At 37.9% G+C, this 144,179-nt stretch overlaps 2 protein-coding genes across 5 annotated transcripts; both read right to left on the bottom strand.

Annotated features, from left to right (window-relative positions):
- Positions 1-7,783: 7,783 nt before the first annotated feature.
- On the bottom strand, positions 7,784-9,491 carry LOC131152822 (germin-like protein subfamily 1 member 13). The gene is made up of 2 exons (XM_058104704.1): positions 8,844-9,491; positions 7,784-8,635 (listed from the first exon to the last, which is right to left on the bottom strand). The coding sequence occupies exons 1-2, from the start codon at positions 8,974-8,976 to the stop codon at positions 8,079-8,081; spliced, it is 690 nt and encodes a 229-aa protein (XP_057960687.1). The 5' UTR covers positions 8,977-9,491; the 3' UTR covers positions 7,784-8,078.
- Positions 9,492-46,768: 37,277 nt separating this feature from the next.
- On the bottom strand, positions 46,769-142,580 carry LOC131154191 (protein ALWAYS EARLY 2-like). 4 transcript variants are annotated; one of them, XM_058106781.1, is made up of 20 exons: positions 142,372-142,580; positions 140,538-140,662; positions 138,690-138,788; positions 138,166-138,228; positions 105,541-105,618; positions 94,788-94,962; positions 78,756-79,009; positions 78,303-78,648; positions 71,279-71,356; positions 70,474-70,751; positions 70,286-70,333; positions 68,142-68,471; positions 67,867-68,045; positions 67,471-67,753; positions 54,339-54,563; positions 53,612-53,773; positions 50,134-50,277; positions 49,812-50,030; positions 48,884-49,174; positions 46,769-47,231 (listed from the first exon to the last, which is right to left on the bottom strand). In XM_058106781.1, exons 2-20 carry the CDS (start codon positions 140,640-140,642, stop codon positions 47,067-47,069), a joined length of 3,522 nt encoding a protein of 1,173 aa, XP_057962764.1. In that variant the 5' UTR covers positions 140,643-140,662; positions 142,372-142,580; the 3' UTR covers positions 46,769-47,066. The 4 variants fall into 4 exon arrangements, with proteins under 4 accessions (XP_057962764.1, XP_057962765.1, XP_057962766.1 ...); XM_058106782.1 differs by having other exon boundaries at positions 78,759-79,009; XM_058106783.1 differs by having other exon boundaries at positions 50,167-50,277; positions 142,372-142,579.
- Positions 142,581-144,179: the final 1,599 nt, after the last annotated feature.

Genomic DNA, 144,179 nt, shown 5'->3' with positions numbered 1-144,179 from the left:
TTCTGCGTAAAGAAGTACTTTAGTCTTTTGTGGTTGGAGAATATCTCGCATCTTTCACCGTAAGAGTAATGCCTCCAAATCTTTAGCACGTGTACCACTACAGCCAATTCAAGATCATGGGTAGGGTAGTTCTTTTCATACTCTTCCAACTGCCTGGAAGTATACGCTACAACCTTGCCTCACTGCATCAATACACAACCAAGTCCTTTCAAGGATACATCACTGTAGATAACATAACCATCACCCCCTAATGGGATGATCAACACTGGTGCAATGACGAGCCTCTACTTCAGTTCTTGTGAACTCTGCTCACAGCTATCATCCTATTCAAACCTGACATTCTTTCTGGTCAATCGCATTAGAGGCCCTAATAATGCTGAGAACCCCTCAACAAATTAATGGTAATAACTTGCCATCCCAAGAAACTCATGATTTCATGAACGTTCTTCGACCTGGCCCAATTCACAATTGCATCAATATTACTTGGATCCACTGAAGTTCCATCACCTAAGATAACGTGCCCCAGAAACGCCACCTTCTCTAACTAGAATTCACATTTACTGAACTTAGCATACAAACTCTTTTCCCTAAGCTTCTGGAGTATCAGTCGTAAGTGTGCCTCATGCTCCTCAAAACTCCTTAAGTAGACCAGTATATCATCAATAAAAACCATGACAAACTGGTCTTAATACTGATGAAAGATTCTATTCATCAAATCCATGAATACTACATGAACATTCGTCAGACCAAAAGGCATAACAAGAAATTCATAATGCCAATACCTGGTCCTAAAAGCTGTCTTCGAGATGTCTTCTGCTTTTACCTTCGCTTGATGATAACCTGATCTGAGGTCAATCTTAGAATAAACCCGTGTACCCGAGAGCTGATCAAATAAGTCATCTATTCTGGGTAGAGGATATCTATTCTTAATGGTTACCTTGTTTATCTCCCTATAGTCTATACACATTCTCATAGACCCATCTTTCTTCTTTACAAATAACACTGGAGCTCTCTAGGTCGAAACACTAGATCTAAGAAATCCTTTATTCAATAGGTCATGCAACTAGTCCTTTAACTCCCCTAACTCTATTGGAGCCATACGGTAAGGAGCTTTAGAGATCGGTGTTGTCCCAGGAAGTAGATCGATAGAAAAATCTACCTCGTGATCAGGAGGCAATCCTGGCAATTCTGCTAGGAAAACATCGGGAAACTCCTTAACCATTGGCGTATTGTCAAGCTTCATTTCATTTTTTGACACCTCCTTTACAAAGGCTATAAACCCCTAACATCCCTCCAAGAGTACCTGATTTTTATTAGAAGTCACCCCTGTTCACATAGGTATAAGTTATAGGGGACTTTTCATGTGATGTTTAGGGACCTAAAGTCAATCTATGGCCTTGACCAATAAGTCCAAAAAATCCGACATCGATCGACTAATTCCAATGGTCCTGTGGTTCCCTATGGTCAAACTCTAGTCATTGAGTATTACAATCCTACCATGCATGTGATGCAATTATTACAAACCATATTAACTTAGAAACCAAATGAATTGAATGCAAATACAATAATAAAAAGGGTCTTCATTCTTTTGCTTCTTTAGATGCCATAAGTAAGCTTCTATCTTGAAGTTCGTATGGCTTCCTTGTGTTCCTACCATTAGTGCGCACTAAGGATGAACCTATTCAAGAAGCTCAGTGCAGAGGTAAGAAACATTGGTTTTGTCATAATCAAAATGGGATCAGACTCATAGAGTCAACAATAATCTTTACTCTCAAGCCAAATAAGTCCACTACAATCTCTTGAACGTAGTTTATCCTTATTAAACAAGCCCACCTAATTCGAGCTTCTTATGCAAGCCTAACAAAGCGTATAACCGAGCCACTCATGAATCAAAATGACTCAAGTCCATATGTTCATATTTGTCTCATTTATGAAATAAACCTCAAAATTAGGCTTGTGAAACACTCATTTATAATGCATGAGATTAAATGAGTTCTTACAAAGTCGAGCTCTCAAGCTATTTGTAGAAACCCCATTTTGTCTAGAGCCATACTAAAATTTTAGTCTTTTGAAATTAACTTCGATTTTCAAACATTCCATTTTGAGTCTTTTAGGGGGCGTTTGACCCATTTATTTTCAAAATTCACTTTTAGGTAGTTAATAATCAATTTTAATTTCATTTTTGTACCATCTATGGTCTTTCCTAAAGGATCGTAGACAATCGATTTTCATTCATTTTTATGTCATCTAATGTCTTGCTCTAAGTATCTTAGTTAATAAGGAGCTTCTCCATTTTATGTCATCTAAGGTCTTTCCTACAGGCCTTGGGTTGGCCTTTTCTCAATCTTAGTTGATAAGAAACTAAATCACATTGTCAAATCTAGACCACATATTTTGCATGGCTAAGATTAGGCCACATGGCTAAAGTTGATCCCTTTGTTGTTTAATAGTCAAGCTCATGATACATGGCACTGAAGGGAATGATGTGATCCCAAGAAGGGGGAGGGGTGAATTGGCATTTTAAAAACTTTCACGGATAATTTAAATGATTCACCCATACATATCCCAGTCAACGTAAAATTGCATGTATGTAAAGCAGTCATAGCAATTAATAAATAAACATACACTTGCAGGAATTTAAAGGAGATGAGAGAGAGAGAGAGAGAGATTAACACCAAGATTTTTTAACGAGGTTCGCCAATACCCGCTTATGTCCTCATCTTGGGAAAACCCCCAAGGATTTCACGAACCCTGTTCACTTAATCGGGTGGAGCAGAAACCATTTACAAATCTCCTTATAGGGTGGAGTCTCCCTGACTCCCATAACAGGGCGGAGCCAAGCTGTTACACACCTTACAGAATGGTGCCCTCCTAGTTCCCTTAACCGGGCGTAGCCAAACCATTACACACCTTACAGGATTGTGTCCTCCTCTTCAGGTGATACCCCACAACTAAAATACGGTTCACTACCCGAACCGCAAGGATACAAATGATATAAAAATTTTTCGTATAATAAGCAATGCTTTTAATAAGCTAATTTGTACGCTTTGAAAACTATATGCACTCTTCAAATGATTCATAAAATGAAGCTCTTTAGAGTTAAAGTTTTTCCTCTCAAAATATATTTCAAATAAAACCGAGTATGGAAAAAAAATTTTCTTTCAAGATTGACCTTCTGTAAAATCAAAAAAATGCAAGAGGCTTTTCAAGCAAAAATATATGAATCAATATACTGCTCAAGCACTTTTGATTTACTCAAAGATTATCCCCACAAACAATTTATAATGATGAAGTGTATAGGAGAGTTTATCTTTGAGGTTAACACCAAATAAAACAAAGGCTTTCAAGCTAAAATATATGAGCTCGAATATAAGCTCAAGCCTTTTTCAAGAACCCTTAAAAATTTCCTCCAAGAAAGTATTTTCAAAAAGGAAAGTTGGAGAAATAATAATGTGCTCTTTGAAATCTCAAGAACAAGAGGCTTATAAAGCAAGATATATAACTTGAATAAATGCTCAAAGCCAACTTGTATAACTCCAAGATTTTCCCAAAAAGATTTTTCAAATGAAAGAATGATGGAAAATGATTTCGATCATTGAAATGAAGTATAAAATATGTGAAAGAATCAAAGAATTAACAATATAACTTTCAATGTGTTTTTCTAACATTTCAAAAGAGGTTTGGCCAAGTATTTATAAACATTTTCAGAATATGGTCGTTATCTGACCTTTGGCAACAAAATAATAATATAATTTGAATTTTCTAACCGTTTTGGAGCTTAAATTGGCTCAACCTGAGAGGTCTAATTGACTGGCCCCGAGGTCCAGTCGACTGACCTTAAGGTGATTTCCTAATTTGCAAGAAACGGCCTATCGGGCTCAAGATCTGGTCTGCTGGATGAACAGTGCCAGTAGACTGCGCCAATTATGCCTTTAAGAGACAGGTCGATTGGGCACTTATAAAGTTGCCCATTTTTTTTAGTCTGTTCGACTAGTCAACAAGGATTTAAACATGGTCGATCTACCGGCCCTATCCAAATTACTATCTTAATTGGCCTTATGCCCTCGTCGGGTGACTGGCCCAAATATAACTGTAGGAGGCCGGTTGACTGGCCTTAAATGAAGCACTTCATTTTGGCTTTAAAGAGCTCTCCGGTCAACTAGGCTTGACAAGTCGGTCAACTGGCCTTAGCAAAAATGAGTGTTTAGCCTTTTTTTATGATTTCAAAGATGTTTTAATCCTTTTATAAAAGATAATCTTTAAGTATAAAAAAGGCTTTCTTATCTTTAGGGGTCCTAAGGTCAATCTACGGTCTTAATAGTTTCAATTTGCATGCATGCACAAATAGACCCTAATTACTATTACAACTTAAAAACAATCAAAAGTCTTCCATCTTTTGCTCTCTTGATGTCCATGGAATACGCCAAGAAGATGTGATCGTGTACGTGCTACATGGCTTCCATTTTGCATCTATCACTTGTGCTATCACAAAGATATACATTTACACACACTTAGCACACTAGTAAGATACTGTGCTTTTGTAATGACCCAAAAAATAATAGTATTTTAATAATAAAGAGGGAGGAAAATGGAAACAGGAACATAAGGGAGCGTTCGTCAATGACACCGCACTTTGGGAAAATACCCCAATAAATTTATCAGGGCCTCGTCGACGAATACAGGGGATTCATTGACAAGGATACAACAGGACCTCGTCGACGAGGGCGAATTTCGTCGACAAGAAAATACCAAGAGAAAAATTTGGGCTACTCTGAATTTCGTCGACAAAGGGTAGAGTTCGTCGACGAAATTACTTAAGGACTCATCAACGAGATGACGTGGCTCGTCGACGAATCCCACAATATAAATTGCTCTAAACTGATTTTTATCACAGAAATTTGTCGTAATCCCTCTCTCTTTCAACCCTACAGCTCCTCCCTCTTCTCTCTTTGATTTCGGCTCCCTCAGTCACCGGATCGACGATCTGAGGCTACCACGACACTCCTAGAGGAGTTTTCTGCAAGTCTGCCGAAGCGAATCGTTGGTGGAACGAAGTTGGAATTCATCCCAAATCCAAGGTAAGGTCTTTTATTCAGTTTTTGGCCTTTTGGCAGTTATAGGAAATGATGTAGGCCAAGAAATATTGATATTTTGTTCTGAAAAATGTGGTTTTCAGGGTGTTGAGTGGAGAACCCTAGAGGTGTTAGACCCATTATAGTAGGGGGGTTTTAGCAGGAAATAGGTACGGGAAATATGTTATGCTAGGTTATTTGAGTATGTTTTCAGTATAAAATTATAAATGTTCCACCAGAGTATTGTTTACAGTAGAGATTTATACAGTTTATCAAATATAATTAATATGTTATAAAATTACTGCGTGACTTGAGAATATAGATATAGTACAGAAACATGCTTTATATTATTTTTCAGAGATGTGTTTTACAGAATATACAGATAGTAAATATATTTTATAGCAATTACAGAAATACCATGATTATACAGTTTTACAGTACTATGACATATAGATTTACAGTTAATTACAGAAACACAATTGATATAGATACAGTTTGTTACAGTGTTATGGTTTATATAGTTATTACAGAATCATGATAAAACAGATAATTGTATATAGAGATGTATTATATAGTATCAGACCCTATTGGACCATACAGTTACAGAACACGGTATCGTAGCTACATATAGTTTATAGAATGCAACCAACTATTCAAATAATACGTGGTATAAAGGTCGATCGCATAGAGCCCACGAGTGGACAGACTCTCCATCAAATATGGGTTGAGGAGGACTGATCAGACTATGGAGTATAGTGATTTATTCCTGATTGGCCAGCCAGGGTAAATCCTGCCTACGGGCCGCACAACCTTGTCATGAGGGGTTAAATCATGACGCACAGTTATCCACAGGGAAGTTTACAGTTATTACTATGTTTATACAGTTTTACAGAAGCAGAATATATATATATATATATATATATATATGTATGTATGTATGTATATTAGCAGTATTTTGAATAGAAACCTAAAGTACAGAAATGTTAAGCAACAGGTAAAAGATGAAGATTATATTACTGGTATTGTACTTTACAGATTTAGTGATACATGATTATGTAGTGATAGATTTTCACAGTATTGTAACTCATTTGCCACACTAAAAATAGCATATTTCGTCTTACTAAGCGTTGGCTCATCCTAATTAATTTAACATTTTTCAGGTGATCCAAATAGGCGAGCAAATCAGACTCGCAGGTAGATGGGCTTCAGTACTGCCCTGTCAGTAGAGAGTGAGTATTTGTTCTGGAGTATTTCTGTATAGCCCTAGCCAGCCACGGGTATTTTGGGGAACAGTCATATATGTATATTTTGGAAAACAATTTAGTACTTTGGTATTGTATATAATTACATATGGTTATATTTATTTGATTTCTACTTCTCGCTACTTAGGTTGATGATTGAGTTTAATCCAATATGGTATGAGAGCATTTTAAATATTATAGTATATATAAACCCCATTTAAATAGCATGTTGTTACAGTTTTGTCATAATCAAAACGGGATTAGACTCAAAAAGCCAACAAGTACCATCGTAGTGTACCACGTGTTAACATTGGATGGTTTTCCTCCCTTACGTTGGTGTTAATTTGACATCATGTTTATGTCATCCCTAGACATGGCAGTGTTAGAGTGTGTCACGTTTTTTGTTCTTAAATAATAACTAAATAAATGAATAAAATGAATTATAAATGAATAAAAAGGCATGAATAATACTAAAAAAATGCCAAAAGAGTGAAGAAATCAGGAAAATTTCTAGAATCATAAACTTAGAATATATATATATATATATATATATATATATATGTATTCTATGTCCATAAAATTCCAATTTTTTTAAAATTTTATAAATAGTAATTTTTTTATAAAATTCAAAAAATAATCTTAAAAATCTAGAAAAATGTAAAGAAATTCTTTAAAACATTTTAGCCCCCTAAAACTCAATTTTCTATGCATATTGTGCTCTTTTGCACATATATTTCTTAGTTTTACATTCTGCTATTTATTTTTATTGTCATGTGTGCAATGCTACCTACTTTTTTTCTTATTTTCTTTATTCCTTAGCCATATATGCGATAAATTGGTGATGAACTTCGAGATTATGTTTTATGCATGCCATAAGGATCTAGAGGTTAGATTGGTTTTTGTCGGACTTTCAAATATTAAAAGGAAGGGCTATATCTATTCACACTTTTGGGATATCAGGTAAAGGACTACTTCCATTTATACAGGTGGGTAGCATGAAGAAAGGTGATAATTAAGAATTTTGGGATGTTCCTTCTCGATCTCCAACTGAATCTGATTAAGGACTATGACTACCTATTCCTTAGACCTAGGCGTGAATATAAGATTAATTAACTAGTAATAATCAATTAGGTAGGACAAAATAAGATATTAGTGGCAATTCCATTAATTTATATTTTTTCTCAACCCTATACATATTTAATCTAAATGGTGTACTAAGTTGCTATTGATCACATGCAGTAACATCATGAGATTGAGTGTAGGTAATTTAATCTGATTCTCTATGAATTTTTTCCAATTAAAGCAACAAGGAGATCCGAGTGCGTTATATACATAGGTAAGACTGAAACTCAAACTTTCTAAGTATAGCACCTGTTGTATGCAAGTTTTTCTCCTCTGCTACTATCATATTTTCGTGTGCCTATTTTCGCTTTCAAAGAAAAGAGCCAAAACATACATCCAGCTAAGAAGTGGGGGCTAAATATATATATATATATGTAGTGGTCAGATTGCCTAGTGGTTGCCTTCTCGTCTAATTAATTTTACAGTTGGAAGCAGATGAATAATCATCTGCTTCTCCATTCGGTGAATAGACGGGACATTGAGGAAACATACATCCAGCTAAAGAAGTGGGGTCTACAAATATAAGAAAGTAAAATATCATGACTTGTTATAATTTATCGATGATAGAACAGTCGCGTGAAAATTGATTTGTGATAGTTTTTCCCCATCAATAGCAAATTGCTTCAAACTCGTTTAATCAAATTTAACCGGCGGCGTTCTCGAACCAGGAGATTCCTTGAAGGTGTTCCACCATCTCCTTGTCCATTTGGAAGGCCGTGGAGAGGACGTCGGCCATGATCGGCGGCTGCGACGAGAAGATTCGGTTGGCCACGGTAGTGACGCCGGCCTTCTGGCTGCCAAAGCCGACAAAAGCCACGGCGGGAGTCCTGCCGATGTTGATCTGGAAGTGGATGAGGCCAACGGGGAAGACGAAGGCGTCGCCCTTGTGGAGGATTTTGGAGAAGAGGCGGGAGTCGGAGTTGGTGGTGACGAAGCCGGCGTAGAGGGTGCCCTCAACCACCACCAGCATCTCGGACGCGCGCGGGTGGAGGTGGGGAGGGTTCACCCCTCCCGGACCGTAGTCCACCCTGGCCATGGATAAACCCAGGGTGTTGAGCCCCGGGAGGTAGTCCACATTGAACGTGGTGATCATCGAGCCCAGCGGGTTGGAAGTGTTTCCGCGTTTATGGAACCCGGAAACGGAGAAGTCTTCGGGCACAACTAGTTTTGGGTCTTTGCAGATCTTACCGTTCACCATCACTGCAATGCAAATTAAGCGAAGGTCAGATTATACCACCATGCTGAGTTAGAGTAATGCATATGCGTGGCACATCCATGGCATTGTATACGAGAATTCCAGTTACAAACTTAAGAACTTATAAATTCAAATTCAAATTTCAAATCATGTATATGTATGTGTGTGTATATATATATATATATATATATATATATATATATATATATATACCAGCATCCTTGGTGGTAGAGGCAGCAACACAGAAATCTTGAAGAGGGGCTGGATCACCGGCAGAGGCAACTGAGAAAGCCAAAGCCACAAGTAGTAATGGAATTAGGAAGCCATGATGATAAACACACCCCATTCTCTTTTTCTTTCACTGTTGAAGCTTATGTCTCTGCTTCTCTCTCTCTCTATCCCTCTCCCTCTCCCTCTCCCTCTCCCCCTGTGGCTGGCTAGAATGTGAGAAGGGAAAGCTATTTATAGATAGAAATGAAAATAGCAGTCCAGATGAGTTGAGTAATAGGTTGAGCAGTCCAGGTGAATTGAGTGACAGGTTAGCTGGCTGGTTGAATGATTTTCAGCACATGTGGTGGATGATGATGCAGATATATGGACGTCTCTCCTTAGTCTGAGTTTTTTACGAAAATATTTAAAAAATTACAAAAATAGAGAAAATAGAAAAAATTTACAAAATTATACCCAAGGCTTTAAAATAAAATAAAAAGATTCAGCTGCTAGTGGTCGTCAATAATTAAAAAAAAAAATATCAGCTATCAATCAGCATGAGAAATGAAAAAAAAAAAAAAAGGGGGGGTGGGGTCGTTGGGGAGAGAGGAGAGAGGGGAAAGGGCATTAATGGGTGTCAGGGTAAGAGAGGAGAGAGAGAGGAGTAGGAGGGCTCGCCTTTAGGGCAGAGAGAGTGGGGAGAAAACGAAAAAAAAAGGCATGAGACAGGTGAGGGGACAGGCTGCGTCAGCGGGAGGGGAAAAAAATAAAAATCAGATGGGACGTGGTGTTAAAAAAACAAAAAGATGTCGAAATTTTTTTTTTTTTTAAGTGTCCAAACCGACTAAGTCCATTTGGTGTTAATTTTTTTTTTGGTTATGCATGTATACATAAAACAGTGTGCATAAATAGTGTCCACATGGACTTCCGAAAAATTATTTGATATTATAAAATTATTTTTGTCCGCTTCTGCGTACGTGTATATTAAAAAATTAAAATTAACTTTCTAAAAATAAGTTTGATCACTCAATTCCCTATATATAAGTTAATCAATCCCCCACTATCACTCACTATTACTCATTCCTTCTTTGATCCTCCAACATCCTTCATCACCTTGTAGATAAATTCTATTTTTGAAAAGTCATAATGACATCAAATTCGTCAGCTAACAAAGTGACGGTCTTATTATACATTGATGATAAGATTATTCATGGATCGACAGCTATTAAGTAAAACATTGGGTCAGCGAAAGTCATTCGAATTTGAAGGAGGATGAAGTTAGAAAGTTTGAAACGCAAAATATATGAAGGATTAGATATTTATCTAAATGAGTATATGTTAGAATTGACATCAAGATATCTGCAATGAGGGGGTGGTGGAAATTTGGTGTACATTGACATCCCAATAAAAATTTATGCAGACGTCCTAATTGCGTTGAACCTGTAGAGTTTTTGTTCGGACATATATGTTGTAATGACCCGAAGAATAATAATATTTTAATAATAAGAGGGAGAGAAAATAGAAACAGAAACAGAAAGAGGCCGTAGACTTCGTCGACGAACGCGGACATTGCATTTTGGAGATAATATTAAATAATCATAAATTTAGTTAATTGTCAAGCTTCGTCAACGAGAAAATACCGAGAGAGGTTCTGGGGCGATCTAAATTTCGTCGACGAATTTATTGAAGGATTTGTCGACGAAGTGACGGGCCTCGTCGACGAATCTGGCAGTATATAAGGCGGGAAACCGAGATATTTCTCATTTCTCTCGCCGCTCTCTCTCTCCTACGACTCTCTCTCCCTTCTCTCTTCATTTCCAGCCCCACCGGTCGCCGGATTGACGACTTGAAGCTACCACGACGCTTCTGGCGAAATTCTCTACACATCTACCGGAGCGGATCGTTAGGAAATCGGAGTTAGAAATCATCCCAAATTCAGGGTAAGGCCTTTTAGTCTCCTTTTGGTCTTGTGGTAGTTATAGGAAATGATACAGATAGAAAAATACTGATGTTTAGTTCAGGTAAATATTGGTTTCAAGGTGTTTTGTAGGAGGCCCTGCGGGTATCGGGCTAGAGTATAGTAGGGGCTTTTCAGAGATAAGGTAAGAGATATATACTATGCTAGGAAATTTCTAAATATTATGCAGTGTATTTATTTATGAAAATTATGTACTCAAGTATGGTGTGGCTTGAGAATATGTATGTAGTATGGGAGTATGTTTTATGAATTGTAGTTTCATAATTTTATGTATTTCAGTGCTATGATTATGTAAATTACAGTACCATGATTTTACGGATTTTAACACCATGATTATACGAATTACGGATACAGTATTATGATTACGTAGTTGTAGTATTATGATTTACAGAGTTTAAAGTATGTCATGTTTCCTATTATCATAACATTCAAAGAATACAGACAAAGCATTTACAGAATATATAGATAGTTATACAGAGATAGCATCGAGATGCTACAGTTATAGTATGTACAGAATATAATGATAGCGTTATGGTAATTTTGAAAACATGATGAAAACAGTGAAAGAGTATATATATGAATATGTATATAGTATCAGACCCTGTTGGACCATACAGTTTACAGAGCACGGTATCGTAGCTACATGCAGCATACAGTTTATAGAGTGCAACTGCCTATTCAGATAATAGGCTATAGGTCGATCGTATAGTGCCCTTGACGTGGACAGACTCCCCATCAAATATGGGTAGAGGTGGGCAGATCGACCGAGGGAGTATAGTGATTTACCTAGTCGGTCGGGCAGTGTAGATCCCGCCTACGGGCCGCACAACCCTGTCATGAGGGGTTAAATCATGACATACAAATATCCACAGGGGAAAGTTTACAATTATTATTATGTATATTCTGATTTACAGAGACAAGGGAATTACTTATGTATGTTAGAAGTATTTTGAATAGTAACTTAAATACAGATAGCTGCGCAACCCTATTATGATTTGTATTCTATTTATAGATCCAGATATACATGATTATATGGAAACGGATTTTTATGATATGATGACTCATTTTCCACACACTAGTAATAGCATATATCGTCTTACTGAGCGTTGCCTCATCCGAGTGTTGAAACCTTTTTCAGGTGATCCAGGTAGGCGAGCAGATCAGGCTCGCAAGTAGAGGGGCGTCTGTAGTACCCTGACAGCAAAGTGAGTACAGTGGAGGGTTTTTGTATTTGCCCTAGCTAGCTGAGGGCAATTTTGGGGATTTAGTAACACATGTATATATTCTTTTGGGAAACATGATAGCACTCTGGTATTGTACAGTATGGTATATCATTATGTATGGAAATGTTTATTTGTATTATGCTTCTCGCTGCTTAGGATAATGTTATGGTATCAGAGTATGATAATTATTACAGTAGAAAAAAAAATCATGTTAATTAAGCAGGTCATTACATATGCAGTTGATATTTTTTGTTAAACGCATTCCTCGAAGCAATAGTATGGGCGAAGCCCCAACTTTGTAGGGGGAAGCATTCATCCATTCTCAACCATATACCGAATATGATACCGGTGAGACGAGCAGACTATTTGATCATCTTTCACAAGCCACTTTGGCATTAGATTTGAATGACGTCCTCGGTACATCATTTTAGCCGGAATTCTTGTCAATAGAGCTTTAAAGTGAGGAGTCTACTTTACAAGGATTCAATGTGGGAAGCAATAATTATCACAAACCACAATCATCAATAGAGTATAGGCATGACCGAAGTTCAATTAAAGTTGTGTCCATACCAGACTTCCAAATGGTTCCATCTATTGTCATGAATGAGAGAGGGCATACACGGTCTAGCTAATGCAACCTAATATGGGGTTAACCATGAAGAAGTTATGATGCCTCCTCAGTACACACATGTCGGTCATAGACGCGACGTGCCGCCATTAGCGTACATGGTCGATGTCGAAGCCGGTCATATCAAAACTGAATTTGAAAGTTCACTCGAGAGCACCCGATGGGATGGTGTCTCAGAATTTGGGAAAGGTATGATTTTCAACACGAAGGATGACCTCATTCACTCCATGCACGTCCACCATGCGCAAACACACCACAACTTTAAGGTAATACTGTCACGCCCCGAACCCGGAAATGGGACCCAGGGGTGAATTTAAGTAACCTAACCTGTCTCTGTATTAATTAAAACATACATGATACCACATACAAAAAGGGTCCGACCCCGTAGGGTGAATGGATGCCCTACATACATACATACAATCGTCCATACTTATCAAAATACGTAGCAGAATACGGTCTTTTTATACATAACTGTACCATACCAGAGTCTATACCATACGAGAATATACATCCCTATGAACACCATACATACTACGGGCGTCTACAAAATCCATCACAACAACCCGGTTACAAAAACTTGTACCTATCAACCACTAGTAGTAGCTAAACAACACCCCTCGCTTCCGGATGTTAGGATGCTAGTTTCGACTACCTGAAAAACATTTGTATATATTCGGGGTGAGACACCTCTCAGTAAGGGAGAAAATAGGTTATATCAGTGTGTGGCAAACCAATGTCATGTTACATACTTCATAACACTATGCATACGATACAGTTGAAACAATTCGTACAGTTTCAAAACAGTTTCATACATTTCCATACAGTTCTAGTATTTTCACAAAAACCATTCCAGTTCATACGATACCCAAATACATACATACATACATACATACGGTCGGTGTCATCACACTAGTTTTGCAACTACACTAGGTCACCTCGTCTCACAGCGATTACATTGCTACATACGCAACTACGTTGCGACGATCAAGGCCCAATGGTAAATCCATTGCTACATACGCAACTACACAAGGTCACCTAGTCTCACAGCGATTACATTTCTACACATGCAACTACAAAGATCTACGACTCAGGCCCAATAGTAAATCCATTGCTACATACGCAACTACACAAGGTCACCTAGTCTCACCCCGATTACATTGCCACGTGCCAAACTACACTACGACGAGCTAGGCCCACTGTAAATCCATTGCCACATACGGTGTAGATCACACCTACCGGTGACCAGCCGGAACATACTGGTAACCTTGCCTCCAAACCACTTAAACTCCCCATGGATCAGAACCACAAATTAACCAAAACCTCTAGAACCCGTTTGTCTGATCCCACCCCTTATTGCCAACTCATTGGTAGATTGCTTTACCTTACCCTCACCAGACCCGACATAAGCTATCCCATTCAAGTCCTAAGTCAATACATGGATCACCCTTCAACTACTCACCTTGCCGTAGCTCACAAAGTGCTTCGCTATCTCAAGAATGCTCCTGGCCAAGGCTTCCTCTTGTTTGCTGCTTATTCTATCCAACTCATTGGATATTCTGATTCGGACTGGGCTTCTTGCCTAGACACTCGCAAGTCTATAACTGGATTTTGTGTTTTCTTAGGACAATCTCTTATTTCTTGGAGGTCATTTCTTGGAGGTCCAAGAAGTAGACTATCGTATCCAAGTCCTCTGCTGAGGCTGAATACCGGGCCGTGGCTTCTGTATCTACTGAACTCACTTGGCTACGACAATTGTTAACTGATCTTGCCATCCCTCGCCCTCAAGAAACTGAGTTATTTTGTGACAATAAAGTCGCTTTGCAAATTGCATCTAACCCAGTGTTTCAAGAAAGGAAAAAGCACATTGAAGTGGATTGTCATCTTATAAGGGACAAGATACAGGAAGGCTCACTCTGGACTGCTCATGTTACTACACAGTTGCAGTTTGCCGATATGTTTACCAATTCATTGCCCTCTCATTTACTCTACTCACATATCTCCAAGATGGGAGTAGCTAACATCTACTCTCCATCTTGCGCGCCGGGGGGGGGGGGTATTAGAGCAGCCCAACATTAGCTTATCTCATGCAAATGCAGCAACTCGTGGTATCCTCAAAGTTGCTGATATGCAGCCACATCCTATATCAGTTGGACACCCCTCATATGATAATTGTTCAGGAAATTTACTAAATAGTGTCATTCATAGCTAAGGTGTCTTTGTACCATTATGTAAATTTATAGGCTGTTAATCTAGCTATATAGTGTTAGAATATTCTTTGGCTAGTTAAGAATTTTTTTTTGCTTCATTCCTGTATAAAGCAGTTGCATCATGTAGAGAGTTCAATTCAATGCAACACAATCAGTGCAATAGCATTTTCAACAATTCTTCTCTATTCTCTTTCGTGCTTCTTCCCCTATTATTCTTACATGTTATCAGAGCGTGATACAGGGTAAGAATTCCTTCTTTTTTTTTTTCCAATGGCTAGTGAAGCTTCCAACACATCCAAATCCCCTTTTCTAGATTTCTCCAACCCAACCAATCCTTACAAACTTGAGGATGGAGATAATCCATCTCTTCCCTTAGTCCCTGACCTACTTACTTCTAAAAACTACACTACTTGGTTGAGAACCATGTGCAGGGCCCTCCATGCCAAAAATAAACTTGGATTTATCAATGGCACCTTCTCTAAACCAAAATCAACAACCTCAAACCCATTTTTTGATGCATGGGAGCGATGCAAAGACTTAGTGGTCTCTTGGTTGCATAACTCCGTAAATTCCTCTCTCAAATCCAACATTGCTTTCGTGGACGATGCTACTTAAGTCTGAAAAGAACTCCAAGAACGATTCACTCAATCGAATGGTCACCGCATTTTTCAACTCAAAAAGGCATTAACAAGTTTGACTCTGGATAATGATTTTGTTTTTGTTTATTTTGGCAAACTTAAGACTCTATGGGGTGAGCTTCTTCTGTATGATCTATTGCCTAACAGTACTTGTGGCAAGTTGGTTGTTCTTCTTGATTGATATCAAAGGGATTGTGTAATCCGATTTCTTATGGGCCTTTGATGTTTCATTCAATGCCACCCGTGATCAAATTATGGTAGTTGCAACCTATAAGGGCACAATGATTAAGGTATATAAATACAAAACAAACAAAGCTATAGATATGTAGGCAATAAGAATATATAGTGCAAGTGAAAATTTCTTCCTATTTCTTTCTTAGCCAAATCCAAAACTATCCATTTTGAAAAAATCATGTATACATATATGAATAAGCATCTTTTTGCCCCCTTTCCTCAAATGGTCATTGATCAAAATCTAGCATTTTCTCTTTTTTGGACAAAACTGAGGCGCAATAAATTAATCGAATTAAGTTGAACTTTTAAATGTTCAAATTTATTTCTTAAATTTTTAATCAAAGTCAAGTTTGACTCGATTGCAAATCGACATCGAATACAATTGCTAAAGCTTGTTCATTTGTATAACTTAACAATTTCTTACTAGACTAACCTATCAAGTGTTAATGAATGATTTGACTCTTTTAAAACATCTTGTTGAGAGATGCAAAAGGCTCTTAAGATTTTCTTATACAAAATGGCGAAAATGAAATTTGCCTAGGATTTCTTTGCCCCCATCAAGGCAACTCCTATTTTTGAATAAGTACTTATTGGACTAAGCTATCAAGTGCTACTAAATGATTTGGCTTTTTTAGAACATCTCATGTGAGATGCAAGAGGCTCTTAAGATTTTCTTATACAAAAAGGTGAAAGTGAGATTTGCCTTGGGTTTCTTTGCTCCCATCAAGGCAACTTCTATTGTTGAACTTGAGTTATGGAGTTTGACCAAAATAAGTCATATAGTCTTTACTTTCAAGCTAAATAAGTCTAATACTATCTCTTCAACGTAATTCGACCCTATGAAGCAAGCCTACCTAATTTAAGCCTATGTACGAGCCTAATAAAGCATATAACCGAGCCACTCATGAATCAAAATGACCCAAGTCCACATGTTTATATTTGACTAAATTATTTATTAAATAAATCTCAAAATTAGGCTTGTGAAGCACTTATTTATGATGTATGACGAGTTCTTATCAAGCCGAACTTTCGAGCCCCTTGTGGACACCTTCCGGGACTATGCGTAGTAATATTTTGGTCCTTTTGAAACTAGCTTTGATTCTCAAAAATTTCATTTGGAGTCTTTAGGAGGTCTTTGTCCCATTTATTTTGAAAATTTATTTTCAGGGAGTTAATAATCAACTTTCTTTCATTTTTGTACCATCTAAGGTATTTCCTAAGTGGTCCTAGTTAATCAATTTTCACTCATTAATTTTGTGTAATCTAATGTCTTCCTTGGGGATCTTAATTAGTAAGAAACTTCTCCATTTTGTTTCATCTAAGGTTTTTCCAACAGGTCTTGATTTGACCTATTTTTTTGTCTTAGTTGATAAGAAATTAAATCACATGATCAAATATAAATCGCATATTTTGCATGACTAAGATTGGATCATGTGGCTAGATCTGATCCTTTGTTGTTCAATAGTCAAGATCATAATAGATGGCATCATCTTGGTGTACCATGTGTTAAAATTGGATGATTTCCCTCCCTTACATTGATGTGTATAACGTCATGTTCACATCAACCCTAGATGCAAAGTGTTTTTCTCTTCAATAATAACTAAAATGAATTATAGATGAATAAAAATGCATGAATAATACTAGAAATGTCAACAAAAAAAAAAAAATCTAGAAAATCTTAAGGAAAAATTCTAAAAATCAAAAACTTAGAAAATGTCCATTAAATTCTAGTTGTCATAAAATTTCATAAATAGTAAAATTCTTAGAAAATTCAAGAAAAATCCTTTAGAATTCCAAGAAAATTCTTTAAAACATTTTAGCCCCTTAAGACTCATTTTCTATGCATATTTGGCTCTTTTAGACGTATGTTTCATAATTTTACATTTTTCATTCTGTTTTTATTGTCTTGTGGGTAATGCTACCTGCTACTTGTTTCTCATTTGCTCTATTTCACACCCATATAAAACCTAAACAAAAACATCTTTATCTTTTTATCCAAAGGGCCATTTTGATGAAAATTCAATGAAGGGTCAGATCTGGATGGAGCCATCACGTCATTTCAAATTCTCATTTTGATGGAAATCCAGAAGGAAGCTCGTTTTGAAGAAGGCCACTTGCTAGAGTGCATGACAGAGACTGGGTTTTGCAGGAAACAGCTCATGCCTCCGTCCTTATCTTTCCCTCTTCAACCACAGACTCCACGTGCACATCTTTACCACTGCAAAAGTCTAATGATCAACTTCTTTTTTCGTACACAAGAGTTCAAATATTTTAAATGCCCTCATAATATTTATCTACAAGTGGACCAAAAGAGACAATGTTATAAATCTAAGCCAAAACTCTTAAAGCCCTTTTAAAGAGGCATGTACACAAGAATGTTAAATAAATATTTTGACCTTCGATCAATATTGGAGTTTTTTCCCGTTTTAATTTTTTTTTAAAAAAATTATATTAAATAATATTTCATTCTGAAAAGTATTTATCAGGATGATTCTAATGTAATCTCGCTACTCCAAGTAGCGATATTTACCACGTGTCAAGTGGAAAATTATTTTTCTAAAAACAAATCTCGCTATTTAGAGTAGCGATATTTTACCAAATCTCGCTACTCCAAGTAGCGAGATTTTCCACGTGTCAATTTAAGAATTAGTTTTATAAAAAAATATTATTTAATATCTATATTTTAAAAAATGATAAATAAGGAAAAAACTCGGTTCCTTATGCTGTGGTGTTTTTTGGTTCATTGAATGGATAGTCTCGGGTGGACAGCCCCAAAACGTGCAGAGTTGGATGGCCCACGTCAGCCCAGATTTGTCAGTATCTGATTGGACATTATCAAATGGTTGACAGAAAGCTTAGTCTCTTTGGACGGCAGCAAATTCCAAGATAGGATTTAAAATTTTTTATAGAAATAATTACTAAATATGTTTATATACATTATATTATTTTTATTGCTTATTACTATCCGTAGTTGATGGATGCTAGCAAAAATAGGATGGTAGGAAATAATGGCTATATGCAGGCTGCTGTGCATGCTCTGCAGCAACTGTTCAGAATTCTGATCTGTAGATCACATCCATTATACTGACATGCACAATAAAAATGTAATTCACCTTTTTAGTAATTCATTTCTTAAAAAAAAAAAGTTTCTTTAATAGGGAGGCCTTAGGGTGGTTATCGCTTGAGACTAATTAAGAAAGAGGAAGACGAGGTTATCTGTAACACAATTCCTTAGTCCCAATTTTAAGTCTTAACTACTTTTAAAAATAAAAATAAAAAATTAAATCTAATTTTGTTGATTTTAGCCTATTTTTTAAAAATATCTTTACTCATATTAATATTTAAATTAGAAGGATCCGACAGTTTTATTTATTAAGTCAAATGACAAAAATACTTATCATAGATAGTGCTGGATCTTGGGTATAATAATAATAATAATAATAATAATAATAATAATAATAATTTTACAAAAAATTTATTAATATTGTATTGCTGCCCCCTTATGTTTTTGGATCCATTTAAATGTTTATTAAGATCAAGCAAGACAACAAAATTAAGAAGTGTATCCTCATTTCAAAATTGTTTCATAAACTATTTCAAAATTGTTTCATATACTATTCAAAATTTTGAATTTAATATTTTTCATAACAAATTTGTATGATATCCCCCCCATAGTACAAGCATCAAGTTATCTTTTACTTTATAAGCCAAGAATTAATTAAAGTATTATACAATATATATTGGAAATATTTTTTACCCTTTTTATAAAATATTAAAACTCAAATCCATCTCTAAATTCCAAAATTATGATTTATTTTAATTTCTCTTTTACCTACCTAACCCCTAATCTTTCAATTTTTCTTTTTTAAAAGATTCCATAATGATAATGATAAATTACAATAAGACACGTAAAAAGTGAATGCTTAATAAAAATAAGTTTAACAAAAACTATTGTTTAATAATTTTTTTTCAAGGGGATTTTAGAAATTAGCTCAGCACTCATATGCTATATTTGTTAACATTTTTATTCAATATTTTTATCTAATTTCACATTTAATATATTTAGTAATTATTTATATAAAAATTTTTAAATCCCATGTTGCGATTTGCTACCGTCTAAAAGACTAAACTGCCTATCAGCCATCTTATATTGTCCAATCAGAAGCTGACAAATCAGGGTTTGGGGCTGTCCACCCGAGACGATCCATCCAACGAACCAAAAAACACGACAGCACAAGGAACCGAGTTTTTTCCCCATTTATCATTTTTTAAAATATAGATATTAAATAATATTTTTTTAGAAAAATAATTCTCAAATTGACACTTGGCAAATCTCGCTACTTCAAGTAGCCAGATTTGGTTAAATATCGCTACTCCATACACTATATAACAATCATACATTATAAATATATATACATTAACTATATTTAATTAAATAGGAAAATCTTTATATATTTTATTATTGAGTAGGAAATATTTAAATGTTATGTTCCATTTATCACCGCTATTTGTAGCACAAAGAGAGTCGATGATCCATCAATTTATCATACTGTTTTTTTGATCGAAAAGTAAATATATTTATCAAAATGAGTATTTACATGGAACACTGGGCAGATATAGGGGGGAAATGAACTCCATCAAAATTACAAGCAATAAAGTTAACACTCAGGATCTTAAGAGAGCTTGAGCAAATCTAGGGACCTTTTGGCCTAGTACTGTGTATATATGTTTCTAAATGGTCACAATCAACTCCATTGGAGATATGAATTTTCCTTCAAACATTTTCCTATTTCTGGCATTCCATATGAGATAAACAGTAGAGGCCAAACCAACTCTCTTACCAACCAAAAGGAACAATACAGGTTTCCTTCAAACCCAACACGCCTATCACAAGTAGGTAGTTTCCTTATAATTCCCAGCGAAATAGTGAAAGCATGTATAGGGGTACTTCCACTCTTCCAAACCACCATGGACCAAGGAACCGTAGTTCCTTTAGTTATCCAAAAGTTATAGCAAATGAAAGAGCTAGAATGATCGAGGTCTCATTCCTCAAAAAGCTGAAACAATGCATCCAGGTGGTTCGCACATCTTCACATAATCTGATTCTTAATTCTAATGAGCTTTTTGTATAGTGAGAATTCATCATTTGATATTCTGGCCTCCCACAGACTTGAACCTTTCAGGTAAATTTGATTGACGCATTTGGACCAGACAAAGCCTTTTTAGAGTGGATATTGCAGAGTGTTTTTGTGAGCAAGGAATGATGCCAGGGTTTCAGATCCAGCACACCCAGACCACCTATCATTTCACATTCCCTCTCCTTTCCCATCTATAATTTCACAGTTCCTCTCCTTTCATTCAGTAGTAGTTGCAGGTCACCATCCGAGGGATTGTCGTGCAGTTTTTGTTGGGAGAAGTGGGATGCATTAAGAGCCTTTACAGGTTTTTTTAGGTCCTCAGATCCCTCAGAACCCATCTCTGATTAGCAATCACCCTGGCCAATTTGCTCCAAACCATACCATTTGTCCAAGTAAAGGAACACCCTAATGATCTCAAATCAGATAGACTAGTCATTACTCCTCCAATGACTACTACAATTATACTTATGGAGTCTTTTGCTCATTTCAAAACTTATTGTTCTTGATGTTGGGAATTAACATGAAATTCCCCAAGTGTCTACGAGGAAGAAAGTATCAAAGGCTGCAGCACAGAAAAGTCGTTAACTGTTACAGAGATATCTGATGGGGAAGATGAAAACGATGATTTCAGCGATGAAGATTTTAAGGTGGATGTGGTAGCTGGTCGCCCAGAATATGGAAAGAATGGAGGTAGAAGAAAACAAGTAGCAACAAATGCTAAATCGACAGCAACAGCTGCATGAAAGAAAAGAGGACAAGAAAATAAGCAGCAACCTCAGCTAGTAGGCCAGAAGCTGCTGACGGACATTTTGAAGCCTGCAGAGAATCCATGTATTTCACCAGAGCAGAATAGTAGTTCAGTGTTCGGCAGGGTAGGTGGTAATGAAGAGAAGGCAGTGAGTAGCTAAGAGAAGGTGAATTCTGATTCTGCTTCTCCTTCAGACGACAATCCCCCTTCGGATTGTCTTTACATTTCCGAATGTTAAATGGTTTCACCCTTCATGAATCCTACAAAATGTAGAGATTAGTAAATTATTTCCTTCTTCTATGTTATTAACATGTTCTAGCATATAGAGTTGGGACAACACTGTCCTGCATTTAATGTTTTTTAACTTTTACTTTTTCATCATATATGTATCCATTATTGATAGGAGTTAATAGAACTTCCTCCTTTACAGATCATAGGTTATTATTTTCGTCTGGCTCATGTTTAACTTTCTACATTTTGGATTGTCATTACATTTCTGATTTAATGATTGGTTCTATTGTGCCTTTGCTTAGCATTTGGTTTGTGCATTCAATGATTCCAAAGTATTCCAATGTTTTCCCTCGTTTAGTTTGAATTCCATATCGAGAATAAAGATTTTGCAGTGAAGCTGGTCATCATATCTAAAGGCGCAACTGGGAGACATGAACAAAAAGCCGGAATTGATAGTTAAACTAGAAACAGAACCCCCGCCTGCATAGCAAGCTAGGATGAACAAAAGAGGAGGCGCCAGGCCAAGGAATCTAGTACAAGAATGTGTGTGGTCAAAACATTAAAATTCGAGGTCATGAAAATGGGGTATCTGCAGAACACAATTCGAAGCCAGCCGAAAGTCAAAGGAGCAATGAAGGCACGAACCAACGGTGGTGGAAAATACAAATGGGCTCGGTATACCCTGGTGGAGGATGAGCGTGTGTGTGGGAGTTGGTGCGAAAGATAAATCATCATATCTAACAGCGCCTTTGACGGGTGAATACAGGCAACTCGAGGCACGGGAAGGGCACCTAATTGACTTCTTTCCTGTGTCTTCGGGTGGCCCGGGGTGGGGGTTACTTGCAAGATGGTGAATGAAAAGGAGAAAGCAAACCGAAAACAGACAGAGAGAGACTAACGTAGATTGCACAACCGGGACAAATCACGAGAGGGTGTATACATGGAAACCCCGAGCGAATATACGAGACTTAATTGCGGCAAGTCCGGTTTACAAATTGAGCCTATCCTGTGCACGCACTGTGAAACTAAAATATTATTCAAATACAATTCTACCAGTTATGTTGTCACAACGTTACATTCACGAAATCGTATCATTGACCTATCGAAAATATTAGACCTAATTTCCGGCAAAGTCTGTTTTACAATTGAGCATTGTCCATCCACCACCTGTGCAAAGAAAAGCATTCGTCAAAAACATGATACTCAGTATGTTCACATGTACATTTCACGAGAATCGTATACCTTGAAACCTATCAAAATATCTACTAATCGGCGGCGAGTCCTGTTTACAAATTGAGCATAGCCATCCACGCCTTGTGCAAGAAAACAATTCGTCAAATCCAATGGATACTAGTATGTTCACAAACGTACATTCACGAAAATCGTATACATACCTATCAAAATACTATACTAATTTCGGCAGAGTCCTGATTACAATTGGCATATCCATCGAAAAGCAACCTGTGCAAAGAAACATTCTTCAATACAATTGATACCGTATGTTCACAATGTTACATTCACGAGAATCGTATACCTTAACCTATCATAAATACTATACTAATTTCGGGTCATAGTCCTGTGTTACAAAGTGAGCATATCCATCCACCACCCTTTCGAAGAAAACTTCGTCAAATACAATTGATCCAGTATGCTGTGTTTTCACACGTTAACTTGCATCAGAGCGTATACATGCCACAATCAAATTATCACATACTACACTAATGATCCATGCTTGTCACTTTACCTATGGCTACTCTATAGATTCCAGAATTAAGAAATTCCATTATGTAACATGATACTCCAGACAATTACTTATTACAACAAATGATACTCCAAACAAGTATAAATAAAGGACCAATGTATAGTCTTACAAATAGATAGCTGGTACAATGAATCATTAATAAATACATTATGCCCAAAGGAAGTAATGACTAAAACATTTATACATGAGTTGTAACATATTCTGATTGTACAATGAAGTTGAACTATTAAACAATACATATATCGCCTACGTCGTACCGCATGAGGTCGTCTCCGACTGTCGGGGTGGCTTTCGTCTGGCTCTGCCCTCAACCTATCTGCTTGTCCCTCATCTGTTGCCAGTCACCACGTCAATGGGCTACATGTCTGTCGTCTCCACCCATACCGTCCTAGATAAATCCCGCTCTGGTTAAGCGGACCGGGAGTCGTATTCGTATTAGTATCTGGACAAGTCCGAGCTAGCAACCCGGGTGCGTCCACCTCCTTCGCATCGAGAGGGTCGTCTAGTAAGTACGACATCGACGGCGTCGCGGCAGAGTCAGATCGATAATCCGCCGGTCTACTAGAGGGTCCAGCAAAATCAGCAGTTGTCGATGGGGCATACGGTGCGGATGGCCCAAACATATACTCCTCATGTACAATGGGCGGTGAGAAAGCCGGACTTGATGGACGGCTGGAGGTAGCTACTCGGACCCCTCGTACTGGAGCTGCTCGACCACCTCGTGGGGCCGGCGTGGGGTAGGGATCCATCGCCCGTCCTCGTAGACAATGTCTAAACCAACTCTCGCTAAATCGCTTACAGCGGGGTCTGATGATAGCGAGTCGACCTGGTGAAATACGTCAGCCTGCAGCATACGAAAATAGTGCTTACAACATTGAACTACTAATGTAAACAGTAACAAATTAGGTATACGTTTGAGTAAGCGTACGAGGCTCATATAGACCGCCGTAGTCCTATCTATGAAGCGACGTGTGATCGACCTGTACCACGCGTAATACGGATCCTCCGGATGCATCGGGCCATCTGCCCGCACTCCCTTGATGATGTACTCGCGCCTATGTCCCCACATACTCACGTACATGGCGTGCTCCGCAGCCCAATCTGTGTTCCCCCGACTGCAACCATCAATCTCGTGCAAGTCCTCCCCACGTACATCAACCCCCGAAGTACAGAAGCGACTGAGGATGCCCTGTCAAAAGCCAAACTGGCACATCACTCGGTCTGGGAGATGCCACTCGACAATATGAAAACATATAAGTGGCACTCAGGCAACCCAGAGGTCCGACCCAACTGCATAGCCAGTTGGTAGGTCGGCAATAATGTCATCAGTATAGGGCGCCCATACAAACTGCGCGTATACACAATGAAATGATTTTAAGTGGAGTTACTAACCTCCACGCGAGTGGAGCTGGGTCAATCGGTCGTCCATCCTCGTCCCTCTGAATAAGACGTCGGGCACCGCGGCGCATAGGAGCTAACGACGTGAATCTCTCCCACGCCTAAACTTGCAATAAGCAGAGTGCTCCTCCGATCTGTGAGTGTGACACGTTAACAGCGCGGCACATCTCCCGGTATAGCCAGGCTAATGTCGCAGCACCCCAACTATAATGGCGTATCTCTCCTCGCTCCGCGAGCAGTGGAAGGAACATCAAGTGTGCGTAACTCCCCGATAGGTCGCAGAACAGCGTCCCACATATCAATCCCAGCATGTGGGCACATGCGTGACACGCTATAGTGTGATCATCAGCATCAGCCGGAAGCTGGCGACACATCGCCCCCTCCAAAAACCGCATGCGAATGCGGGCACCAACAAGCTCACCATCTGGAGGCACCACTCCTAATAATCTCTCGCACATGCGGCGAAGTCCTCCCCCCTGATCGACGCCTCCATCCTGTACTGGTCCAGCTGTACGACCAGTGACGAGCAACCCATCAATCGGTAGCCCGAACAACATCGCGACATCCTGTAATGTGATAGTTGCCTCCCCGTGCAGTAAGTGGAAAGTGTGTGTCTCTGGCCTCCATCGCTCGACCAACGCGGTCACAAGATGCCAATCCAACTGGATATGGCCAATTTGATATATCCCATAAAAACCCGCGTCACGTATCCAATCAATAATGCGAGGGTCTGTGCCTATCCTATCCTGTATGCTCTGACTGCCCCTTCGGTAATATAACACGTCAGCATGCGAATCGGTCCACACCCGACTGGACCGGTGCCGATCGCCCATACTCAGTACAGTAGTATCGGACGGCCCTGGATCGATCCTGCAAACAAGCCAGAATATTGAAAGCATTAACATAGAAATCATAAGAATTGAGTATCTGTCCCCGGTGCTTTGTATGGTGGAACCGAACAAAAATCTCAGGGTTTATCCTATATGTGTACAAATGAAAATATCTCACCAAGTTTTCATCTGAACATACACTATTCTCAATTGATGGACACAGTGACTCAATTGCTCAAAGACAAATTGAGCATGGAGCATTCGTGTGTTCACCAAAAAATAAAAGCGGTCTGAGGATTTAACATTTGGAAACAAATTGTTCAGAAGGAAGGAGTAGAATGGCAGCTGAAAACTTGTCGTGACGCGAGGAGTATGAGTACGCAAATCTCGGATAACCTATAAGTTATAGGTCAGTGCGAAGGTCCAGCTGCATCCCCAGGTTGGGTCCTTCTCGGACATCTTGTGCGGTTATGTCCTTCTTGACGGCATATGCTACACGTGATATGTTTTCGACCTTCCCGAGCATCCATCTCGTTATGTATACGTGAGCTCCTAGGTCGACCTTTATGTCTAGCGTATGTAGGATTTGCCTGCAAGTTTGGCAACGAGCAAGTTGGCCAATATGCCTCATGCATGATTGGATAAAATTTGGCAGCATATGTTGCATAGTGCTTGGCAGTGCTCCAATATGGCTCAACAAACTAGCTCGCATTTAGCCGTGTCTCAGCACAGGCTGCAAGAAGGTGCGAGCAGGGATAGTGTAAAGATTGCCACTTCCCGCAAGAGCATTCGCACCTCTGGATGCTCAAAGTTTGGACATTGTTTCCTTTATGGGGTCCTCGCTGCGCAGTTATCGCTAGCAATATATGCGGAGTTAACGTATTTCCTCTAGATATTGTGTTACAAGCAGCCTCCCATTGGCTATTAAAGTAATGTGCAACGCAATAAAATATTAGTTGCACGAGAGCTATTATGGGAAGGCTACGTGTGCCTTTTAGGACGGCGTTGAAACATTCGACCAGGTTGGTGGTCATGTTTCCATACCTCTTTCCACCATCGTGGCACTGAGTCCACATATGAGGAGGGATCTGATCGAAGAATGACTTGGTTGGCTCTCCACCCTCATCGAATATCCTCTTCATCCAGGTGTCAAATTTTCTCACTTGATGCTCCCTTCCCACTCGCTCAGCCATTCGCTTTATATTGACACTTTGCACTTTCGTATTAAAGTTGCTCATGACATGTTGAAGGCAAAATCGGTGGTGCGCACATGGTGGTTGCCAATCAGGATTGTGCTGCACCGCAGCGATAATCCCTGGATGTCAATCTGATATGAGGCAAATGTCGTCCCTATCGGTAATCAAACATAGAGAACACAGAAACCAATTCCACGTGTCGAGGCTTTCCTCTTGCACAATAGCGAATGCAAGGGGAAATATTTGCCTATTTGCATCGGGGCAAGTTGCAATAAGGAGTTTGCCCTTGTACTTACCATACAAGTGTGTCCCGTCCACACAGATAACAGGAGGGTAGTGACGAAAACCCTGAATAGATGCTGTAAATGACCAAAATATAGATACGAAGGTTGCGCTGTTAGTGCTACTTAGAACCGGAGTTGACCTCCACCTGACTATAGTCCCAGGATTGTACGCGCGCATCGCTTCCATCCACTTCGGTAACGTTTCATACGATTTCTCCCAATCACCGAAGACTTGGGCTATTACCTTCTGTTTGCCCAACCAAACCTTCTTATAAGAGATTGAATACCCAAATCGACGATCAATGAACTCCTTCAATGTAGCGATTGACGTCAACGCATCTCCCCTGATCATATTCACTATCTCCCCAGCAATTAGGGACGACGTGATTTGGTTATGGTCCTGCGATATAAGTTCATTCAAACACGTATGTGGACCACTATATTGAGTGATTTCGAAAAAATGGTGTATCATCCGATACATGGCACGCAATCTCCACGCGCAATCGTGGTCCTTACACCTAGCAACCCACAACTCAAGAGTAGATCGCACCACATGGAAGTCATGGTGGGTGTGAGCGTGATATATTCGCACTGCGGCGATCAGCTGATCCTTTGAACCGAAGAGCATCCCCTTACTCAACTCAAAGGATTCTTCCCAACGAGTGACGCGTATGGGAAGCTCATCGACCGTAGTTAAATCTGCAGCAGCTAGGTCAATATGACCGCACATCGGAAGCTCGCCGATGAATTGCACGTCAAACGTTGCGTCGTCCGTGTCATGGTGAGGTAAGTTCACATCATCGGGGACATCATTTAACCCTTCACCCATTTCTTGCTCGTGCATGTGTTCGTCTTTAATATGAACATCGTTCGTAATGTTCATGCCCTCGTCCAATGAATCGTTCGAAATGGCAAACAACGATGCTGGTCCCGCACTCAGGACGTCTTCGCAACCTCCCTGCGGAAACTTGTGAGGAACAGGTGCTTCGTACTCCGACGGCTGGAATGACGATCCCGGATATTCGTTAAAATCGACTGTGGACATAGCACGAACCTCCCCACCAACATCGACCTGATGTGTTTGTTCGGTGTCTTCACCGACTTCATCCAATTGCTCCGCGAGCGCATCTGGTTGCCTAATTGCAATTACACCCACTTGAGTAATGGTCTCGACATACAATTGCATCGTTAAATATATCTCACCGACACAGTGTGCATCCAATACAATGCGCAACCCATAATCATCTGATATCGGAACAGCCTCGTAGAACACTGTATTATTTTTCTCTCGCGCAGGGGATCTTGCAATCACCCGCAATGCATATTGATCTGGATCAATATGCAAATATTTATATATCTTCGTATATAATTTACTTAATTTACACCTACGGCTAATTCGAATAAGTTGAACTGGCCGACTACTATACCTAAGACCATCTAATGTGGTTATAATGTTCCCCCCTATATATAAAAATACCGTGACTAGATCACTGCTTGAGCTTCCTGCCATTTAGATCAGCGATTGGGAAATAAAAAAAACCTACGCAAGACAAAATTGTATGTATAAGTGATGTGTAAATGAGACGAAATAACTAATAACTATAAACCAAATAGATGTATAGAAATTCTAATGAATGAATGAACTTAGAGTGTGGACCTAACTTTCCCACCAAGAAAATAAATAGATGAATTCAACGTCTATGAATAAACAACATGAATATGTATTGATTTTCCCCATATGACATATACTTCGGATTTTCCCAAAATTGTAATTCAACTTAGAATCCAAAGAACTATGAAATGGTACTCTTAAGAGTAATTTTTCCAAAATGGTACTTCGTACTCTACCTCATTATGGGTTGGGTTGCCACTTATTTTGAAGTTCAATTTTGTTAAGTAGCCTTTTGAGGATTCATTACTAATCCGAACAGCCATACTCAAAGGAGTTGAAGGGATCTTTTGGAAAAATGTTACTTAGGACGCATAACATCCCGATTCATGAAATGGGAATGGGATCGTCTTATGGCAAGTGCTTTAAAATGTGAACACTACATTTATATCGATATATTGGTGAAAAATACATAAATTCGGGGAGGAAAAAACTCATTACTACTCTCCTCTAATAATGTGACCTTTTAACTATCATCTCTACGATGTTCCCAGTCAGCGTCATCGACGGTGACTAGTCGAAGCCGGCTTCGCCCTCGTACCGTTGGATCTTTAATGGTGCTCTGTCGACTGTGGCCTCCTCAGGCACCCCCTACCCTAAGATCTTATAAATATGGGGCTTGTCTCATGATGAATTCCCCACCTTATCTGCTCTTACTTCCTTTGGATATTTTTATTTTTTTTATTTTAAATATAATTTTTGCAAGTTTCAGTTTTTTAGTGTGATTGGTGAACTAAATTATTAGGTAATTTTAATAAAGTATATTTATTTAGACAAAGACACTAATCTTCCCAAAAATTTGATAAAAAGACAATCACATATCCTAAGGTTTCAAGAATTTTAAATATTATACCAGGGGTTTTAAGAATTTGTAGAACGTCCGCTGACATTTCAAGAATTTCAATGATCTCTCTTGAGATTTGTTAAAAATGCACAAATCTCACTTTAAAATTTGCAAAAAGACAAGTTTTTTTTTTAAGATAAATTTCATTTTCTTTTGACAAACATCAAATGAGGTTTTTAACATTTTTGATACTTTAGGAGACGTCCATGACATTTTTGAAATTTCAGGAAAGATATTTGTCTTTTAAGCAAACTTAAAAAAAAGGAATATCATTTATCCTATTAATTATTGTATTCTAGTAATCATAAGAGAGGGAGAGGAGACTTAATCCCGTCACTAGGACCTCTTATTTGACAATAAAAAATTCACAAATGATACTCCTTATATTATAATTATAAAGTTCTATTCTAATCTATTCCAAATGTTTCAAACATGCGGCTCAACTTGAACTTTATTATGTGGTTGGTTCAAGGTATGAGCTTGATTCATTAGGAATTGAAACTAAAATTCAAGGAAAACTAAAGCTTGAAATTAAATATAAGAAACATCAAAGGCACATGTATATATATACTCTATGCGTTATCTATGAAATATATCATAGGCATTACATTCTTAAATGAGCTAAAATTATTAAAGTTTGTGTAAGAAATAAAATAAGTCAAAATTTAAATTCTAAATTTCATTAACTCATAGAAAAGTATATGCACTTAATACGATAAATGACAATACAATTTATAATTACAATGTGCACTCACATTAACTCAAAGCATCAATTAAAACCATACAATTTACATGTTCTTGAAAAACTTTAGTGGATGTGCCCAATTATATTAATAATAGTAGAAGAAAATTCAAGAATTGAATAACAAAATTTCCCATTTTGAAAGTAAACCATATGATCTAATTATAATTGCACAATTATATTAAAAAGAGCAGAAGGAAATTCAACAAATTTAGTGAGTGGAGGAAACTTCAACAAATTCTAGGGCAGGAAAGATAATGCATTTTACAATAAAACAACAATCCAAAAAAAATAAATAAATATTGAACAACAGTTTGAATGGAAAAAATAAAATATTATCGGCGAAAAATTAAATTCAAATACCAAAACAATGAAATACAAACCTTAAGAGTAATGTTTATCCAAGAATCTTTCAACACAAATCACAAACTCTATCTCTCCGATTATCAAAGTTTTGGATGAAATAAAAATAATTTAAAAATCTATGCACTGAACATGGAAAACATAACTTACCCCATCTCCTTATATAACTCTCGATTTGATGAAGCCCGCAACGGTCACCTGCTCCGGAGTCTTCGTTCAACAGTAACCTGCTCGGCTCTACAACAGGTACTCTGTTCGCGCAAGAAATGAGGAAGAATGGGCGAGGTTATTCTGAAGCAAATCTCGCTACTCCAAGTAGCGAGATTTGCCACGCGTCGAAAGCCGGGTGGATGGTAATTTAAATCTCGCTACTCGAAGTAGCGAGATTTACCACGCGTCAAAAGGCGGTTGGCAGAGCATTAATTATCCCAACAAAATCTCGCTACTTGGAGTAGCGAGATTTACCATGCGTCAAAAGGCGGTTGGCAGAGATTTACCATGTGTCGAAAGGCAGCTGGCAGAGCATTAATTATCCCAATTAAATCTCGCTACTCCAAGTAGCGAGATTTGCCACGCGTTAGCACGAGCCCTTCAGTCAAAAGTAAATCTCGCTACTCCAAGTAGCGAGATTTGGTTAAATATCGCTACTTGGAGTAGCGAGATTATGTCATAGTCATTCTGAAAAATACTTCCCAGAATGAGATATTATTTAATATTTTTTTTAAAAAAAAAGTTAAAACGGGAAAAAACTCATCAACATTGCTTTATATCAACTGCTTTTCCTGTTTTTCTGGCGTCAGTTACTAAATTGATTTTATGGTGATGGTTTAGAAGCGGTTTTATATGATTCTGCATTAGAGCTTCCCTTTCGTTGCATGATTCGAGTTCGGCGGCAGTTTAATCAAAATGATTTTCTTTCCGGCGTTGGTTGAAGTTGGTTTCAAAGGTACTTTTGTGCTTTTGTTGAGTTTATTTTTGTATCTCTTTGGACTTTTAGAGTCGTTTGATGACTTTTTAAGTCCCGGGATGCCCAGATTGATTGTACTTGTTCTGATGGGGAGCTTTGGCTTTCTCTCTTTCGGGTATACTTAGAATTTCTATACATATCCATTTTGATCAATATAATTTACATTTACGGATCCAAAAAAAAAAAACTACAGGTCATGTAGATAGAAACCAAGAGAATTTTTTTTAGCCCTAAATATTTACATTGTTTCACACTATTTAATTTCAAAAAGTGAGAAGATACAGAGAATTGAAAAAACAAATGATGATCATTTAAAAAAAAAAAAAAAAGTCAATGACATTTTCGGGCATCAATTTGGAGGCCTAAAGGCGCTACTTCATTATAAAAAATCTTGAATACCCTTATCAAAATATAAGAGCCTAGAGTAGCTTTTGTTACACAGCCCGAAGTAACGCATCTTTCATCTCATATCTCTTTCTATCCCTTCCAAAATTCAAAGATAGAAATTGTTAACATACACGTGCTGCACTTTAATTATTGGGATCACGAACAAGTGTTTCTAATATTACAGTTAACAATAATTCCAAAGAGGTCATGTTATATTGAAAAAATAAAAGGAACAACGGTTGTGATGCAATAGTGAGATTCTATGTTTACATTCTCAAATCTTAATTTTCACATTTTTTTTATAGACGTTAGTGAAATTTTCAATAATTGGTTTGTCTCTAACGAGACAGGTCTTGGCTTTTCCTCAAGTACAAAAACTCCAATAATTGGTCTTGTGTTGCCAACAAGTTCTTAATACATCGTGAGTTGACACAAAAAGTGACTTTACGAAAAATTAAAAAATAAAATTCATTGGCCAACCATACATTTTATTGTAGCTTTTGTTACACAACCTAAGATAAAACAAGTCTATCTCATACCTCTTTCTATCCCGTCTAAAATTCAAAGACAAAATATGTTAACATACAAGTGCTAAACTTTAATTATTGGGTCACGAACAAGTGTTTCTAATATTAAAATGGTCATGTTGCTAAACTGTAGCAGTAATTTTAAAGTGGTCATGTTGCATAAAAAAAAATATGTTGTGTTAAAAAAATAAAAGGAACAACGATTATAATACAATAGTAAGACTCTCAAATCTTAACTTCCTCGTTTATTTTGATAGACGGTAGTGAAATTTAGCCCAAGCAATGAACTCCAATAATTGGTTTCTCTGGCGAAGCAGGTCTTGCCTTTTCGTCCTCAAGGACACGAACTCCAATAATTGGTATTGTGTTGCCAACAAGTTCTTAACATGGTGAGCTGACACAAAAAAGTACTTTACAACAGAACTATACATTTTATTGGACCTCTTGTCAACTTTTCCTGATGTGTGGATGGTCATTTTCCCTTGTCCTGCTAATTTCAACTAGCAAATTGTGATATAAAAAATGTCATAAAAGACTTGAGAACAGATCCCAGAAGAGGAAACTTATATAGTAAGTCAAATATGGCAGCACAGGTGAGCTCTAACCTCCATCTAATAGTAACCATTTGAATAGTTGAGATGATTTTCTTAAATTCTAACATTGAAAAGAGAAGGGATGGGAAGGGAAGAGCTCATTTAACTGTTGACTCCAAGCCCTGTAAACCTCATAATTAACCTCAGACATAGGGGGGAAAATAGAGAAAAGCAAAAGAACTTACCTCCATTAATCCCGCTTCATGCACCAGTCTAGCTTGCGTTAATTATATCTTAAGCAGAACACCTTGGGGAAGATTCTATCCTTGGCATGCAAGCAAACGAAGCTCTTATGTTCTCTAGGTATAAATCCAAGATCCAAAATCCGTATAACTTCCCAGTTCAAAGGTTGAGTTCCAAAGCAAAGATTTCAATTACAGTTTTAGTGCATTCCATCTAAGTCATCACAAATTCGAAAGCTCAAACTCTCAAAACATATAACAAATACACTTCCATTGATTTCATCCAATGTGACTAAACAGATTAATCCTTCCATAGCAAATGCTCCGTCACACAGAAAAATATGTTTCCAACATCTATTCCTTTTCTGTTAAACATCCCGGCATGTATGATTCTACAGAACGTACTGAGCAGAAAAATGTCACAATAATTGAGGCCTTCTGCAGAAATCAGCTATTTTATTACTGATTAAAAAGCAGTCCACAGATTATTGAGGACAGAAGAAAAACAAACTGCCATCACATTTTAGTGGCATCAAATGGGGGGAAAAAAGTGACCAAAATTTTACACACAACATTTCTTTAGGCTACAATCGGGAACCGAATAGGTGGTTCCAGTTATAAATAGAAGAAATATAAACAATAAATACAGAGGGAAAACTGATTTAAGGGAAAAGAGCAGAGAGCTCAGCTTCATTTTTACAGGATAGAATTACAGGTATGAGATGTCTGTAATTTTACATGGGATTGGCAGCTTGCAGATCTTGGGTTGCACATGACGGCACAAGCACGTCATGTGAGCAGCATGGGCTGCCTTGGGAGAGACATGGGCATGGCATGCATATGGGCTGCATGTAAGCAGCATGGGCAGCACACTGCCCCACCCCTTGCTGCAGCCTGCTCCAATAAAGAACGGTTTTAAATTTCACATGTGAGACAGCTGACTCTCTTTTTCTTTTTTTATTTTTATTTTTATTTTTTAGATTACGCACGGGATATATACGTGTCCGTTTTACGGTCCACGTGACTAATCTTGCGCCCCTTGAAGTTGATCATACAATTCCAAAGGGAGGGTAAAATCAAGAGTCCGGGGGCGAAAACTAACCCAGGTTGAACACCTGACCTCGTAAGAGACACTCCCGCAATCCGTATTACCGCCTGAACCACACCCCAACTTTGGCTTTTTTTGATTTATGATATATAATCACTGAGAATTTAAAACAAAAAACAAAAAAAAGGAAAAAAAATTCTTATTTCTTTTTAAAAAATCTAAGTGGCTGGCATAGTGTCATGTATATAGAAAAAAACTACAACACTAATTGGGGTTTTGTTCATTCTAAATTCAAAAATTTGACCAATCGTTAATACATTAAAATCTTCTTCTTTTTCAATAAATCATTAATATAGAGAAGGAAATAAAGTGGCAGATGTCTTGACTCGACAAGGTGCTATGCAGAGGAATAGTTTGTTTACAAATAGTAGTCAACTCCCTAGAGTTAGTAATAGTTTGTATAAATTGGAGAAGATGGGTACGGCTTATATGAGGTATATTTAGCTGTTTTCCTTTTGATTTTATCTTATGCCCTATGTTGTTTATATTTTGTTTTATTTTGTTGCTTGAGATTTGTTTTGTAGGTCCTGTTTTGTTTTGTTTTGTTTGGTCTTATATTCCGATTTTGGGCTGGATGTTGATGTTATTCTTTGAGAGATTTTCAACGTGTTGTCTTTTTTTATCTCTCATTCATTGTCTTGTAACCACAGTATTCCTCCGCCAAAAGTGAGGGATTATCAATAAATAAATGAAGGTATCGCCCTTCTTAAAAAAAAAAAAAAAACTCAAGTTCATACCAATAAGAATGTACAGATTCAAAAAGCCCCAAAAGGTTCACAAAGAAAAAATAAAGCAAATCATTAATTTTTGGTTTATGATATATAATCACTCATCATATATAAGACAACTTAGGGCGACATGTTACGTTCCCCTTTTTCAGTTTTAAAAAATATATACATAAATTAAAGGTTGTCAAAAGAGAAAATTAATGGCCACATCAAGTGCACTCTCAGCTTACATGTATATATATGTATTATACGGAAATATATGGTGTTTGCCAGATCAACGGAGGTGGTTTTAGAAAGTGAAGGATGACGGCCAGCTGTGTTTTTATTTTTTATTTTTAATTATGAAAAAAAGGAGGAAAGCACGCATGCACAATCATTATTGATCACGTGTCATTATTAATTTTATTATGCTTTCTTTATCTTAGATATGTTGATCTGAAATGACTCTTCTGTATCTCTGTGGTGGTGAAGTAGGGTTTTCTCCAGATTTAATTTCAGGATTGATACACTGAATGTCACGCCCGACCCCGACCTGCTGATGGATTTCAGGTGTAAAAATAGTAACTTAATCTGTCTTTATATCAATTAAAACATAAGTGATATAATATAATAAGAGGGTCCAATCCCGTGAGGTTTACGGATGCCATATACAAAAACACATATACATCCATACTCATCAAATACACAGTGGAAAATGTTTCATCTATCCATAAAAACATACCATACCATATTCTATACAACACTAGGATATACAAACCCATACAACGTTAAGATATACAATCCCATAATTACAATACATACTCCGGGTGTCTACAAAAATCATCCCGACAACCTGGTTACAAAACTCCTACCTACTCAAGCATTAAATGTAACTAAACGACACCCCCTCTTTCGGATGCTAGGATGCTAGTTTCGGCTACTCGAAGGACCTAAAAACATTTGTATATACATTCGGGGTGAGACACCTCTTAGTAGGGAAGAAAGCAGGTTATATTAGTGTGTGGTATACCAGTGTTATTTTACGTAAAACATAACACCATACAATACGATACAGTTCGAAAACATTTCCATTCAGTTCCATACAGTTCCAGTATTTTCACAAATCCATTCCAATACATACGACACCCAAACATACGGTCAATGTCGTCACACTGATACGCAACTACCCTACGAAGACTGGAGCCTCACAGCGATTACGTTGCCAATACGGTGTAGCTCACACCCCTCGGTGACCAGCCGGAATACACTAGTGATATTTCACACCTTCGGATATAGAGTCGGACACTCTTGCCCACGGTAATGAACCTGTACATGGCGCAGCGTATGGTATTTAGCCGCCACATAGTTGTTTCAGCATACGGTAATTAGCCGCCACATAACTGATTACACAAAACCTGGAATCATTTTGGAACTCACGTTCCTATACTCATCAGTGTACGGCAATTAGCCGCCACATAGCTGTTTTACAAAATACCTGGAACAATTACATACAACCATACATTCCACACTTATTTGGTTTACGGCAAATTATATTATTTTCCAATTCAAGCATACAGTTTTATACAAATATGGGTAACAGTCATCTTAATAATACAGTTTAAACAAAACAGACAATTTTCCAAACAAAGCAGAGATGATACCCGAAATTCTCAAATTTCTTGAAAATTGTAACCCGAAAATCCCGTATTTTACCCTATAGATTTTCCCAAATAAGTAGTCAAAACATATATACAATCGTGGCCTACAAGCTTACCAATCCCGATTTCAAAAAAAAAAAAACCGATATAAACTGAATCCCCTTAACTTAACCCGAATTCCAACTACGAACTCTACGGTCCCCAAAATTATGAACCGAGACTCCAAAACCTATAAACCACAGTACAATACATGCTTACAACTCAAAGCTATTTCGAATCAGAAAAGAAAACCGAGCCTTACCTCAATTTTGGCCTGAAACCCGAAACTACTCAAAACGAGATTCTAATCCGCTAAAAACGTAGAGAATCCTTCCCTAATCTACGCGGTAACGTTAGATTTACGAATCAAGCGACGAAAGGCGAAGAAACTTAGAGAGAAAGAGTTTTTCAAGTTCTAGAGAGAGAGGGAGAGGATATTCTTGAGATAACTTAGTGATTAAGCAAAGGAAAGTGATATTTATAGCCCTTGACTCGGCCGCCCTCGTCGATGAAATGGTGCCCTTGTCGACGAGACGGTGACCTCGTCGACGAGCCTGAGATTCCTGATTTCCTGAAATCTCTCGGCTTCTCCTTGTCGATGAGCCTCTGAATTTCGTCGTCGAGAATAGAAGGGACTTCGTTGATGAATTATGGCCTCGTCGACGAACTCTGCACAATTTACCAATTTACCCTTCTTTTACATAATTAATCCATATATCACAGTTCGGGTTCTTACAACCTCCCATCTTTACAAAAATTTCATCCTCGAAATTTGCAATCTCTCATTACAAACTCAATTATACTACTGAATACATACATACTCTACGAAAAACCAGCGGCCATTTATACGCAGCCCCGTTACAATACATACCTGTCTACATACATTCCCTCACTTATGGTGGAGGAATACCGTGGTTACATACATACATGGCCACGGGAGCTCACAATAAAAACACTCTCTCAGAGACTAACCACACAATACTAATACGATAACAGAGTACTACATACATACATACATACCCATACCGACCCTGCTATCTAACTATTACTCAGAACAACTGCGGATACTTTCAGCGTATTTCCATTTCTAACTCCCAAGAAGCTTCCTCAATCGCGTGATTCAGCCACAATACCTTTACTAACGGTATTTCCTTGGTACGCAACTTCTAAACCTTCCAGTCCAGAATCTGGACAGGTACTTCCTCGTACGCTAAAGTATCCCCAATCACCAAGGACTCGTAACTAATAACATGTGACGGATCCGAAACATACCTCCTCAACATGGATACATGAAATACATCATGGATCCTCAAGAGCGCAGGAGGTAGTGCAATCCGGTAAGCCACCGGACCCACTCATTCTAGAATCTTGAATGGTTCAATATACCTCTGGCTCAGCTTGCCCTTCTTCCCAAATCTCATCACTCCTTTCATTGGAGTGACTCTCAAAAATATTTTACCCTCCACTTCGAACTCCAACTCGTGGCAGCGAATATCCGCATAACTCTTTTGCCGACTCTAAGCCGATTTAACCCTATCCTGGATCAAACCTACCTTCTCAGACGTCTGCTGTATGAGTTCAGGTCTTAACACCTGACTTTCACCAACCTCATCCCAAAATAGAGGAGATCGACACCTCCGACCATACAAAGCCTCGAATGGTGTCATTCCGATACTAGCCTGGAAGTTGTTGTTATAGGAAAACTCCACTAATGGCAGAAACTAGATCCAACTACCACCGAATTCTAATACACAAGCCCGTAACATATCCTCCAAGATCTGCATCGTCCTCTCTTACTGTCCATCAGTATGGGGGTGGAACGTTGTACTGAAAGTAAGCTTCGTCCCCAGTACTTCCTACTAGCTCTTCCAGAATCGAGAAGTAAACCTCGAGTCTCGATCTCAAACAATGGACACCGGTACCCCATGCATTCTTATTATTTCATGCACTTACAAGTCCGCTAGCCTACTCAAAGGGTAGCTAACCTTCACCAGTACAAAGTGAGTAGATTTCATCAACCTGTCCACGATTACCCAAATAGCATTCTGCCCGTGAATCGCTGGCGGTAATCCGGTAACAAAGTCCATGGAAATGTGCTCCCATTTCCACACCGGAATAGGTAAAGGCTACAATGGCCCCGCCGGCCTCTAATGCTCAGCTTTCACCTGCTGACACGTCAGACACTGCTCCACGAACCAGGCAATATCCTTCTTCATACCACTCCACCAGAAGGACTCGCGCAAATCTCAATACATCTTCGTACTACTCGGATGTGCCATTTATAAGGAACGATGCCCTTCCTCCAGAATCATCCTTCTGATCTCGTCATCATTTGGAACACACAACCTGGTCCCAAACCTCAACAGACCTTTGTTAGAGATGTTAAAATCCGCAACCAACCCCTGCTGCACTTTCTCCACAATCTCAGCTAACTTCGCATCATTAGCCTACGCTGCTTTAATATGCTCAAACAAAGTCAGCTGGATCACCAAGCTAACAATGAAAGCCTGATGATCACCAGACACCAACTCTACGCCAAGGCTTTTCAGATCCCTTCTGACATGATGCTGAGCTACAACTGCAGATACTGATGTATGCTCTGACTTCTGACTCAACACATCTGCTACCACATTAGCCTTCCTTGGGTGATAACTGATTGTGCAATCGTAGTCCTTGATCAACTCTAGCCATCGCTTCTACCTCAAATTCAGCTCCTTCTGCGTGAAAAAGTACCTCAGGCTTTTGTGGTCAGTGAAAATCTCACACTGAACACCATACAAGTAGTTTCGCCAGATCTTCAAGGCATAGACAACAGCAGCTAACTCTAGGTCATGCGTAGGGTAATTCTTCTCATACTCCTTAAGTTGCCAAGAAGCATAAGCTACTACCTTACCCTGTTGCATAAGTACACATCTCAAACCCTTTAGGGATGCGTCGTTATAGATCACAAAACCGACTTCCCTTGAAAGAATGGTCAATACTAAAGCAGTAACCAGCCGGTGCTTCAACTCAAGAAAGCACTGTTCGCAATCACTAGTCCAGTCAAACTTCACCTCCTTCCTGGTCAATCGTGTCAAAGGTCCAGACAATTTAAAGAAACCCTTTACAAACCGACGATATAACCCACCAGTCCTAGAAAACTCCGAACCTCCTGCACACTCTTCGGTCTCGTCCAGTCAACCACAGTTTCAATTTTTCTATGATCAACTGAGACACCGCCCTTAGACACCACATAGCCTAAGAATGTGACCTGATTCAACCAGAATTCACACTTCTTCGGCTTGGCATACAACTTCCTCTCTTGTAGAATTTATAGTACCAACCTTAGATGGTTTTCATGCTCTTCCAGACTCCTCGAGTATACCAGAATGTCATTGATAAACACCACTACGAACTGATCCAGGTACTCATGGAAAACCCTATTCATCGGATCCATGAACACTGCCGGAGCATTGGTCAAACCAAATGCCATAACCAAGAACTCATAGTGGTCGTATCTAGTTCGAAAAGCAGTCTTCATTACATTCTCAGATCTAACCCTCACCTGATTATACCCTGACCGTAGGTCGATCTTCAAAAAGACATGTGTTCCCTGCAACTGGTCAAAGAGATCATCAATACGAGGCAACGGGTAACGGTTCTTCATAGTTACCTTGTTGATCTCACGGTAATCAATACACATACGCATCGACTCATCCTTCTTCTTCACAAACAAAATTGGAGCTCCCCAGGGCAAAACACTCGGTCGAATAAAACCCTGGTCCAGTAGTTCCTGCAACTGCTCCTTCAACTCTCGAAATTATGTCGAAACCATCTGATATGGAGCTTTAGAGATCGGTGCCTTGTCAAGCAGCAACTATATCGCAAACTCTACCTCACGATCTAGAGGTAAACCGAGTAAATATTCAAGAAACACATCCAGAAACTCGTTGACCACTCGAGTATCCTCGAGCCTCAACTCCTCCTGCTGCGATTCCTTCACACAAACTAGGTACCCCTGACATCCGTCCAAGAGTAGCCTCCTCGCCTGTAATGCTGATAGAACCTTTGGCATCAAACGCAGACACGATCCTACGAACTCGTACTCCTGCTCCTCAGGAGGTCTAAACACTACTACCTTCCTACGAAAATCAATCACCGCAAAATTGGAGAATAGCCAATCCATCCCCAATATGACATCAAAACCAAACATGTCGTATACTACAAGATCCGCCGGTAGCAGTCTCTCTTGAATTACAACTGGGCAGCTTCCTAACTTCCTACTACAGATTGCCACACTCCCGGTCGGCATAGCTACAAACAACCTCTTATCCATCGCTCGGGTTTTAACCCCACACAACTTCACAAAACTAGCAGATATAAACGAATGAGTTGCTCCCAAATCAAATAAAACAATAGCTCTATTCGAAAGCAATAACATGGTACCTATCACCATGTTCCCATCGTGTTCCGCATCTTCTAGAGAAAGTGAAAATACTCTCACCGGAACCATGGATGCCTGGTAGTTCCTCTGAGGCATCTGATTACTCCCACGGTTCTGGCTCTGTGCAGGCATATCTCTCCTTGGTGCCTGACAACTCCAAGACAGATGGCTCGATTTGCCATAGTTGTAGCAGTTACCCCAGAACGGCTGGCATTCGCCATCGTGCCATTTATGGAACTTGGCGCACGGTGCGAAGGATGGATCCCCTTGATAACTCTACCGCTCGGTGTTCTACCGACAACCTGAGCTGCAGTTCTTCTTCTTCTTCCACTATCCCTACCGAGAACCACTCTAAGAACCAGAAGATACCGATCTTTTCCTCTGATCCTGCACCACCTCATCTCCCCGAAGGTCGGTCTCAACTATGGAGGCTTTATCCACCAAAATAGAGAACTCATGGATTTGCAGCATCCCCACCAGACGGCGGATGTCTTTCCTCAGACCCCTTTCAAACCTCCGAGCCTTCTCGTACTCGTTCGGGACTAAGTACGACGCAAATCGAGACAATTCGATGAATCTGGAAACATATCCCTGCACCATCAGAGTACCCTGCATTAGGCCCGAGAACTAATCAGCCTTCGCATCCCAAGTGGAAACCGGAAAGTATCTCTCGAAGAATACCTCCTTGAAGCGGCCCCACATCATACCCGATGGACCAGCTCTCTACTTCTCAAGCAGACTCACTGCAGTACACCAACGCCCGGCCACTCCCGATAGCTGGAAAGTAGCGTAAAGGACTCTCTGCCTATCAGTGCAGTGGAGGACTTCCAGAATCCTCTCGGTCTTTTCGACCCAGTCCTCCGCTATAATTGGATCAGGTCCTCCTACAAATGTCGAAGGGTGCATACATGTGAACCTCTCGATGGTACACCTCGCATCCATAGGAAAGCTCTCGCGTCTCTTAACACTCCGCCCGATCTCTCACATAACCTACCTTGTTAACCCACGAGGCACAGAAGGAGTCTCATCACTCACAGTCCCCTCGGAATTGCTATCTAAGTTGTTATCCTTGGGCTCCTTTCTGAAAATAGAATAGGAATCGATTAGAATTCCTATATCGTACACAATTAACACAATCATTAGCACTAATCATGTCAACCACCACTCTAACGGGTCCAAGTCTGTCCTGTCATAGTGACACGAATCCATCAATGGTTTGTCGTGATCTTTCTAAAATTGTCATTCCAGGAAGGACATAAAACACCGCCAATGAGTCCCCATCTAGCAACAACACAATCCCCGACCTACACTACCTATTTCCTACATCCTATACTCTAGTATGTACACATCAACATACCTAACCAAGTCTACAAGACCTAACAATCTGATTAGCTCTGATACCAAGTTGTCACGCCCTGAACCCGCAGATGAGTCCTTTGTGTGAAAATATTAACTTGACATGTCTCTGTATCAATTAAAACATACATGATACAATACAATAAGAGAGTCCGACCCAGTGGGGTTTACAGATGTCCTATACAAAAACACACATACATCCATAATCATCAAATACGCAGTGGAAAATGTTTCATCTATCTATAAAAACATACCATACCAAAGTCTATACAACACTAGGATATACAAACTCATACAACATCAAGATATACAATCTCATAATTACAATACATACTCCGGGTGTCTATAAAAACCATCCCGACAACCCGGTTACAAATCTCATACCTACTCAGGCATTAAATGTAGCTAAACGACACCCCCGCTTTCGGATGTGAGGATGCTAGTTTCGACTACCCGAAGGACCTGAAAACATTTGTATATACATTCGGGGTGAGACACCTCTCAGTAAGGAAGAAAGCAGGTTATATCAGTGTGTGGCATACCAGTATTATTTTACGTAAAACATAACACCATACAATACGATACAGTTTGAAAACATTTCTATTCAGTTCCATACAATTCCAGTATTCTCACAAATCCATTCCAATACATACGATACCCAAACATAGGGTCATTGTCGTCACACTAATACGCAACTACCCTATGAAGACCGGAGCCTCGCAGAGATTACGTTGCCAAATACGGTGTAGCTCACACCCCTCGGTGACCAGCCAAAACACACTGATGATATTTCACACCCTTGGATATAGAGTCGAACACTCTTGCCCACGGTAATGAATCGGTACATGGCGCAGCGTACGGTATTTAGCTGCCACATAGCTGATTTCACAAAACCTGGAATTATTTTGGAACTCACGTTCCTATACTCATCAGCGTACGACAATTAGCCACCACATAGCTCTTTTACAAAATACCTAGAACAATCACATACAACCATACATTCCACACTTATTTGGTTTACGACAAATCACATCATTTTCTAATTCAAGCATACAATTTTATATAAATATGGATAACAGTCATCTCAATAATACAGTTTAAACAAAAAAGACGTTTTTCCAAACAAAGCAGAGATGATACCTAAAATCCCCAAATTTCCCAAAAACCATAACCCAAAAATCCCGTATTTTACTTGATAGATTTTTCCAAATAAGTAGTCAAAATGTACATACGATCGTAGCCTACAAGCTTGCCGATCCCAATTTCAAAAAAAGAGCCGATATAAACTGAATCCCCTTACCTTAACCCGAATTCTAATTACGAACTCTATGGTCCCCAAAACTACGAATCGAGACTCCAAAACCTATAAACCACAGTACAATATATGCTTAGAACTCAAACTACTACCCATATTTTGAATCATAAAAGAAAACAGAGTCTTACCTCGATTTTGGCCTGAAACCCGAAACTACTCAAAACGAGATTTTGATCTGCTAAAAACGTAAAGAATCCTCCCCTGATCTACGCGGTAACGTTGGATTTACGAATCAAGTGACGAACGGAGAAGAAACCTAGAGAGAGAGAGAGAGAGAGAGTTTTTCAAGTTCTAAAGAGAGAGGGCGAGGATATTATTGAGATAACTTAGTGATTAAGCAAAGGAAAGTGATATTTATAGCCCTTGACTCAGCCGCCCTCGTCGACGAAGTGGCGCCTTCATCGACGAGCCACTGAAGACGCCTCGTCGATGAAACGGTGACCTCGTCGACGAGCCTGAGATTCCTGGTTTCCCAAAAATCTCTCGGCTTCTCCTCGTTGACGAGCCTTTGAATTTCGTCGTCGAGAACAGAATGGACTTCGTCAACGAATTATGGCCTCATCGACGAACTTTGCACAATTTACCAATTTACCCCTTTTTACATAATTAATCCATATATCACAGTTCGGGTTCTTACATTGTACCTGCATGTCTGAACTGTACTATCCTCTTGATGCTGTTGTAGTGTGCATTGGACTACTGATTGTGGTCTAAGACTTGAACTAAGGTGTCTTGGGCTCTATGGGAGAACTTTAGGAGACTGGAGTTGATGAGGGTGGTGGTTGCTATGTTATGAAATGCAGCCTCTCCTCAGTTTCCTGCAGGTTTGGTATTTGTGGGCTGCAGACTTAATCTGGTAGTGCTGGAAGATGTATCTGGTGTGATCCATTACTGGCGGCTCAATTTGAAGGTTTGGATGCTTGAATGTTGTAAGTGTACAGTGAGGGTTGTTTTGATTGACAGCAAATTATTTAATTTCAGTGTGTTGGAAAATTGTGATCTGTTAGTGTTTTCAGACCTTGCATTGGGCTGCTGGACCTTCTGTGATCTGTTAGTGATTCTTGTTGCATGTTGAGTTCCTGTGGTGGTTGGAATAGGGTTTTATCTTGATATTGAATTTATTAAAATTCAGGGTTGATTCTCTATACCTACACATCTGTTCTTTTTTTATGCTGGTGCAGTGTGCTTTGGACTTCAAACTGTGACCTGAGGTGTATGGTTGCTGGTGTTTCCTAATTCAAACCTGAGTTTTAACTTGTGGAGTGTGTTAGTGAAGCAATGGGATCTGATATAGCTTTCAGATATGCATAGAGCTGCTAGACTTCTGTTGTGGGTTGTGAGGGTTAGATAGTAAGATGCAATGTTGGGGTCTAATTCTGTGTGAGGTGCTGCTCTTGGATTCTTGGTTGAAGGGTCTTCTTCTCTTCTGGATTGGATTCTGATCTACAGTTGGTTGTTAGCTCATCTGGAGATAACTTTGTTCGTTTTTTGTTATCTTCATGTATTTAATTTAGTAAAATAAAAATAAAAAAAAAATAAAAAAAATTTCTCTCCCTTCTTTCTTTCCTCTCAATGGGTTTCCAGTCTATTCTGAGGCTGGAGATTCTTGAAGTAATGTGTTTCCCGATTTCCCCCTTTCTACCCTCCCATTTTCATTTCTTTTTCTTTTTCTCCTTCTAATCTCTCAATGGGTTTTCGAACTTTTCTGAGGTGGTTGGAGTTTCTTGATTTCTTGAGATATCCTATTAAAGTTCTCTCTGATGGCATATCTTGGCTTTTGATTGGTTTTCTTTTGGTACATTTACTGGAGATAGAATGATGCAGATTTTATGATTGGAGGTTTCTCCATCATGGTTTCTTGTTATGATTCTCTATGAAAGGCGGATTGAACCTCTGTTATGGTTTGTGCTGGTGGTGGTTTGAGCATCCAAGTGGCTACTTGGTATTCGGTTTTCATCATGGCTTTCTTTTGGAGGTGGTTCAAGTTGTGCTTGCCTTCATCTTGGTCTTGGTCTTCGTTCTTGTACTAACCAAGTTGATAATCCTTTTCAAGCTTGAGGGCTGATCTTTGATTCCTTGCTGCTCATCGTCTTACAACTTTGCTAATTGGAGGGTGCTGCACTTGATTCCTCCTAGATTGGATATCCATCATTTTTCTTGCTTTCTATCTAGTGATGGCTTGAGTTCCAAGGTATTTTAATTCTTGCAGTAATTGAATTTTGGTATATGGTATATTTTCGGTTAGTTTTGATGGCTTATTGCCCTGGGAATGACCAGATTTGATGTAATAGTGTAGATTTTGTTGGTGGAAGTTTTTGCTTCCTTCCTCTCGAGTATGCCCAAAGTTTCTGTACATATTCATTTAATCAATATAATTTATCATTTACTGATCCAAAAAATAAAATAAAAAAAGCACAAACTCTCAAAACATAAAACAAATACATTCCATTGATTTCATCCAATGTGACTAAACAGATCAATCCTTCCATTGCAAATGCTCCGTCACAAAGAAAAATATGTACTGAACAGAAAAATATCACAACAATTGAGGCCTTCTGCAGAAATCAGCTATTTTATTACTGATTAAAAAGCAATCCACAGATTATTGACAGAAGAACAAGCTGCCAACACATTTTAGTGGCATCAAATGGGGGCAAAAAAAAAAAAAAAAGTGACCAAAATTTTACACAAACAACATTTTTTTCGGGCTACAATCGGAACCGAATAGGTGGTTCCAGTTATAAATAGAAGAAACACAAACAAGAGATACAGAGGGAAAACTGGTTAAGGGAAAAGAACAGCGAGCTCAGCTTCATATTTACAGGGTAGAATTATAGGCAGCATCAGCGTGTTATGTTGGTATAAGAGCTAATATCTGTGTCTTAATTCTTCCCATGCACATCTGTATCTCTCTGTAAATTGGAAGATTCTGAGGACAAGAAGGATGCAAGCTACTAACAGCAGAATCCAGTATCTGGGCGACATCAGCTGGTGGATACTGTCGCTCAGTACACGTCTGCATTTTTCAAAGAAGCAATATCTGAGTACATGAAGCCACGCTAATTTGTAGAAACATTCATGAGTTGCTTTAAGAAAAAAGACTTTGGTCCCAGTTTAAGTGAGCTAAGCTAACAACCACAATTATTTAGAAGATTATCCAATCCCATAAATACAGTGCCCGCTTTCTAGCTACAATCAGGAGCATCCCATGAGTGAGCTCCTGATCAAATGCTTGGGAAAAAGCTTTATTAAATTACATGAAGAATCCACAGTCAAGGAAGATGAGGCACGCATCTATTAAACAAATTTTCATGAATATTACAAATGGTACAACGGACCTCTACTTCACCCTCCAATGGGACACAACCAAATAAGTCAATGCATAATAATAAATGGAAATACATTATTGATATAGAATTTAATTATGTTTGTGGAAATAAAAGTAATTTCTTTTAATTTCTATGAATTCAATGGTTTATACATATCTAGTATAAGTTCATAGAGTTAAACAAGTCAGTTAAAGAGTTAAACTAGTCCCCAGTTTGTCCAGTCCCCTCTATATTGAGCAATTTTGGACCAAGACCTTATGAATCTTTTTAATAATAATATTTGTTAGCATTTTGATTTACAGGGACAAAAGCAAGAATAAAATGACATTTACTTAGGCATGCCTTTTTTATGCCCAATGCCTGGTGCAAGTCTCGACCTAACTCTAGTAAATTATTGACCATTTTGGCCCATTTGAACCTCATGGTTTTGTCACATAAAAGATGCCTCACAAGGTTAAACTTATGGGCAAGGCCTCCATAGCACATGCAGAATGTGGGAATGAGACAAGCTTTCCCAACTGATCTCTGATGAGGGAGTAGCAGTACCCCAAGGGTAGCTCTAACATCAAATGTAACAATCTCCGCCTAATTCTGGTGAGGAATTGTCTGATTTGACCCATTGGACCACAGTTTTGCCCTACAAAATGTGTCTTACAATATTGAAACATAAAACATTCTCATATTGATCAAGATCTTCAAGTCCAAGCCTAAAGTTGGGTTGTGAAACTCTGCGCCTAGTCTTGAGGTGCACCACATTATCAATAACATTTTAGAGCCAATCCACCTAACTGGCCCTGACATCAGTCTGTCTCCGCAATGTTGATATATACATTCGGATTTACACTGCATATCCTCCATATACATACATATGTGAGGATAATTTGGCCTCGAACAAGGACACATAAGGTCCGTTTGTATCAAGGATATTGTTTGGGAAACGGAAAGAAAATAAAACTAACAAATAATTTTCCCTATATTTTCTATATATATCAATTACTTCTAAACATAGGAATTTGCCTTATCTAGGACGACCTGAGGCCCAGGTTTTGGAGCTTGAGAGCACCTTGTGCCCAGTGGCATCTCAAGCATACTTTTAACAGCATTTTGTTTCTTCATCGGCAGTCAACATTAGTTGATTGGTTGTTTATGACAAGTTCAGCCTGGGCAAGCATTGCAAACCCAGAAACCAGGCACAATGAAGCCAGCATTGGACCCTAAATATGCTGCTGAAAATAATATACAAAACAAAATCGAATGCCAATTTAGAAAATACCAGCAATATAGGGTATTGAGGCCAAAAAAGGTAGCATGCTTTTTGTATTGAAATTGCATGACGTACTTGTATCATAAGCAAGGTTGCTACACATGAAGTAATGAGCTCTGAAGGGACTTGTACTTCATTTTTGTCAGTGTTATTATCCAACTGCAGGCCAGATACATGACTAGTTGGTAGGGACTCCGACGCGCAAGAAGTCGACTGGTTGTGATGAGGTAAACTGCCATTAACTGGATCTGGAGACCTCACCACTGATACCCCAGAATCAGATGTAATCTGTCGTTTACTTAGAGAATTTAAAGCTTCACCTATCCTTGCAAAAGCATCTTCCCCTTCCTTTATTGCAGAAATTGCCTGAAATGATTGTAAAGTCAAAAAAACTCAATCATCTTAACTGCACATCTTAGCTGATTGGTCATGCAATGAGCAGAGAACCATATTTGAGGATTACATTCAGAAATGCACAAAGGAACAAAAAATTTTAAAAAAAAAAAAGAAAAAAGAAAAAGGGAACCCTACAAGCTCTACAACCCCGGTAATATGTCCTACAATTTGGGTTCAAGTACTGAATAAATGATGATTGGATCTTGATTCACTTTTCTGGGTCAAGGCTCAGAGATGATAGCTTGTTAATTGAAAGAATACAATATTCACACAAGACAAATGAAATGCAGTTCCAAGACAAAACCCAACAGCATATGGTGTCAAAAATAGGGGAACACCTAAAGGGTTTTATGATCATGAGAAATTCATGTTAGAGGACTCAGGTTCAAACTGAATATGGAGTGAGAATTTATGAACAGGGATGCACTACAGGTCACTGTGTAGTCAAGCCAAGTAAGCCTCCTAATGAACCAAAAGAAAACAACAAAAAAAGGGCATACAGAACATCAAAAATTACAGCTACTTACATCATATCTAGAATCCTTCATCATAAGAAAATTTCAAGCTTGCATTCAAAAGAGATTTGTGATGAAAGGTGCTTCTATACCTGAATAGCAGCTTCCACCATTGAATTTGCTTTTGATCTAGATCCTTTGAAAATTTCAACTACATTAGATCCAGCTTCTTGGGAACTAAATGGCAAATTGTCAACAGAAGTTGGGGCCCCCCCAGGGCCATTTGAAGTGGCTGGTTGCTTCAACCAAGGAGGCAGGGAGTTAACAGGGTAAGTATTACGTTGCCTTAAACGAAGAATAGCAGACGAAACCTGTGAAAGAAACAAATCAAAAGGTTCCACGAGCTAAGACTAAAGAAAGACAAATTGAAGAGCAAGGATGTAATCTTAAAATGAGTTCATGGAAGCCACATGCCTGTTCACTGGCTTCCTTTAGCTGTACAAGTACCGTGGCGTAATGCTTCTTAAAAGGTTCTGAATCTTTTAAACAACTGTCTCCATTGTTTCGGTTTTCCAATACATCATTATTTGCATGCCTAAGCTCCATCAATAATTCTTCCTGAAAATTAACACAAACCATATTAGCTACTTTTTTATCAAGAGTCCAAGTATGGTTCCACGGGTAGTTTATAGAAATATCAATTGGATATGCATAACGTAACAGCAGATATTCTCACTTCAAAATAATTGGAAATCACATTATTTATTGTTCATAAATATTCAGAAGTCATCACCCTTCTTTTTTAATCATATATGAATGACATAATACATACTAATTAAACTAAACACATAATTAATTATTAACTAAATCCAACAATCACTCAGCTCAATTTTTTTAAATTATTCTCCAACAAGGATCTTCCCATGGTCTTGCTTCTTATCCTACATAAAATCCCCCCCAATTAGAAAAAATTCGGTCTTGAATTTTAAAACGTTCGAGGATCAAAAGGAAGAAGCAGGCTTGGACTCCTTGAAAGCCAGTGCTTCAGTGATACAAAAAACCACATTCCATTGAGAGGACCATAGACTTGAATTGAGATTTGGCATCAATGAACACATCAGGAGTGACAAACTTAACAATATGAATGTTTGAAAGATTTTGGATTTCTTCAAACACATGTATTTCCTTACTTGTGTCTTCAAGTTGAGTCACTCAGGCAAACTCTGTCTTGGTTGGTTGGTAAAGCAAGCTTCAAAATGATCTTCTTACCAATATGTAGTGGAAGACATGTGTTCTCATATCCTAGTGTCACCCAAATCATCCAAGGAGAATGAAAGTGTACATGGTCAATATTCATGGGTATGATATCACATCAGACATTATCAAAATAATCACCCATGTGGATAGGAACCAAAAATCTTTCACAAACATGTAAAATAGAATTATCAACCCAAGATCCCTCGTAAGGCTCTAGGTGAATTTTTTGATGAAGTTGCATTCGGTTGACCCCATTTATAGAACCACATTCAAAATGCTGATTTCGCAAACATATTCTCCACTTGAGAAAGTTGTGAAAAAGCTTGAAATTGTGCCCAAAGTTTGACAAATGGCATTCCTTTTTACCAATAATTTGTCACCATACTGCTGGATTTATACATATGTATTCTGCAACTATATATCACAAAAAGCCCTTTTACAATTTGTTAACAATCCTCAATCTATTTATGAAAAATCACAAACTGACTCAATTTTCAAGAACTATCTTCAATTCACCTTGGAACTTAAACATTGTGCTGAAATGAAACAAATGCACTTTGAATATTCAGAAACAACAATAATAAAACCTGATTTTAATGTTGGGCAATTTTGTACTTTTCATATCAAATAATTACGCTACCTTGCAAAATATTAGGTCCACACTCAAAATATCATGTTGCAGATTAAAATATCATGGAAGAAACCCAAAATACCATGGTTGGGGCAATTTCTCGTTGATTCCAGCAATTGCAAGATATTTTGGAAACTTTTCTCACACATGTCACTCTCACGTGCATTACTGGTGCGTGAGGGGCGATTCGCTCGCAGCGACTTTCCAACAATGAAATTTGAAGCAATAGATAGATCAGGCAGTGGGGAGATAAATGGTGGTGGTGTCATGAGAAAAGCACAGGAAGATGGGGATTTCAAAGGGCTGTGGCTGGGAGATGTTTGGCTGGCAGATGGGGCTTCACTGATGACTGGGCAGTGATGAAATTTCAGGGTATGGGGTTTTGTCTCTGATAGTTGAAAGTCTTGGAAAAATCATCTAGGAAAGGGATGTTCAAAAAAGTAAGGACACAACACGAATTTTTGAGGAAGTCACAGATGAACAATGCTTCTCTGCTTTTGCAATTTTCATTGATTTTTATGTAGGGCAGCAACTGGAATTCAGAAATTAGAGAGAATTTTCGGAGAAAATTAGAAGAGGAGAAAAGAAGGGGGAGAGGAACATAAGAATAGGGGTGGGCAAGAAAAACTAAAAACCAAACCAAAAAATCGATTAACAAGTATTTCAGTTAGGTTTCGATTCAAAATTTTTAATTTTTTCGATTATTGGTTCGGTTTCAGTTTGGCTCATTCAATAACCACAATTAACTTAACCGATATACTACAAAAATATACAATAAAATACATATGTATATAATATCATATAAAAGTTTAATAATTTAAATTTAAAAGTTGTATTGATCTAATATTCATGCTTAAATTTTTATTTTAAATATTTTTAATTTACATGTTGATTATTATGGAAGAAAAAAATATTATCTTTAGTGACTTTAAAATTTTAAATTATACTTTAACGGTTCAATTCGGTTAACCATTGGATATTGATCTAAACACTGGTTGACTGAATTTCAGTTAACCGTTTTAAATGATTCATTTTGGTTTGCATTCACTAGTGAACCGAAACTTCAGTTTAGTTAATGGTTCGAGGGTAATTGTTCAGTTAATAGTTGTAGTTGGGCTTCAATACCAAATGATGCAGGAAAGCATCAAGGATCTGCAGCAATGCAGGAGAGAAGGGAAGAAGAAAAAGAAGAAGAGGGAAGCGAGATGCAAGGAGGACTCAAATCTAAACTTCTCAATTCAAATCCATCAGAAACTAATCCTACATGGCTTTCACAGACTATTTATAATGAAAATTATAACACATGAAATTACATATATACCACTAAAATAACATGAAACCACAAGCATACCCCTCAAAACACACAAAAATATTACAAACAAGCCTTTCAAAACACATAATCCAACACTAATTAAAAAAACACACAATTAACTATTAACCAAACCCAACAATCCCCTAACCCAATTCTTCTGAATTATTCTCCAAAAAAGGTTCCCATGGTCTTGCTTCTTGTCCTACATCAAAGACTTTCTAAGATCTAGCATAAAATAAGGATTAAAAAACAACTCATAGTCAAGGCCACTACACAGTCAGTTCTGCTTCTGCCAAAGAAGGTCCTAGAACAGGTGGGCTTAATATGATCCTATCCTTCCGTCATAGAGAGGCGACTTTCAAGATTCAAGCCTGTGTATGCTCAATTACAGCCTGAGACCGTTACCATGGTACAAGAGATGCCCCTGATTATTACTCCATAAAGGCGCCTAAATATCGTGGAAATAGTGATATAACTAGCACAATGCCAGGGTACAGTTCACAAAAAGGTATATTAAAAGAAAACAAAATTTTCACAGGAAGGAATGTCATGGATCAAACATGTGAAAGAAAGGCCCAACCCAGAAAATAAGTAGGAGAAAAAACCTATAAAGAGGATTGTCAGATGTAATATTTTATTAAAAAAAGATTAACATATCAAAACCTCTAAGATGGATGCACATTTCCATGACAATTATCTAAGCATCATTCCAATGAACTTTACAAACTATGATGGTTATATGAATGTATGACCTTCTTATCAAGAGCACGGGTCAGCTCAGAAAGCGCTCGTACATCAGCTTCCCTAGCTTGGACATGAGTTGTTTTAGAGGACTGGTTATACGCTGCTTGTTGTGTATTAGCAGTGCCAACAGCTGCCACTTTAGCTTGTGAAATGGCTTGGATTGTATCTCCCTGTTGAAATATTTAATGTTAAGTTTCAGGACATCAATCATGATACCACTACTCCTTAAATCTACTACACTAAATACACAACACAGCTACACCTCACTAGAGATTGTTATTCTACATTATCAGAGGTGATTACCAGCCAATCTGCTTCCACAGTGCTAACATACAGACAGGTAGGTGTTAAAAGGTAGTTTAGCTCATTGCAGTGTTTTTATAGTGCTCAAAAAGAACTTAACATTGGCACAGATTTGACCATCAGATTTAACTGTAAAATTTACGACCATGAAGATGCAATGATTTGTCAATAATAGATAAAAATTAAAGTAAATATGATAAAACTATCGCGTAGTACTCTCATTACTTAAATTGAAAGAAATGACTAGATAATACTGAAATCCCATAAAAGCTATGCCCAGCAATATTTTATACCCAAACTGCATTAGCCCAAAATCCAATATATCGCCCTGTTCTTGTTCTCGTATCCATAGTTGCAATAAAGTGAGCTTTACCAGGTTAGAAGAACAAAAAATATTTCCAACTGAAGTCTGTAGTGTGTAGGCATACTCACTTTTGCCTGCTTTAAGGAAGAATTCATCGAATGATTTGATGAGGACAAATAAGAATAGCCATTTGCAATCTCTGGATGTTCACTTGGACTAAATATCATGGACCCTCCAATATTTGATTGCCCATTCACACTAGGCTCTTTAGAGCTTATAGAGATTTTATCAACACTGTGCCTCAGAGTTTCTGGCATATTTTCTAATGGATTTGAAGGCATGCAATCAATATCCTGTAATAAAAGAATAACTATAAGAATTTGCCCCCAAAAAAAAAACAACTAATTTTAGCCCACAAAAAATGTAATTGCTTGGTATGCAGAACTTAAAATATAAAACAATTAAGCTAATTAAATTATCATCCTAAATCATCAACTCTTCAGAATTAAAAAGAAGAAAAGATGATGAAAAGAATAATCTGGAGGTACAACAGCACGGACATCATTTCAACAGAATATGGCCTAATTTTAATGGAAATCTAACTGGGACCATATTTTTTTTCACCCTTTCAGTTACAGACTCAATAAAAGTGAATGTAGAATTTAGATTTTAGAAATATTCTTCCCACAAACCTCTCTCCTAACACCATGTCTAGTTGTTTGCAATTTGAAACTGATGGCGACTATAATTCTTCATGGAGAAGGAGCCCATCTAGAAGGTGATGTAGGACAGTTCTAAGTAGCCCTTGTCCAACGGTTGACCCTCTTTGTAACACACACACACACAATATCACAATCTATGAGAAGAATTGAATTAACCAAGAATGAACATCACAAACATATTCTAATGATCACAAGTTGTTGAGATTTTGAAAACATATATGATTTGGTTCAAAGCCCTTTGTTGTTCAACTTGTTCATTTCATTCAAGTAATCTAGTTCACTTTAAAGATATTCTCTTAGAAGTCTTAGATCACAAGTCCTACCGTACAAATCAAATATCCCTGAGCATGGTACTAGCAAGCATGTTCATGTTAAAAATCTAGGAAGATTCAAAGAGAATGAACAAGGTTTTTCAATCAAGGCTTTGGGTAGAGTTTCAAGGCTTACAAGGTACTTTTAGGGGCTGTTTTAGATGGTCACAAACAAGGAATTGAAACGAGCTTACCAAAAGGTTTGGAATGTCGAACACCAAGACACATGAGTACTTGATCGCACCACGAACTAGGCTGTTGATCCTTAGGAATCTTGAGAAAAGAATGAAGCTTGAGGTGGTTGTGGCTGTGAGCTATGAAAGAGATGTGGGTGTGTAGTGTTGATGTTGACGTTGTCGTGATCTCTCACCACCCAATCTCCGAGGAGACAGAACGTAGCCTCAAACTACTCACTCACAAGGAGAGGAACAATATTCACAAGTTCAGGAAAAAGCTTCTTCTTTTTTAATTGATAATGCAAGATGCCTTTTACAATACAAGTGATGGCATATTTATAGCCTTACATGCACATGACTTGCACATGGCTTCTTAAAAGATTAAAGAAAATATAAAAATAAAATAAAGCATTTAAAACATAGGTAATGAGGTTCCTAGGAAATAGTTTGTCAAAGGAAATAGGTGCCTAGGAACTAGAATAATTATATGATAGTGGAGTCTAGGAACTTAAAATGAAATAAATGCTTCTTGAAAACCCATGACTCATTGACTTGCAAGCTATCATCCACTTTCTAAGCTAGCTTCTAAGAGAAGCTTCAATTGCTGCAAATAAAGTTCACATCAATGGTGGACTTCAGGTGGTCGACCACGTGTCACAATATCCACGAAAGATACTCGAGGTGCATGTTAATCCCCATCAGAAGGGCCTTATGCATCGTTGAGGAAATTCAAGAAACAATGTAGAACCATTCAAAGTCCAAATCCTAGAATCACTTCTAGAAGATATAAAAGAGTAAAAGACGTAATTTTCTCCCCATTAATATAATTACTTCAAAAATGTAAAACCCATGGAAAAGCTTCCTTACAAAAGATAAAGGTCAATGTGAGTTAGCAAAATTTGCAATATTCAATTAGTTATGATGGAAAGGGCCTTAAAGGAGGCTCTCTCATTTAGCTTTTGTTAGTTTCTTCTTTGATTGATTTTTGCTTCCTCCCCCCCCCCCCCCCAAAAAAAAAAAAAACCAGGGTTTGAGGACCTCGTGGCTCCTTCTCCTCTTCTTAATATATATATTTTTTAAATTCCTATAGTAACAAAGAAAGAGGAAATGGTAGAATTGTGAAGAGAAGAAGAGCAAGCAAGGCATTGCAAAGTGACAGAAAAAAAATAAAATAAATTTCTCCCCCCCCCCCCTCTCTACGGACCATTTTGCACTTAGTATTTGACAAATACGTACATTGTACGTACATATATATATGTACGTGTGTGTGTGTGTGTACAAAAGCAATTTAGCATGGCTTTAAAACCCAAACTCGACCAACCAGTCAACTAGGTTCAACCAGAATTGGTCACCGGGCCAATCCAGTTACCATTCAACCAACTGTGCTTTGATGTCTTATCTACCATGTAGATGATACATATTCGTAATATGCAATTCCACTAGGCATCAACTTAAATAATTTTTTAATGAAATCAAACTCCTCTCTACCTTTGAATATTTGTTTGACTCTTATATCATGGTTTTTAAACCCAAATAGTCCAGGAGTCCGGCCCCTGGTAACTAGGCTCATACCGTTACCACCTAAAATCTGGATTTAGAATGAACATGGGTTGACGCAGCCAAAGGGGGCAGTAGTAGGTCAACTCGCACCCTACACAAAAAATGTATATGCTGTGTATAAAAACTGTGGATGGGAGAATTCGATAACACGAACAAAAGTAACTGAGTTACCACTCAGCCAACTGTTCTTTGATGTCTTATAAACCATATAGATAATACATACCTGATATCTGTAACATGCATCGCCCCTTTGCATCAACTTAAATGAATTTTCAATGAAATCACACTCTCTCTACCTTTGGATATTTGTTCTTTTCTCTTTCTTTCTTTTTTTCTTTTTTGATAGAAAAAGAAGCTTTATTGAAAAACAGAAGAACAAGATACAAAAAAGGAAAACTTTATTGAAAAATAGAAGAAGAAGAAGAAGAAGAAGATACAAAAAAGGAGAACAAGTAGTCTTCAAATATAATAACAAAAGAGAAAAAAAAAATACATCTTAATAAAGCATTCCATTCTCTGACAACATCTTTAAAACAGCAACCCTTAAAACAGCCTGCACCATAAGCCCAAAGAGAAGACAAGTATTGAATCCAGTCCTAAATAAAATCCACAGATAATTTCTTCCCTGTAAAAATTCTAGCATTTTTTTTCCAGCCAAATTCCCCACAAGACATTCCCACGAGCACATTTCCACACAATTTTAGCATCCTTACCTTTCCCAAAACTAGCAAAAGATATAGTCAACATATCTTCCACTGAATTAGGACAAGCCCATAATTCTCCAAATAACCTAAAAAAGGGAGTTCCACAAATTCCAAGCAAAAAACAATGAATAAACAAATGAGAATCGCCCTCTAAACTCTACTAAGGACCAGTCAAACAAAAGCCTTTATGTCAGAAGGAAATTCAACCTCCCAAACACCACCATAGAGAGGAAAGATCAAATTAATCTTAGTATAATGAGCAAAGAAAGATTTACAAGAATAATATCCCAAAGTTTGAATCAAACTCTACTGTCACTCCCACCAGAGATATGGCAACCCTCCAATAAAATGAGTAAAGACAGCTCCTCCACCTCTCTACCATTCAAATCCCTTCTAAAAATCCCAAGAAAACAAATCCCTCTTGAGAGTAAGAAAAGAGATCACAACTTTGTGGTGGGAAAAGAGGCAAAATGAAAAGGAATAGAAGAATACAAGCTTGAATAAATCAGCAATTTATCAATCTTCCTATTTATTATGCCACCATTTCCTATTCCTTGCCCAGCAGCAAGAATAATGAGGGAGGTTAATCAATTATCTATATCCAAAAAGGGTTTAAAATCGAATCTTCACTTCAAAAAAGCCCTTTATCATAAGTAGATTTGGGGGTTTGTCGCCAAGCAAAATCATCTCCAGACGACAGCCACTGTTGCCACTGAACACGGACTGGCCTATGATTGTTGGACAATAAAAGAGTTGAAGATGTCCCTATGGCATGGGGGTATGGAAGTGGACTAGGAGAGGATGATGCCTCTTCATACACCAGCAGTTTTACATGGGTCATTTCTTCAGATATGAAAAGTGGTGCAAGGGGTTCTCTTTGAAGGACAAAATCCGAGATTTGATTACTTCCTAAGCAACAACAGCAACGACAACAACAAACCAAGCCTTAAGCCCAGTAGGTGGGGTCAGATACTTAAATCTTTTCTGTCAACTTACATGAAAATAGGCAATTTCGTCCAACAAATTCAAGGCTTTTAAATCCTTATTCACTATCTCATTCCAGATTGTTTTAGGTTTACCCCTAACCCTTCTACTGCCCCTCACAGTTACTAGCATTACTTCCTATGCACACCACTCAAATGGTGAAGTGGCTAGAGAGGCAACATTTGTGAAGAGAGCCCAAGATTTGGGAGAAAAAACCTCCACAAAATTTCAACTTGCTCATTATTTTGGAGGTTGTTCTTTAAGAAGAATTCAGTTAGACGGAAGCTTAGCAGTGGCATCTGTTTCAATGTTAAGTGTTACATATAGTTATAGAAAGGGAAGATACTGTAGAGGAACAAGCAAATTTTCCTAAGAAGGCAAGTTGGAAGATGGTAAAGTTGGTGAGCCCTACTCCTTGGCTCCTTGGCAGTGTTTTGTAATTTTGATGCTTAATGGGTTTGGAAAGGGGAAGGAGAGAAAGGTTTAGTCACAGTGCTCAGTTTTGCCTATCTTTAGGGGTATGTGGATGGAGAGAAATGCCAGAACCTCTAAGAAGTTGGACGCTCCTCCTAACTGGCTTTGGAATAGATGCTGTTTCTCACATCACTGTGTGTTTTGGAAAATGGTTTCATTCGGCACTTACATCTGGCAGATTTACGATGGCACTGGGTTGCTTTGCTCTAGAAGAGCTGATTTGTAATCTTTGTTCTCTGGTTCTCAAGTTTGGTCTTTTTTCTGTTCTTTCAGGAGGGTAATCTTATCCTCACTGTTTTCCTTCTTTTTTCCCCTTTACTGTACTCATTTTCTCTCACTAATAAATTTCTTTGTTATCAGAAAAAAATAAAATAAAATAAAACAAAAACAAAAACAAAAACAAAACAAAAACAAGTTTCTTTTTTAAAAAATTTCACTTGGCAAGCAGTATTATGCTGCCCTTTTTTTCCAGATAAGTAATAAGTGAATGACATTAAAAAACACCAAACGGTGCCTCCCATGTACAAAAAACTATTTATCAAAAAAACATTAACGGGAAAAAAAAAAAAAAAAGAACCTGAGTATAGAGATCTGGTGCAAAATTCCCATAACTCCAGCCAAAAAATAGTATGCAGCAATGTATCCTTCAAATGCAGTACATTCAACTCTACCCTCCTCAAAAGGTCTCCCATTTCTCTCACCATAAACACCAAAAAACAACCAGGGGAATGGTAGCCCACATCTTGTTTAATTCAGAATAGTCCTCTGCCATTTCCAACAGTGGAGCAAATGTTGTACATGAGCATAAGTTGAGGGGTTGCCAAAGGAGATACCATAACTCCCTAGCAATTGGACCATGGCGAAGATCCAGTATTGGGCAACTTGAGCTGGATCTTGACAGCAGATAGTCTTCGAAAAAGGGGAATCTCATCGTGGTGGGCTGATGCTTTTTTCGTGCACATATGTAGCTGAAGCTCTCAGCAGTTGTCACATTGTTATTGGAACGCTTGGCTGCTGAATCTTGCTTTGTTTATTGCTGGGATACAAGGGTGCCTATATATTTGAGGGAAGAGTTGTAGCCTGTAGGCATAGAGGGGTATATATGGTAGTGAAGAAAGGGAAAAACAATATGCTAATCCCTGTAGCAGCATTTTGGATGGCATGGAGGGAAAAGAATAGGACCACTGAGGGATAGGAAACTACCCAGCTGTCCTTTAAAGGGTTATGGCTGCAAATTTTTAGATTTTGGTTTAGTGGGAAAATTACGTTATCTGTGTACTATGCCAAAATATTTTGTTGCTTTTTATCATGTGAGTGGGCTGGGAAACATATATTTCTACTATTAGGAAGGCCGGGAACACTGCTCTCTCTCGATCTTCATGAACTAGCTCTCACGAAGACGACGGTGGGACCCCCAACCCTTGCGACAACGGCAACTCAGTGCCGTTCGGGGATTCGCAGAGGGGACTCAGATGGCGGTATGTGCCGTTTCCGGGATTTGCAGAGGAGAAGCTCTCGCAACGACGGTCTCGAGAAGACACTAAGTTCGGGAACGTGAGGGAGCCGTTCGGGGATTTGCAGACCAGGGGGAAGTTCAACACCCACACGGACTTCGAGCTCTGCCTCTCTCCCGCTCGCATCCCACATCCACATCTCCAGCCTCCTCCTGCCGTGCACGTTTCACCAGAGAGCACAGTCACTAGCCGCAACCACAAACGATCGCCCATCTCGCCGCCTGCCGGATCTCCGGGACATTGAATTCAGCAAGCCATTTTTCTACCGATACTCGAAACATCCTTAATCAGGTATGTCTCTCTTTAACCATCTAAGATTTTGCTGAAGTAAGACGCCTACAGTCTAGGGTTTCGATGGCGGCGCCTACCGGCCCTCTGGGGTTCCTCCACCAGTAGGGCCTCTTTCGAAAGGTGGTTCAAGACCTTTGTCGTATGCCTATGTAGTATCACGTTCTCATGCTGTTAACCCGTCGTCTTCCTCTTTCAAACTAGCCACGAGATATCCTATTGATGTAGATGGAGATGTTTCATATTCTCTGAGGCTGACATGAACAAAGTGGCGGAAGATTTCTGGTTTGCGTTGGTTTTGAAATTTTTGCGTTCTAGACCATCCATTGACGTTATCCGTTTGAATATCATAAAGTAGTGGGGCCTTTCGAAATCCCTTCTGTTAGTTTCATGGATGATTTTCACGTACTAGTTCAGATGAAGAATGAGAAAGATTTTCTTCATGGATGGTCTTGTGAAGGAAGGATTTTAGCTGGGTTTTCGTTTCGTCTTTTTCAATGGACAAAGGATTTCAATCTGAAGCAGGAACCATCCTTGGCCCCTCAATGGTTATTTCTCCCTGGTCTTCTGATGCACATGTACAGGCCTGATTGTTTACAAATTTTAGCCACGAGGTTTGGTCGATACCTGGGAACTGACAATGCTACGCTTAACCAAACTAAGGCTACGAGTGCGAGAATATGCATGGAGGTGGATTTATTGGCAAATCAGGTGGATGTTTTCCCGATTGTTGTTTCTGCAAATCAAAAAATTTGTCAAGAAGGGAGGTACGAAAAGCAAGGATTTTATTGTGAGAAATGTCATAGACAAGGGCATTCAAAGGTGGCATGCCGAGGGGGTGAAAGAAAACAGAAAATTGGGGATAGAAGTAAGGATACCAAAAATGCTAGACAAGAAAATCGACAAGAAGTTTGGCGTGTAAAGAAATTGGATAAAGGGAAGGAAGTTCAGAGAGAATTGATAGATCCATGCATTGTTGAAGAACCTTTAGAGGTGGCTCATGTTCAAGAGGATGCAACGACATCACAAATTTTGCCAGTGGTTGAGACAGTTCCGCAAAGTGAGATGGAAGAGGGGGAGTTTGTTCCTAAAAATCCAAGGCCTAAAGTGGAGATTTTGCATATGAACACAAAACAATATGAGATTGTGCAGAGGGAGGAGATTGTTGAACCAGTCTTGGGTGCTCCTGACGCTGATATTCTGATAGTGGAAGATGGTATAGTAGTGCGTGATCAGTTGATGACATCTAGTAATATGGTTTTAAAAATCTTGGAACAAGAGTGTACAATCATGCCCAGGTATGTCCCACATAATTGTGAATCAGATAGGGAGGTGGAGACAAATACTTTAGAAAAACTCCCATTGGAAAAGGTCATTTGTTCGGATGATGATTTACATGTTCCACTTGTTAAGTTGAAGGATATTAATGGGCAAAGTGAGAAGAAGTCTCAACGGATTATTACTCGTCCAAAGAAACTTGATTTATGATTAATACAATTCTAGAGTGGAACATGCAGGGTTTAGGCACGTCTAAAAGCCGTTTATAAAAGTTAATGAGGAAATTTTCACCTTCTATTTTGGTTCTTTCAGAGCCATTTTCTGATGAAAGTCATATCGCAATGGGCTGACTTTCTCAATTTTCCGAATTTTTGTGCGAATGCATCATTGGGGGGTAAACTTTGGATGTTTTGGAAAGAGGAAGTGCACTTTGAGTTACAACATATGTCTGATCAAGTTATTTCGGGTATTTTTAGTTCTGTGGACCAGAATATCTTGGCTTCGTTTGTTCATGCTAAATGTCGTCAAATAGATCGCTGGGAACTTTGGAATGATTTGGAGTTTGTATAGAGGGATGATTTCCCTTGGTTAGTGGCGGGAGATATTAATATCATCCGTTCAGATTTGGAACGTATCGGTGATCATACGAGGCCGTTATCGGTTATGGAGGAATTTAATACTTGCTTGGACAACTGTGGTCTTATGGGTTTGGTTGGTACTAGCAGCAACATCTCTTGGGGTAATGGTCACAGTGGAAATTCTCGGAGTTGGGCAAAATTGGATAGGGTCCTCTATAATTCGAATCTTCTCCAATATTTGCCAAATATTTATTTTGAGTATGGAAAGAGGAGGACTTCAGATCATAACCCATTGATTATTCGATTTCATAGAAATTTGCATCGGTATGGTCCTTCTCCCTTCAGGTATCAGAATATGTGGAGCACTCATCAGTCTTTTAAGTCTTGTATGGAAGAAGCCTAGAAGGAAGAGTCATATGGCACAGGTTTAGTTAGACTTGCTACTAAATTGAAGCATACGAAAGTTGCAATCCGAAACTGGAACAAACAGGTTTTTGGACATGTGCATCAGAACATTAAAAAACTGGAGGAAAGTATGGAGGTTCTAGAGGCTCGGCTTCAGGAAGGGTATTCGCCAAAAATGGAGGAAGATTTCTTCCTTACTAAACTCGAGTTGGAAGCATGGGAAAAGAGGGAGGAGATTCGTATTTCTCAGCTATCCAAAAAGAAGTGGTTGGAGGCGGGGGATAACAATACAAAGTTATTTCATGCATTTGTGAACCAAAAGAGGAAGAAGACTATGATTCATTCATTGAAACTTCCGAATGGAGAAGTGTTGGAATCTATGGAGGCTGTTCATGAGGGTGCAGTAAGGTATTTTCGAACTTTCATAATAGCTATAGGCCCCAGTCAAACAACTAACCTTGTTGATATAATATCTCCTATGGTTTCTGAAGTGGAGAATATTGCTCTTTGTCGTGAACCGTCCGAGGTGGAGGTAAGGGATGCTATTCTTTCTATCCCGAGAAATAGTAGCCCAATTCTGGATGGTTTTGGTTCGGCTTTTTTCCATGATTGTTGGGATATTGTAAAAGAAGAGGCGATTGATGCAGCTAGATACTTTTTTCCTAGGTATCCTCTTCCTAGATTTTATTATGTATCTTACATTGTTCTAACCCCAAAAGTTCAGAATCCCCAGAGTTTTGACAAGTTTAGGCCTATTAGTTTTTGTAGTGTTATCTACAAATTTTTTTCAAAAATTATTGTTGCAACGATGACAGGTTCATTGTCTGCATTGATTCATCCGGAACAGGGAGCTTTCATTCCTGGTAGAAGTATATTTGAAAATATTTCATTGGCACAAGAAATAGTTCATTCTCTGCATAAGAAGTCTAATGGTGGAAATGTAATGATCAAAGTGGACATGGCTAAGGCATATGATAGGGTCGATTGGGATTTTTTAAACTTGGTTCTTAAAAGCTTTGGATTCTCATGGAGATTTTGTGGTTTAGTGGCGGAATGTGTTTCCTCTCCTTGGTTCTCCATTATGATGAATGGCACTTATAAAGGTTTCTTTAAACCTTCTAGAGGGCTTCGCCAAGGAGACCCTCTATCTCCTTATCTATTTATTATTTTACAAGAAGCTCTTTCTCAGCTTTTAAAGAAAAATTTTATGGAGAATAAGATAGGGGCTAGCTATCATCCTCGTAGGGCACCTTTGGTACCTCACCTTCTCTATGTGGATGACATTCTTATTTTTGCCAATGGTAAGAGAAGTTCCATTTGAATGCCTATTAAGACTCTTAAGAAATATAAGGATTGGTCTAGTCAAATGATAAATAAAGACAAGTCAAGTATTTTTTCGTCAAAGAGATTGCTTATGCTCGGAAGAGATCCTTGTTAAGGACGATTGGCTTTGCGGAAGGAGGGTTCCCTGCTACATACTTGGGTGTTCCTTTGGTATCGGGTCGACTTACGGCCCGTATTTTAGAGCCCCTAGTTGCTAAATTGAGGAAAAAGATAGCGGGTTGAAAATTTAAGCTTTTATCTCAAGAGGGCCGCTTAATTTTAATTAAGCATGTATTATCATCAATGGCAGTTCATCAATTGGCGGTAATGGACATTCCTAATATTGTCTTCACAAAGATAAATTCTATGTTATCGAATTTTTTTTGGAGTGGAGTAAATAATAAAAGGAAAAGGAAATGGTGTTCCTGGTCTAATATTTGTAAGCCTGTTTGTGAGGGTGGTTTGAGTATTAGGGATTTTGAGGAAATAAAAAAATCATTGCATATGAAGTTTGTGTGGAGATTGTTAACTATGGATAATTTGTGGACTCAATTCTTTAAAGCCAAGTATTTGTATAATAGACACCACTTGAGAGAAATGAAACCAGATAAAGGAACTAGATTTTGGAGATCGATTGTTCGTGTGATACCTAAAGTATTAGAGCATGTTCGTATTCAAATTAAAGAAGGGTCGGCCTCTTTCTGGTTTGCTCAATGGTTAGCCTCCGGTCCCCTTTGTGCTAAGGTTCAGAAAATCAGAAACCATAAGCTACGAACACGAGATTGTTGGGATAGAGATGAGTGGAATGTTGATTTATTAGTGAATCTGTTGGGTGAAGATCAGGCTGAGGAAGTAATGAACTCTGCTATTTCTTGCAAGGAGGGTCCAGACATAGTAATTTGAGAACCTTCAACAGATGGGAAATCTACCACGGCAAGTGCTTGGGAAATTATAAGGGAGCGTAAAGAGGAATTCTTAGTTGCAAAATGGATCTGGCATTCTATGTTGCCAAAAAGGGTGTCAATTTGTATGTGGAAGTTTTGGTTCGCTTGTCTTCCGGTTGATACTCGTATTAAAGAAGTAGGTGTTCAGATGGCCTCTCAGTGTGATTGTTGTTCAAATGCCAAGATTGAACCTCTAGACCACGTGTTTTGCACTGAATCTTTTGCTCAAGAGGTATGGAGACAAGTAGCAGTGGCGTTGGGTGTTAGTTATATGACAACGAACACATGGAAAGTCAGAGTTAATGTCTGGTTTAGTTGTGCAAGACGGGCCTCACAGTTAGGCATTTTGGTAGGTCTCATGCCTAATCTCATCATTTGGAGACTTTGGACTTGTCGATGTAGAGTCAGGATGAAATCAATTCATGATTCGGTGAGAAATGTGTGGCTTGATATTAAATATTGGCTGAGATCCATTTCAGACAACTTAACTAAATGTGCACCTGCTTCTTGCAATGATATTGCAGTCCTTCGTGCTTTGGATATTCAAGTAAAAAAATGTGAGGGTTCATCTTCCACATGTAGTCAGATGGTGTAAACCTGGGATAGGTTGGGTTAAGTTGAATGTGGATGGAAACTGTAGAGGTAACCCAGGTAATTGTGGTGGTGAAGGTGTGATAAGAGATGAAAGAGGTTTATTTAAAGCAGTTTTTTCCTCATTACTGGATTATGGAACCAATAATATGACTGAATTGAAGGCGATTATTATAGGGATTAATCTATGCAAAGATCTCGGATATGATCAAGTGGAGATTGCATGTGACTTTGCTTTGTTGGTTCAGTGGATAAATTTTGGGAAGTGTTCGGCTTGGAACTTATGGGAATTGTGGGAAGAGCTTGTGCTAGCATTGAGAGGCATACAGTACAAAGTGGAACATGTTTACAGAGAGGAGAATAAAAGTGCGGATTTCTTTGCAAAGCAGGGTGAATCTGGTATATCTCAATCATATAGTTGCCAAGATGATCTTCAACAGCAAGTCAGGGGATTGATTCAATTGGATTTGTTGGGATTTCCTTCCTTGAGCTCGTGATGCTTTGTGCTATCTTCCGGAATTTTGTTTGTTTTCCACTTATAGTTGTTTAGTTCTTATTTATTTGTTTGGTTGCTGGTCATTGGTTTATTGGTTTTGAATAAGTTGGTTAAGTTAGTTTCAGAGTCTTGGGGTTTGATTGTTGTCCCCAAGTCTCAAGATTGGAACCACGGTATTCCTCCGCCATAAGTGAGGGGTTTTCTAATAAAGATAGGAGGTGCCACCCTCTTTTTGTAAAAAAAAAAAAGGTTGGCTGGGAAAAAAAACAAAAAAAAAAAAAAAACACATACATAGGACATTCATCACAAGCTTACAAGTATAAAATGAGACCCTTACACCTTTTGTCAAGCATATGCTATGAAAAATAGATGTCTTAATGATTATTCCATGTATGTGTGCCCTGAGTTACTCTCAATGGACACATGAAACACTGCACAAAATTCACATGTCTGCGCCAAACATTCACAGGTATGGTACATACTATAGAAAGGAGTGGGGGAAAGAAGAAAGGTATAGACTAAACAACTCAGCACACTGTGTAATAAACCAGTACAGGCTGTAAGACAAACAGCATAGAAACATGCAAGAAGCTGCAGGCTACACCGTCACACGGATTGAGTTAATAGCCTCATCACATCAAATAGATAGCCATCTTAAGTGTGGATTATCTATAATAAAATCCTTAATTCAATTTTTTGGTTTGGAAAAAAAAATTAATTAATTTCCCCCAACCCAAGGAAAAAAAATTTTTGAAAGACTAAGCTGTTTCATATTGCTTCCATAAGGATGCAATGCCCCAACACAAGAGAGTGTGGGTGACAGTAGAACCACTACAGGGAAAGCCAGTGGCATTTTTGTGATCAAGAAATATGACAAAATAAATTATGCACTTATATGAGAGAATATATTACCATGACAAATTCAACTCCCAACTCAGGACGATCAAACTGAACCCTGCACTTGTCATGATCAACTGTGAGCACACTTCCATCATGAACTTCTCTGGTTTTCGGATGAAGAGCAACTACACGTTGTCCAACTGATAGAGGCCGTGCTAAATCTGTTGGAAGCCCATCCTTCATTCCAGCACGAAGTTGAGTATAATGCATTCTAACAGATTCCCTGTACTGTTTAAGTTTCACTTTTTCTTCATGTAGGAAACGTTCAGAAAATCTCCGAGGCTTGCCAAGAGAACTGCATCAAGAATACACTGCAACATGAAGTGTCTACATTGCCAAGATATGCAACAATTCCACACCAACAGTCTAGCTATAAATACAAAAAAGAATAATCAAAAAACAACTTACCTTCTTATAACACCCCATTCAACACGAGTTAGTCTAGGAGTATGCCCTAGTCCGACATGATTTAAGTATTCCACAAACTCCCTCTTTGCAAACCAAGGGTAATCAAGGGCGCTGTAAAACCACTCAAAAGTGCACCATCTTCGAACTGCAGAAGATGTTAGACAACAAGAAAGCTTTTCCTGCATATTCAGCATAAATATATATAAATACATTAATCTAATTTTAACACACTAAAAAATTAAAACACAAGATCTGGGAGAAAATGCAGATTTTACACTTAAACACGCTGCCCTGTCTTGCAACGAAGAAGAGTATTTAGTGGTTTGCTCATTGGCATTTTTCTCTGGAGAATTTGTCTCTTTCTTTATCAACACTCTCTGTGGATCCATCTTACGCCTACTTCGCTGTTTGGTTGGTAAGCTAAGTTGATTTGTTCTTGGGCATTCTGTATTTGATGCAGCAACATCTGTCCCCCCTCTTCTCTGGTCACTGTTTGAGAGAGACCGCTCTGGAGATCTGACAGATTTCCATTGTTTTGGAAGAGCATATATTTGGCTGCTACGCTTACCTTTACCCAGAGATTTATTTTCTCCCTCAGCTGTGACCTGCCAAATGTGCACATCAGTAATGAAACAACATCAATTTTTATATCTACATGGTCAACTGAGGCCAGGGTCACAGTTTGGGGAGGGGAAAAATGTGCTGATAGTGAATTTGATTTCCAAAAGGAGAATTGTATTTTTTATATAGGAAATTTTATTTAATAAGAGAGGAGAAATATAAAGTGGGAAGGAAAAGACATCCTCCTAAAAACTAAAAGAGAACACAAAGAATCCTCCAGAAAAAATATTACATCAAAGCAACTCTCCAACCAATTGCAAGTTGTTAGATTACCGCTTTACCTAAGAAAAAGCTTAAGCTGTTAGGTGGTGGACTAACAATGTATATTGAGCCTTAACACTACAACATGCGTGCAGCCCAATTGCACGTGGAGAGATACACACAATGAATAACACCCATATTAGGAAGAAGATAAATTTTTAAAAAACTTACCTTAAACACAGGCAACAAGACTAGAACCCAAGACCTCTTAGTAACCAGCTCTGATACAGATTACCACTTAACTAAAAACTTACGCTGTTAGGTTATGGTTCAACAATTTATATCAAGCCTTAACACAAGTCAACCAAAGAAATGCCCTCAAAATACACCAAAATAAAAAGCCCAAAGTCAAGTTAAGCCACAATTTTATCCCAAAGACTGTCTATAACCATCACTACTCAAATCTGGAGTCCACCCATTTCTTTCCTCTCCATACAGAGCAACCAGTGTTTCTTCACAGCACTTTCTTCTCCACAAGAACTTGATTGAATAAAGAAAGAACCTTTTACCCCAGCACACCATTTAAAATAGGGTCATTGACTTTCCTCACAAAGAAAATGATAATTTAAATATCATAAATTACTAGATAACAAAAGTTGCAGTGTAATACATTACATAATAAGCCAGAATGTTTCTAACAAGCCTAACCCTTTGAAGAGTAGCATTTCTTTGTTAATATCATAAAATCTCAAAGTCAAGACATTATATCATATATAATGCCAAAACATAGCTTTGGTGCTCATCAATGTGAAAACACAAGAATACCCTATAACTGCTTCATGACTTCCTTTTCCTGCCAAAATTTCATTCCCAGACAACTGCATTTAGCAACCACGGACCAACAGAAAATAACAACCCCACTCTTCTTCTTTATTTAAGTTTACTTAAATATTTTTCTGTGACAAGAATCCTGAAAATAGATGATCGAAAATGTGAACAAACTCACATGCAGATAGCTTATGTAAAATGGATAGTTAAAAAATCAAATAAAATTGAAATCTTTTAACATTTTGATATGTCACAAATAAATTTTATTCTTAACATTCCAATGCTTTGTTGTTCATTTGTCAAAATTTGATCAATAACTTAGACAGTTCAATAAAATTTAACCAGTGCTGACTCTTTACAATCAACATTACATTGTGCTGCTCAGAAAAGTATAACTCAATAAAAAAATTTTACACTTCAATATGAGAACATAAAAAAGGACAACAGGACGACGCAATGTCTTATCAGAAGATGATTTCCCTAATCGAACACCTCTACCAACATGCAGAAAAAAGAAAGGAAACATATTATTTTTTTAAAAAAAAGTTACACATTTGCATCATTTTGCAGGTATAGCAAATTCACTATATTTTAACTGCACAGCTTTAGGCAGATAAAAAATGAAGTACTAGCAACACTTTCCTTCTTCAATATATTTAACAAAAAAAGTGAAGTAGTAATCTGCATTCCTGTGAAAATTCACTAGAAAAAGATGCACTAGGAAAAATAGATAAATAAACAGCTAAAATGCAAAATAATTTGCCCATACCTCAGTTTGATAAGGTTCACTCATTTGAGGATCAGAGTGAGCCGATATCTGCAAATTGCATAAGCATTTGATTTGATCACTAAATTATCCCATAAATTGGGTAATCATCCCATCATTTCAGGGGACAAAGAATGACAAAGCAGAGGAGGGAATGGTACGAGAAGTTTACACCAAATATTTAAACATACTTTTGATGACAGGGACTTTCGTTTTCTTTTCCATGCTTTACTTGCAAACTGCGACTGCACTTTTGTTTCAGAGCTATCATTAACATCAGATTCTGCATCCTTTGGAGGTTGAGATTTTCGAGGGGTAGCAACCTCAACTCCATGTAATGGGTGAATTGCCTTGCTCCCTAGTAGTCTAGATTTGTCTTTTTGATGGCTTGGGGACATAGCTTCAGGAGCACTTAACTTGTCAGTTGCATCAAAAGTAGCCTTTTCATCCTTCAACTGTACAGATGATTCTAGAGACAAGAAGTAAAAGAAAAAAGACAATTAATCACACACAATTTAGTATAATTTCAATTACCTTGGGAATAAAATTTTGGCGATATATATATTTTTTAATTTCTTTCAGTTTAACGGAGAAACTTTAAACAATTAACAGAAAACGTCTTCATGAAATATGAATCATCAGAAAATGTAAGACTCCAAAAAAAAAAGGAAAAAGATTCTGCAAAGCCAACGAAACATTAACTGTCCAATCAACTTAGATCATGCATCAAGAAATTATTTAAGAAGCCATCATGCATTAAGAAATTACTTAAGAAATCGAGGAGCTATAACAGTGGCCTAATGAACATAAAAGAATTACTAAGGCAGGATTTTATTACAGTGACAAGAATACAAAAATAAAATAAAATAAAGTAAAATAAAAATACACAAAAGAGATGAATTTCAACATAGAAAGATGCCCAACAAATGTTACCAATACACAGAACAACAAATCGATTAAATATAAGTACACAGAAAAGTAGAATGACATATTTACCGGATTCTATTGTGGATGCTGGCATCATTAGAGATAAATCAGCCAATGCCAGCAAGGCATCGAAGGCAGTGTTTTCATCTGCATAAATAAATACAAGATATAAATACAATAACAGAACTAAAAACAAACATCCGAAAACACAAGATAGTTTCTCTTCAAACACGATAGTTTCCTTTTAAAAAAGAAAAGTTTGGTATAACATGCTTGGTAAACAGCTCTTTCAGCTTCCAAAAAAGACAGCGTTTAGCTTTTTTGGAGAACTTTTAAAAATTACAGATTTACAGCTTTTAAAAGTTAAAAGCTAGCTTTTTCTAAGACATTAGTTTATTTCATGAGTGTCGTTAGCTTTCTTCACATATCAGAAAAATATTTTTTGATTTAGAGAGAGAGAGAGAGAGAGCAGGGGGAAAAAGACATTAGAATGAGAGAGAAGTTATAATGATGGGGGGCAAGAAGTCCACCCAAAGAAAAACTAAAAATAAAGATAAAATTAAAAAAGATGAGAAATAAAAATAAAAATAAATAAATAATCCCCTCCTCAATCCTTTTCCGTCATAATTCACAAATCACTTCAAGTTAGCTAACTCCCTCTAACCCTTCCTAGCTCTGTTTTTACCCCCATCAAAGTGCAGTTCATATCCTCTTGGATCACAAAACTTTAAATTCAACTTATCCATAAGATCTTGAGTTTCTAAATTCTTCCTTGGAATCTCCTCCACTCGTGTAGGAAGAATACCATCCTTGCATTGCAGTTCACTAACCAGACCATTGTCTTCAAGAATAGAAACACCCTCAAATCTTTCAACAAGGAGGATGCACGTACAATAAATCCCCTAGAACATCAACAGAATCAGAAACATATCCAAACAGTTTCCTAATCCCATCCAAACAATAAACCTCCATCACAATCAAACTCTCACTAAGATCAACACCATCATTATCTGATAAGTCTTTCCTTTGTTAGCCTCATCACAAGAATTACCCGTCTTATTAGCATATATATCTTCCTTGATACTTAACTTACCTTGTAAATTTATCTTTAATATCTTTGGCACAATCTCACTAGAAATTTATCTTTAATATCTTTGGCACTGTCTCACTAGAGTGCTCTCTTCTCTTCCTATAACTTCCTCATTTTCGTACCCATCAAGCAGCCTTCTGAATTCGAACAAGCATACACATTGGGACCCTTAGATTTATCTAACCTAAGACTTGAATCAACATATTTCCTCCCCAAAACACCATCTTCTCTATTAGCCTTTGTAACATCAGCCTCTTTTCCCTCTACAGAACTAGAATCATCCACGACTTTGACGCTTGATTTTATCATCTCTATGGCCAAGAGATCTTTACAAAGAAAAGCTATCAGCGCCCTCAATTTGCTCTTGACAAGATATATTGCCTTTGTGTCTAGAATTGGAGAGAAGCATCAAACTTCCTTAACAGATAAGGGAGAATCCATCTTCTCCATACTCTGCTTCTGGGAGTTGAGACTAGGGAATGGGGCACGCGCATTAATAGGATCCATCAAGGCATCAGTCAATTCACCCTTTCTTCCAATGAGCCAAAAGAGCGAGCCATCCTTAACATCCAATATAGAAGAGCCCAAAATATAATGGACATGTTCAATTAAGTGGTCCAACTTACTTAGAAAGGAGGCTCCTTCTTTTTAAATAATCTGGCCCAGATCTAGCACTAGGAATAAACAACCCAAACCAAATTTCTTGGCTTCATCTTCCCCAAGCGTAACCCTAGCAACCATAGCTAGGATCACATCGTCCTCCAAAACCCTAGCCGCTTTAGTAGTTTAAGCAATTCCAGCTGCCTTAGCAGCATAATCATATGACTCTGATCACACGTTTATTTGCAGCTTGCCCCTACACCAAAGACACTACTTCTCTTTCCCATATATTACATCCTATTTTCGTGGTTGGTAGGTTCTACTCATGCATCCCTTACCCTCACCTACCTTCCCTTCACCACCTGGCTCCATGATCTAGGAGCTAGAGGATAAGCATCACCTTTGCCTCCAGATTGAAGACGGAACTCCTTAGATAATTCGCCCCAAAAAAAAAAAAAAACAAAACAAAACAAAAAAAAAACTCGCAAAGCTATGCCAACCAACCCCCTATTGCTCCACCAGGAATAAACACAAAAAATTTCTAACCTTCCCATCTCAAAAGTCAGACCTAACTCCAGATACTTCCCCACTCTCATCCAATTTCCATACGAACATTGCAAGAACCACTTTCCAACCAAACAGGATCTGGTAGACCATTGGCAAACCAAAGAACTGCCTCCTTCGAGAGTTTAACCCACCAAATATGAGAACTATTACTCTCGAACAGAAAACAAAAAAGATAATCTATCGCACCTTGTCCAATCTCAAATCAAAGGTCTTCCCTTTGATCTAAATCAATCGCTTTAGCATCGTCTGCTATTTTTCAAAGCTATGGAGAGAGAGAGAGAGAGAGAGAGAGAGAGAGAGAGAGAGAGAGAGGCCATCGCTTTTTGTGTAGATAATCATAATAGCATTTTCTTCTATTGTAGAATTCTCGTACTTTTCCCAAATTTTCCACACATCAGAAAATTATTGATGCATCAATTGCATTTCTAGAGATGACATCCATTTTGATCATCTTAATTTTCAGCCACCTTATTGCGTTTTTACCAACACTTGGGATCAATTTTTTCTAACAGCTCCTTTTCATAGGAGGCCAAACAATTTCTACAACTACCTGAATCACCTCCTTCTTATCACTTCCTTTTTAAAAGCTACTTTCACAAAAGGGGCCAACCTCAGCCAAAATCATTTTGCAGGCAAACAATTTGCAAACTCCAAAGCAAACCTTAAAATTTCAGCAAATCAAATTCCCGATAAGCATTTCCAGGTTATTGAGAAACACTTTGCTAGCACTAAAAAAGTCGTGTGTGTGCGTGCGTAGAAAAAGAAGCTTTATTGAAATTAGGAAGGACAAACAGATACAATGATGTTCTTCTGAAAAATTAAGAAAAATAATTTTCTTATGTTTTCATTCCTCATTAGATTTAGGTGAAATTTCTATACAACAAAGTTCTTCTTATGCAATTCACATTTGTTCCTACTCCCCCAATTATTAAAAGACTAACACCCTTGTCATTTTCCTATATCATGGACTTATGGGGCGCTTCCTACTTCTTTCCTATGTGACACAGGGGCAGCATCAAGGTTCTGCAGCCATGGAGAAATTAGAAGAGAGGAAAGAAGGTGAAAGGAGGATAGAGGAGATACCAAAGGGAACTCACGTTCACTTCCAATTCAAATTCACCAAATAACTTCCTACATCATGGCTTTCACACACTATTTATAAGAAAGCCTATAAACACATGAAATAACACACATACCCCTAAAACTACAGTACATTACAAGCATACCCCTCGAATACACAATTACTACAAACAAGCCCCCAATATAAATAATCCTAATACAAGCAAATTTAACAGCTAACTAACTAAGCACATTCGGGTTTCAGACCGATAAACTATCCACCCATTCTTTGACATAGGGCTCCTAACTGGGTCGAAATGATCCATCCAAATAGCCGGTTCTCTTTTGACATCCATTCCCTCCTTCCGAAAAGAACTCGAAAGAAAGTACCAAGGAGTCCATCACCATGAATAGAGTCAACTTGTTTCATAAGAAAGAAACCTGCAGTACGCTTCAAAGTGGTGAGTGGAAGAATTCATTATGCCATTAAATTATACTTCTTTTTGTCAGTGGAGAGGGTATAACAATTCTCATATCTATCATGTTTCACCTTCCTATCAATTAACCATGGTCAACCCAAAAGGATGTGACAAAGTTAGAGAGGAAGGATATCACATTGCACTACTTCATAGTGGAACCAATCTTGAAGGTAACTAAGCAACAATGATGGACCCTCACGTTGGTATTATTCACCCATGCAGTTTTGTATGGTTCAGGATGAGGCTCAACTTCCAAATTTAACTTCTTCACAGCTTCTTGAGAAATTACATTTGTGCAACTACCAGGATCAATAACCAAAGTGCAAAGCTGTCTTTGATATATCACTTGAGTTCAAAAGATGTTGGTCAGCCTCCAATCCTCTGTCTCTTTAACCTTGTGGGAAAAGAGCAGATGTCGAAGCTCTTAAAAAGTTTTCAAATTGCCATCATCATCTACATCACTTGGAATTTCTAATTCAACTTCAACTACTTGAGTATCATCATCCTCTTCTTCTTATTTTTCTGCAACATCCATGAATTGGTTAGGGCATTGTGCAGCTCAATGTCCAAAACCTTGACATTTAAAGCCTTTGAGTGATGGTTGGCTCTTACAAGTTGTTGTGGAATGCTTAGGAGTCTTCCAAGAGGTATTAGTCTGAACAGCATTACCCAATTGCTCAACTGTCTTCTCTTGTACAACCCCACTAGTACTCTTCTCAAATCAAAGGGCTGATGTAGCTCTAGGAGGATTGCGTTGCATGTTCTCCTCAATCTGAGTGGTAGCCTGTGTCGCATCCCCAACTGTAATGAGATGACATGCAGCAAGTTTGGAGGCAATAGCTGGCTTCAACCCTTTTTTGTACAAAGCTACTATAATGTCCTCTTTTCATTCTATATCGGCACGAGTAGCCAAATGATAGGCACAAATTGCTCCTGCATGGCTTGCTTCATCTCATCCCATGTTCTAATCTCACCAAATCTCTTTCTAAAGATCTCTCTTCATTTAATCCACCAAATTCTAGCAATTCCCTTCAATTTTGATTCAGCAAAGTACAACTTTCTAGCCTCATTCATGTCATACCATGGAGAGTACTCCAAAGAATACACCCAACCATCAAATTCATCAGGAGAACCATCACCAATAAAATCTGCGACTTCTAGTTTAATTCCCTTACTCAAATGATTATTTCGGCCTTCACACAACTCAAAAGCATGAGGTACAGCAGCTATTCCACCATCTTGTTTGGTAGGAAATTTCATGGGCCTTTTACCTAAGGCTGCAGCTTGGGTTGTAAGCCTATTCAAAGCACCAACAATAGTCTTCAAAGATTGCTCCGTATTTTGTACCCTACCAGACAAAAACTCCACCTTTGCAGACAATTCAACATTGGTCACCATGATGCAATTATATGAAGCAAATCACGAACTTCACTTTCAGTTATTTAGGAACAATCTTCAAGCCACCTTTAATATGGAGTATCACGTAGAAATGAAACAAATTCACTAGCACCACTCACAAATGCAGCCAAAAAAACACCTGATTTTTTATGCTGGCAATGACAATTTCTAGGGTTTCATGCCAAACTATCATACTTGCTTGCAATGTAGCGTCTCCACAGTTAAAATATCTCCTTGCAGCTCAAAATATGGCAAAGAAAACCCAAAATATAGTGGCTGGGCAATTTCTCTTTAGACTGGAAACAGGAGAAGATTCTGGCAGACACTCACTCACAGTTGTCGGCACGTGGGGTGCGTGGGCCACCGGCAACGGTGCTCCAGTGATGACTTTTCAGGTGAGGGTAATCAGGGGGTGGGGAATACAGTGGTGATGGCTGTATGTCAAAAGAACTCCAGCAAGAATGGATTTTAAAGGGGTCAGCAATTGGAGAAGTTTGGCCGGCTCCACGCAAATGGTCGGATAATGATAAAATTTTGAGGGGAAGGGTTTCGAAGGGTTCAGTTTTTGGTGGTGTGGGTGGTGTTGCAGGATGGTCGCTGGAAAGTGGTGTTTGAGATTTGGGGACACGACTGGAATTTCTGAAAAGTTCAGAAACTGTCTTTCGGTGGTTTTTTTTTTTTTTTTTCTAATACTGAAATTTCAGAACAGAAATTATGAGATGAGAGAGTAACATAGAAGGAGAAATTAATGAAGATAATGGAAAAAGAAGAAGAAGAAGATAATGGAAGATGAAGGGAGAAAAACAGAACAGAGAAGGGAGGGTTTGATACAGAACAGAGAGTGAAAGAACAGAACAGAGGCAGAGCAGTAAACCAGAGAACAAGAAGAGAAGAAAGAAGAAGAAGCAACAGAGAGGGAAGGAGAAGTTACAGAACAGAGGAAGAGAAGGAAAGAAGAAGAAGCAACAGAGAGAGATAAATTGCGGAACAGTGAAGGAAGAAGAGAAGAAAAGGGGGGAGAAGAAGATTTAAAGAAAAAGATAGGGGAAATGAAATGGAAGAAAGAGATCGTGGTTGGGCTCTGATACCAAATAATGCAGGCGTAGCATCAAGGTTCCGCAGCCATGGAAAAATTTAGAAGAGAGGAAGGAATGGGAAAGGAGGATGGAGGAGATACCAGGGGGAACTCGCGTTCACTTCCAATTCAAATTCATCAATAACTGCCTACGTCATGGCTTTCACTTTATTCATAAGGAAGCCTCTAAACACATGAAATAACACACATACCCCTAAAACTACAATACATTACAAACATACCCCTAGAATACACAATTACTACAAACAAACCCCAACGAAAATAATCCTAATACAAGCAAACCACACATACACACTTTAACAACTAACTACCTAAGCACATTTGGGTTTGGAGCCACTAAACCATTCACCCTATTCTTTGACATAGGCCTCCAAATTGGGTCGAAATGATCCATCCAAATAGTGGCCTCTCGTCCTACATCACTATGTCACAACTCAAAACAAATATCCAAAGCGTCTAATGCGCATCAGCAAATTTAAAGGACAAATCAGGTTCATCCTACAAAGCAAATAAAGATGTTCTCTCAATGTTCAGATGAAAAATGAAAAGGAAGCTCAAATGCAAAAGGAACCCACTGAAGCAGGGAGAGTGGTCTAACATACATAGCCCAGCCCATCTTCAGATGAAAACCAGCAAATTAAAAAGATTATTGATAAATGTTGATAATCTAGGTAATAATAGGGGAAGTTGTTTCAAAAATGAAAATGAAAGATGAAACATAAAACTCAAATAGTGGTCCCCACTGTGAGGGGAAAAACAAAGGAGAGAATATGCTTTTAAAACTTGAATGCAGAAAAAACATACCTCCAAATAGTTTCTTACTCCTCCTCCTTAGACTCTGAGGAGACGATCGCACACTTTTTACATTTGCAACTTCAATATCAACTTTTCCCTTCATGGTATTCATATTCAATCCTTCTTCAGTCCCACTGCATGCTTCCCTTCCGTCATCAAGTTGTGTGTTTCCTATGTCTTCAACATTTTCTTTCTTTCCATAAAACTTCTTCCCTCTTCGAACTTCAACTGTACCAACACCTTCCATAACCATCAAGGAGCTTGAGTCTCTAACATATTCTCCATTTTCAGCATCCCTGCTGCCTAAGCCACCTTCCAATAAGTCTTGATCCATAGCAGTCACACGAAGTTTAGCCTGCACCATCCATAACAATGAATACTAAATCACAGGGGCAGTACTGAAACCACTTCACCAGGCAACGTTATTAGGAAAGCAACAAGCACAATAGCAAATTATACTACTACCTTCCCTTCCCTCCTCTGAGCTTGTGAGTGCTTCATGTGCCCAGCTCTTCTGTACAGCATCTGAGAAACTTGGGGAGAACCACCTCTCTGGGAAGCTTCTGTTAATGCCAATGCTGCCACATGAGCCACCTCATCATCATTAGCATCTGCTCCTGATTTCCGGCCTTTCTGACTAGGTGAAACATAATTCTCCCCATCATCTTTCTTGTATGAAACAGGGAAACGAGGTGTCCGTTTTCCAACCGCACGACCTAAAATGTATTTGACAGTCAAAATTAAAAATTCAAGACTCAAATGGCAGTCATAATCAACATAAACATAATACCAGGAGTTCACACACACACACACTGCAAATATTACAGTGGCAATTCCTATGCTCAAATAAATATACATAATCTATTAAGGAGAAAAACATAAGGCCCTAATGAAATGTTAGATAGCAAAGTCACCTACTAAATTTCTCAAAATTTAATCACCAGGACTTCTAGTGGACATAGAAGAACTACACAAACTTAAGAGCGAAAATCGTGTTTTCACCAACTACTATGAATCTTTATGTTATTATATAGCAATTCATGCAAGCTGACAATTCCTAATGTCTGAAAATCATCAAAGATGATCAAAATTTTGTATAAATAATTCAAATCAAGAATGGTCAAAAGGCTGTTAATATACAGTCACTGGACAAAAAGAAAATCAAAACCTACCAGACAAATCTGAATGTTCAGAACTTTACATCCCATGTACCCAAGATTGCTGTCATTGTTTAAAACTAATCATTCTAATCAAAACCAAGAGACACTTGAAAAACATTTAAATCATTTTTATATGGTTAAAATGTAAATCCCCACCATCACCAGAATAAGTAAACACTAATAGGCAGAGACTTACAACTAATCCATGAAACAATATAACTCGGCAAAAACTACTTACCCACAAAACTGCTACATCATGGATAATGGAAGGAGTAGATAAGGACACTTCAGACCCTCATCTGATCTAGACAAAAAAGGTGATGATTGCTCACTAATCACTGTCCCTACCCAAATTTTAGAACAGCCATCATCACATGCTTAATGCATTAAGTCTTTCACAACCATGAGTGGTGGCTTCCCTTTTCGCATCAAAAAGGCACAAAGCTTGAGAACCCTCTCATAGGGCATGGGTAAGTCCTCCGAGATAGGGTAATTAATATGTTATTTAAATTATTTTTTTATCAGCAACCATAAGTTCATTAAAATGTACAAGGGTATCACCCATATATAATACAGCAACAAGAAAAATCACCTGTAATAAAGGGTGTCAAAAAAGTCAAGAATTGTATGTTTGTATCGTGTACAACCACCATACCCACTACTTAAAAGTAGTACTAGATCTGTCGTCAATAATATTTAAGGGTAGCGGCTTCCCAAATAGGCTTACAGGCAAAACTACTGCTTGCTGGTACAGGTGAAGTGAGTTTCCTATTGTAGGAACGGACTGCAAAGCAGCTGTTTTTATTTAGAGTCTGGTCAGGCTCATTAAGGATGCTTTGAAAGGGAGTTTTGTACAGGATGCCAAAAAAGTCCACATGGTGATCAATCTCCCAACCATGGCATTTGTCACCAAGGTGATGCTTCAAGAAATACCATCGGCTAAAGGTGGAGGCGATTTCAAAATAGAACATCATTATTACAAGCCAAGATGCATGTAGAAGGAAATCTTGTGCTAAGGGGAGAAATGGCCAAATCAAATTTCAAGCTAAAAGAAAACATATCCCCATCTCCCATGCTCCCCATCTCCCATGCTGAATTTAAAAAGGGAGGAAAAATCTTCCCAGCCTCTCCAGATGAATCTCTTAACTCCAACACCATAGGATTGCCTGTCTTTTCTACATAGTGCCTGAGACCATTTTTGAAGCAATCACTTTCCCTAAAACAAAAATGTCCTTCTCCCTCATGAACTTCCAAAGCCATTTTCCAAGGAGAATGTTGTTGAATGTAGGGATGGAATTTAGCCCAAAGCCCCAACTTTGAATAGGTTACTTCAGAATCCTAATTCGACAAAATGGTACTTGAAATCCAGCCTCATGCTTTCCCAAAGGAATCTGATTTGAATGCCCTTCAATATTTTGGCAACTAAGCAAGGGATGGGGAAGAGGGACATATGATAAACCTGAGGTTTGAGAGGATGCTCTTGATGAGTGCAAGTCTTCCTCTTTTTGAAAGACAATTCCTTTTCCAGCAGCAAGTTTCTTCTCAAAGCTTTCATTGATAGGGTCTCAAACTCTTTTTGTCTTTAAGTTTAGCTCCACAAGGAAGATCAAGGTAGGTTATAAGACAATCCTTGGATTTGCAACCCAAAATGCCCACAAAGAGAGCCCATCAGCACAGTCTACCGTTGGAATAATTTTGCTTTTCCCCAAATTAACTTCAAGCACTGAGAGTCCTTCAAAGCAGTGTAGAATGCACCTTAAATTGAGTAATTGCTCAGGATAAACTCCACAGAAAATGATGGTATCATCAACAAAGAGTGAAGCCAAGAAACTAACACCCACCTCCCCCCCCCCCCCCCCGGGGTCATAGTTGGAAAAGAAGAATCTGCCACACCCAACAAAAAAAGATAACTATCAACCTCTCTTTCATTGAGGCTCCTAAAGAAATGGAAATCCTAATAATAAAAGCCCCTCAAAAATACAAAGCTGAAATTGGTGTGTTATGAACAAGAGAAAGCCTGAACAAGTGCAGCACCAACAGCTCCAACGAAATCTCACCAACCTACAGTTCCTCCCATAAATGAATTCTATCCCCATTTCCTGCTTTGAAACGGGTAAGAGGAAAGAAACTACCTAGGAAACAAACTTCCTAGGGCTTGCATGAGTAACATTGCTGCTTTCCGTAGAATCCCATTCCCAAGCATTCCACATTCGCTTTTAATTACATAATCCCATAAGGAATTAGATTTTAATAGAAACCTTCATAGCCATTTTCCAGTTAAGGAGATGTTCTTAGAGACCACACATTTCAAAGCCTCATACCCCCACTCAGACTACAATAACTACGTGATCCCTCTTATCCTCCACAAAATCTAACCACAAGAAGTCTCAAAATCTTCTCAAACTTCCCAGCCACCCTAGAAGATATTTTGAGACAGGAAAAAAATAAACAGGAATATTAGCAAGAGAAACACTAATAAAAGTGAATCTATCTCCCTAGCCACTGATCTAAAGGCAAACTTGGGGTATCATTCCTATGGGGCCTTGTGATTGCAGCCCCCTCCACACAAGCATCCTTGGCTGCAATCTCAAAACCTTTCCCATTTCTTACCTTGGCCTCCCGATGGAGCCAAGTTCAAAGATAAGGGTGTTCGGTATCCCATAATTGGCAAATTTGAAAGGAAACTAGCTGGTTAGAAAAGGAATTACCTTTCCAAAGGTGGCAGCCTCACTCTTATCAAAAGCACCTTAGCCAATCTCCCAGTTTATTTCATGCCTCCGTTTCCCATACCTAGTGCAGTGGCCAATTGATTGGAGGGCATTCAAAGAAGATTCCTTTTGGGGAACCCAGGGGAGGAATTCAAATACCATCTTGCAAGGTGGGGGATTGCAAACAACCCATGCATAAGGGAGGGCTTAGCCTTTAATCCCTTCTTACTTTTAACAAGGCACTCTTGGGGAAGTGGCTTTGGAGATTCGTGTCTCAGAAAAAAAATTTCTGACAGAAATTATCACTCCTAAATATGGCCTTCCCCACAACAGTTGGCCCTCCAGGGAGGTGACTGATGGCTATAGCATCAGTGTCCCGAAATTCATCAAATGAGGGTGAGAGGATTTCTCTTCTAACATTCATCTCAGCGTTGGAAATGGGGCAGATGTGTTTTTTTCGGCATTACATCTGATGTGGTGGCTGCCAGCTTATTGCCTCAACCCCATCTATTTACAGAATTGCATACAGTAAAAAATGCCCTCATTTGCCATCACCCAGAATACTCAATCCATGGGACCATTAGGAACATTCCCGTAATCAAGAATGTTATTGATTTGGAGAGTGATACTCCGTTTAATTTTAACAGCAGCCTTTACAATGTTCAGAGTCAGAACTCCTCCAATAAACCCATATGGTCCCTGAGAAGGAAGGAACCTTCATAGTCAAACCACCTTAGCTACCCTATGGACCACATCACTTTTTTCCCAGAAGCCCATTTTGGAATATAGCAGCCCCTTCAATGGACACTTTTTTTTCACTTGGGCGGCAATTATGAGGAAGACGCTCGCTCTTAACAACCTCCAACAAAAGGACTTCTATATGGTGAATAGGTGTTTCTGCACCTTGAAAAAGTGGAATCTGTGGATCACATCCTCCTTCACTGCCCCTTGGATCAGGAATCTATGGAGCTTGGCCATTTCTATGATTAATCAGAATTGGGTCATTGCAGTTTCTGTTACAGGTCAAATTTGCACTTGGGAAGGGATTCGCTCCAATAACTCAAAAGGAGAGCTCTTCCCTCATTGCCCTTGCTAATTTTTGGGCAGTTTGGAAAAAAAGAAACAGAAGGGCTTTAAATGGGATGGCCTCCTCTCTGCAAGCTGTCAAGAATAACTGGCTTTCTATGATCTGTAGGTTGCCATTGTGAGATATTTGAGAGGGACTTCCTTGTAATTCTGGATTTTCACAATGCATTTCAGTGATAGGCATTTTGTTTTTCTCAGTTTTCTCTGCAATTGATTAGCATCTTCTTGATGCCTAGCCTTTTTCTAATAAATTTTCTTTGCTAATCTGAAAAAATAAAAAGAGGGAGAATGATTCTACCTCCTAATGAAAGACAAGCATTCTTCCACCCCTCCAATATTTTCCTACTCTATTAATCACCGAAACCCAAAATTACCCCTAAAGGAATGCCAAGGAACTAAAAAAAAAAAAAGTCAAGCCAAAGATACAAAACCTACAAAAGATCTAAAAACTTCTAACTCTCTACTACACAAATTAATACCCACTAAGCCTATCTCAAACGGATTTATCTTCAACCCTGAAATTTTCTCAAAAATTCTCAACAAAGTGAGAACCTTGTGAAATTTCACAGCATTATTCTCAAAAGACCATTAATCACCCCCAAAAACTAAGCACAAAAACTCATCCTACTCAAAACATAACTATCAAATTAAACAGAAAAGGGGATGATGGATCTCTTGTCTTAGCTCCTGCGAAACATAGACTAACCATTAACAATCACTGAAAATTTAGTTGAACTGAGGCACCCTCTCATCCGCTTACCCCAAAGGTTCCCAGACCCCCATTTTCTTTCTCGGTAGCAGTTTCTCCAAAAAAATCCCAATTAATCATGTCATATTGTTTTAAATATCCAATATATAAACCACGCCCTTCGCAACCCTCCTACTCAGCCTTCTACCACCTCATTGGCTACCAAAACTGCATCTAAAATATCTCTATTTTTAACAAAAGCAAATTGAGCCAAAGACACTGTACCCCCCAACACCTCCATAATCTTTCACAAAAGAACCTTAGTTGAGATTTCATATGCACTAGTAACCAGACTAATAGGCCTAAAACCCTTCATCCTCTTGGGCCTTTCCTTTTTCATTATAAGAGCAATGAAAGTGGAATTAATTCTCCTTCACACCACTCTGCTCCTATGGAATTCCTCAAAAAAAAATCCAATGACATCTTTCATCATTTCCCAATTATCTTAGAAAGAAGTTATCATAAAATTGAAGCTTAGTGCTTTATCTCTATCCATGCCAACACAGCTTTTCTAACTTCCTCCAAATTAAACGGCCTTTTCCAACCATTAAGCAGCCTCTTCCCCACTAGGTCTCTAGCCTAGCCCATCCACCATTAAACTATTCGTACACTCATCAATATGCAACACTTCATAAAAGTTAATGATCTCATCCCCTATATGTTATAATCTCTTATTACCTTTTCTGAATTTAACTCCAAGTCCTTAATGAGACTTCTCATCCTCCCATTAGCCACCTTGTGAAACAACCTAAAATTATAACCCTCCTCTTCAACACAACCAACCTTGATTTTTATGATGCCAACTCCTCTTTTCCCCCATTAAAAGTACCTAAGCACCTTCAATTCATTTCTAAGAGAAACCCTTCCAGCCCTATCCTACTCCCCTAACAAGCCACACTTCTCAAATCTATCCATACTGCAAATATCATTCAAAATGTTATTTTTCTCCTAAATATCCCCAATGACTTCTTTATTCCAAACCTTCAGTTTATTTTGGACAAATTTCTATTTCCTTGTCAACTTAAAACCCTCCCACAGCCCACCATTGGCTGTAGCACCCCAACCAAATTCCAATAATAACTCGAAAGGGGTGTGACATCCACGCATTCTCTGGTCTAAGAGGGGGAGTCGGGCTCCACTAAAAAAAATTAGAATTTAGAAGAATCGGGCAATGATAAAAAATCAGAATAATCAACACCTCCTGCATAATGTTTGAGAACAAGTCTTCCCATGCATTGGTAAAAAGAAATCTATCAATGCAAGCCAAAACTTGTTTGTTCTCAAACGCCACCCAAGTAAAAGAACTATTATTTAGGGGAACATCCTCAAGGCCACTATCCAAAATAAAAGAGTCGAATCTTCTCATGCTACTAGTCACCCTGGACCACCCCAAAAATTTTCTTTCAAGTAGTAGAACATTGAAATCTCCCCTCCACTCAAACTAGAGTTACAAAACCTAAACAAACTAGCCAGCTCTTCGAAAAAGCTATTTTGTTGAGAATGATGTGTGGGGCCATAAACAAACCTAAACCAGCAATCTTCGACACCCCTAATCTCAAGCAAGACAAACAAAGAAAAAGGACTAGAAATCAATCTCTACAATTGGATAGCCTGGCATCTCATGCACTATCTGACCTCCCAAAGCCCTAGGAGGAGGAAAAGACACCCACACCTTGAATAAGTAATCCTAGATACTCCTAAAGAAATAAGTGCCAATTTCACCTACTTTTGACTCTTGTAAAAATAAAATATCTAGAAGGTCTTTAACTATCCTCCTCTATACCTCTCACATTCCAAGATCAAAACTTCATTTAGTAACACCACTAACCCCTGAAACCTTACCCTTTTCTCATAATTAACAAAGGAAATTAATCTGATCAATTCTCTACTCAATTTATCACTTTCCCCTTTTCCCTGATGCCCTCTTTCTTTAGCCTAGCCAAATCCCCAATAGGAGTTGTCAAGCTAAGACCCAAATCATCAAGAAGTTCTTGGGCCACCTAGTTTCCTATCATCCTCCAAAATGTTAGAGGTATTTGATGTCCCTTAGGTTCTAATTCCTTATTGTGTTTCAATGATTCAAAGTTCATATTAGAAGACATATGGGTAATGTGTTACCATTAGGCATTACAATGTTCCCCAACTTTTATCTCGAAATGTTGTTTCCCAGATCTCGTCATTGCATTAGTGATAGGAAGAGAGCTAGAGCATATGGATTTGTTGAAGAGATGAAAAGTTGTGATTGAAGTTCTTGAACCAAGACCAACTCAATCCTCAAGAGATAATGGAGATCCTGAGCTTAAGTCTACATCATCCCCCCCAACCTCCAAATTCTACATACCTTTTGCTTTGTCCCTCCTTTCATTGCCCCCCCCCCCCCTCCCCTCCCCCCCCCCCCAGTTTTTCGCTTAGCAAATCTTCAACCTCAAATTCGAAAGAGGATAGCAACTATTCTCCATCTTCTACAAATTCAAAAATGCTAGGTCTTCACGATCTAACTCCACAACTTCCTTTCCTTTTTTTTCTTCTCAATAAAGCCCTCCTCATCCATCTTCTTCTTTGCAAGCTCATAGACTTCTAAACAATCTTTGCAAAGCTTGAGTTGGAATACTAGCCCTTAGGACATCTACCAACACCTCGCCATTTCCTCTTCTTATATCCTCATTTATTTCAACTTTATTCTTCTCACAAGCTGTCACTCTCTTGCTTAATCTTCCTAACTTTCTAACTCCTATAGCTGCATTGTAGAACTCCTTTCTTAAAGAAGAATGCTCCTGTCCATTGAGTTGAAAATAAGCTCAAAAGCCTCCCAACCCAAATTCTTGGCCCTTCAGAAATTCCAATTGGGCCTTACGTGAGCCCATATCCTCTGGCTCTTTTTACCTAAACCTGACTATAAGTGACTTCCTTTAGTTGGGCACTTGGGCCTATTATCCTTGTGTGTTCAATTAGACCCAACATATTTATATCTTCTAGCTCAATAACAATAAATTCCTTTCTGCCTAAAATATCATGATGTTCCTAGAGAATGACTTCCACAATAATTTCCATGGTGAAATAGTAGATCAATTGCTGAAAATGCTCTCCAATCACCCATCTTTAGTTCAGCCAAACCTTCATTGATCAAAATCTTTGCTTTCTCTGTTTCCTTTGCTAGGATTTGTTAGCTATTCTTGGTCAGTGTTCCTCCCATGCCACTACTCTAGAGCTTCACCGAACACTGCGGTGCACTGTTTGCTCATGTCTTCCACTATAATTTCCATGGTGAAATAGTAGAACAATTGCGGAAAGTGCTCCCCAATCACCCATTTTTAGTTCAGCCAAACCTTCATTGATCAAAATCTTTGCTTTCTTGGTTTCCTTTGCTAGGATTTGTTTGCTATTCTTGGTCAGTGTTCCTCCCATGCCACTACTCTGGAGCTTCACCGAACACTGCAGTGAACTGTTTGCTCTCAAAGAGTAGCAGATATAGAGATGAGCATAGTTCGGCCAAAACTAAATTAACTGAGTAAATTCAGTTGGTTCAGTTTAAAAATTTATTCAATTCGGTTCGGTTTTCATTTTCACTTCTAGTTTTCAATTTTTGAATCAGTTTTATGGTATAATACGTTCATTTAACCAAATTAACCTATTAGTATACATTAATAATTAATAATTTTATATATATTATACATATTAAAAAACTAAATTCGTTTAGTTAATCATTTAACCGAATTTCAGTTCGGTAAGTTTTCAATTTGGTTAATATAGAATTTCGGTTCAATTTGGTTAACGAGATTCTTTAACCAAAATTTTTTGGTTAATTCAGTTAATTGATTTAACCATACCAACCAAATGCTCACCCCTAAGCAAATATATGTTCCTAGATTTTGGTCGCACATTTGTGGAACCATAATCCATCACAACATCAGCACACACCTTTGTTTATGAACTTCAGACAATTCCAAAAGACTTCTTCTACCTGCCTGCCTCCTTCACTTCCGGTGCACAAAACATCTCTATAGTGACATTACTTGGGATCTTCTCCAGGGATAGGAACCCACTGAAACTATTGGCTTTCAATATTGACATAAAGAAGTGATTTGGTGCCTTAAAAGTCTTGATCTAAGGGATTTTGGTTTTCGTAAAAAGGAAACGTTGTAACTATTCAGAAATCCAGCTTCTTTAGTCTCTTTCCAAGAAAATATGGAAGAATGGATCATCATTCTTCATAGTTCTAAAAAACTCACTATTGTCCACCAAAGAAAAAAAGTTTTACCTAAAAAGAAATTGGCCTCCCCATTACTCAAAAAGCAGTCAAAATCCTAATCAACTTGACAGCGAAAAGCATCATCATGGCAGGAGCACAACATACATCAACTTGATGGCAAAGTAGCTTCATCACCAAGAATTTTCAGTTTCATGGGAATCTTAATGATCAAGAGGCAGTTGAGATTTATTCAACAACCCCCTTTTAAGGCTTCTAGCAAAACAAAAAAATATATATGTTTTTTTTGAGAAGTGAAGAGAAACGAAAAGGCATTAAATGACAAGTTTCCATATCCTTATTTAAAATGATTAAAATATCTTTTATTTATTAAGTGGAATCTTCCACAAAATCCCCCTCCCCACTTTGTCTCTCCTCCCTCCATCCTTATAAAATGACAAGTTTCAATATCTTTATTTAAAATGACTGAAAAATATTTTATTCATTAAGTGATCTCCCCCGCCCCCTTCTATATTATGCTGCATCATGTAGATTGGAGGAAGCCAAGTTGCCGCACTGCTGCCAAAGGAGCATCTCTGCTCAAGGAGGGCTAACCAAAAAGAGTGGCTGAGGGCCAGAGCTGCAAGTCGTAGACATGCACTAGGTTGTCCCATCTCTTGCCTCTTTTTTGAGTTGAATATGGAAGACCAAGGGCTTCCTAAGCATTTTTTAAACCTATATTTTGCTCCTTTCCTGAAAAAACCGCACTAGGCTGATCCAGATCAAACCCCAGTCCACGCCAAGTTACTCTTATTCTCACTAAACCTCCTGTTTTCCACTAAAACGCTCCGTTTTCAGGTTTTAGTGGCCACCCTAGACAGGTGCCCAACTCTTGTTTCACAAGTCAGGCATGTCCAGGTTTAAAGACCATGCTTAGAAAAGATACCAGTATCATAGTTGTCTAATCAATATTTGAATCGTGAATCGAAATTCTAGTTTAGTGAATCGTGAATCGAGAATCGAATTGAATTGTAAGATTCAGTACAAAATTTGAAAAATTGATTCCAAATGGCAAGCACTTATGTACAACAAAATAAAATAGCAAAACACATTGAAATTTCAACAAATATGGATCAATCATGTTGTTAATTGGAACGACGCTTGCCGTGGAAGCAAGTTTTGTAGGTCTTAATCCTACCATGATCTATTTAACCCTGCATATTTTAAATAAAGGAAAAAATAGTCATATACAAAAAAAATATTCCATGATCTATCCATCCCATCTCTATCAAGTATCAAGTTACGGTAGTTTGCCACAAAACTATATGTCTAACACGTGTTACGAGATGTTATCTTTAAAAACAGAAAAGATATCCTAAAACTCACAGCTCATATTCATAAAACAAGACAAACTAAACTCTAAACCATCTATGATAGAATATAGACTACTAAATTTGCAATGTAGTGCATCATCATTCATCATCCCATTCCTATAATGCAAGGTTATCGTCATCATTGCCATCGTCATCACTTTCATTGCCTACCACAAATATCTCTTCTTGTCCCTCTTCTTCTTCATCTCCTTCCTCTTCATCAATTAGCTCAATGTCATCTTCTTCAACATATTTGGCCTTTCCTCTATGATCAAATCTTAGGTTCCTTGGTCCTACATTATCATATGACATTATAAAATTATTAAAACATGTCAATTATTTTTAAAGCTCCATCCTCCATTCATAAACTAATTACTTATAGAGCAACAAATATAAAGTCATACAACTTATACCTCACTTTCTTTTCTTGCTATTTCCAACTCCACCATTATCTTCAAAGCACTCATTGACATTCATCCATCAAATGTCTTCTCGTAGACAAGGGCCTTCCTTTTCTCTAATCCATTCATCATCTAATTCCATGTCCAATAAACAAATTGGATCCTATGTCTCACCACTCTTTTTCCTCCTCATTTGCGTTAGCTCTAGTTGAATATTGTACCAAACAAAGACGACAGCATTTAGTCTTTGTTGTTCCAATTGGTTCTTTTTTTGGAGTGAACATGATCAAATGTGCTCCAATTTCTCTCACATCCCGTGGCACTACATGTGAAGCTAAAGACTCGTATTGCAAGTCTTTGAAGCTCCTTGCACTCCTCTCCATAACTTTCCCAACATAAAGTTATACATGTGATCAAAACAAAATGAACAAACATCATATCATATTTTTGGTTATGAACGAAAAACAAAAAACTAAACAATGAAAATATTATTATAAAAGCAAGTAGGCAACTATCAGATTGATATAATACCGAGTTGTTTCTTGTCTCTTGTTAGAGTAGCCATGCTTAAGCCAAACATCCTTTCAGCTTTTTTGAACTTTTCCAATTGTTGATCAATCCTGATCCTTGTTTTAACATCTGGATACATTTTTTCAGTAGTGTTATATAAACCAATTTTGACTTCCACGTCCGCATTAAAGCTATCACTATATTGGAATTTGGAACCTACGAATAAAAGCAATGATAAAGATAAATGCATAGATAATAGGCTCACCGCTCACATAACATGTTATCAAATTAATTTAGTTTTTGGACAATGCAACTTACCTCGAATTAAGGAAACATCCTACTACATGAAGGGGCCTATGGAGTTATAAATCCCATCTCATATCAATGATGCTCTAAATACGATCATACTTGTTCTTTTGATGACTAAAGTTTTGGGCAATTTGTTCTTTTGCTTTATCCACGACTTCATATATATACACCCCTTTGCCAATTTCACATCACCATCATCAAGCCTCAAAAATTTCACAAGTGGGCTTACAGACTTCAAGCAATACTTTATTGCTTTCCAAAATTTATCATCACACGATAATATAACATCCATTTTCTTAGCTTCCAAGCTTGAAGCATATTGACACATGACTCACTCCTCTAATGCAAACATGGCTCGAAGAGCAAGTTTGTTTTCATCAAAACTTTTCAATGTGAGAGAAGATGTAGCAAAACTTGTAACCCCCACTCTCTTCAATTCTTTTTTTCCTAGGAAACTCTCTAAACATGTTAAGCACCCATATGTGTCGGTAAATGAAGACACACACCTACTTAGCCTTTTGAATTGTATTATGAAAGATAGGCAAATCTCCAAAATCATGCAAAATTAAGTCAATGCATTGGCTGCACATGGAGACCAAAACATATGTTTCTTCTAGATTAGCAACTCACCAACACCTACAGAAGCCGAGGCACTATCCGTCACCATTTGAACCACGTTTTCCCCTCCAATATCTTCCATTAATGAGTCAAGAAATTCATACAATTTATAAGCATCCTTCACCACACTTGAAGTGTCTACTGATTTTAAAAAATAAAAAAATCAAAATCAAAATAAAAATGTGCCACTAGGACTATTAACAAGAAAATTTGTGAGTTTCAAACCCTCTCGGGTTCGTTTCCGCCCCTGAACTCCTGAATTTACCCTCCCTTTGGAGTTGTGGGGTCAACTTCAAGAGGCACAGGATTAATCACGTGGACCGTAAAACGGACACGTGGATACCCGGTGCGTAATCTAAAAAAAAAAGAGAAAATTTGTGAGATGCCCTTGTTTGGTGTCAGTCCATCCATTTGACATCTAAGTACATCCAGTCTCTACCCATTCTTTCTTATATTTTTCCATAATTTGTTTGACACTATCAACCTCTTTCTTCAAAAATGTGACTCTAGCCTTGTGATAACTTGAGAGCTTCAATCCCTTTCTATATTCCCCAACCGATGCAAATAATGGACTCTTCACCAAGTTGAATGGTAAAGCAAGTCCATATAAAAACCAACAAATGCTTTGAACCACCAGCTCCCTATTTTTCACCAACGCATTCAAGGTTTGTTGCTTAAAACTTTTCCCCTTTACTCCTTTGCCCTTTCTTACCAAAAGCATCCATGGTGCCTTGTCTTTGTCCTCCTATAATTTGAACTTCTTGTTCTTGTTCTCCAAACTCTTCTTGAAAATTTTCTTTTTCATTGTCAACATTCTTTTGTTTTACTCCTTCCAAAAGATTCACAAATTTTTCCCTTACCTCATTCGGACACTTCTTACAAGGAGCAACACCATCATGATCCCCTGCAAAATGATACTTCATTCTAATTATGCCACCCCATCTTTCAAGCCCACAATAATTGCACTTCCAAGTGCATCCTATTATCATTGATTTGGGAACAATGATTCTATCTAGGATCTTCACTCTTTGTGTTCGAATTCTTTTTTCTAGGCTTAGGGCTTGAACTAGAAGCCATCTTCCCACACTCAAACACTCAAATAAGCACAAACTTTCCAAGTCAGATTTCAATTTTCAACCTACAAATAAACAATGAATAACAAATTCAAAAAGAGTAAGAAACAACTAAAGAAGTAAAATATAATTATATAAATATATAACACTGTAACTATATTGCTAATACTTGGTTAACTACTGCTTATATACTACAATGATTAATGAATAATTGAATATTATAAAATATCATAGAGTATGATAGTGAATAGTCCATTATAATAAACTATTAATCATTGAATAGTTGATGGAAATGCAATATATTTAACATTTAAGTATTTAACAAGTGTATGCATTCTCTGAAAAAAAAACAAGATAATGAATTAAGACAAGAAAATATTAATAAAAAAAATTGAAATTTGTGGTTTTTAAGACTATATTTTATAAGAGTGTGTCATAAAAAACAATAAAGATTTGAACGTTAGTGTGTTTTACAAGAAAAAATATCATTTTTTTAATGTATAATCTTTCTTTAAAACTTAACAACTAAAATAAGTAGAAAAAGTAAATTAAAAGTATAAAGAAAATTGATTAAAATATTTTTAAAAATGAATAAAAAATGGAAGGAAGGCAACCAAGTAAAGTTATTAGTTAACTATCAGCACTGAGTCTTCTCGGCTTCACCCCTGGCACGAGACTTACGACTGCCAACTGGTTCTTCAATTGTAGAAGGAGCAGCCAGCGCCTCTTCTGGTTCTCGTCTTTCTTCTATGGCAGAACAGAACAATAGTGGAGAAGATTGGTCGTCTTTCTTCTATGGCAGAACAGAACAATAGTGGAGAAGATTGGCAGTCCTTCGAAGCTCAATCTCAATGGCACAAGCAGAGCACAGAAGAATGGCTGAAGAGAGAATAGAGGGGTGCTGAAAGGAAGGCCAAAGGTCTTGTTTCTTCTCTCCTTCAGGACAGAAGCGACATAAAGGGTACACCTAACAAAATTGTGTAAACAAATAGGGGTAAAATTGGGTTTTTCTTGGCCTTTAAAGCAGTTGGACATGTACGTGCCGCGAGAGACAAGAATCGATCGAATCATGTGATTCAATTTGATTCATCAATTCACTGCCTGAATCAATTGAATCACCTTCAATTCATCTCTAAACTCAATTCCCTTAACGATTCAAATCGATTTGCTGCCTATTCGGTACGAATCGTACGATTTGAATCGAGAATCGTACGATTCTAATAACTATGACCAGTATGACAGAGAAATGGAGAATGTGAAGAAAGAGGGAATAGATTGCAGGATTGGAGTTGGATTGCATGATATGATATGTGGAAAATTACTGTGGGGGTGAGTGTGAAATTGAATCAATCCTGCTCTAATATAAATGATGCAGTAACAGCAGTAAGGGGCGTTGGGTGAAAGGATACAAGTGATGAAAACTCACATTTAACTTCCATTTTTGAATTCACAAAAACTGCTCTAACATGGCTGCCAACTCTATTCATAAGAAAGCCTAAATAACAAGTAAATTAAAAAAAAAAAAACCCTAAAGACACAAGTAATTACAAATAAAACTCCTTAAAGACACATCTATTAGAAACAAAGCCCAAATGTACACACCCCTACCACATATTAAACAACACACATAATAACTACTAACTAACAAAACACATTTGGGTTTGGGTTTGGGACCCAAAATTTTCCTGAACCTATTCATCCAAATAGGGTCAAAGAGATCTGTCCTACACCATGTCAAGCATCCTTGTAATGTCACCAAACCCAGCTAACAAGAATAACCATGACTAAAACAATGTATCTCACAATAAAAAATAAAAATAAAAAAAGTTTGTCTTATCCTCTTGACCATCTCCCCTAGTTCTCCTGCCTTCTTGCTTACCATCATTCAAATCATTTCAAGGCAGTGTCAAACCTCCAAACAATCATCACAAATAACATATGTTTTCTACCAATATTTCTTATCTACCTTGGCTTTCTTTTCTTCCCCAGGCAGGATTTCTTTGTGAAAACATTCCTTTCCAAAATAAGATCATATTAACATTTTCCATCGTATAAGTAGAAAAATGAAAAATGATACAACAAGAAGCACTTTTCTTTTGTCCTTCACATTATGGTTCGATTTTTCTTATTTTGAAATACTTGCTCACCTTCCTATAATGTAAAGCTCCTATGCATAATATATAGAACAGGAAACAAAATACAATCACTTCAATTCTGTAAGAATAAAGTGAGCTAACCTACCTTATAAAATAATTTTACAAAAAAGAGTGAGTCCAAGCACAAAGACAAGCATGTCCCTCACAAACGAAACATGATGCTTACCATCAGAGTGTCTCCTTTTTAATAATGATAGGCACCCATCACTTGATGCAACTGACCGGGATAGCAAAATATCTTCTTTTGAGATGCTATGCTTAACATTTCCCCGACCACGTTTCTGAGGTTTCCGAGATATTCCTGAAGCATCATTGCTTTCTCTCTCACTGTCACTCCCTTCCTGCAAGGTCACAATCAAACAAGAATAGTATTAACCTATCCTAGTTAAAGAAGCTAAAATCACACACAGACCATTTGATTATTAAATGATTTACCTATGCAGTAATAAGGCAATACATGCCAATGTTACCTAGAATGCAAAACGTTTCAGTTTGTGAAATAAGAATAGAATAGCACCATAATCGTAATGCACATACTCCTAAATGTGGTATGCTAGGGGAATGCTTATATAAATAGCTGAAATGTGTAATAAAATCTATATATTTAAGAGAGACTGTTACAGTGTTTCTAAATTTTAAAAGAGATTTTTCTTTGGTTAAGTAGATTTTTTTTAGATGATAAAAGAAGGAATATTAGATCGAGAGAGAGAAGTCACAAACTGCAGAGACAAGAAGTCCACCCGGATAAAATAAAAAACAAAAAAGCAAAAAAGAAAAGAGAAAAAATAAAGCAAAAAAATACAAAGAACAATTAACCAAGGAAACCCCTTTTCAAACCCTTCGCATTGTAATTAACTGAGCACTTCAGATTTGCTAGCTCCCTTTGACCCTTCTTCACGTTGATTTTACCCCCAATAAAATGCATCTCCATTCCTCCACCATCACTCAATTTCAAATCCAATTTATCCAATATCTCTTGGGCTTCTAAATCCTTCCTAGAAATCACGACCTCTAGTGTAGGTAAAAAGACCATCATTGCACTGCACTACATTCTCCAACCCCTTACCATCAAAAATAGAAAACCCCTCCAATCCTTCCAACAGTGCTGCATGAACATATGAAAGGTCTCCAAGATTATCATAGGATTCAGAAACATAACCATATGGTTTCCAAATCTCATCCAACAAAAACCCCCCATCACACTCAAACTCACTAATGTTATCACTTTCATTATCTAAAAAATCTCCCCATTTCTTCACCTCATTTTCTTTGCTAGTTCCATTATTTCTTACATCCGTCATCTTAGCAAGTGCATCTTCCACAAAACCCAAATCGCCTGCAGAATCTCTTCTTATCTTTGACCTTCTCTCACCGGAATACTCTCTCTTCACATCATCTACTTTCCTCATTTCTGCACCCATAAGAGCAGCCTTCCAACAAGCATACACCTTTGAGCCCTTAGATTTTTCAGATTTAAAACCTAAAGTGTAAGATTTTGTATTAAACCAGTTTTTTTCCCCATTACTCCTGGATATACCAGCCTCTAAACCTTCTGCAAAACCAAAATCCACAACTGATCTGACACGTAGATAAATATCAGCATTTTCTTCCTGAACGGTTTTCGAAACCAAGCTAAAGTCTTTCCTAGTAACACAATGAATGTTTATCCATTCTAAATTTTTTCTTGTATATTTGGAGAAAGGCTGTTGACTTTTTCAACAATTATGTGACTGCTCCCAACTCCCAATTTTGACTTCTGTGAATTTTAGCCAGGGAAATGGACCTGATCACTAATGGGATCAGACCTGAGAAGAACCTGGTCACCCATATCCTCACAATGGGCCTTTTAGAAGAAAAACCCACCTAAGAAAACCCCAATGAGAAGAACCCTCTTTGGGACCTATAGAAAAGCCCAAAATATTATTATTTAAACCTTGGGCCTGTTTTATTAAATGGCCCATTTCAAATAAGAAAGAAGAACTTCCTTTCTCACATACCTAGCCCAAGTCTAGGATGAGAACCAGCCGACCCAGCCCGGCCTCCGTGCCCTCGTCTTCCCCAACAGCAACCCCAGCCACCACTACAATGCTCACAGCAACCACAGGAACCCTATGCATTTTCACCTTTTGGATGTTCTCCTCCGGGCGTGATATGAAATTATTTAGAACCATCTCTCCAGAATCCTTCAATTGCATATCTCCCCACACTGAAAACATAAATGATCTCATTTCAAACAACTTACTTCACCTTCATCTGATTTACCTTCTAGCACCACCTTACTCCACGACTTGGGATGTGAAGAGCTTGTTGCAACAGCTTCTTCAAGAACAAGACAAAACTCCTTCACAAATTCAGAACTCATCCGTAAATATTCGACATCCATTACCTGTTGTGAAACTTGAGATTGTTCCACCTAACTTTACCAAAGTTACAATTGTACAAGTAAATATAGAGTGAATAATTATGTAAAATTACACCAGGTAAATTCCCAGGGAAGTGGGGGGTCACAAAGGACCGCTTAAATCCCTCTTTCCTAGACAGAATTTTCCTTAGACATGTAATTAACACAATATATTACTACAACTATACCCGACAAAAGTTAACTATTGAATAGATAAAAGGAAGAACACCATAATTAACGAGGTTCAGCTAATTGTGCCTACGTCCTCGGACACTATCAATCAATATTTCTCTATTGTAGAAATATTACAAAATGAGAGAGAGAAGAGAGAATGTGCCTAAGAGAGAAGTAGGCAAATTTGGGGATGAGAATACAAATGGAGGTGATGGGTTTATATAGGTTAGGAAAAACCACTATTACAACCACTAATCACCTACCTTTGAAAAAATTAGCCCACCATTGAAGACTTCAATGGCAATTGTAGGCTTCTAGAATGAGCCATATTTCAACAAATCTCCACCTTGGCGAAATTCCATCTCTTAACATCTCTCATAGATTCCATAATGTCTTCAAACGCGCTTGTAGCGCAAACATTTCAATTTTCAACAATGTTGATCAAGTTCAAGCAATGTTGAAACTTGACCATAGTTACCACTTTTGTCATCATATCAGCAGGATTCTCAGTGGTTCGAATCTTCTGGATTACTACTCCACCTTCTTCCAGAATTTCTCGAACAAAGTGATATCGAACGTCGATGTGCTTGGTTCTTGAATGGTAGACTTGGTTCTTTGCTAGATGGATAGCACTTTGGCTATCACAATGCACCTTGATGTGCTTCTGTTCAATTCCCAAATCTTTCATCAATCCTTGAAGCCAAATTGCCTCCTTCACAGCCTCTGTGACTGCCATATACTCTGCCTCTGTAGTGGACAAAGCAACTGTTGACTGTAAAGTAGACCTCCAACTAACTGGCGCTTTTGCAAGAGTAAAAACATATCCAGTAGTTGACCGACGCTTATCCAAATCACCAGCGTAATCGGAATCACAGTATCCAACAATACTATGATCACCTTGCTTATCCTGCTCAAATATTAGTCCAACATCTACCGTATACAAAATGTATCGTAGAATCCATTTCACAGCTTGCCAATGTTCCTTTCCAGGATCATGCATATACCTGCTCACAACTCCAACGGCTTGTGAAATATCTAGCCTTGTACACACCATGGCATACATCAAGCTACCAACAGCACTTGAATACGGTACTTTTGACATGTATTCTCGTTCTGCTTCAGTTTTTTGGAGACATAGATGCATTCAACTTGAAATGAGAAGCAAGCGGAGTACTAACAGGTTTTGACTTCTCATCCATACCAAAACGCTTCAGTACTTTCCTCAAATATTGTTTTTGAGTCAAACAAAGCTTCCCCAATTTCTTATCTCTACTTATCTCCATACCGAGAATTTTCTTTGCTTCGCCTAGATCCTTCATCTCAAACTCCCTATTCAACTGAGCCTTCAGTTTGTCAATTTCTGTCTGACTTTTGGAGGCTATCAATATATCATCAACATAAAGAAGAAGATATATGAAAGATCTATCTTGTAGCTTGCAAAAATACACACAGTGATCATATTTGCTTCTTCTGTACTTTTGCCCCATCATAAACTTGTCAAATCGTTTGTACCACTGCCTTGGGGATTGCTTTAATCCATACAACGACTTTTCAAGTTTGCACACCATATTTTCTTTTCCAGCAACTTTGAAACCTCGTGGCTGAGTCATGTAGATTTCCTCTTCCAAGTCTCCATGTAAAAATGCAGTTTTTACATCTAATTGAACTAGTTCCATATCCAATTTTGCTACCAAAGCCAATAAAATTCTTATGGAGGAATGTTTTACTACTGGAGAAAATACCTCATTGTAATCAATTCCCTCCGTTTGTACATAGCCTTTAGCCACCAACCTTGCTTTGTAGCGAACACTATTCTTGTCAGGAAATCCATCTTTCTTTGTATATACCCATTTACACCCAATTGCCTTCTTTCCCTTCGGAAGACTAACAAGCTTCCATGTTCGATTCTTATGAAGGGACTGCATTTCATCATTCATGGCTTCCCTCCACTTTTCTTTTTCCGAACTTTGGATTGCTTCATTGTAAGTAACAGGAGTATCATCATTTGCAATTGGAGATGCGTAAGCCACCATGTCAACAAAGCGAGCAGGCTTTCTAATTTTTCTCTTTGGCTTACTCAATGCAATAGATTCATGTTGCTGTTGAGGTTCTTGGGTTGAAACCTCTTCTACAGGCGACTCTTCTTCTACCATAGGAGAGTCTTCATTTTCTGGGTAAACAATTCTTCTATCAAACTCCACCTGTTTTGGAGCACCATCCTTTTGCTAAACACTTTCTGTTGTCACCTTTCTTAAAAAGGTAGATTCATTAAAGGTAACATCTCTGCTGAAGATTATTTTCTTTGTTTCTGGACACCAAAGACGATATCGCTTTACTCCAGAGGTGATTCCCATAAAGATTGCTTTCTTAGCTCTCGGATCCAGCTTTGATTCCTTGACATGATAGTAGGCAGTGGAACCAAATACATGTAAGGAATCATAATCTGTAGCAGGCTTTCCAAACCATTTCTCCAATGGCGTTTTACCACAAATAGCAGTAGATGGTAGGCGGTTGATGAGGTGGCAGGCATATGTCACAGCCTCAGCCCAAAATTCTCTACCCAACCCAGCATTGGATAACATACACCGAACCTTCTCCAACAATGTTCGATTCATACGTTCTGCCACTCCATTCTGTTGTGGTGTATTTCTCACTGTGAAGTGTCGTATAATACCTTCATCTTCGCAAACTTTAAGAAATGGATCACTTCTATATTCTCCACCATTATCTGTACGGAGGCACTTGATCCTTCTGCTTGTTTGAGTTTCCACCATATTTTTCCATTTGAGGAAGACTCCTAACACTTCATCCTTAGTTTTCATAGTATACACCCATACTCTTCGAGAAAAATCATCAACAAAGGTCACATAGTAGTGTTTTCCTCCCAGTGACGTTGTCTTGGAAGGTCCCCACACATCAGAGTGAACATAATCCAAAATACCCTTGGTATTATGGATTGCAGTACCAAATTTCACTCTTGTTTGCTTCCCTTTGATGCATTGTTCACAGAAATCTAGCTTGCAGGTCTTTGCTCCCTTTAATAATCCTTGATTTGTAAGAAGTCCCAAGGATTTTTCACCTGCATGCCCCAAGCGTATATGCCATAACCTAGTTGCTTCTATGGCTTTATCATCAGAAGAAACTGTTGCTGCCGTCCCAATAACTGTACGACCATGATAGTGATACAAGTTATTGTTCTTCCGAATTCCCTTGATTACCACGAGTGCACCAGAGATGATCTTCATGACTCCGTTTTCTGCTGTTACTTTGAATCCCTTTGATTCAAGGGTTCCCACAGAAATAAGATTCTTCATCAAACTTGGTACATATCTAACGTCCGTCAATATTTTGATTGATCCATCTTGATTCCTCAAGCGAACTGAACCAATCCCATGTGTGGTAAGAGGGACACCATTTGCTATGTAGACGACTCCACCTTCTAGTTCTTTAAAATCAAAGATCCAATCCCGATTGGGACACATATGATGGCTACACCCAGAATCTAGTAGCCATATACTCGAAGAACTAGTTGATGGCATAGCAGCAAGCGAAAGATCTGAGCTCCCATCTTCGTACTCAGCCACATTTGAGATGGCCTTTCCTTTATCAGGTTTGCCTTTATTCTTTAGCTTCGGACAGTCTTTCTTCCAGTGCCCCTTTTCCCGACAAAAGGCACATTCATCTTTGTTTGGTCTGGACCTTGACTTGGATCTCTCTTTCTTTCTACTATTCTGGCTTTGTGAACGGCCTCGAACTACTAGAGCCTCGTTGGCTCCACTTGTGCTTTCAAGCTTGTCCTTCTTCCTCAATTCATAGCTGTACAAAGCAACACAAACCTCACCAAGAGACACTTTATCCTTTCCATGGAGCAGAGTAGTTTCAAGAAACTCAAACTCCTCAGGAAGGGATCCCAACAACATCAAAGCCAGGTCTTCATCTTTAAAAGTCTCATCCAGATTAACTAGATCAGTAACCAACCTATTAAAGTTGGTGATATGATCATTCATAGTGGTACCTGAGACATAAGTGAAGCGAAATAGTCTCTTCTTCATATGGAGTTTGTTCTGAGAGCTTTTCTTCAAAAACTTCTCCTCCAGTGCCTTCCACAGCTTGTTTGCAGAAGTTTCCTTACAGAATGCATACTTCTGCTCTCTTGAAAGACACGATCGAATTGTACCACATGCTAACCGATTGATGGTCCCCCATTCTTTCTTCTCAATATCTTCTGGTTTCTCTTCTTCAATGGCAATGTCTAGACCTTGCTGAAAGAGAGCGTCTAGAACCTCACTTTGCCACATACCAAAATGACCGGTGCCGTCAAAAATCTCCACTGCAAATCTGGCATTTGTCACAGTAGTTCTTGCCAAAATAGACGAGTTTGAACTGGATGCTTTTGCACTATCTGCCATCTCTGCCATAAATGCTATTCAATAGCTGCCGATGCGGAATGCCAATAGCCCAAGGGAAACTTTTCTGATGTGGAAGATCAGACTAAGCTGCAACCACAGAGCATACTAAGAATAACCTTGTCTCTGATACCAATTGTTGTGTAACTTGAGATTGTTCCACCTAACTTTACCAAAGTTACAATTGTACAGGTAAATAGAGAGTGAATAATTGTGTAAAATTACACCAGGTAAATTCCCAGGGAAGTGGGGGGTCACAACAGACCGCTTAAATCCCTCTTTCCTAGACAGAATTTTCCTTAGACATGTAATTAACACAATATATTACTACAACTATACCCGACAAAAGTTAACTATTGAATAGATAAAAGGAAGAACACCATAATTAACGAGGTTCGGCTAATTGTGCCTACGTCCTCGGACACTATCAATCAATATTTCTCTATTGTAGAAATATTACAAAATGAGAGAGAGAAGAGAGAATGTGCCTAAGAGAGAAGTAGGCAAATTTGGGGATGAGAATACAAATGGAGGTGATGGGTTTATATAGGTTAGGAAAAACCACTATTACAACCACTAATCACCTACCTTTGAAAAAATTAGCCCACCATTGAAGACTTCAATGGCAATTGTAGGCTTCTAGAATGAGCCATATTTCAACATTACCTCTTTCACCTCCAAGAATAAAAACTGAACAGCTCTTCCCTTTCTCCCTCAGCCCTTGCTCCAAAAACTTCCCCACCATCCACCTAATTGCCAGCCAACATGGATGCCTTCCCTTATGAGCATTCTGGATCCCCTATCCAACCGAATGGAAGTAGATAAGCCATTGCAACCCAAACAGCTGCCTCCTTTAAGAGTTTAACCAACCAATTTCAAGAGATGTTCTCAAACACGCACAAATAAGGGGTATCCCCCTCCTTATCCATGGTCAGATCAAAGGATTTACCTTCAATCTACACTGAGCGCCTTAACATCTGCTGTTCATGTGGCCATGCTCAATTTTGAACGCTGATGAGAGTCATTTCGTGAAAGACAAAGACACATTCGCACCAGAGCAAAGTTCTCAAATTTCTTTTCTATTGCAAGCGAGAGAGAAGAAGCTTCAAGTTCAAGTGTTCAACCATTCGGCGGAGAAGACGATTCAAACCTTCGAAGAAGCTAAGATCGTTGTCGAATGTCAATGAGGCTAAGATTTCCATGACTAGAGGCCATGAGGGATGTTTGAAGTCTGAGATGACCGCAGCTGGAGGTTGGGAGGAAGGTTGTCGCAAGAGCTTGGGTTTAGGTTGCAAGAGCCCCCTTTCTTTGGTTAATAGATTACTAATGACTAAAAGGAAAATTATAATCTAATAATGCTCAACTTTTAGAAATAAAAATATATGTCATGGAAATATTGATATGAATTTTGGATCACTAGATTTACTGTTTAGAATGAAAGTGTACCATGTCTCACAACATTTGTACCCATTCTGACCCAAATGAATTCGCCACTTTGCCTGACCTATTGGATTTTGACCACCCTGATCTTTCTTTTTTGGGACTAGGGCATTAACCTTATCTAGTAACTATTATCTAAGCATAAAGGAACCAAGCATTTTGCAAATATTAGAGAAATCTCAAACTGTTTTTTCTATTCAGATTGATGGCAATGACTTCATCACTCCTATCTAACGATATAAGATACACTGTTTGAAAACCAACATTGAATGGCTGGATCAACAACATACAAATAAAACAAACAGCTACTTGCCTACTTCCCATTCGCCCAGAGACTATCAAATAAGATTTTTGGGTCCTAGCAAAAAATAAATAAATGATAAAAAAAACTGACCTATTGAAATTCACAAATCAGTAAAATGTGAGGATACAATGGTCAACACCTGTTTTCAGGAAAACAAACTGCAACAAGTTCAGTGAAACTTTTGATGGTGATATGATAGCAAAACCAAGGTATTAGAAGGATATTTGATTTAATGAATAATAAAAACATTGGCGAGAAGGAAGCAGGTGAATGGTTGTTTCATGGAAAAAGGTGGCTATGCAGTGCTTGTAATTGCACTGGCAAAAGTACAAAGCAACTTTCACCATATTAGAAATAGAAACTGTGTAGTGCTAGCGGTGGTCAATACATTGAAAGTTAAGAAATAGACCTGCAACTTGATGGATTGATGACCCTCAACCAACAATCAAGCTTCAGTGATAATTTACATGGAAAGAGATAAGGCTCTTGAGCGTGACAATAGAATTTTTCCAGGGTAGTTGTGAGGAGGTGATCCAAGATGAACATAACATTATGATATATTTTAATGAATTCCATGAGGCAGACTGTTTGTGTAAGAATAAAGTTTCTGCAAGACTGAAGATTTGATAGAGAAGTTGGGAGCAGTGCGAACTTTACTCTCAGTGTTCTCATTCCTAAGAAATTGTGTGTAAGAATGAAGATTTCGTATGTATGCATTAGCTTAGTTACCCATCTACAGAATTTTTGGATGAAGTGTTATTTAAGAGGCCTGCAGATATAATGACAATGGGCCAGAGAGCTTTATCTTGATGTTGCAAGGGTTGACAATGAGGTGATAAATGATGTAAAGAAAACAGGTGGCAGGGGTGTTATAAACTTTATTTTGAGAAAGCCTATGATAACATGTGTCAGGTTTTTCTAGTAGGGTGTTGGAAAAGAATGGTTTTAGGCTGATCTACAGAGAATGGATAAAAGTTGGTCTCTTGTCCAGCATATCTGCAATAGTGAATGCACAAGATTAGTTCAGTGCCTCTGGTTCTTGCGAGTTAAGGCAGGGGACTCATTTTTCTCCTTTTCAGTTTACATTAGCGTTTGACGTATTAAGCAGATTGGTGTCACATGCTAGAGGCTTAGGTGCAGTCAGCGGACATAGAGTAAATAGAGATGAGGGTGCATTTAAGTCAAGCCAGCTAGTGAGCTACTCGAGCTCAAGTCACTCTGTAACTTAACTCACTCAACACAGTTCCATTTTGGGTAGAGCTCAAGCTCTTCAAGAGTCTTGACAAGTCAAATATGAGTTTCTCCATAATACTTTCTAGCATGATCAAGCTTAATTGAGTTTTTTTTAATTGATTTTATGTTGTGCAAGTGATATAATATATATTTTATACATATATTCAATGTTCGATATTTTACACATAGATCTCACGTCATTTTATAACCAAATCAAGTTCAATTGAAACAGGCTCCAGTCTTAAGAACTTGCATGCAAACAAAGCTCGAACTCAACAACTTTACGATTGAATGAGATTCAAGTCAGTAAATACTTTTCTTAACAATGTATTCAAGCTCTATTTAAGCCCACCTAGATCTCGATCTTAAGCTGAAGAAAAATTTCAATAAACAGGCTTGAATAAGGTTAAGCTCAGCTCACATCGACTCGACTCGTTTGCAGTCTTAAGTGACCAATCCTAATAAGGCAATTAGCTAATACATCTGCGTGATGGGCTAAGCTTCCAAATAAGACAAGTGACCAATCATTTACTCATTGTCAGGTTGCTTCCTAGAATTGCTCTAAGTTTTTAACCATTTATGGACAATGTGATGTGCCCACTTGATGTGGGAGATGCAAGATACCTGTTTGATGTGGAAGCAATTTTTGAGTGAAGTTTGGGGCTTCAGTAGGAGTAGGAAAAGGAAGCTACAGCCTACAGGCTAGTTCTAGGATGTTCCTTTGATTGACTTACAAAAGGGATTGAAGGGCATCTCTATCATAAATATTTAGTTGTGGAGAACAGCTTATCCTCCAGCTTTTGTATTTTCTTCCTTTTAAAAATCTTTTTCCTATCATTAAAATAAAGAATAAAAAATACACAATTAACTTGCACCTCTGAAAATACCATCACAGAAGCATTCAAAAACGAACGACTGAATAAATGTAACCAATCATTTCTGGAATCTGATCCAAACATACCAGGACATTATAATGATCAGTCATCATAGCTATCAAGCCAACTACAGAAGCTGTTCCTTCTGGCAGGGACAAGTATGCCTGAAAAGAAGATAAAATAAAATATAATTCACTTCACAATTTGTTAGCTTCGTTTAAAATGCAATACCCCACACCTCAAACTTAAAATGTAGCAAATGACCATAAAATTGCAAAGATATACTAAGTGTTATGGCACATTAGTGTATATGAAATGCCACACAGCATTAACCAAACTACTATACAAAGCTATACAAGAAAAATCAAAAGAACATCTGAATCCGTATACACTAAACAATTGATTAGTAACACGGAGCCCATATTCATAGTTTCAACAAACCAAAAACAGAAAACCAATTATTAAAGGAATTGACAGTAGACTGCTCTAGTACACTTCCCTACTTGAACAACTAAACATTCATAAATAATTCATAAAATACTAGAAACTAGAAAGAGGCCCATATTTCTAAATCTTGAAACAAGCACATTTGAGGAAGCAGTATCTAAAGAACAGTCTCCAAAACACATTTTTTAATTTTGATTTGGGACAAACTTGAGGAAGCACTACTTAGTACCTAGGACAAATTAAGTTTAACTTTGGACAACAGAAAATTTCCAATTTCATTACGCAACAACAACAACAACAAATCAAGCTTTAGTTCCCCCAAGGTGGGTTGGCTATATGACTTCTTTTTCACAAAATTATGCGATAATGGACCATTTCCTTTGACAAATTCAAGACTATTAAATCCTTACTCACTATCTCATTCCAAGTTATTTTAGGCCTACCCTTCCCCTTCTACTGCCCCTCATAGTAACTAACTCAATCTTACTTCATGAAAATTCCTAATATTCGTCCCAAGGAAGAAAAAAAAAATACTTAATTTCATTCACAGCAAAATTCAATCCAAGCAAATTTAACAAGAACTCAAATTAAGTGCCTAGTGCAAATCTCAGGCCCACAACTACCACCAAGTAGTTGTAAAATTTCAAAACCATGCTCTACATCTAAATGGCATTCATCTAGCATTGCTTGCCACCAGTGGTTCAACATATATTTTAGCAATTATCCAGCACCAAGTGAAACAGATGGAATATTAAAGCTCTATCACAAATCCATAAGAATTGACAAAAATGAATGAAATAAAGAGAATTAATATATATATATATATATGTAGAGAATATTACACTACAAGGCAAAGGGGGAAAATACCAAAAAAGTACTGCCGGATAATGTAAATATAGAATAGCAATAGAAAGTTGAGTTCACAATCCAAATTAGTGTTCTTTACAATTCACACAACAAATCAAATATACTGGCAGCACCACAAATGCCAAGAGCAAAATTTGAACAAGAAATCCTGAAAGCATATTTAGCTACTAGTAAAAATTAAAACAATTTCTATATCTCCTTCATCCTCCACAGCCTTATTGCCCTATTACCATTTTGGAAAATACAGCATTATAATGAGCCACCTTTTGCAGATCTTCGAACGAAGAGGTTTATTCAACAGGAAAAGGCATTAAAGGCTAGATAGTTAGATCAATGGGATAACGGATGAGTTATGCATTACTGAAATAGGAAGGAAAGAGTGAATCATCCAAAGATTTTAATGTGAGAGGGCCAATGGTGCCTTTTGTTTGCTCAAGGTCAGATCTTGGATCAACTTCCAAAGAGGGCAATGTGCAGAAGATCAGACTTCTCAGTCATTCAGAATTCTTCAAGACAAGAGGTGAGCGTTTCTTGATTTCGTGGTAAGAAATCAAGAATGCCTTTTAGGATTCCAGAGGCTGTCAATGTGGAAGGGAAGAAGTTTCCATGATTTCCAGGTAGGTTGATGGGAAGTACCAAGGAAGAGCAAGCTAGAGGTGGAGAAGTAAAATCCCTTAAGAATGTAGTAGAGAGGGTGAAACTGAAAATGTCAAACTAGATGGTGGAAAGATGATGCAGAACAGCTGCATAGGATTACTGCCAAGAAAGAATTTGGTAGAGAGAGAGAGAGAGGAGGGAAGGAGGATGAACAGCAGTTCTGTTACAGAACAGCGGCAGATAGGGAGAACTAGAGGAGGAGGAGGAGGAGGAGGAGGAGAAGAAGAAGAAGAAGAAGGGAGAAGGAATAAGACAGGAAGAAGAAGAAGATACAGGTGGGGCAAGGAGAAAATTTTGTTAGAAAAGAAAGGAACCAAAAAAAAGCCTTTACCTTTCAAAAGCTTCAAATCTATAACCTTTCAAAGCTCTCTAAAAAGGCTAAAAGTTAGCATTTTAAAAGCTTTTTATCAAATGTGATGCATAAGAAGGGCTTTGGGGAAGTGCGGATAAATTGGGTAAGAAGGTGCCTTGGCTCTATTAATACTTAAGTGGTTGTTAATGGTCAGCCTACCGACTGGTCTAGGGTTTCTCAGGGGTTAAGACGAGGGGATTCGTAGTGTTTTTTTTTCCGCTTTGGTGGTTAATGGGTTGAGTAGGTTGATTTCACATGATTGGGATCTTGGGTTGATTAGGGGCCTTTTGATTGGGAGGGAGGAGGTGCAGGTGTTATTAGGCCCAAGGTTTCATTAACCTGATCTTAATGATAACAAACTATTTTGCACTAATGGCCTGGTATTTAAGTTGGTTTTTTAACAAGATTTCAAGCCATTAGAGTTGAAGAATTGAGAGAAGATTTGAAGACTTTGCTTGTTGTATTTGTATCATTTTCTCTCAAATTGCATTGAGCAATATCTTGTATATGACAAAGAATATAAAGATTGTCGCACAAAAGCAATTTAACTACGAAAAACAAACAAAATTATCACACTGTTCCAGGCTGCCCTGCCAAGGCGGTCAGTCGGCCAAGGGAGGCAGTCAACAAGTTCAAGCACAACTACCCAGGCAGTCACAATTGACCGACCTAGCCAAAAAGCTTGAGCGATCAACCAGCCCAAGAAAACGGTAAACTCCCTTGAATTTGAAATTTGGGATATTATCCAAAATGGTTACGCTCCCCCAACCATTGAGGAGGATGATAATAGGTGGAGTAATAAGAAAAACCCACGCACCAAATAAAATCTAAAGCTATGAACATTTTGAGACCACAGAGAATTTAATCGCACCATTGGATGTACTTCTACTAAATAAATTTGGCACACACTTCATGTGGTCCATAAGGGAACCTCAACAGTAAAATTATTTAGGATAAATATGCTTGTTACGGAATATGAAAGATTTGAAATACATCAAAATGACAACATTAGTAATATGTTTACAAGGTTTACTAATAACATTAATGCTTTGAAACCTCTTGGCAAGAATTATACTAATTTTGAACTTGTGCAAAGGATACTTAGGTACTTACCAAAAGAGTAGGAGGCTAAGAATACTGCCATCCCTAAATCAAAGAACCTAGATGAACTTCTGCTTAATAAATTATTTGGGTCTCTTCTTGCACATGAGATGGAAACCAAAAGGACGATGTATACAAAAGTTAAGAAGGAAGACACTAGCACTAACCTAAACAAAAGATAAGGAGGAAGATTTTTTTTTGTTTTTTTTTTTTTGATAAGTAATAAGTTTATTGACATCAAAATGAACACCAAATACACAACGAGTGTACATGGGGTAAACAAATCAAAAACAGAAATTACAAGAATCTAGTAACTCAAAAACAGAGGAAAATGATTGGTTTCGCAAAGCAGCCAACCAATCCATCAAAGTTGTAAAGAAAAATGGCTTCAGGTCTGAACTGGATCTTTCCTTATCTTCAAAACACCTACTATTTCTCTCCCTCCAAAGACACCACAATAAACAATGAGGAACTATCAACCAAATAAACCCATTTCGATAACGACCAAATCTGCCTTGCCAACATGCTAAAAGTCCCACTACAGATTGCGGCATAACCCAGCTCACTCCAAACAAATCCAACACCATAACCCACGAGTCCATTGCAACCGGACAATGAATAAAAAGATGATCAACCGTCTCATTATTACACTTGCACATGTAGCACCAATCCAATATCCAAACCTTTCTTTTTCGTAAATTGTCAATCGTTAAGCATTTCCCTAAAGCAGCAGTCCAAATGAAAAAAGCTACTCTAGATGGAATTTTCTGTTTCCAAATACTTTTCCAAGGAAAGCCATAATCTTTGGAGCCCATTAAAATACCATAATAACCTTTAACCAAGAAGCCCTTCTCTCTATCAGATTTCCAGCACATCTTATCCTCACCGAACCCCTTCACCGATGCACCATATATAGTATCCATAAAACCAGTCAGGGCTTCTAATTCCCGAAGATGCATACCCCTAAAGAAACTTACATCCCAAAACAAGACTCCATTATCAAACTTCATAAGCTCAGCCACGCTAGCTTCTTTATCTCGGAAAAATCTACACAAATCAGGATAGCTGACTGAAATAGATGTCTCACCACACCAATGGTCTTGCCAAAATTTCATCGTAGACCCATTTCCAATATCATATAGAACGTGGCTAGAAAAAGAAGGTCATCCCTGACTAATATTTTTCCACAAGCCAACACCATGTGGACCATTAACAGGCCTAGTACACCAACCACCCCATTCACAGCCGTAATTCACCTCTATCACTTGCCTCCAAAAAGCAGCCTTCTCCATCCCAAATCTCCATAACCACTTCCCAAGCAAAGCTTCATTAAACTGTCTTACCTTCCTTATCCCCAAACCACCCGAAGAAAAGGGAGAGCAAACAGTATCCCATTTAACCAAATGGAATTTTGGTTCATCACCAATGCCACCCCATAAAAAATTCCTTTGAAGTTTCTCAATACGGTTAGCCACAGCAGCAGGAATAGGAAATAAAGATAGAAAGTAAGTGGGTAAATTAGATAGAGTGCTTTTAATTCACGTGACTCTACGTCCCTTAGTTAAGTACAAATGTTTCCACACAGCTAACCTTCGTTCTATCTTCTCCAAAATTGAGTTCCATATTGTCTTGTCCTTGAATTTGGCTCCCAAGGAAGACCCAAATATTTCATAGGAAGATTACCTTGTTTACAGCCAAGGACGTGCAAGAATAAGTCAAAATTAAACACCGTATCAGCAGGAACCAACTCTGACTTGCCCAAATTTATCTTTAAACCAGAGACCGCCTCAAACCACGTAAGTATCACACAGAGAAACAAAATCTGATTTAGATCAGCGTCACAAAAAATTAGAGTATCATCCGCAAAGAGAAGATGAGCCACCACCAAAGCTCTTCCCTCTATACGCCCCACACCAAAGCCTGACATGTGACCATCATGGACAGCTTTATCCAACATTCTCCACAGGGCTTCCATAACCAAGACAAACAACAAAGGAGACAATGGGTCACCTTGTCTTAACCCCCTAGAGCTCTCAAAAAACCCACAAGGAATGCCATTTATCAGAATTGAGAAACGAACTGTAGATATACAAAAGAAAATTCACCGCCTCCATTTGGCAAAGAACCCCTGGCACCCCAGTTTTCAATCTACTATCAAGGCATTCATTAGCAATAAGTACAGGATCAAGAATCTGCCTGTTCCTCACAAAAGCATTCTGTGAAGTTGAAATTATATCTTCCATAACCATGCGAATTCTGGTGGCTAAGACCTTAGCAATGATCTTATAACCACCCCCCCTCCCCCCCAACAAAAACAAGACTAATAGGGCGAAAATCCTTTACTTCAATTGCTTCATTTTTTTTAGGAATGAGAGTGATGAAAGTAGCATTCAGGCTTTTCTCAAACTGGCCTTTAGCAAAAAAATGATAGAACACAGCCATAAGGTCAGGTTTGAGAATCCCCCAGCAAGCTTGGAAGAAAGCCATTGTAAATCCATCTGGTCCAAGCAATTTATCACCATTAAAATTTTGTATGACATCAAAAATTTTCTGCCTCCTCAAATGGTCTATCAAGCCAATCTGCATTATCACCAGATATTGGAAATACTAAGACTTCTGGGAATGATCAACTAACTTGTTGCTCAGAGTATAAATTCTTGAAAAAATTGTACTCATCAACGAAAAGTTGAAAAGATTTCTCAAGGTGAAAAAGGATGAAAAAAATGAAGAGTAAATCATATGCTACAAGAGCAAGAAGCCAAAGCATCTTCAAACCAATTGCCTAAAGCTCAAAAAAAAAGGATTTCAATGCTATTTGGGAAGATAGAGACTTCAATTTGGACTCCAACAAAGAAATGGCAAATTTTGCCTCACGAACATTGAGGATAAAGATGAGGTAATCTCCTCAAACGAAAATTTTCTTAATGATTTGCATAACACCTTCAAAATTAGAACTTAGTTGATTTTCTTTGAAAAATGAAACCATTTGGGCTTTTTCAAACTTGTTATTTTTTTATTTAAATTAAAACTTTTTTTACACTTGTGGTAGTTTCCATTAATCTTTGAAAATGGATGTATGTATTCTTGAATGGAAATGTTGTGCAAATTCAAAAATTTAACACCATTCATTGATATGGAAAAAAAAAAAAATTTGTGAAATTTAGATCTATTATTCTTTTTGAGGATAAAAAAAAATTTAGTTGAATGATGATGAGCATGACATTGAAAAATTGAAATTTCATATGTTGAAATGTTTTATTGCTAAATTAAATTTTGAACATATAAGCATTGGTTTAGGGGGAACATGCACAAAATGAATATCATGTCTTCATTGAAAATTTTTGAATAATGATTATTTTGAAAATTGAATATCTTGTTATTAATTTGAGCATATTAAATATATAATAGAAAAAACTAAAGAATGACTTTTTTGTATTATGTTGTGTATAATGACATTGCATACTGCTACTTTTATACATAAAGTCAGGTGCCTATAAATAGAAAGAAATCAGCTCACACTCTATACATTTAATTCTAGGAATTATAGCTAATAAGGCAAGTCTAATTTAGGACACATTAATTGTGATTCTCAGCTTGAATCATCTTCTCAGCACACTCTTCCCTTATCAACTGTTTCGGCCCCTTCATTCACTCTTAGCTTGGCATTTGCTTCAATTGGAGTTCCTGCTGGTTTACTTCCTTCCATCCCAACCTCTTTTAATAGATCAAGAACATATTCCCTTTGAGTGATAAAAAAACCCTGTTTAGATCTGGCAACATCTATTCCCAGAAAATATTTTAGATTTTTTGAGGCCTTTGATCTCAAATTCTCGAGTCATCCTCAGTTTCAGATTTTCCATTTCTTCTTTATCATTCCCTGTAACAATAATATCATCTACATACACGATCAGGACAGCAATCTTGTTACCTGTTAACTGTTTGATGAATAAAGTATGATCACCTTGACTCTGCCTATAACCCATTCCTCTCATGAACCTTGTAAATCTCCCAAACCATGTTCTAGGTGACTGCTTTAGTCCATACAAGGATTTCTAAAGGTGACACATTTTCCCCTTTACATCTTCTCCCATTAGCACTGATAAAATTTCCATGTAGACCTCTTCCTCAAGTTCTCCATGAAGAAATGCATTCTTAACATCATACTGTTTCAGTTCTCAATCCAGTTTTGCTGCTAGAGACAGTAGGATTCTAATTGTATTAATCTTAGCCATTGGAGAAAAAGTTTCAAAGTAATCAACACCTGGAGTTTGAGTATATCCTCTAGCTACTAGGTGTGCTTTGAACCTTTCAACACTTCCATCTGGTTTATACTTTACTACAAATACCCATCTGCAACCAACTACCCTTTTTCCCCTTGGTCGTGTGCACAACTTCCATGTCTGATTCTTTTCTAATGCTCCCAACTCTTCAAATACTGTTTTCCGCCAATTGTTCTGTTGAAGTGCCTCTGTGACATTTTTCGGAATGGAAAGACTTGTTAGGCTAGTAGTGAAAGCTTTAAACACTGGTCCAAGACTCTGATAGGATACATAATTTGATAGTGAATGTTTAGTGCATATTCGAACCCCCTTCCTAATAGCAATAGGCATATCAAGTTCACTGTGTAAATTTAAAGGTGAGTTTGTACCTTCAAATATACTTTCCTCTATTTCATCTAGATCTTGTGAGGAATGAATGGGTTCAAATGTGTATGGTTCTTTGTCAGGTATTGGTAGTGTCTTTCTCCTTCTCTAGTATGACAAAAACACTACTGTTTTTGGCAATCTAGAAGCGTCAGTCTGCTGCAGGTTGTCTGTGGGTTCAGGTTCAGGTTCAGGTTTAGGTTGCGAAGTGTCTGGTGGTAGGATGTCTCCAGGTGCATGTTCAGGTTGCAGGAGATTAGGCCACAGGCCAAGGTGGTCAAGTTGTTCAGGCTGTAGGCCAGGGTGTTCAGGCTGCAGGTGGTCAAGCTGTTCAAGCCGCAAGTTAGAGTGTTCTATGATAGTTTCATATTCTTGCACATCAGTAGGCATAGCAATTGGCATAAAGACTTGATCTAGACCTTGATTAGGACTCCATAACTACTCAAGATTGACCCTATTCTCCCCTTGCTGAGCAAAAAGGAGGTAAAATGGGACCAACTCGTGGAAGGTGACATCTCTACTAATAAATAGCTTATGAGTCTGTGGACGATAACATCTGTACCCTTTGTGAAACATCGAATACCCAAGGAAAATACACTTTGTTGCAGGAGGTTCTAACTTACTGATATTGTTTCACACATTCTGAACAAAGGCAACACACTCAAAAACAGGCAGTGGGAGATCAGAATAGAATTGAACCGTGGGGTGAATAGCTTTGAGTTTATCCAATGGAGATTCCAAGTCTAAAACTCTAGAAGGTAACCTGTTTATAAGAAAGGCAGCAATTAAGGGCGCATCGCCCCAAAAATGCTTAGGAACATTATGATTAAAGAGTAAGCTGCGAGTGACATCTAGAAGGTGCCGGTTGTTTTCTTTCTGCCATACCAATCTGAGGAGAGGTGTGTGCACACAACACATGGTGAATAATGCCTTTTTCGGTAAAGACTGTTTTGAAGTCACTATTGACATATTCTCTACCATGGTCACTATGAAGTATTCTGATTTTTGTGTCAATTTGGATCATGTAAAAATTAACAAACAGTGAAAAAATCTCAGATTTGTCACACATCAGATACACCCACATATGTCTAGTGTGCTCATCTATGAATGTTACAAACCAACAATGACCAAAGACAGAAGATATGTGACTAGGTCCCCACACATCTAAATGAATAACTGAAAAAGGAGTAAATGCTTTATTAGTAATTGAAGAATAAGACACTCGTATCATGTTTAGTTAATTCTCAAGTAGAACAATGAAACTGGGATACATCAAAGGGCTTTATTAGGCTAGGAAACATTTTACTAAGAACAAGAAAACTTGTGGATCGTATTTGCTGTTGGTGCTTGTTGTGCATCTTCATCAAGTACAACCCATTTTCTTCCTCACCTAGACCACTCTTCTGCATTGAGGTCAAATCCTAAAGAAAACAACTAGATTCAGAAAAACACACTAAATTGTTAAGTTGCCTACATAACTTTTGAACAAAGATTAGGTTTGCTTATAGTCGAGGGACATGCAAAACATTGGGTAATGTCAGTTTCCCTCCAAGATGAACTGTTCGTTTTTCCTGTGATGTTGAACCATCCGCAATTTCAACTTTATGGTTACCAGGGCTAGGTTTATATGAGATAAAAACAGAGTTATTTCCTGTCATGTGGTCTGAAGCACCTGAATCAACAATCCATGTGTTACAGCTATTTGAAGTAGTAGAGAGAGCATAGGAAGATTTACCACCCCCTGTGGAGTTAGCAGTCTCGGCACAAATTTCTAGTAACTTCATTAGTTCTGCAAGCTGCTCGTTGGTAAAAGCTGAGTCAATCTCCTCCTATTGTTGAGCACCATCAGCCATATGTGCTTTACTCACCTTTTTACCTTTATCTCTATTAGCTCCTAGTCTTCCATGTATCTCCCAACAAGTGTCAATAGTATGCCTCCATTCATGGCATCGGTTACACCAAAGATTGTCCTTGTCGTCCCCTCTCTTCCTCTTATTTGGAGGTCTACAATCTCTATTGACTGCCACAGCCACAGATTCTCTACTCCGATCCTTAGTCATGGCCTTTCTTCTGCTCTCTTCACTTCGTACCATCGAGAAAGCTTCACTAGGGGAAGGAAAAGGAGTTCTACTAAGCACCATGGAGCACACATTATCAAATTTAGATGGTAAACCAGCCAAGAATTTATATGTCCTACCCTTCTCCCCGTAAGGCGAGTAACTCTAATTGGCACATGAGTATTCTCAAGTTCTAAATTTTGATAATAATCCAATTCCATCCATAATCCCTTTAGAGTACTGAAATAGGAGCTAACATTGGAATCACCATTTTTAGTGTCTCGGATTTGATTCTCCAACTCGTACATTGAACCATCATTACCTCCACCTGAAATTCCTCTTTCACAGCTGCCCATAGATCGCTTGCCTTCTCCATGAATATGTAGCTACGCCCAATGTTTGGCTGCATAGTGTTGATCAGCCAAGCCAACACCTGTGAGTTCTCATCTTCCCATCACCCTGCTGCAGCTTCATCTTCTTTTGGCCACTTCTTAGAGCCATCTAGATATCCCAACTTGCTCTTCCCTCTCATGGTCATCTTAACTTATTGTGCCCAATTGACATAATTGGTGGAATTCAGCTTCTCAAACACCATCAAAAGAGGTTGGATTGATCATGTTGGCTGTTGAATTGCATAGCTGACACAAGATGTTTACTGTCAACAGACATGGTGGTTTGTGAGGTTTCTGGTTGCACGTGGGTAGGGACATGCGGCAGCTAGGGTTTTGCTACACAAGGAGGTGGCAGCTGAACTTCTTTCTCAGCCTGAGAAGGTGGCAGATGAACCTCATGGCTGGACTTCTTTCTTGGCCTGATACGGTGGCAGCTGAACCTCTTTCTCGGCCTTAGTCCATCTGCTCAAGAAGTTGGTGGTGGCTATGGTTTTCCCAGGAATGGAATGTGCGGCTAGGGTTTTTTCAGGACTGTGAGACTAGGGTGTTAAGAATCTTAGGCTATGATACCAAGTAGAAAAAACTAACAAATGACTTTTTGTATTATGTTGTGTACAATGTCATTACATAATGCTTCTTTTATGCATAAAGTTAGGTGCCTATAAATAGAAATAAATCAACTCACACTCGATACAATTAATTCTAGGAAACTATAGCTAATAAGGCAAGTCTAATTTAGAACACACTAATTGTGATTCTTGGCACACTCTATATTTAGAGTTGCTGAAAATGGTAGCTTTCCACATGCGGCAGATCTTCAACATATATCATCATGAAAGTTAAGCATAAAAAATTGAGAATGATTATTTGCTTTCTATTGTTGAGGATATTGAGCATATTGAAGTTTTTTGTTGTCGATAATCATTTTGAGAATATATCTTATTTTTTGACATTGAACATATTAATCCTGTGAAAAATTGAAAACATCATTTACCAAGATTTTTGTGGATATTGAGCTTGTTGAAATATTTTATTGTAGACCATATTGAACATTTTGTTGTTGTAAATTAAGCTTTATTCTATTTGTTAGCCTTAGTGGCCACATAATTATATTTAATGCGTTTTGATGATATTAACCTATTTGTAAATTCAAGTGTATCCTATCTTTGCAGATCACATTAAGTACAGGTACAAGTGACAAATACATGAAGGTTCTGGATCAAAGGCAAAGATCGAACCGAGTAGACGTTCAACTAGGAAAGATCAAACGAACACTCGCTCAGAAGAACTCAAACACATCCTACAAAGTCATAGAGTAATATGGAGTGTTTGAGGTAGGAACTATTGTAACTCTTGCGATTTTGTTTCACGCATGATTACTGAGGAAGAGTTGAGCAAATTGCATATGCACTAGGACATAAAAGTATATAGGATATCACTTAAATGAAAAAATAGTTTTTCATTGTTTCATACTAAAGATTTTTTCAAAGGCAAAATCATGACTTATATGAAAATATCATATACTCAACTTTGATTAAAATGGGACAAGTGTTTAGTGGTCTTAGTATTGTGAACTTTAATATACTTGATTCCGGTTGGGTCAAAACTATTTTTATCTACCTAAAGATTCAAGAAAATCAAGTATATTTTCATAAGGACAAGTTTTAAATCATATTAGGGTTATAATCTTTTACAAACTTGGTCCTGATTGGGTTTAAAACCTCAATTATGCACCTCTCAAATTTCCTAAACACCCTTCGGTATTTGGGACATAACTTTTGCTAGAAAAGTCTAAAAAGGGCGATCTTGGTATCAATGGAAAGCTAAGGAAAAAACCCACAACTTTCATGTTGATTACTTTTTCTGATTTGGGTAATTCGCCAACGATTTGGGACAAATAGTCGACGATTTCAGGCAAAATGTGGCCCAGATGAAACAGTCGATGAATTGGGAAAATTAGTCGATGAATTGGGTCAAATAGTCGACGAATTGGGTCAAATAGTCAACGATTTGCATCGGGATTCAGTCCCCAACGGCTATAAATGGCTAGTTTTCAAAGAAAACAACCCAAACGGCCATAAAATGGCTAGTACTCCATTTTACCTATACATACAAGTCCAAAGACTTGTTTTATACATTGATTTAGTAGTTAATATACCATTCCAAGGCACACCACATTTTAGTTCATATTTCAAGTGCTTAACTCCTCTCTTGCTCCTTAACTTTGTTGTGAATCATTACTTTTGAGAGAGTTGTGTGAGGTTTTGGTTGTATTAATTATCAGCTCATTCAAGGAGCATTTTTTTTGTATTCCATTTTCAAGTTGTAAAAGGTTCTTGGTGAACCGGATCACAAAGGGTTCTTGGTGAACCGGATCGCAAAAGGTTCTTGGTGAACCATGGTTCAAGATTCTTGGTGAGCCGAAATGCAAGGATTCTTGGTGAACCTTGTGGCTCTTGGTGAGCAAAAGGGATTTGTTCCCAATTGTAAAGGCTTCTCCACCGGTGAAGGAGTTTATAGTGGATTGCGGAATCCTTGAGTGTGTCTCAAGACGTGGACGTAGGTTGGGTGCCGAACCACGTTAAACATCGGTGTTAAGCTTCTCTTTCCTATACTCTTTAATTTATATCCTGTGCATGATTTACTTTGTTTATATTGTGATATAATTGCTTGCATCTTGCCAAGTTTTATATTTTGTAGAGAAAAGTAAAAATACGCAAAAGAGTCCATTCACACCCCCCCCCCCCTCTAGACTCTACTCCCGGGCCAACACTATTGATGTGAAAATTAATCATATTAAATATCTTGATGATCATTTTGAAAATATGAAAATCACTGCAAATGAAGTTTGAAAATTTTTTTTTATATTTTTATCCACTACTAAAATAGAGTCATTTTAAGAATCATGGTCCTTGATTATATAATAGTATGTTTTTGAAAATTTTGGAATTATTGAACACATTGGCTTTACATCAAATTTCAAATTTGAAGTGTTTGTCTGTATTTAAGTTCAGAATATCCTTTTGGCAAAATTCATATCCCTCACCTTTTCTTTTGTATTGACAAAGGAGGAGAAATATTTCAAGCATGGAAGGTTTTAAGTTAATTGGATTTTAAAAATTAAAAAAAAAAATGGCTTATGATCAACAACAATTAGTATCAATTTTTTGAAAGATAATATTTATGACCATGCAACACTTGGTATTAATTTTTGTGTCATAATTTTGACCATGCGAAATTCTGAAATTATTTTGAAAATGTAGAGCATATTGGCATATTGATTTTCATTATGAAGAACATTGTGTGGATCAAATTAAGGTGTAATTATGATTGAAATGTTCATTAAAAAAACTTTGTGCTTAAATGGCTATAAACTTAAGTCTCACCCCTCATATTTTGGTTTTAATGATATAAAAAGGAATAGGAAGGGGAGGAGGGGAGGGGAGATGGAGATGAAAAACAGAAACGTATATGTACTTTGAATGATTTATATTTGTTCCTATTTTTGAAATTAGTCATCAATAAAGGGGAGTATGTTAGCCCCAAAGTATCATTAACCTAATTTTTATGATAAAGAACTATTTTGTACTAGTGGCCTTGTGTTTAAGTTGTTTTTTGACAGGATTTCAATCCAACAAAGTTGAAGAATTGAGAGAAGATTTGAAGACTTTATTTGTTGTGTTTGTATCATTTTCTCTCAAATTGTATTTAGTTATATCGTGTATATCTCTATGAATATGAAGGTCATGGCATAAAAATAATTTAACTGAAAATAACAATAAAAATAAAAATGTGAGACTGTTCTAGGCTGCCCTACCAAAGCAGTCAGCCGTCTAGAGGGGGCAGTCAATCAATCCAGGCAAAAATGCAAAAGTGGTCAACCGCACCTAGTAACAAGTTGATCAACCTAGGCAAAAAGCTCGAGTGGTTGACCGACCCAAGAAAGCAATTGATTGGTCTTGCTTTTCAAAGGCTCCAACAATCGATTCTTCTCTCTAGCAGCTAGTGCCTAGTTGACCAGCCTAGGACACAGATTGACCGTTTTGAACAACAAACAGACTCTAATGAGCAAGGAATATAAGAGGACATATCTATATTGAATTTCCAAGCGCTCAAACTCTCTTTTCTCTCTTAATCTCTCTTGTGCCTTAAATTGTGCATTTTTGAGAGAAACATCAAAACTCCTAAGCCATAATCTTGCACATGCTTGGAGAGTTGTTTGTTGAGCTTAACTTGTATATCCTTCCTTATAAGAAATTTATGTTATAACCATTCTTGTATTTGGTTGCATTGTCACCGTATTAAACAAGGAGTATGGTTGCCTTGTCTCATATAAAATAAGGGATATAAATGGCGACTAGTCGCTGTTAAAGCAAGAGTAGTCGAAGCTCGAGGTGGCTAGCCTTGAGAGAGTGGTTGCAGGTGGGGTTAACCAAATCATTATAAAGTGCTTGCATCTCTCTTTCCTAATCTCTTTAATGTAATTGTTTTACATCTGTATTGCTGCTTGATTTGTTTAATTTGTTTTAATTCAGTAATAAAGCATTTAATTTTCATTAAACCCAATTCACCCCCTCCCTTTTATTTCTAGGGTTGCCACTTGGGCCAACAAGTGTCTCCTCTTCACTTTGTTAAAATTTTTTTAGAAGATTTCAGGGCTAAAGATTAACTAGTCTAAAAGCGAGATGGCAAGAATTACTTTTGAGTATGAGTAAAAGTAAGAGAGTTTCATGTGTCAGCGAAACAGCAAACAGCAAAGCAAAAGATTTCTTTCCTTGCTTCAGCCACATTTATTTCCTTATATTTCAAATCATTATTTTGTACAGTTAGAATATATTTAATTTACTTGTATAGGGCTAGAATCATGCTAGACCTTATCTACTTTCCATGTATAGCATTCTTGTAAAGTCTATATATAATATACAGAACTCAAGGCCAATTCATTCGACCATTCACAAAATATTTGACATGGTATTAGAGCCAGCCGACTGCTAGGTTTTTTTTTCCCTTTGATTTTTTGTCTTCTCGGTTTCGTGGCTGTTGTGGTTTTGTTTTCTCTTCTGGAATTTTTCTCTGTTCTTTCAATACTTCTGTGGCTGCGTGGCTGTCGGCACAGCAGGTTTCTGGGTCGCCATTTATTCCTCCAGTTTATGTCCTTGTGATTCTCAGCAAGCAGGCAACAGTTTTCTGTTGCTGTTTGTGACTTTCAGGAAGCAAGCACAGCAGGTTTCTGGTTTGCCACTTATTTCTCTAGTTTTTGTTGTTGTTTGTGACTCTCGGCAAGCAGGCTAGTGATTTCGGCAGGCAGGCACAGCAGATTTCTGGTTTGCCACTTATTTCTCCAGTTTCTGTTGCTGTTTGTGACTCTCGGCAAGCAGGCAACAGCAACTGTTGCTGTTTCTGGCACTTATCTTCTCGGCACAGCAGGTTTTTGGTTCAAGATTTAATTTTAAATGCAGTTTTTTGGTTCAAGATTTAATTTTTTAGTGCAGGGAGGTTCTTGGTTTTTCTTTGTACCTGCGTTGTTTATTTTGGGCTTCTAGATTTTATGGTAGTTTGCTTCTTTCGGCAGTCTCTTTTTTTTTTTTGGGCTTCTCGATTTTCTCCATTATTTAACATGGACTCCGCACCTATGTGTACCAAGTTTACGGGCAACAATTATTCTACGTGGGCTTTTCAGTTTGAACTTTTCCTAAAGGGAAAAGATCTTTGGGGTCATATTGATGGCACGGATTGTGCACCGAATCCTGATAAATCCAAGGAGTCCGCAGCTTGTCCTTCATGGGCTATGATTGATGCTCGGATTATGTTTTGGCTTCTTGACTCAGTTGAGCAACATATTGTCCCCAACTTGCAACCTTATCGCACCACTCAATCCATGTGGACTTATTTAAAAACATTATATCATCAAGATAACGGTGCCAATCGTTTTCAGTTAGAGCATGCGATTGTCATGTTTCAACATGACAATCGTTCCATCCAAGACTATTATTCCAGGTTTCTGACTCTTTGGAATGAATATTCTAATCTGGTTACTGCAGATAGTCATGTGGCTTCTCTTCCCATTATTCAATGTCTTCACGAGACTAGTCGTCGTGATCAGTTTCATATGAAACCTCATCCAGAGTATGAATTTGTTCGCTCGTCTCTGCTAAATCGCTCTCTTGTTCCTTCTTTGGATGTTTGTTTTGGTAAGTTACTTCGTGAAGAACAACGGCTTAGTACTCAAGTTACTCTGGCACAATCTCATGGTAGTTCCGAGTCTGTCCCTGTGGCTTATGCTGCTCAACGGCGAGGACCGCCTGCACATTCTAGCACTTTGCAGTGTTTTTGCTGCAAAGAATTTGGACATATCGTTGCTAATTGTTATAAGAAATTATGCTTTTATTGCAAGAAGAAGGGTCACATTATCAAAGAATGTCGTATCTGCCCGCAGAATTGTCAGGCCCAGGAATTCCAGACTTCTGTTAGTATACCCCCCCACAGTGACTCTTGCGGCCCTTCGCTCTTCTTCAGATGACTTCTCTGTTCCTACACCTCCTCCAGCGAATTACTGCACACCCGAAATGGTGCAACAGATGCTAATTTCAGCATTATCAGCAATGGGACTCCAAGGTAACAATTCTACTAACCACTGGTATGTGGACTCGTGTGCCTCTAATCACATGACGAATAATCCCACTACCTTGTGTCATGTTCAGCCCTAAGCTCGTCAATCTGCTATTCAGACTGCCAATGGCAGTTCTTTGCCAATAGCTGCTCTTGGAGATGCCTCTTCTAAGTTCACTAATGTGTTTCTTGCTCCTCAGCTTTCCACGAATTTTATTTCTGTTGCTCAATTAGTTGATAACAATTGTGCTGTTAATTTTTCTAGTAATGGTTGTGTTGTGCGGGATCAAGTAACGGGGGAGCCAATCGCGAAGGCACCTTAAGTGGGGCGCTTGTTTCCACTACTTTTGCCTGTTATAGCACATTCTCTAGTTTCTCCTATTAAGTCTTTTGCTTGTAATAATGTTTCAGATCTTAGTATGGTGTGGCATCGTAGTTTAGATCATCCCAATACTTAGATCTTATCTCATGTATTGAACTCTGGTTTACTTGGTAATAAAGAACGTTCTTCTTTATCTCTTGAGTGTGCCTCTTGCAAACTTGGTAAAAGCAAAAGTCTTCCCTTCCCTTTGCATGCTAGTAGAGCTTTTCAGTGTTTTGAGCTTATCCATAGTGATGTTTGGGGACCTTCCCCGATTAGTTCACATGAAAATTTTAAATACTATGCGACTTTCATTGATGATCATAGCAGATTTACTTGGGTCTACTTTCTTCGCTCTAAATCTGAGGTTTTTTGTACTTCCACTGAGTTTTTAGCGTATGTTGACAATTAATTTTCTGCTTCTATTAAGACATTACGCACAGATTCTGGTGATGAATATGTGCCTACTGAGTTTCAGGCATTTTTGGCTTCTAAAGGCATTATTCATCAATGTTCATGTCCTGCTACTCCCCAACAGAATGGAGTCGTCGAACAGAAAAATCGTCATCTCCTAGATGTGGTCCGTACTCTCTTGCTGGAATCCTCTGTTCCATCCTTGTTCTGGGTTGAGGCTATGAAAACTACTACTTACTTGACTAATCGTTTACCTTCTCAAGTCCTACTCATGGAGTCTCTTTATTTCCATTTATTTGCTAAGCAACCTAGTTACAATAACCTCCGTACCTTTGGTTATGTATGTTTTGTTCATCTACCTCCTCATGAGCGACATAAATTATATGCTCAATCTATTCGATGTGCATTCTTGGGATACAATGTTTATCAAAAAGGATTTGTTTGCTATGATCCTACATTACATTGTACATGCATTTCTAGGAATATTATTTTCTTTGAAAATCAACATTTCTTTCCTGTGTCCTCTATACCCTCCTCTCCTACTGTGATTTTCCCCTCCTTTGAGGAGTAGTCTTTGGATCCTCATCCAGTTAGTTCTCGTTTTAAACCAGGTATTGTGTATATGCGGCGCCCCCACCCACAATCTCTTCCGGTAGCTCATCTGATATCTGATCCTACCACGCACCAAATTCAGTTAGTTGCAGCACCTCCAGAGCCTTTGGTACGTTGTTCTTCTCGAGTGTCAGAACCCTTGTACAGGTATGGGTTTCCCTCTTCAAGTTTTGGTAACTCTATTTCAACTCTTACTGCTACATTGTCCAATTTAGATATTCCCACTTCCTACTCACACGCTGCCAAGCATGATTGTTGGCAACAAGCTATGCAGGAATAAATTGTCGCTCTAGAGGCCAATCACACCTAGGACACTGAGCCTTGTCCTCCAACCATTGTTCCTCTGGGTTGTAAATGGGTTTACTCAATCAAGGTCCGATCTTATGGAAGTCTGGATCGTTACAAAGCTCGCCTTGTTGCACTTGGGAATAATCAGGAATATGGTGTCAATTATGAAGAGACCTTTGCTCTTGTGGCTAAGATGACTACTGTTCGTACGATTCTGCCTATTGCTGCTTCCAGTGAGTGGTCACTACATCAGATGGATGTCAAGAATGCTTTTCTTCACGAGGATCTTAAAGAGTGTATTTATATGAAGCGAGCCCCAGGCTTGTTTCCCTCTCCGACTTCACATATGTGTAAGCTTCGTCGTTCTCTTTACGGTCTCAAACAAGTTTCGAGGGCCTAGTTTGATAAATTCCGCACCACTTTATTACAATTTTCATTCAAGTAGAGCAAGTATGACACTTCATTGTTTCTTCGGAAATTAGACATGGGTATTGTTGTTCTCTTGGTTTATGTTGATGATATTGTGATTACTAGTTCCGATTATGCTTTACTAGCTCAGCTTAAGACTCATCTCTCAGAGTCCTTTCACATGAAAGATCTTGGGTCTCACATATTTTCTTAGTCTTGAGGTGAATCATAGTCCCTCAGGTATTTCACTCAATAAACATAAGTATGCTAGTGACTTGGTGGCCACAGCTGGCCTTCAAAAGGGTATTTCTGTTGATACTCCCATGGAATTAAATGCCAAGTTTCGCAAAGAGGAGGGTGACTTAATTGCTGATCCCAGTTTATACCAGAAGTTGGTGGGTAGTCTTGTCTATCTCACCATTACTAGACCAGACATTTCTTCTGTTGTAACAGCAAGTCAGCCAGTTTCTTCAGACTCCTCGTCACCTTCATTTGGTTGGTGTCCGTTGGTTTATTCTTCCCTACAAGCAATTCTACTCACCTTGCTGCTTATAGCGATGCTAATTGTGCTGGTTGTGCGGATACATGTCGCTCCATCACTGGTTGGTGTGTTCTTAGGTGATGCATTAATCTCTTGGAAGAGTAAGAAGCAAGACAGAGTTTCTAAGTCATCGACGGAATCTGAAGATCGGGTGATGTCTCTTGCTTGTTCTAAAATTATTTGGCTTCAAGGCTTGCTTGCTAAGCTAAATTTTTCTGAGACCAATCCTACACCTCTACATGCCGGTAATACGAGTGTTATCCAAATCACGGCCAATCCTATCTATCATGAGCACACGAAGCATATCGAAGTCAATTGTCACTACATCTACGAAACATTTGAAGCTCGTGTTATCACTCTTCCACACATTTCCACTAAATGACAAATTGCGGATATCTTCACCAAGGCTCTCACTTGTCATTGACATTGCTTCCTAAGTAGCAAATTGATGCTTGTTGATCAACCCGCATCAATTTGAGGGGGGCAGTCAACGGAACAGCAAACAACAAAGCAAAAGATTTCTTTCCTTACTTCAGCCCACATTTATTTCCTTATATTTCAATTCATTATTTTGTACAGTTAGCATATATTTAGTTTACATGTATAGGGCTTGACAGATTATAGTTTACTTGTATTGGGCTAGAATCATGCTAGACCTTATTTACTTTCCATGTATAGCCTTCTTGGAAAGTCTATATATAATATACAGAACTCAAGGCCAATTCATTCGGCCATTCACAAAATATTTGACATCATGCTCTAGCCCTTGCAACTTTTTGGCTTAGTACGATAAAGGTCTTCCTAGGAGGTAATCCTTTGTTGGCCGCTTTTTTGGGATCCAGTGGTTGAGAGTAGGGGTGAGCATAATTCGGGGAAAACCAAATTAACCGAATTAACCGACCGAAATTGGTCGGTTCGGTTCGGTTAAAAAAACCAATTCGGTCGGTTCGGTTATACATTCCAATATTTCGGGGAATCGGGTTTCGGTTCGGTGAATAGAAAACATTAATTCGGTTAACCGATTAACCGAATTAATAATTAATTAAATTTTAAATTTAAATTAGAAAAATTCCTGTTATCTTCTATATTTCCATTCCCTCTCCGCCTCTCGGCTCTTACTCTCCGTCTCACTCTAAGTGCTCTCAAAAACTCAGAAGTCAGAAGGCCGCCTTTCTCTCGCTCACCCGACCTCAATCCACCGCAGTTCGCACCACCATCTTCACGCGATGCTATCGCCGGCGACCATCGCCATCGTTGTCGCTGGTCATCGTCATCAGCACACAAGCTCCCTCTCATTCTCATTTTTATTCTCTCACAGTCTTGCGCACAGAGCAGTTCACTGAGAACCACCCCGGCTCGGCGGCTCCTCCTCACTAGCATCAAGCTCGCCCGAGCCCAATCGTCTCCCTAACCAACCACCTTTCCTCCACATCAATCTCCACTTCTCAGTTCTCCAGTTCTCCCTCTTCGCGAATCGCCTCTTCCTGGCTTCGCGGCTTCACCTGAGCCCCTCTTCCAGTCTTCCCAGTTCGTGACCCGTCCCGATCCCGAATCCCTCTTCGATCGGCTCTTCCCTCGCGTGGGCATGGCGATGGATCAACACTCAATGACTCAGGACTTCAAGGTTTCAACCTTCCCCCACCTTTCCTTGTTTAAGACGGATACACAGTCCAGTACACCTTTCCCCCTTCCGTTCCTCGTTTCACGGTTAAAATCGGTTAACCGAATTACCCGAAAATAAATTCGGTCGAGTTCGGTTCGGTGAGACCAAACGGTTCGGTCGGTTCGGTTAACAGGATTCTTTAACCGAAATTTTCGGTTAATTCGGTTAATTAACCGAATTTAGCCGAACCGACCGTTTGCTCACCCCTAGTTGAGAGATCAAGGTGGAGACAAGATGGTTGGAAGAGCTCTTATATCTTTGAGGGTAGGAATACTCGAATTAGTGCTTCCCTTTCTAGTTTTCCCTTTTAAATTTATATCTTTTTAAAAGCCCCGCGAGTGGCACGGACTTTGGAGAGAATTATAATGGACTCTTTGGGGTCTTTCTTTACTCCTCTTCTAAAGCCCTTTCCATTTGAATAAATCTGTTTGGCAAGCAAAGGTTCCTTTTAAAAATCATGCATTCATCTGGACTATAGTTCTCAATAGGATCCATACAAGGAGACTTTATAAAGACCTCAGCCCAAATGTTTGTTGTGCTGTGAGTCAAACGAGATTAAGGCTCATCCTTTTCTTCATTGCTAGGTGGTAAGGTATCTCTGGAATACTATGTTCTCATATTGTGGCGAGGCAAGGGTGGCCCCACACAATGACTGATTTTTTTGTTGGTGAGATTTCAGGAATTTGGGAAGAGTAGAAGTGGGAAAGATTTATGGACAGCAGTATGCCATTTCTTGGGCTCCATGGCTTGATAGGAAAGCAAGAATTTTCAAGGATCAAGACTTTCACAATTTGCTCTAGGAAAGTTACTTTTCTTGTTCTTTCCTGGCAAATTATTTTAAGGCTTTTTTTTGCCTTGTTTTGCGGGGGTTGGTTGGTTATTGTTGTTCCCCTATTGTACTTAATTTTTGGTTTTCCATCACTTGTACTTTTTTAGTCCTTAATTGAGGGCATTTTAACAAATGTGTTTTCTCCCAACTATTACTTTCAAAAATAAGTTTATCCAAAAAAGGAAGGGGAGCTCACTCTAACTAAGGTGTTGGTGGTAGTTACAAAGATGAACTGATGAAGACACCAAGCATGAATTCAGTAGGTATGAAAAATGCAGCAATGAGCTAACAATAATTGGATATTAAAGGCAGGTTCTAACTGCTAACAGCGGTACGACAGAGTGGTTGTTTCCGTTCATATTTTAGACCAAAAAGCAGTTGTGGCGCTGGAAGGGACATGGAGATATGAAATTTGAAAAGGCTGATACTATTCCTGATTAATGGCATCCAATAACACAATCAAATAACAGAAGTGATTCAAACTCAAAGAGATCTTGGTTTTTAGAGCTTCATATTCATCTTCAGGAGGTAGTTTTCAGGAACATCAGCTGCATAAAATGTTCATTGAAGTTGACAATGCAACCTGCAATATAGTAGATCTTTTATTTGAAGACTAAGCATGGAGAAGAACCTACCCTGTAGGAGGTGAAGGTTAGATGGAGGTGCTGGAATTATACCCAGAAGCAGGACCAGAGTAGTCGGTAAGAACAATGGTGCATACAGGAAAGCATGGAGCATAAAGGTTCAAAATAAGAAGGGGAGAGATATGAGGGAGGTCAGTAGCATGGGAGAAGATAGACAGACAACACATGGAGGGCCAGGGTCACAGAGGTGACAGATGTTCCTCTTTTTGAAAATGAGAGGAATATGAATTATAAGTAGGATGGATTAGGCTTGTGAATTCAAATGGGATTTTTTTTACCACAAAAGACATATATTAAGAAATACAAAAGACCATAGAGGTAACAACAACCTAGGACAGGACATGAGATCCTCACAGCAGGAAAAACAAAATAAAAAGAAGATAAGAACCAAAAAAGGAAATAAAAACAAACAAACACTAACAAATCCTGATTCAGAAAAACTCTCTTAAAGCCCTTCCCTTTGTAATTGATATAGTTCTGTAATCTTTACTAGTTCCTGCTGACCTTCAGTCACTTTCTTTTAGTCCCATCCAGTCGAACTTCATTCCCTCCAAGATCAGCCAGACATAAATCCATATATCCAGAATTTTTTTCAGCACCAACATCCAGCACACTAATTCCTCCACTGGAGGAGGTAATAACCTGTCCCTACATTGATTAGTCGCAGCCAAGCCTACACCCAATCCCCCTCCTCAAAGATAGAAACATCCTCCAAACCTTCAAACAGATAAGAAATATCCCCAAGAGCATGAGAAGAGTCAGAAGTATAATCCAAATTTTTGTGAATCTCATGCAACAACAAACCACTATCACATGCAAAATCACTATCATCCTCACTGTCCTCTTCCAAAACACACCCTTTTTTTTCCCCTTCTGAAAATGATTTCCTCCTTTAGTCCTTTATCTAAGTCAGAAATTCTAGGATTCCTCAACATAAAACTTCCCAGCATTGTCTATTTTAAAACATTGTCCTCCCCACATGTTTGAGCTCATTCAATTGTTAAGAAACAAACGTTTCTCACCATTCCCCTCCTCCCTCACTGATCAATGCTTATGCACCTTCATAACCACAGCCTTTCCACAACATTTTCCATCCTCACTTTCCCTAGAAATACCCACCACCATTGGGTACCAAACTATTAACAAAACTTTCCTTATTCTTGCCTCCTTATGAATGCAGATCCTGATCCAATTGTCCATCCGAAGCCACCAGACAAGCAAAAACTGATGGGAATCAACATGCCTTACCCATTTCCTTTGCCAACATAGTGACACGTAGACGACCTCCAAATGTCCCCTATTGTTCATATCTGTTTTGCAGGAACACATGGGATGATTTGAAGACTTTTTGATGGAAGACACTTCGATGGAAGACTTTGTTATTGTGTTCATTTTATAGTTTGCGTGGGTATGTTGTTACAAGACTATTAGGTGCTTGAAGACCATATTTGAAGACCAAGTGAAGTATTGAAGCAAAATTCAAACTCAAGACCCATGTGGGCCCCACACGGATTGACTTTCTTTTGGCTTATGTCTTTACACTTAATTTGTAATATTGCAAGACAACTTAACTTGCATGAGTTTTTAGCAAGTTATGAGAGTCATTAAAGTGTCTAGTAAGTTGGTGTATTTATTATTTGTGTCTTCCATGGTTGTGTGGGAATTGCTAGTTGTTTAATGTCCTTGTCCCCCATGCTAGCTAAGCTTATTAATGCCTTGTTTCCCCCATGCTAGCTATATATATCTCTCCATTGTAAAAACTAAAAGTTCAGTTATGTTTGAATATTGAAAGAACTCCTTTGTTGAAGCTTCAAGGTTTTGTCCAATCTTTGATTGTGTAGTGTGAGGCTACGTCGTTCTCTCCAGAGATCAAGTGGTGAGAGACCACTATCCTATCCAGCGACTCCATCATCCCCTCCTCCATCTATCACTCTCACGGCCTCCCATCTAACACCCACATGGCCATCTATATACACACAGTAGTTCCACTTCTATCATTGCGTTCAAAGCTTGTTCCAAGGATTTTCTAGCATGATCTAAGCTTGTGGTAGATAATATCAAGTCATCCAACGATTTTCTTTGGTAAGATTGTTAATTTTCTTAAGCCTTAATCTGGTTGTGAACTCTTACTCGAAGCCCAACAATCCTTGTTTAAACAGCCCTTGAATCCCTGCCTTTTATTAAAAACCCGTAGGTGTTCAAGCGACGACTGAAAAACTATTGCCAGTCAGGAAATCTGCTTCTAAATTCTTCAGGCGAATGAACCTGAAGTTCAGGCGACTAAAGTCACCCTGAACCTTTAAGTTTTCAATATTATTATCACTCGCTCATATCTATTGTGGGAATATTGTTGTGCTAACATAGAACCTATATTTTTGAACTTCTGAAATAGCATCTTTTCCGCATATAACTTGATTCCTTTGTGAAAGAACATTTCGGATTTAATTTTTGGACAACTCATACACCTTTTCAAAATCTTGGAAACTTGTGAATCATACCTTAGTTCATAACGTTTACGTTTGGTTGATTAAATTCTTAATTTAAAGTGTTTAAAGTGTATGTGTTTGCTTGAGAGTTATCAGTAGGACTAGGCCATCCATACCCATCCTACATCAGAAACTTTAGTAGACTCAACGCTATCATTTTTCTTTCCAGCATCCAGAGACTTATCAGCACCAATATTGCCCACAATATAATATCCTATTCTCTGCTCAGCATCAACACTTGTCTCTTCAACATCTCATACAAAACTAACCATTATGCTTCTGACTTCCTTGTTCCTTAAGTTCTCACAGCCACCAACAATCAAAAGATGATTTTTGGATCCTCCACAGCATGATCCCTTCCCTCTTCAGATTGTGGATTAGAATTATTAGAAAAAGCTGAAAAGCAACCAATTCTGACAGCCTTGGAAGGTTGCTCTCCCAATGATAGCTGGGCTCTGGCTCCACTTGAACCCCCCAAATGGATATGTAGGATTCCTTTCGAAGAAAAACTACTGCTTGAGAAGTACAAGCAACTTAACCATGGAAGCACCTCTTGCCCACTTGCAAAGCAGCATATTGGCAGACAATGATCCCTCTGCTCCCACATCTAACTTTTGGGCCTGCTCATTAACACTTCCCCCTCCTTTTCCTAAATGGGCAACCCACTACTCATGCCGGATTGTAAAGTGTGTCGCTTTCAAAGGACTCTTCTGAATATTCTCCCCCACTTCTCCCTCCCGGCTTGAACCACCCGGGTGTAGCGAAAAGTGGGCTGGGCAAGGTGCCCCGAAGCGATGCATCGTGTCGGCGCCCGAGTATGGTGTCAAATATGCGAGGGTTCCTGCATCATTCTGGACGTGGGCAGGAAAAGACATTAGTTCAGGAAACTAGAATTAGATAAGCAACTTGGAATATAGGAACACTTACAGGTAAAAGCATTGAAATTGTGGATACAATGATTAGAAAAAGAATTAATATAATTTGCCTTCAAGAAACTAAGTGGGTGGGAGAGAAAGCTAAAGAAATCGATAAATCAAGATTTAAACTTTGGTACACTGGAAAAGAAAAACATAAGAATGGAGTAGGCATTATTATAAACAAAAAATTAAAAGATAGCGTTGTGGTTTTAACTAGAGTAAGGGATAGAATTATAAAAATCAAAATGGTATTAGGACAAGAGATAATAAATATCATTAGTGCTTATGCTCCTCAAGTTTGCTTAGCAGAAAATCTTAAGAGACAATTTTGGGAAGATATGGATAGTATTATACAAGGCATACTAGGGACTGAGAAAATATTTATAGGAGGAGATCTGAATGGACACATTGGAAGAGATAATAAAAATTATGAGAAGATACATAGAGGATATGGATATAGAAACAAAAATGAGTCTGGGGAGATGATCTTAGACTTTGCTATGTCATATGATTTTAGTATAATGAATAATTGCTTTAAGAAGAGAGAAGAACACTTAATAACCTTTAAAAGTAGACAAAATAGAAATCAAATAGATTTTTTTTTAACTAGGAGGGTAGATTGTTTATCATGCAAGGATTGTAAAGTTATTCCAGGTGAAAGCCTAACCACACAACATAGAGTCTTAGTGTTAGATATATGCATTAAAAAATGGAAGAAAAGGATAAAATAAACTAGTGTAGGAGAACTTGATGGTGGAACCTAAAAGAGAAAATATAATAAAATTTAAAGATAAAATGATCAAAGATGGGGATTGGGATAGATACAAATACTCTTTGGAATAGATTAGCTAACTTTATTAAAAAGATAGCAAAAGAGATTTTAGGTGAATCAAGGGGAAGATTCTCGAATAGCAAAGAGAGTTGGTGGTGGGATAAAGATGTACAAAAAATCATAAAGACAAAAAGAATTTGGTATAAAACGTGGCAAAAATGTAGAAACAGAGATAACTTTAAAAAATATAAGGAGGCAAGAAAAGATGCAAAAAGGACCGTTAGTGAAGCTAAATATAGATCATTTAATAGTTTGTATGATAGATTAGGTACAAAAGAAGGGGAAAGAGATATATTTAAACTTGCTAAAGCTAAAGAAAGGAAGAGCAAGGACTTAGGAAATGTAAAATGTATAAAAAGTGAAGATGATATTGTCTTGGTTAAGGACGAAGATATTAAACAAAGATGGCGAAGTTACTCTAGTAAGTTGTTTAACAAAAACCAAATAGAAGGCTTAAACTTAAAATTGTCAAATGAGGAAAAGACTAAAATTATAAGATTTATTCGCAAAATTTGAGTTAACGAAGTTAAATTTGCACTAAAAAAGATGAAAAATGGTAAAGCTATGGGATCAGATAACATCCCAATTGAAGTTTGGAAATGCTTGGGTGATAACGGAATTATATGGTTAACTAATTTATTTAATATAATTATAAAGACTAAGAAAATGTCAGATGAATGGAGGAAAAGCACTTTAATACCTATATACAAAAATAAAGGAGATATTCAAAATTGTAATAACTATCATGGAATTAATCTTATGAGTCATACGATGAAACTATGGGAAAGGGTAGTTGAACAAAGATTAAGGTTAGAAACGAAGATCTCAGAAAATCAATTTGGTTTTATGCCAGGGAGATCTACCACTGAAGCTATTTATCTTTTAAGAAAATTAATGGAAAAGTTTAGGGAAAAGAAGAGGGACTTGCATATGATATTTATTGACCTTGAGAAAGCATATGATAGGAGACCTATGAAAGTTCTATGGTGGGTTTTAGAAAAAAAGGGTGTATGTTGTAGGTATACCGATGTCATTAAGGATATGTACGATGGAGTAATGACAAGTGTAAGGACTATAGATGGAGAAACTAGAGAATTTCCAATTACCATAGGTGTACATTAAGGATCTGCTTTGAGTCTTTATCTTTTTGCTTTAGCGATGGACCAATTGACTAAGAGTATTCAAAAGGAGGTTCCATGGTGTATGTTGTTTGCAGATGATATTGTATTAATTGACGAAACTAGGGACGGAGTAGAGGCTGAGTTAGAATTATGGAGGCTTTAGGATAAGTAGAAATAAAACAGAATATATGAAATGTAATTTTAGTAATGACAGAAGGAATATTGGAGACAAAGTTAAACTTGATGATGAAGAAATAAATAGCACTTGTAGATTTCGATACCTTAGATCTATTATGCAAGCTGAAGGAGAAATTGAATATGATGTAATGCATAGAGTTAAAGCAGGTTGGGTAAAATGGAGAAGTGCTTCAAGTGTGCTATGTGATCGTAGAATACCCTTAAAATTGAAAGGAAAGTTTTATAGGACAGTTATAAGATCAGCTATGCTATATGGATCGGAATGTTGGGTGACGAAGAAGCATAATATCCAAAAAGTAAAAGTTGCCGAGATGAGAATACTTAGATGGATGAGTGGTATAACATTGAAAGATAAATTAAGGAATGAACATATTCGTGGTAAGTTAGGTGTAGCTCCTATAGAAGATAAGATAAGGGAGGGACAATTTAGATGGTATGGACACTTGCAACATAGGCCACATTGTGCACCTGTGAGGAAGAGTGACTTAGTAACTGCGAGGGGCAATAGAAGGGGTAAGGGTAGAACTAAAATAACTTGGGAGGAGATAGTGAGTAAGAATTTAATATCCTTGAATCTATCAAAAGAAATGGTCCATGATCGTATAAATTGGCGGAAAAGGATTCATATAACCGACCCCACCTAATGGGACTAAGGCTTGGTTTTGTTGTTGTTGTTGTATACCTAGTCCGCTCTAGTACCTTAGGGTCTATTTGGTATAATTTTTCTTTTTGTCATCTGTTTTCATTTTTGTATGGTGAAGAAAGAGATTATGATAATGTGTCTATTTACATTGCCAGTTTTATATACTTGCCGTGGATTTTCAGTTTTTTTGAAAAATCAGATTGTATGGTTTTCAATTGTTTTGTCAAAATACTTAAATTTGCATAATTAACTTTCAAGAATTAAATCATTCATTTACATAATTTTTAATTAAAATTAAAAATAAATGACTGTGAATTTAAAATATAACAAAAAACCAAGTCTTAAGTCACACTAGAGGGAGTTGGCCACGTGAAACCTTTTCTGGCAGTTTAAAATATAAATAAAATAAAAATATCCATAAATTTCCTAAGATTTTGAAGAAAAAAAATTCATTTAAAAATATACTTTTTTCAATTTTCATATACAATAATATAATTCTTTTAGCACTAAAAAGTGAGTTGACATATAATAATTAAGTAAAATAAATATAATAATTTCCATTTTTTATTATAATATTTTTACTTTGTATTTTTTGAGTTTATTTATAATTGAAATAATTTTTCAAAATTTTTATTTTATTCAAGGAAATAAATGAGAATTTGTTCAATAAAAATTTTAATTTGTATTAGTTTTATAAATATTAATGCTGGTTCCAATTTTTAGTTTTTGCTTTTGGTTTTTAGTTTTTAGTCCATGTTTCATTTTCATAATTTTTTATATTATTATACCAAATAGCCCCATATCTTCAAGCCCAGGATCAACCAACAGATCTTCTCCCAATGCCGAAGCTCCTAGAAACCCTAGCCACCACACCTCAACAACTCCAGCCACCAGAATCTTCCCCTGTGCCAACACATTGGCAAAATAAACACAAAAATCCCCACTTTTCGTAACTGGTGGCTAAACAACACCTTTTACCACCTCACTCCAAGATCTCTTCTCCTCTGATGAAACACCAAACATCTACATATAAATGCTGCCTTTCACTGTTTCAGCAATTAATTTCAACGCCACCACAAAATCTCCCCAAGAAAACCTTCCAACCCACCAGGTACGAAGGCAGAGTGATTATTTCCACTAAAACCCCACCCTATCTCCAAGAGCTTACTGATTGTAGTCAACCAAAGCATCACTAAATACCAATGGTTCCCAAATCTCTTCAACAATAAAATCTCTCTAAGCGAACAAAAGATGATGAATGGCACTCAGCAAATCAACAAGCAGCCAGTAATGAAGCCCTAATCCAACAATTTTTAACACGAAGATTTCACTCCAATAAGAATACAAAGACCCCGCAAACAACCTTACCCAGTCTCAGATCGAAGAACTTGCCTGCAATCTAGGCCTTTCTTTGACAGATCTTCCACCAGTATGTTCTGAAATTATTCTGATAAGCAATCCTCGAAAGAACTGATAAAGAGATGTACAAGATTGATAGAAAGTGCAGGAATTAACCACAATATGATGAAAGGGAACCAGGCTGCCAAGCCCAGTGGTAATGGTTCATCCAAGCCTGGGAGATTCAAATGGATGGAGGCTCCCTCCCTTCCTCTCTCCCTCACACGTGCACATTACAGTCCTCTCTTCTATCTCCTATCTCTTTGCTCTTTTTTATTGCTCTTTTTGAACTTCACCCATGGAAATGATCATTGCTCAGGATGATGGGAGGTCTCCAAAATAATAATCCAGAGGTTAGAGAAGATTGGTGTTGGAAGATTTGTTTATCCAATAGAGAAGAATGGATATTGAAATTGGTGGGTTAGGGCTCTGTAACTTTTGTTCGCGGCAGCAAAGTGGATCTGTGACAGTATTGCTTCAGTTTTTATTCACTTGGAGAAGTTTGTTCAATGATGATGATTTAGAATTGTTAGGTAGTGATTAGATCGATAAGCATGAGAAAGTTTCTAGAAGTTGGGTTGAGTTTGAAGGGGACAGACTATTCCATCTTCATCCCTAAGGGTGGTGAAATGGGAGAAAAAATGAAAGGATTTTCATGGCAATCAGTTTGTAGATTTGTGGAAGCAAAGAACAGGAAACCTAAAACATCAAGAATGGGAAAACATTAGTAAAGAGTAATGGAAAATTGGTGTTGAATATGGGGTGGTAAAAGAGGTAGTAGTATAGATATCTAAAAGGGAGGAGGCTGAAGCCTTAATTGTGGTGGAGCAATGGCACATTAGTGTGAAGCTCAACCAATTTGATCTTGATCAGATTCAAAGAATCTGGGAAAGTGGGTGCATCAGGATCGTGAGAAGAAACCTCACAGCAATCAAGGGCAAGATAGTTGTTACTTGATAAGTATGAGTGAGCCATTCTGAGAAAGATGCAGCTCGATTGAGGGTTATACAATCTGGGATTGAGATGCAGAAGTCCTCGGAAGAGCAAAAGCTTCACATGGAATGGTGTAAATTCTTCAAGGAATGGTGATGTGAGTTCTCCATCAGTAAAATGTGAGCCTATTACATCAAGTGACATTGCTAATAAAATTGGTAAGAGTGGAGATTGGGAAGGAGCCAAAAAAGGGTAATGTGTTGCAAATATAGTAACAATGATAGTGACGACACCTTATTTAAATTTGTGCTCAATATGGATGTAACTCATTATTACATTGCAAATCACATGTTTACATGAACCCAATTCTCAGGAGTTCGGAGTTCCACTATTTTGTAATGAAGATATTAGTTTAAATTCTGCTAGTGATCACGTGCTAAGGAAGCAATAAAGTGCATTTGCCAAGGGGAGGGGGGTGGGGTTTTTTATTTTCCCAACACATTTCACCTAAAGTGGAGATGAATGATAAGGATAATGAAGTGCAAGAGCTTTTGGATAAGAAGGGATTGAGTTTGACAGCTACCAAATGTCAGGAAATAACATTGGATTGGGGCAAGAGTAAGAAGAAAAAGAGTTTAGAATTGGAGAATCTAAAGTGTTCCATTATGAGGGAAAGGACTTTCTGAAAAAGCTGCCTTTTTTACTTTGTTTTGAGGATGTCTTGTCCTCCTTTGTTTGCATCTCTTCTCAGAAAATTTTCTTCTGCTATCCAAAAAAAAAATTTAAATGAAGGCTACAAGGCAGAAAAAAGATCCTTAGAATGGGGAAGATAGAACAGAGGTATATTTTGCTTCTAGGGGGAATTGTTTTGCCAACTCTCATATTCTTTTCCTTTTCGTTGAGGTTTGGAAGAGGCTACGAAGCTACAGATTAATTCCTCCAGCAGTGTTTTGACAGTTACAAAGGAAAGAAATTTAAAACCTCATTTGAAATTGGAAGGGCCGTAGTTCTATTTCTTGCAACTTTGATTGAATGGTTCTTCTTAAAACAACTTTGGTTCCTCTGTAGACTTCATAGCTTTTTTTCCCTGTGGGTTTTGATCATTAGATAGCAGCCTTTCTTTCTCAACTAGGGGTCCTTTTAGTAATACACATAATTTTACTAATCTAAAAGATTTAAAACAAAATAATCTGCAGGAAACCCCAGCCACCATGGCTTCTTACATTGCAAATTACTAAACTCAAATGGAATTTTGTAATTCATCTTATTAAATAAGACAGCATGCAATGACTACATACCCGATTCATGTTGTAGAGGGCCTCCACCATTTCTACAGATCTATTACGTACCACAGCAGCCACCTGGAAATTCAGAGGAACTAATAATCAAAAGAAGATGCAAAAGCATAATCTTGACCTATTACACCAGACACTTCCATTAGTGAAGCATAAATAAGAAAATGAAAAATGCAATCATAAGAATGTTTTCCCCAGCATTTGCGTAGCATATAATTAAAACTCAAAAATATAATGTTTAATGCACAAAGCTCCCAAGTCCAATGCCAAGTCAGCATCAGAGGAGGGCACAACATATCCAGCCTTACCTCCAAATTTAGAGAGGCTATTTTTATTACTTGAATCTATGATTTTCAAGGTCGGGTATAATACCCCTGCCATTAGATCAAGGTGCACCCTCATCATAAAAGCTCAAATTCAAAGAAACAATAGTTTGCCCTAATCATAAAAGCACAAGTATGGGGGAAGATAGCTCACTATGATCAATGCTATTTAAAAGAGCACAGTGGGAAAGAATGGCTAGCTACCTTCTTCCACTCTCTTCCATACTTCCTGTAAGCTTCATAGAAACGCTCAAGTTCTTCTTTACTCCATTGAGATCCTAACATATCAGATAACTTTCTCTTCTGTGCAAAATATTTGGACAATAAACACAGGATCAAAACTATAAACAAAAAAATTGCAGTTACTCTTTTGGAGTAAATCGTGTTTATGAATAATCAGAATTATTGTATAGCCTGAACAGAAAGATGTAGACAAACAAACACAGGAAAAAGAGAGGCAGAATGTATTTAAATTCTAACCAATGCAAGACAACAGGAAATACATATGACCATAAAATTGTATCTATATGGATTAATGTGAATATTATAGTGCAGGGCAACCGTTTATTACTGATTCAAGTGCCATTGAGAAAAGGGACAAGAACGCCAATAATCCTGTAGCACTCCTGCAGGAAATTTGTTTATCCTGGTCACCATCACCACATAGTGAGAAGAAGGGGGGGGGGGGGGGGGCGGTGCATTCAGGGATGTAAATCCAAAACCAAGCATGTTCCTCCTTAGGACAAAGAAAATTTACGACATCCAACTTACAATCACATCCTTTTTCAAACTGAAGGCAAAGAGCAGAATAGCCTTTCAATACCAAGCCTCCTATAAAAACTCAAATCATATATATCTCCACTATTCCACTTCCCCCTAGTCCCAACATTGGATGGCTCCTTCAGTCTATATATCTCCGTGGTTGACCACCCCTCTGCCCAATCCTAAGGGGACAAGTCAAATAAAATCACATAATCTAGTCTAAACAGGCTTTTGGAAAGAATTACGAATCAACCAATTCCCATTTAGTTACTATAAATGCATTTTAATTAAATGCAAGCTTGAGTCCAGCATAATAAATTTGGACATAAATAATTAATAAAGTTAACTAGTAACCAGCCTCTTTGGAATAGATGCCATAAGTGCATGCAAATATGCAGAATTTCCTATGAAAATACTGCAACTAGAGCATGATGAGGTTGGGGTCCCTATCATGCAATATCCATATGCTTATGGTATCCATCCAACCACTAAGAAATCAATTGCACAAGAAACGTTTTCTATTGCTTATTCCAACCATAACAAGTCCAATGCATTGCGCGGGGTACTATTATTTAGAGTGTCCTTCCATGCACTACTATCATATTCAAAATTTCCATAACAACTCAAGTCAGCAAAGCCTCCACCACGACAATTTTGAGCCAGAAGAACAAGCACTTGTTGCCAATTCTTCCTTATTTAGAGCCACAAAATATGCTCAATTACAAGCCAGTAGAACTTCTCAAATCTCAACCGTCCATGTTTGTCTTCTTCTCATTCTCACTGCACCTTTAACACAAATAACCACTCAGAATTCAGTTATCATAGCTCATGATCAAGCCATGCTAACCCGCTCTAACTTGTTTGAAGTGTATTTAAACACAATAAATTGAAATTAAACTTGAAACACAAATTATTTCAAATTCACCACCCACTATAAGAAGAAAGAACAACAAATAATACATCTGGATCCCTGAACAAAAAAAAGGGGCTGGGGATGAAAGAAAGTAAACAATCGTATAGATCATGTATAGGCATGTAGAAGTACTACAATTTCATCCCTTACCTCAATTGTTGTTGCCGGAACAAAAGTTCCAGCAACTAGGAAACTAATTAATTTAATAAGCAAAACCAAGTGTTGATACAAGAAACACCCACCACGGCGAGAGTAACATAACATTAAAGAATCCGCACAAGACAAACAAAAACTTCTGTCAAGATGAACAAGATGTACAAGTTACGTTATCAATAGTCCTAGCACATGAAACTCTAACAAATGAAGCCTAGACTCACCCGCTGTCTGCCTTTGTTTGAATTCCCAAGATCTTTATCAGAAGACACCTCATCAAAATTCAGAAGCCGCTTATTCACACTTCTAGATTTCTTTGCTGGCGCCATGAGAGTCTTTTTTCTCTTATCTAAAATAAGTAAGTAAATAAATCAGAAATTTGAATTTAATATACAGAAAAGTAAGGTAAATAATGATAACAATAATGGTCACGAGCAGGAGCAGCTACTGCTGCAGCAGCTACAACAACGACAACATAATCTAGAACACTCAATTCTTAAAGCATTTAATTCAACTAAATTTGTTTACTTTATAAATAAAATAAAATAAAATAAAAAATAAATGAGGGAACCTAATGGATAAAAATTGTCAATAAAAGGAATTTTTCAAAATAACATTTGCCCAAATTTTCCTAATGATGTAGAACAGAATGCCAGCAAGAATTTGTTAGCTCCTTAAACCTTAAAAAAAAAATTGATAGAATATAACATGAATATAATAAATATGCAAGACAAAAGTATATCTTGGACATGTAAAACATACCGAATCTAGTAACTGTGTTTGAGTAATTGCAACGACTAAATGCTTTATCAGAAAAACAAAATATAGCGCAGCAAAACGTGGCAAAAACAATGCGCACAAAACTCCAAAACCAACCAAGAAAAAAAAAAAACAAAAAAAACAAGCACAGCAAAGTGAAAAAAAAAAAAAAAAAACCAACATTAAATTCAATATCACAAAATATATATTTTTATGGATAAAGCATTTCATCAGAACCTCCCCTTCCAAAGATCTTCCACTAGCTATAGCAGATTTATAAGCCTTTGAAGCACCAGGGGATCAAGAAAATCTACTAGCCGTGCCAGAAAAAACATTGATAATTATCAGAAAAAAAATCAAAGAATTTGGGTTTGTTTTCTACTATGATCGAACAAATATAGCCTGCGAATTTATTTTTTTTTCATAAACGAAGAAAATTATTAGAGAAACGGAAAGGAGGACAACAAGAAAAGGAAGGAAAACAGGGAGGATAAGCTATCCTTCCAAAACAAATGAAAAAACAGCAAACTGAAAAAACAGAATACAAAGATTACAAATCAGCTCTGCTCCAGCAAAGCAATCTAGTCCCGCTGAAAAAAAATCTGTTAGAGATAGAAGCCAAAAGAAACCATTCAACCAAACCCACAGCAAGAAACACCACTCTATTCCAAAGAAAGTACAGAGGAGTATCCAAGTTGTTAAAGATTCCGTCATTTCTCTTCATCCAAATAGCACCAAAAGATAGCCCAAGAATTTATTTGCTCTCTAGACTCATAAAAATAAACCGATTGAACAAAGCTCAAGAATCGAGTAGACCAAAACTTAAAATGAGCTCTGTGAATGCAACTAAGGCCAAGCTAGACAAGGATCCATATTCAAGATTCAACCAGATCCAGCAAACAAAAGATAGGGTAGAAGGAATCCCGAATATGCTAGTGATATTGCATATGTAGAAAGACCAGTCCTCAAAGTTCCCCGATTCATTTCGTTCCAAATCAACCAACAAAATATATGCAAGACCTGTGAACTTCCATAAGAGTCTACTCTTGAACTAGCTGAGCAGCTGGAAACCTAACGAGGAAGACAATTCGCACATACACCCACACAAAAACACACACAAAACTCCGTCAGCAGTTCTGCCAGTCCAACCGAACCAAAAAAAATGGCATCACACTCTGAAACAGCCTCTGAATGCCTAAATCAAGAGCCGACAAACCCTGGAGAGGACGCAAAATTCGAAATTCTTCACTGAAAACCCTAACTAACAGATCGGACTCGGATCTGAAACAGCGATCTTACCGATAGCAGGGCTTCTGCGATCAAAATCGAACCATAGACAGCAGCGAACTTCAAGAGATGAGCAATTTCTAGAGAGAGAGAGAGAGAGAGAGAGAGAGAGAGACCTACAGAGAGAGAGAGAGAGAGAGAGAGAGAGGGGTTCTGAAGTTGGGGGAGAGGCGTTGCCGCGAAACTTGAATGAAAGGAGAGGCGAGCCAAACCCAATGAGATTTTTCATTTTTGTGTTCTTTCTCTCCCCGTCTTATTCGCCGTGCGATGAAAAATCACGAGGGATGATGCCGGAGCTCTAATCGCCGTACGCGTGGCAGTTCCACGGATCTCACGGTTCACGTTTGAATTTCGTCGTAAACATAACAAAACATTTAACAATAATTTATTTTATCATTTAGAATATGGCGAAAGAAATCCTTTCAAAAATAACAGTCAATTTCTTTTGGAAGCCACTCTCAACCTTATTTAGTTTTTATTTTTCCAAATAAAAACCTTCGCTTATAACCAATATCTTATAAAATAGTTTAAAGCTTTTTTATAAACTTCTAAGAAAAATAAAAACTTCAAAGATATCATTAGAACATTTACTATTGACATTTATACTGGTAGAAGGACATTCCTTATTTAATTATTATTTTTTTTTCATTTTAAATCCTTAAAACAGCCCTATAATAGCTCATTTTCTATATTAGAAAAAAAGGTATATAATGCATGCTCGTAATTAGTTATTGCACCATGCCAATTCTTTTTAAATTAAACAAAAATAGTAGATCTTCTTTGGAAAGGGTAATTATAGATGGAAAATGTGTGTTAATTCTTAAATATATGATAACTAATTTTATGAAAGAGTTATGGTAGAATTTATAAAGTGCATTGACTTTTGCAAGAATAACTTAATTGTATGTTGCGCACCAGAGAAGGAGAGCTTTAAAATAACAGTAAATTTACTAACTTAAATAACTGGTAACCATTAAGGGTAATTTTTTGGAATCTTAGTATCATCTTGAAAACTTCAAAGAAATAGAAAGATACTGAATAAACCTCTTGTACATCTCTTGCAAGTGTTGTATTATGTTTCGAATAGAGGTTTTATTTTATTGCGACAATTTATTTGTTGTTAATAATGGAGTTTAGTTATAGGTATAATTTTGTTGTAAGGACAGTGCTTTTTCTTTTCAGTCGATTGAAATATTTGGTCGTGGGTTATACAATGGAAAGTATTCTACAATTCTTACCCCTTCCTAGGGGTGAGCATAATTCGGTTAAAACCAAATTAACTGAGTAAATTCGATCGGGTCGGGTCGGGTCGGTTCAGTTTTCATTTTCATTGAATTTCAATTTTCGATTTTTGATTCGGTTTTTGGGTCCAATTAACTGAATTAACCGAATAGTATAAATTTATAATAAATAATTATATATATTATATGTTAAAATATTTTGTGTTATATATATACTAAAATTAAAAAAAAAGTCTATAATACAAAATTATTTTATGCATTACTTTAATTTTATATTATTTTTTTATATTGAAAACTTCTGCATTTTTGGATCATAATATTTTTATTTACATTTTAAAGATAATAATTATAACTGAAATTTTTATTTGGATTTTCTTGTCATTTTTATATATGATAATAATATGATTATGATTATTATATCATTGCTATATTATTATTATTTGTTATAGTTATTATTATACTATAATCATAAGTTTTTATTGTAGTGGTTGTTGTTGTTATTGTTGTTATCCTTGTTTTAAGGATAATAAAGAGGCATTTTCTATGTTAAGGTAAATTGCACATTTAAATTGCATGGAG

The sequence above is a fragment of the Malania oleifera genome, chromosome 4, assembly GCF_029873635.1.
Source record: "Malania oleifera isolate guangnan ecotype guangnan chromosome 4, ASM2987363v1, whole genome shotgun sequence".
Lineage (NCBI taxonomy): Eukaryota > Viridiplantae > Streptophyta > Magnoliopsida > Santalales > Ximeniaceae > Malania > Malania oleifera.
The sequence above is the reverse complement of the archived record's forward strand: the minus strand, read 5'-3'. Positions and strand labels throughout refer to the sequence as shown.

What these genes read in the sequence shown, in the direction of transcription:
- LOC131154191 (XM_058106781.1), bottom strand. Translation starts at nt 140,642, where the DNA reads ATGGCGCCAGCAAAGAAATCTAGAAGTGTGAATAAGCGGCTTCTGAAT. An exon ending in CCCTCTACAACATGAATCGG is followed by an intron (nt 105,619 to 138,165) that starts GTATGTAGTCAT and finishes TCTTCTTTTCAG; the next exon opens with GCATACTTGTCCCTGCCAGA. An exon ending in GAAAGTCCCTGTCATCAAAA is followed by an intron (nt 70,334 to 70,473) that starts GTATGTTTAAAT and finishes TGCAATTTGCAG; the next exon opens with ATATCGGCTCACTCTGATCC.
- LOC131152822 (XM_058104704.1), bottom strand. Translation starts at nt 8,976, where the DNA reads ATGGGGTGTGTTTATCATCATGGCTTCCTAATTCCATTACTACTTGTG. An exon ending in CTCTACCACCAAGGATGCTG is followed by an intron (nt 8,636 to 8,843) that starts GTATATATATAT and finishes TTTGCATTGCAG; the next exon opens with TGATGGTGAACGGTAAGATC.